We start from the raw sequence: 125,834 nt of genomic DNA, 5'->3' as shown, positions 1-125,834 counted from the left end.
TTCGTGGTGCAATGCGATGTCAAGAACCTGAGGATGTTCCATCTAGTTAATTTAACTCTTAGTCCAGGAAAGAGACAGTCCAGAGGCAGGTGAGATGGAGTGACTTAATTTACAAACACTGGGATGTATGTTACAAAGGGACATGGTATTCGTGACTTATCTAAAAGCTGCAGCGTGGTGGCAAAGTCAGAAGTGCAGGGTCCCTTCGTGACAGTCACAGCCACGCCCCCTTACAGCCATGCCCCTTCTAAGGTTGTACAACCTTGTAAGATATACAACCTTCAACTGGGATCCAAAAACAGTGCAGCTGAGAGTGAGGCAGGGGTATTTCAATTGGACATCTGAGAAAAAATGCAGGGGTGTTAAAATCTTTTTCACCCATTCACTCCAACACAAACATTTTAGGTTTTCAAAATATGATCCTCTATGGAAGCTTCACCCTCTCAACTCAGCCCTCATGGACAGATCCCTTATCATTTAAACAGCCCCCTTGCACACTCCCTTAGTGCCCCAACATTATCTATTAGCCTGACCCTAAGCTCCTTCATTATATCTCCCCCTTCTCCCTCCAACAGAAATGTCTACACACCCAGCTGGATTGAACTACACACACACACACACACACACACACACAGAGTGGTGTAGTGGTAAATTTGGAAATGGAGGAGCTTATTGTGACAGTCTCTAAGTGCAGTCCAAAAATTTCAGTCAGCTGTGTCAATCCATATCAACAAACCAGTTCTAGGAGGTTTCATCTCCACCTGGAGCACGTCTTTGGTAAAGCGAATAGGTCTTAACTGCCCATTCCAGACCAAGTCATCCCAAATACTTTGCGGTCCAAAATGGAACAATATATTGTTGCTTGGAAAATTCATTCCCCCCACATCTACAGTGAGGATCACAGCTAAGCTCAGAGGGAACAGGGAATTTTGAGGGGGGTGGCGGATGACATCAGAGTCCCTGCTAATGAAAAAGTGCTGGGGCTGCATCCCTGCAAGCATTGCCTCCACTATGCCACTGTCTAAAAGTTTCTGTTTAAATAACTGTTTCTCTCTAAACAGTTAAGAACAAGCAACAACTTGAACAATCAGTCAAAGAACTCATCCACACAGCCAAGAGATTTATTTCCATGCATTTTTAATTAAACTACTTCCAGTGCATTTACCATTTACTGCATTCTTTTGCTCTTCATCACACAGAGTGATTTCCCTACTCACACAAGCACCTGCAGGTTTACTTATGCTTTAATCTTCTCCAGTACCGTTAGGCCAGGGGAATGGAACCTCAGGCCCGAGGGACAAATTCAACCCTAATCTAGCCCCCCCCCGGGCTCCCTAGAGGGCCACCCCCCTTTCCCGCAACCATGGATTGTTTGGTGGATTATGGGCTTTTGCACTTTTTTCCTGTTCTCAAAGACTGAGATGCCTCTCCTAAGGCTTAGCTACTGGCAATAATAGCTTTAAGATAGACTATGTCACCACAGCTAAAAAAAGATATTGTAGAGTTGGAAAAAGTGCAGAAAAGGGCAACTGAAATGATCAAGGGGCTGGAGCAACTGGCCTATGAGGGAAGGTTACAACAGCTGGGATTGTTTAGCTTGGAAAAAAGGAGGGTAAGGGGAGACATGACAGAGATGTACAAAATTATGCATGGTGTGGAGAATGTGGATAGGGAGACATTTTTCTTCCTCTCTCAAAATACTAGAACCCAATGAGGTCATGCCATGAAGCTGATTGGTGGGAGATTCGGGACTGATAACAGGAAGTACTTCTTCACACAGTGCATAGTCAAACTATGGAATTGGCTACCACAAGACATAGTGATAGCCACCAATTTGGATGGCTTTAAAAGGGGGTTGGACAAATTCCAGGAAGAAAAGGCTATCAACGGCTACTAGTCTTGATGGCTATGTGTTACCTCCAGTACCAGAGGCAGTAAGCCTGTGTACTCCAGTTGCTCGGGAACATGGGTGGGAGGGTGCTGTTGCACTCGTGTCCTGTTTGTGGGTTTCCTGTAGGCAGCTGGTTGACCACTGTGTGAACAGGATGCTGGACTGGATGGACCCTTGGTCTGATCCAGGAGGGCTGTTTTTATGTTCTTATGGCATTTCTGGTATTTTGGTCCCACCCGTTTTGCCTTCATCCATGCCTACCACTGGAAGGCTGTCCCTGAGAGCTGCTCTGAAATGGATCCAGTGCTCAGGCTGAAAGATATTCTGCGGCCTTGCTTTCGGCCTTGCAGCTCCTTCCTTTTCTGTCCCATCTCTTCGTCTTGAAGTGTGTGTCCACCAACCTTCCCTACCTACCTACCTACCTACCTACTCCACAGCACACACACACAATCTTCTCCCAGTTGTCACTGGATTAGCCCTTTGCTGTTCACACTGAATCATGAGTCATTTCTTGACACACTTCTTTCCTCTGGTGTCTTTTCCACACAACATGGCACTCTTTTTTGAATGTGTGCCAAGACCATACAACAGGGGTGGGGAACCTCTTTCAGCCCGAGGACTGAATTGAGTTTTGGGGAAGCTCTCAGTGGCTGCATTCCACTGGTGGGCAGGGCCAAAGGCAGAAGGGTCAGGGCCAAAGTCCCGGGGCTTCTTCACACTGAGCTTTTGTCCTGCTATTGAGATTGCTATCTCATGGAAGTTTGCGGGTCCTGTAGATGACGTTGTGAACCTCCAAGGCACATCCAGAGGTATTTCCTGGTTATTCCATCTCAAAAAGATCTGGAAATAATGAGCTATCTATTTAAGTCGGGATGTTGTGCTATTAAAATAGCCACTAGATGGTACTGTTTCATTGAGTTCTATGGAACCTTGAAAATTAAAAGCTTCCCCTCTCAGCAATCACATGGTGGCTGCTGTAAATGCAGAAAGGCTCCACAATGGGAGGACTGTGGGTTTTTTCTTTAATGTAAAGACAGCCCCAGTATATTTAAGTTTAAAGTTCTTACTGTCAGTAACTAAGCTTTAGGAGAGGCATCTCAACCTTTTAGAATGGGGGGGGAACTGCACAAAAGCCAGGAAACCCCCAAATGTCAGGAAAGGGGGCATAGCAATCAGAGGAACCCCAGGTGGCCAGATTGGGATGCCAGGAGGGCCAGATTTGGCTTGCAGGCCAAATCCTGCCATACAATCTCAAGGCCCAGGCATTGGGGGAAGGGGAACCTTCACCTGGTCCCAGAGCTCAAAAGCACTACAAGTCCATTATCATGAGGGTGGGGGAAAGAGGCTAAACTGTGGGTTGTCTTTGAGGATGTTTATGCAGAATTATTTCCCTACATCTACATAACTGTATGCAGGCATTGAGCCTGCACATGTGAGGGTTAAAACTGTCGTGTGGGTCAGGGTTCACATGTGAAGCCCACGCCCAGCATGCCCATGGGCTGGGCTCCTCTGTAGATATTCACGTGCTGAACACAAAAGCCTGCAGGGGTTTGTAAGCGTGATGTGTGTGCCTGGGGAGGGGGTCAGTGATGTGTAAGTGGCTGCCCTAGCCACACTTCAGGAAGGGAAGGGAAGGGAAGGGAAGGGAAGGGAAGGGAAGGGAGATCAGAAAAATATGTGCAGCAATAAAACTGTATTTCCTTGATGCTAACTAAAAGTTTAGATGCTATGAAAGCCTTCCCCAACCTGGTGCTCTCCAGAAGTGTTGGTTTACAACTCCCACCATCCCTCCACACCGACCATGCTGGCAGGGGCTGATGGGAGTTGCACATATCTGGAGGGTGCCAATTTGGGAGAAGACTGGGCTAAGACAACCAGATGGCCCTGACCAATCTCTACTTTGCACCTTGGATAGCTGCTTTAGGGAATCTCTACACCAGCCTGAAATCCTGCATTTAAAACAGGGCTTTCTGCTTCTGTTTTAAATGCAGGATCACGACGACTCCCTTTTTCACGTGCTTCCTTTTCTCCCTCCCTCCCCCTCCCCCTTCTCCCCGTAGCTGAGTCTTCCATTATCTTTCATTGATCTCGCTCCGCTTCTTGCTGCTTTTCCTCTTTTCACAGAGGGAACTGAAGCGGAACACAACGGGGTAATTTGATAGCTCATTATCTGCAATCTTTTAAAAATGGAACAAAGGGCATTTAGCGCAGGAGACACCTTGGAGGTTCATGGCATCATGCAAACAGCCCGCAAACTTCCGTGAAGGAGTCATCTCCATCGCAGGATAAAAGCTCAGCATGAAGACAGCCTTAGAGTTCTGACTGAAACCCACAGCAGATTTACTTCCCCACTGACATCAGAGCCACCAGCCTCCATTGGCTCCTAGCACTACCAATCAAAAGATATCGCGCTGCTACTCCATCTTTCCCTCCCTAACGGATTTTTGGTGGAAAGACAAAAGATGGAAGAAGCAGTGGGAAAACAGGAGGGTTACAAATGGAAGACAACGTCGTCTGGATGTCCATAAAAGTATGTGAATGACAGCCAAACCACACCGTACGCTAATCACATTGCATGTAGCTGAGGCTTGTCTCTTTTTTAACTCTAGTGTAAATGCATTGATCCTGATTCAGATTGGGACCACTGTGCTCCAGGAAGGGAGAGTTAAACCTCCCCCCCACACACACACACACACCATTTTTTCCTAAAATCACTTTCCCCTGCAGGGGGGGGGGGTAGCAAAAGAGAAAAAGTCTCAATTGACCCTAATGGAGACATTTTTCTTTTTAAAAAAAAAATCCTCCCGCTTGAAGGTGGGAATTTAGGGGGAAATGGTGTGTATGGGGGGGGAGGTTTAACTCTCCCCACAGAGTGCATTGGGTGCACTCCCCAATCCAAACCATGGCTGCATGCACTTACACTAGAGTAAAGAAAGAAACACACAAGCCTCAGCTATATGCTGTGTGATTAGCGTAGTGTATAGCTTGGCTGTGAGGCAGAGTGACTGCATAATAAAAACTTCATGTGGAACTACCCCAAAGTCAGTGTCACAGTCATTGTTTTAAAACTGGTGAGAGATGCTCCATACATCTGGGTCAAGTTAGCAATCTAGCCACTATATTTTGAAGTGCATTTTCCAAATAGTCTTCAGAGGTAGCCCCATGTATAACACATTACACAGTGCTACCTGGGCATGTATACCAGTGGCCAGACCCTCTGTCTGGAAGAGGCCATTGCTGGAGTACAAAAAAACAAAAGGTGCAAAAGTGGGAGAGCATCCCAAAAGACCTACAAATGGAAGAGAAATATCTCAAGGAGTCACCAGGGAATTGTGGTAGGAGACATTATTACAGGAATTTCTGCAGACGTTTTTATAACCCCTTGAAGGAGGCCTTAAAATAAAATAGGCCCAAACACATTGGGCTTGTCTACAAATAAAACCTTTGTTCCAGCTTCTTGAGATGTTTCTTTTCCATTGGTGCATCACTGGAGTACCACATTTGCCTGATGAAAGGTGCTTTGTACTGCAGAAACCAACTGGGTCTCCACAGATGAGGCTGGATATAATAGCACTCCCAGGCTATGAAACTGATCCTTTAGTGCAGGGATGGGGAATGTGCGACCCTCCAGAAGTTCTTGGACTACAACTCCCATCATCCTTCACTATTAGCTATGCTAATTAGAGCTGAGGGGAGTTGCAGTCCAACAACATCTGAAGGGCCAATGTTCCCCACCTGTGCTTTAGTGCAACCCTGTCCCAGATAGGCTGAATGCCACCTCCCTGGTCAGATGGACAACTCACCACCAGCACTTTCATTTTGTCTGCACGGAACTGCAGTTTATTGACCTTCATCTAATCCTCTACTGGGGTGCTTGCAGATGGAGAGGTACTCGTGCTATCAGTCAAAAAGCATTGTGCAGCTATTCCATCTTTTCTTCCTTAACAGATTTTTTTTTTCTGCTAAGAAAAACAGTGGAAGAAGTGGTGGGAAAACACAGGAGGGTTACAATGGAAGATGACAAGGTCAGTACCTTCCCCCACCTCCAGCCTGTAAAATTGCATGAACCAGGCAGGGCAACTTCAGGATAAAAGGCTCAGGAAGCACCCCTGATCTCTAAGTACTGGGTGACCAGTCAGATGGGCGATTAATAAATTTAATAAATAAATAAATAAATAAATAAGTATCTGCTTCTTTGCTGCTTGATGATTGAAAACAACTCTTTCCTGAGCGCCTCCATTGGCTGCTCCCCTGGAACACGTGGGATGACAGTGATGGAGCTCCATGTGGCAATCTCCTATTCTCCACTTCTCTCATGCAACTTAAAGCACACTCCCCCCCCCCCGATTTGCCATCATGCTGAGGCAAGGAATGGCTGACATCAGCTGAGCCTGAGGATCTCTGCCCTGATGTGTGTGTGTATCTCCCCTACTACAGATAGACACATGGCATTGAGTCTGTGTTGGGGCATCACTGAGGTACGAAATGTTTTCCATACACCTGGCAGGCATAAAACAAAGTGCTGGATGTTTGCTACTGGCTGTGATCTTCTTGGGACCTGCTGCTGCTGTCCTCAGCTGCCTTATTCAATTACGCTTTGCTCTGGGCATTTTGGATGTGTCTCCCAAGCATATGTTGCGTCCTTGTTTTGCATACGGGTTGATTGAACGCTCTTTCTCCCCGCCACCCCTGGGGTATTTTCTGCTCCTGCTTTCTTCTGTGGGCACTTGTTGTGAATGTTGTTGCTCACATTCTTGTGGCTTGGCTGGATGCTCCATGTTCTCTGCGTCCCAAACACATAGGGTAGAAGCACTGGCTTCATTTCCTTGCTATTTTAAAGCTTCTCCCTTCAGGTTCTACAGCAAAGCTGTAGATAAGAGGCACGGATAGAGAGGGAAGGGAGCCAGATGCCTGGGGCTTTGTTTATGTGCTTGCACTCTGTGCGGGTTTGAGAAAGCCACAGGAGAGCCATTTGCAGGACCACAGAGGGATGGAAAGAGTCCCTGACCTACTGCTCCCAGCAGGGCCATCCAAGGTTTGAAATGCCGCAAGCAGCCCCAGTCAATGACTCCTGGAGGCATTCCAAGATGTAAACACAAACCCATGGCAGTACAAACACACAGCAGGCCCCTACATGGCCCAAGATGGCTCAGAAGGTCATGGGCCAGTGGTGGCCTAAACCACACACATTCCAGTCTCTTTTTTTAAAAGAACATTCAATTGCATCTCTCTCCAAACCCAAATAAACCTTTCAGCTTCCTTGACTCTGATCCTTAGGGTGACTAGCCTATTCCTTGTCGATGCAGACAGAGGGCCTGCAATGAACTCAGTATTCGTATTTTGTAGTGGAATCCTTCCTAGAGAGTGTTGCCATGTGTCCTCATTCATGCAGACACACAACTTGCATGCGTACATGTGTAATGACGAACATGGATCTAAAGGGCCCTTTAACCAGAGGTGTGGTGCTCACACAGTTGATTTATGCACTATGTGTCATCAAGGGTGCTCAGGCAGTGCTTGACCTTGCTGATCCATCTGAGAACTGGGGATGCTTCAGGATTCGGTCATATTTCCCACATTTTGAAGTGCAGGCGCTCATCATGGCAGTCCTCATAGAAAACCCCCCCCCCCCAATGCAGGCAGCTGCATTGATCCATACCAACAAACTGGCTCTAGCAGTTTTCATCTCCACCAGGAGCAAGTCTTTATAAAACAAATGGGTCTTAATTGCCCACCCCAAAATACTTTGCATTACAACACAGAACAATATATTGTTGCTGGGAAATTCATTTCCCCACAGCTACCGTGACTACTGCAGCTAAGCTCAGAGGGGACATGAAATGCTGAGGCAGGTGGCAGATGATGGCAGGCATCTCTGCTACAAAAAGAATTGCCAGTGCTATGTCCCCGCGAGCCCTGGTTCCGCTACACCACCGATGTTTCCCACCAAGGCTCTGACTGGCCAATCCATTCCAATAGTACCCTCGTGGGCTTGTTGCCTAGGTGCTGGCATGTCAGGCAGGCAGGCATCTGCATGTTTCTGCAGTTACAGGGAACAAGTCCCTTTAGCCTCATCAAGGACGAAGCCCAGGCTCGCAGTAGCCCCTGTGCCTCTGTAGCTGTCCAGAGCCTTACCGATGACATTCCTGGCAGCTTTCCGTGCTGCTTCTTCCAGAGCCAAACTGGATTTTTGAGCCAAGGGGTCAGGACAGTGCCAATTAAATACATAGAGCACCAGGGGAGGCTGGTGGCGCCAGTGTCAGTGGGATGGTGAACCCACTCCGGGTTTCAGTCAGAATTCCAAATGTAGTGCACAACACACCTTTCAGAAAGCCATCATGTCTGGAGTTCCTCTGTAACACGAGAGAGGGGGAGGGGGCAGGGGTTATAGAACTTCCAGCCACTTCCCAAAAATAAAACAATAAGAAAACAGTGCAAGAAATCCTGCCTGCCCCTCTCTAGAATAGTAGGCAGACACTCTCCCTGCACTCATAAGATCACGCTGAGGATTCCTCTCTCTTATTCCATTTCTGTTGTTAATGAAGGAACATGTGAGCATCTGCATGCATGGTGCTCTTGCTTCACAGGCTCTGCAGCAGAAAGGAGGCTGTCAGGATGACTGTATGCCCTGTGTTATGTATCCTGGGAGGTACTATGGGTTAGCTATTGTTTTTGAACCGAAGCAGCTCCTGTAGAGTTGGGAGTGGCAGCAGTGGGTGGAACTTCTGCTGACTTCGCTTCTGTGTGCGCTGAATAAAGAACAGTTGCGTCTGAGGTAGGGATGGACGAAAGTCACTTACATGGTCCCGCAGCTTGCTTCGCGGTGGGGGGGAGGCGCTCTGTTCCTCCCCACCGAAATTCTGGCTGGGGGGGTGGCGCCCCGGCCCTCCGGCCGAAATTCTGGCCAGGGGGGAGGCGCCCCGTCCCTCCAGCCGCGAATCCTCCTGGCCGGCCGGGACACAAATGGCAGCGGCCATAGCCGCCGCCGTTTGCGTCCCTGCAGTCAGCCGTGATAGGCTACGTAAATCCTGACTTTGGGGGGGGGGGAAGCGTGTACGCAAATGGCGGCGCCCACGCTATTTGCATTGCCCTTATTTTCGCCGTAGTCTACGTAAATCTTTACGTAGACTACACGTGCCCAAATAAGGAACACAAATGGCGGCGCCCATGGGCACCGTCATTTGCGTACGCGCTTTTTCCCCCCCCCCCAAGTCAGCCATGATAGGCTACGTAAGGATTTACGTAGCCTATCACAGTGTTTTTGGAAAATTTAGCCGTGATAGGCTACGTAAAGATTTACGTAGCCTATCACGTTTGTTGTTTTGTTTTGTTTTTTACTGGGAAATGGCAGCGGCGGCAGCTGGTCGGAAGACCGGCCGCCACCGCTGAACCGCCACCGAACCGCCGCCAGGAGCCGCCAGCGCCAGGGACATTCGACAGAGGTAAGTCCCATTCCGGGGGGGGGCGGGGGGCGGAGAATGTCTCCAGCAATTTCGGGGGGCCGAATGCGTTGGCATTCGGCCTCCCGGAGATTCGTGGAGAAATTCTCCGCCATCCCTAGTTTGAGGCCTGGTGATTCCTGCAGTCATTCCTACTACCAATACAACATTTTTTGGCGACCAGGATGGGATCCTGAGAGCTATACAGGCAGCAAGACTGTGAATCCATTTACACAGCTAACTGGTAAGCAGTCAACTAGACCCACTGAAGAACTCTAGCAACTCCTGTGTTTAAAAAAGAGAGAGAATTGAAATCACGATGGCTGCTCTTGGACATACTGAAGAGTTTGATATTAGTCAACCTGCTTCCTGGGATTTTTATGCAGGACAGCTTTCATTCTATCTCGAAGCAAATAAGATAGCTGATCCTGAACAAAAGTGAGCTGTGCTCTTAACTGTTTGTGGGCCACAGACATTTGCCATAATAAGATCCCTCACCACTCCTGCCTCACCCAAAACTCAGACATTGATGAAATTTTAGGATTACTGAAGATACATTTCTCACCAAATCCTTCAGTTATCGTGCAGAGATTTAAATTTCACAAACGAATGCAGGAACCTGGAGAGAGCATTGCTGCTTATATTGCAGAACTGCGTCATCTTTCTCAACACTGCAACTTTGGGGATTTTCTAGAGGATATGTTGAGGAATTGCCTTGTCTGTGGAGTTTATGATAAAGCACTTCAACGACCCCCCCTTTCCGAGCCAAACTTGACATTTGCAATGGCACAAGAAAAGGCATTAGCCAGTGAGACTGCATCACTATATGTCACAGAACTTAAGAGAGATGCAGATGATGTAAATGCCATCCAGATCAAGCAGGCCAAGAATTCTGGGCAGCACGGTCAACAGAACGCAAGAAATGCATCCGTATCCAGTGCCTGCTGTCAATCAACTCCTTGCTGTTCTTGATGAAGGGAAGGTCTTTGCAAAACTTGATCTGGCCCAAGCATATCAACAGTTGGTCATCAATGATTCTACAACAGATGCCCAAACAATAATCACTTATCGAGCGGCATTCCTAGTAAAGCATCTGCAATTCGGAATTTCTGTGACCTCTGGACTGTTCCAGCAATTCATGGAAACTCTACTTCTTGGAATTCCAGGTGTTGTACCATGTTTTGACAATGTCCTGCTCATGGGATCAACAGAGGAAGAACTTGCTGAACAACTTCAAGAAGTCCTACACCATTTTGACACATCCGGCATTCATGTAAAAAAGGAGAAATGTGAAACTGGAACCTCTAGTGTAACATTTTTGGGCTATCATATTGATGCTTCTGGCATTCACCCCACTGATGAAAAAATATGTGCAATTCATGACGCACCTACTCCAAAAATAAAGCAGGAACTTCAAGCCTTCTTGGGACTTCTCAATTTCTACCATGTGTTGCTTCCACAAAAGGCTACCATTGCTGAGCCACTGCATAGCTTGCTGGGAAAAGGAGTTCCATGGAAATGGACCAGCCGGCATGAGAATGCTTTCCAGAATGTCAGACACTTGTTGAGTTCAAATTCTGTGCTTGTACTTTATGATGAAAAAATCCACTAATCCTTTATACTGATGCTTCTTCTTACAGGGTTGGTGCTGTGCTAAGCCACACATTTCCAGATGGTACAGAGGCAGCAATAGCTTCTTATTTAAGGACTATGTCATCCATTGAAATAAACTTTGCACAAATTGACAGAGAAGCCTTGGTTGTTATTGCAGGAGTCAAAAAGTTCTGCAACTATCTCTAGGGCCATGCTTTTGAAATATGTACAGATCACAAACCTCTTTTGGTAATCTTCTCTCCTGGTAAGCCTACTCCCTGCATACTATCACCTCGCATGCAGTGCTGGCGCATTCTGCTCAATGCTTACGATTATATACTTGTCTACAAACCAGGAAAGGCTATAGCTAATGCGATGGATGGAGTTGGGTACCACTTCAAATTCCAAATTTTGTTGTACCTCCTTCACTGGAAGTCTTGATGCTAGAAGCCCCTCCTAACCCACCTCTTCAGGCTGATCAAATTGCTAGGCTGACTGCTTGAGTTCCTGTACTGGCTCGTGTTTTAAAGTGGATATGGAGGGGATGGCCAGATGAGGAACTGCCAGAGGAATTTAAGCCATTCAAACACCATCAGCATAAGATGTCTGCCCGTAAATGATGTCTTTTATGAGGAAACCATGTTGTTATTCCAGATAAGGGTTGTCAAATCATCTTGACCATGCAGCATGCAGCTCATCCAGGGATTGTTTGTATGAAAGCATTGGCCAGAAGCTATGTCTGGTGGCCAGGTATTGACTCAGATATTGAAAAAAAAACTGTAAATGAGTGCAGCACTTGTCAAGCCACTAGGCACAATCCACCAAGGGCACCTATCTTTCCATGGAAAGTGACCAAGAAGCCTTGGTCAAGAATCCATATTGATTTTGCAGGACCATTTCAAGGGAAAAGCTTCTTGGTTGTGGTAGATTCTTACTTTAATTGGCTTGAAGTAGTCTTAGTACCATCACAAAAAGCCGCCGCAACCATCACAGCACTGCGCCACTTATTTGCAACCCATGGGTTGCCTGATACTATAGTCTCAGACAATAGGACTACTTTTACATCTACTGAATTTAAAACATTTGTGGACAAGAACCTTGTTTGGGCTGACACCATTGCACCTTGACATCCCTGAGCAAATGACCAAGCTGAATGGATGGTGCAGACAACAAAAGATGCCCTGAAGCGCACTGTGGGGGAGACTGGCCAACATGCCTTGCCAGGTTTCTCATTGCTCAAGTTGTTACTCCTTGTGCAACAACGGGAGTCAGTCCTGCAGAGTTATGTATGGGGCGGCGTCTAAAAACTTGCCTTGACCATCTCCACCCAGATTTAGCTGAAGACTTACAAAGCAAATGGGAGCAAGCTCTGGATGCTGCCTTCTCAGCTCCTATTCTCTGTTCATTTGCCCCACAAGATCAGGTGCTTGCTAGGAACTACCAGGTGGCCCAAAAGTAGGTAAACAGCTGTTTACAATGTTGATGGGAGGGGGAGAGAATGTGTGAGTAGAAGATGTGTGGGTGGAGTCAGATTGACAGTTAGGAAGAGTGAGTGACAGGGAGTGACAGTTAAATCAGTTAAGTGTAGAGAGTGAGGGGAGTGAGGCCCTTAAGTAGGTATACAGTTGTTTAGTTGTTTAGGGTTTTTTTTACTGATATTGTGAATGATGGCAGCGAACTTGAGTCAAGAACACAGAAAGTGGATTCTAAAGCAGTACTGGAAGACTGAAAATGCCGAGCGGGTGTGCACAGCGTGGCATGAAGCATCTGACACTCCTCCACCAAACACGTTTGACAATTTATCGTCTTAGAGATAAATTTGAAGCAACAGGTGCAGTGGCTAATGCACCGAAATCTGGATGTCCTAGGACATCTATGACAGAGGAAAATGAGATGAGCGTTGTTTTGACATTTGTGAACAGTCCGAAAAAGTCCACACAACGTGCGTCTAAGCAGCTATCCATACCTAGAACGTCCTTGCAACGCTTAATGCGTAAACTGAAATTGAAGCCGTATCGTCCAAGACTGTTACATGGTCTTCTGGAGGAAGACCCAGACTGTCGGTTGCCATTCTGTGAGATGATAAGTAACCAAATCTCTAACGAACCAGACCTTCTTGATAAGATCATCTGGTCAGATGAAGCTTCTTTCAAGTTGTCAGGCCACGTGAACAGGCATAACTGTGTGTATTGGGCAGATGAAAATCCTCATTTGACTATCACATCTCAACTGAACCAGCCAGGCGTCACAGTGTGGGGTGCACTGTCTGGTGAAGGTGTTGTGGGACATGTAGGAATGTTGCAACGTTGATGGAATACATTTCGAGCACTTATGAGATTAAACAGTGTTAAACAAATGTAAATGTAATAAACAATGTAATAAAATGCAAATAAACTATACTGTATACTTACTTTTGGGCCACTCTGTATAGTGCTGGACCGAGATGGGTTCCTTCCTTCCTTCCTTCCTTCCTTCCTTCCTTCCTTCCTTCCTTCCTTCCTCTATCACTGAGGTCACCAAACCTGTGTCATACATGGTCCAGTGCGCGGATGGGTCCATGTGGCATCGCCATGTTGACCAGCTGAGAAGGCGTTCTGGCCAGAGTGGGTTGTCATCAGCAGAGGTAGCTACTGAAGATCTATCTGGAACTGATGTGTTTCTCCCACCACCAGTGGAATCTCCAGAACCACTAAGTGATGGGAGCAATACTCCTTCCTTCCCTATGGCAGCTACTGGAAGAAAGTCATCTGAGCAATCCACACCTACTAGTTGAGTACAGAGACTGTGCCGTGAAAGGGTACCTCCTTGTTGGTTGGAAGACTATGGTACCTAAGGGGGGAGGAATGTTACGTATCCGTGTGTGTGTGTGTGTTGGTACTGTGGGTTAGCTATTGTTTTTGAACCTTCGCAGCTCCTGTAGAGTTGGAAGTAGCAGTAGTGGGTGGAGCTTCTGCTGACTTCACTTCTGTGTGCGCTGAATAAAGAACAGGTGTGTTTGAGGCCTGCTGATTCCTGCAGTCATTCCTACTACCAATACAACACCCTGTAAGCGAGGCTTCCCTTGTAGCCTTTAATCTGCCTATAACAACTGCATGGTATGCGGCCATTAGAAAATAATGTTTACACATTCACACCCTGAAATGTTTGATATGCTGATTTCTGCAAATCAAGCAGCTTTTAAAGGCACACTGCTCCCCCCGCCCCGCCCCCTGTTAGTTGGTGACCTTGATGGGGCACCTCACTGACTCCAAAACGCCAAAAACTGTTTAGAAGGGCTACGAGGTGTTGGGACTGCTTTGGTCACCTGTGTTTGCTTGAATGGAAATGAGGGCTTTTATATCAGAGGAACCCGAGTCTTGCAGTGCAAATTTAGAGCTTTTGTGACAATTCCAGGGCCCTTGCAGCACTTACCTTAAAAAAAGAAATGGCACCAGCCTACATTTGGTCAAGCCCAGGGCCAGCACCATGTGCCAGTGGGCCCTTGGCAAATACTACCGATGGGCCTTCTCCCACTCTCACACCAACTGGGTACCCTTCCTTCACTGCTGCCACCACATCTGCTAGCCCTCCATTTGTTTAACCTGGCCAGTGTGTGTGTGTGTGTGTGTGTGTGTGAGTGATGGTAGCAGTACAGTGGTGACTCCTGCAGTCCTCTAGAAAGCGCCATGGCAGCCAGCTGGATGAGCCTGCAGCATCCTCACCGTGCCATTTAAAACTGAACACTGAAATTCTAGATTTCAAGTAGCAGCGATCGGAAGCAATCAGACACTTATGTGGGGGCGGGGGACAGCCAGTGAATGCACAGGGGAGGTGAAGTGGTGGTCTTTTCACTGCTCTTGTACCCTCATTGCCCACCCCCAAGTCAGCATCTGATTGGTTCAGAGCACTGCTACTTGAAGCCTAAGGTTAAAAAGTTCTGTTTCAAGATGGCGTGGTGTGGGTCTGGCAGCTGCAGGTTCTTCTGGCTGGCTCTGCCCACTGTGCCTCCTTTTGCCAGCAGGGCTGCCTGGGCGAGGGGAGGGAGAGAGGAGGATCAGCCACCACCATATCAGTGGCACGGCCCTGGAAGCAACTGCAGCAGGGCTGGGCCCTGCTGAATCTCTGGGTCCCCAGCAGGTGCCTGTCCATGCTGACTCCTGATGCCAGGCCTGGTCAAGCCCTGTCCTCTTCTCCACAGGCTTTCCCCACCAATTATGAGATGCCACATTTTGAGGGCAGAAGTTCTGGGTCTTTAAAAAGCAGTGCTGCTTTCCCAATCACATAATCTCCATGCCAGGAGACGTTTCACCTGTTGAATTTCTGCCTGTGCAATGCAGGCAGATTTATTATGCATTCATTTTTATACATCTTTTAGTTTACAAAGAGCTTTATGCTTCCTACTTTTTTGTTTTTCACAACCACCTGTGTAAAAGCTGAGAGGACAGTCTTCTTTTTGAAGGGCTGCAGGCTGTCCTGTCCCATTCCAGCTTCAAGAGAAAAAGCCATAAGACCTGTTGTCCATCAGCCGTTAGCACCTGGACAGCAGACTGGACAGGCAGGCAGGCAGGCAGGCAGATCACCTGGTCACAGTCTTCCACGCTATGGTGAGATGTACTGTATTTCTATTTAAATTAGAATAATTATTTCTAGAGGTGCATCTATACATATAAATTAACATATACAAATTTTACATAAATTATTACCCTCTTTTGTTGTCTTTTTTGGGTGATTCATAAGTGGCCACCCAATACCTACACCTTGCTGCTGTTCCACAACTTCTACTACCTAAGGTGGCAGGTGGTTGCCTCTGTAGCTTTTAGCCACCGCTTGACACAGCTGAAGCATTTTCCGGTCATTTGATTTCCATGCTGGGTCCAGGTTTTTGAGGGCCCTGAGGCAAGACACCCTCCATGGGCCCCCTTGCTCAGTGAGTCTCCCTTCTTACTGCCATGGTCACCAGCTGATGCTGGCGGGAAATCCTGCTACATGTCTGTTTGTCAGGCTGCTGGCAAAGAACACAAGGGCAGGACCAGCAATAAAGGTAACATTATATGGTGGTTTTAACCTTTCATAATTTATATTTTTTGCTGCACTCTGTGGTTTTAATTTTTGTGAACTGTCCAGAGAGCTTTCTGCTATTGGGCAGTATAGAAATAAATAAATAAATAAATAAATAAATAAGCTCCCCCAATTGCTGTGTAAAGGCAGGACTGGAGCTGCAGGTGGGGGAAGAGGGGGAAGAGTGCCTGAGCTCTGCCTTGCTCCTTTGGGCTGTAACTCTGTCTGCCATTTCCTGGTGACACCCCCCAGCTCAGGTTGCTTGTGCCTTTCCCATTGTAGCCTCCAATTGCTTCCAGTCTTTTCTTTCCTCTTTAATTGTGATGCTCTTGGGAGCCAGACACTATCTGGGGCCTTTGTTCCTTGCTTAGAGCAATCTCCCTAGCTTTGATCTCCATTTCAGGGCCTCCTTTTCTTAAGGCCATTCTCCAGGAACAAAACCCAACAAAGCCAGAAATCTAAGACTCACTCTGAGCAGTGAGCCTTCCACCCACCTGCTTTGTCTGCAAAGCATCCCCAGAAGCTAAGGTGTGTGTGTGTGTGTGTGTGTGTGTTGTGTTGGTGGGGAGGCAATGGAAGCAGGGATTGCATTCTTGACAGATGTGTAACATCTCTAGCAGCTGGAAGGTGCCCTCATGGTTGAGCTCTCTCCCTCCTGGGATAAATTGCAAGGTGGCTTCCTGAGAAAAGGGTTGACCCAGGCTTACCTGCTTTCAGTCATGAGTAAGAATGAGGCGGGACCTTTAATCATAAGGTTTTAACATGAGCCACAGCAGCTCTGTTTTCTGCTTTAATCACAACCAGTGGGGCTCCAGTCCAGCTTTCCCCCCATACTTTAAATGGGTGGATCATATAATCATAGGTTTGGGAAGGGAAGGGAAATCATGTAGTTCAGCTTTCTCCTGTTAGGCAGGATCATCCACTCGGAAGGACCTCACCAATTAATGCCGAACAGCCGGCAAAGAGTATGCCACAAGCAGAGGGCAGGTGCACCGCATAACGGTGCCGGCAGTACAAATAGCTCCAGATGGCTAAAGCAAGTGATCCAAGGCCTTAGCAGCTCTCCTGATGTATGACTCAGGAGTTGTGGGCATCTGCCTCTCGTAAGCCGAATGAAGGGAGAAGATCCTGAACGATGCCAAGAAAGACACAGGTTTCCTGGTGCCCTCTAACTAAGCTTGCTGTGTGCTGGATTATGTCCTTGGAGACAACCTGGCTGCACCAGATTGTAATTAATCCATACAACTTTGACTGATTTTGTGGAATTCTGGTGGACACCTGATTGATTCGTCAAGGTTCTGTTAATTAATTGCAAATCAGCCCCCATCGTGTTCTTCTCTATAGTATGCAGTCCCAAGGGTTGCCTGACCAACCTAGGCTTTGCCTTTGCTGCCAATGGCCTGTTTGCCTGCCATATTGGGCAGGAGATGTTTTGGACTACAACTCCCACCATCCCTGGCCAGAATGGCTAATGGTAAGTGATTAGGGGAGTTGCCATTCAAAACATCTGGAGGGCACCAGGTTGCCTACCGCTGGTCTACATGTTCCAGTTAAAGTGTCCTTAAGCAGCCAGTGTTTGAGCTGGTAGAGCAGTGCTCAGCCACTGTCCTCCTATGCTGTCATGCTACATTATCTTGCATCATCCCAGTCCATGCTCAGAAAATAAGGAAACAGGTTGTCATTTCAGGGTGTGCCTGACAACCTCTCTACCCTACTGCTCACAATTATGAACAAATTAGAGCGCCAGTGTTCTCAGTCGTAGTAATTTATGCACATTGCACCTTTGGCTCTTCCTTTCTGCTTTTGTTCATTGATTTCAAATGGAAGTTGTATATTCCCCCCCGCCCCAGCTGTGCATCCCCAATAGTTTGTCAGAGTCCCACGTAATCTATTGCCCTATTCGGTGTCTGCTTGTGTGTAAGCAAATAATTCCATCCATTAAAAACAATGAAAAGGCACTGGTTTTATTGACCCTGGTAAATGTTTAAGCCAGAATGGAAGGCAGAAATGACTGCATAGGAGGAACTGGGAATAATAGCTACACCTAAAATAATAGCTACACCTAAAAACATGAAGTGTTTTTAGTGCAAGCGTAAACCCCACTTCAGTACAGAGTATGATGCAAGCATTCTCTGCCAGCTGTAGAGGCAGGAGATGCTCATTGGGCTGGGTCAGATGTTCCCCAATCCCGTCCCTATGCAAGATGTAGGGGAGTGAGGTCGCATCTTCACACCTAATCACTGTCCCATCTCCAATGTACATATATAAAATCTAATGTGCATAGGCCTGAACAGTGTAATGGCCGCCCCCCTTATAAGCTGGGAACTGCTTGTGCAATTTCGGAGATACTGGAAACTGTAGCAATGCTATGAGTGAGGGAGGGGCATGAGTCTACTGCAAATATATCCTGTGTTACAGCTTTCTCCAACCTGATGCCTTCCAGATGTTTTGGACTTCAACTTCCATTGGCCCCACCTGGCGTGGCCAATGGTCAGGAATTCTGGGAGCTGTAGTTCAAAACATCTGGATGGCACTAGGTTAGGAAAGCTGCTGTATTATGTATCAGAATTCTACTGCCTTATGAATCACGTGTTTCACTTGCTGTTGTTTGAAAATTATTGAGTTTTCCTCATCGATCTCCTAGAGATGGGTTTTATTTGTTCTCTGCTTGAGCTCTGGACTAAGATAAACCACAAAACTAGTCATGCTCTTTCGTGAACGTTGTCAAATTTATTCCCCACAAACAGTTTTAAACACAGCGCTACGTTCACATTTGGAGTAAATATAGGGGAAATATTTTCCTCTTGTTTGGTAGGTACAATACTCCTCAAACTTATTAAAAACATTTGCTTTTTGAGTAACATTGCTTGTCTAAAACTGAACATTATGAACACTAGTTATATTTAAAATTCTAATTTGTTTTTAAACAAATCAAGAAAATAAAACAACAAATTTTAGGTGGGGTTTTCATTGACTGGCTGTTTTTTATTTAATTATTATATTACTATTATTATTTTCCCGGGGAGCTGAAGGCAGTGTACAGGATCTTCCCCCACCTTCTATCCTCACAACATAGGTGGTGCTATATTGATAGCAACAACATCACATAACAGCTTCACCATGTCCTGACTTTTGCCCAGACCTATTCAAGCCACATTCCCAACATGCGGCACTGTCCTTTAGTGGAGCACCAGTCACTTTTAATTCGTGGCACTGTCCTTTAGTGGAGCACCAGTCACTTTTAATTCGTGGCACTGTCCTTTAGTGGAGCATCACTCACTTCTACACTTTACGACTAAGGTTTCCTATGATATCATAACAGTGGCTGAAGCAGACAGAAACAGGAGAGTGCAAGACATTTCATTTTTTAAAGAATAATTTATTATTACAAAATCACTTTCCCCCTTTTCTCTGTTTCAGAGAAACTGGGGTAACTCATTCCCACTTAGAACAATACATCTCTTTTGGCTCATCCCTCAACCCCATTCTAAAAATGAAGCAGCCAAAGAAAAATAGGAAGAATTGGGTTTGATGAGACCAAAGTCACATTTCCCAAAGAACGCTTTGTGATGAGAATACCCTGCTGGGGGCAAAAAGGGACCTATGTGTGTTTACTTGGAAGTAAGCCCCATTACATTCAAGTAGGACTACTCCCAAGTAAGTGTGCATAGGATTGCAGCTCTAGAGTCGGAGCCTGTGAGATGACAGACCCGGCTGTGTACCTGAATCCCTGCCATGTATTTTGGCTACAGAGCCACCACAGGGAGGGGAGCTCATTGAGAGCCAATGGAGCCTCCCCCCTGCCACAAATACAGTGGGGGATGGATTTCAGGGGGGGGAAGTGGGAATGTTTAAACTTCCCCTCCCAGAGCATTGTGGTCCTGATCTGAATCAGGGCTGCACACGCTTACACTAGAGTAAATTAAAAAACCAACCTTGAGTTATATGTGATGTGATTAGTGTAAAATGTAGATTGGCTCTGAGACAAGAGCCAAGGTTGGGGGGAATAAGACTGAAGAGAATCAGAGGGTGCTGGGGGATTATTACAGGCCTTGCCTAGGGGAACAGAGAATTTATGCTGGGTGCAGAATGTGGGATATGGATCAAGAGACTGTTATAAAAACATGCTGGATCAAACCAATGGTCCACTTAGCTCAGCATTTTTCTGTCTGATAATAAATGTATTGGGGAAATTCACAAGTAGGGCAAAATGGTCATATCCTTCCTTTGCTTGTTCTCTGCATCACCTCTTCCAGCCCATTCTGTATACTTCCATCTCTGGATAAACCTGCCCTCTTGTTAATTTTACCTAATCTATTAAATAAGTATTTATGCAAATGGGGATCACATCAAGTCTCCCTCAAAATGTAATTCTTTCGGCTATTTGTACACTGTGTAAGGAAGCCCTTTCTTGCTCCAATCTTGAACCAGTTCCCTATCAGTTTCATTAGATTCTTATGTTCTGATTGAATGTGTTTTCCTTCTGTGGCATCTGGGATGTGGCACCATGGTTATTCTGGCATAACTGGGATAACTGCACAACTCTGGCAGCATCCGGAATATAATAGGGGAGAGAAGCAGGACCATCGGACCATCCTGCCCATCACCCTTTTCTGCATCTTTTCCAGCTATATCTCTTTTTGACATGAAAGCTCAAGAGCTGCACAAATGATCCTAAGTTTTGCTATATCCTGCATTAATGTATTGACTTTATAAGACCCCTTGATCCCATTATTGGGCTAGCCAACAATTATGTTCATGTATAGGTTTCCCCCAATTCCAGGATTACTGAACAATGACTAGGAAGACTCAGGTAGGGGTTGTTGTTGTTGTTTTTGCAAACAGTATGTCCTGAATGAAGGGTGTATGGCTCTTGCACGGCCATCCCAGCTTGAGGCCTCGAGTTTGCTGTCAGCAGTTTTAAGTTCCTTGTAATCTGGAGATAGGGACTTCACAGGTGGCACACTCTCATTGTTGGCTCTCATTATTTCACTGTCCTTTTGCACGGACAAAGAGCAGGCCTCCTGGGGCAGCTGCCTATCTCTACAAAGGAACCCCCCTGTTCAGACTATAGCCACAATCCTGCTGTACTCTGCATTCCATCCATCATCTAACAGAGAGTGGAGACCAGGGCCTAAACTTGCTTCTGGGTGATGAGGTCTCGGATGCATTCATACAGGTAAATGTACTTATCCTAGAGAAAAAGAGAGAAAGAGACGTGCCATGAATGGGTAGAACATGAAGAGCTCTGCTCTCATATCCTATCGACAATCTAAGCATGTCACACAGCGTTACCTCAGTGTGTACAGAGAAAAAGAGAAACACACATCCAAGAATTGGACTAGGAATTTGGTCCAGGGATCTACAGTGAACTGGGCGAGGATGTTCAGCTAGATCAAGCTACTAATGCAGCAGCAAGACTGGGGCAACACACCTACAGCTCCCCTATGGCTACAGGAAGCGTCAACCACAGCCTGACCACCATGCCAGGTATGTGAGCAACTCCACGGCTATGCAGCTTGGTCACCAGGGGGGCTCACACTGCACCCTTCTAGCTGGACCCTACAAAGCAGTGCCAGGGACTTCTGTGCTTAGATGCGTTATGGACACATGGGCATGCACGGTATCCAGCATCAGGGAGCTTTGTGTAAAATCTGTGCAATACAACTGTCTTGTACATCAGTGTTGCAGTTTTCAATCTGTGAGGATTTCTAGGATACACAGGAATTGAGCCGGTAGACCTTGTGAACAACACCCTCTAGTGGCACAATATATTGGTCACAACTCCCAGGAAAACCAGCTAGTGTGGAAATGCCCCAAGGCTGCAGTCCTGGACATGCTTGTTGTTGTTGTTCAGTCGTTAAGTCATGTCCGATTCTTCGTGACCCCATGGACCACAGCACGCCAGGCCTTCCTGTCCTCCGCTCTCTCCCGGAGCATGCTCAAGTTCATATTCATTGCATCGGTGATGCTATCTAGCCATCTCATCCTCTGCCGTCCCCTTCTCCTTTTGCCTTCAATCATTCCCAGCATCAGGGTCTTTTCCAGTGACTTTTCTCTTCACATTAGGTGGCCAAAATATTTGAGCTTCACCTTCAGTATCTGTCCTTCCAATGAGCACTCAGGGTTGATTTCCTTTAGGATGGACTGATTTGACCTCCTTGCAGTCCAAGAGACCCGTAAGAGTCTTCTCCAGCACTACAGTTCGAAAGCATCAATTCTTCGGCGCTCAGCCTTCCTTATAGTCCAGCTCTCACAGCCATACATTACTACTGGGAAAACCATAGCTTTGATTATACAAACCTTTGTTGGCAAGGTGATGTCTCCGCTTCTTATTATGCTGTCTAGGTTTGCCATAGCTTTCCTCCCAAGGAGCAAGCGTCTTTTAATTTCATGGCTACAGTCACCGTCTGCGGTGATCTTGGAGCCCAAGAAAATACAATATGTCACTGCTTCCATTTCTTCCCCTTCTATATGCCAGGAAGTGATGGGGCCAGATGCCATGATCTTCGTTTTTTTAATGTTGAGTTTCAAGCCAGCTTTTGCACTCTCCACTTTCACCCTCAAAAAGAGGCTCTTTAGATCCTCTTCACTTTCTGCCATTAGGGTGGTATCGTCTGCGTATCTGAGGTTGTTGATAATTCTCCCGGCAATCTTAATTCCGACCTGTGATTCATCCAACCTGGCGTTTCTCATGATGTACTCTGCATATAAATTAAATAAGCAGGGCGACAATATACAGCCTTGTTGTACTCCTTTCCCAATTTTGAACCAATTGGTTGTTCCATGTCTGGTTCTTACTGTTGCTTCTTGACCCTCGTACAGGTTTCTCAGGAGACAGGTAAGCTGGTCTGGTACTCCCATCTCTTTAAGGATTTGCCAGAGTTTGTTGTGATCCACACCATCAAAGGCTTTAGCGTAGTCAATGAAGCAGAAATAGACGTTTTTCTGGAATTCTCTTGCTTTCTCCATGATCCAGCGAATGTTGGCGATTTGATCTCTAGTTCCTCTGCCTCTTCGAAACCCCACTTGTACTTCCGGTAGTTCTCGGTTCACATACTGCTGAAGCCTAGATTGTAGGATTTTGAGCATCACCTTGCTGGCATGTGAAATGAGCGCAATTGTGCAGTAGTTTGAACACTCTTTGGCATTGCCCTTCTTTGGAATTGGAATGTAAACTGACCTTTTCCAGTCTTGTGGCCACTGTTGAGTGTTCCAAATTTGTTGGCATATTGAGTGCAGCACTTTAACAGCATCATCTTTTAGGATTTTAAATAGCTCAGCTGGAATACTCTCATCTCCGCTAGCTTTGTTGTTAGTAATGCTTCCTAAGGCCCACTTGACTTCACTCTCTAGGACAGCGGTTCTCAACCTGTGGGTCACGACCCCTTTGGGGGTCGAGCAACCCTTTCACAGGGGTCGCCTAAGACCATCGGAAAACACATATTTCCGATGGTCTTAGGAACCGAGACACCACTCCTCTATCCGTCTCCAGAGACACCGAGATTTCCCCAGATATAGTGGCGCCCCTGCACGTCTCAGCTACCCTCCGACTCGGGGCCCTGGCCAATCTCTCCTCTAGCAGCTCCGTCCAGCCAAGCCCCCTGCCCCCCGCCTCCTGTAAAAACCCGCGTATGGGGTTCAGTTAACATGGCTGCCTCCACGTGGAGGCGGCCACGATCGCCTCGCTGCTTTGCAAGAAGCCCGCACGTTGAGTTCTCTGCCCAGGGCTGATCCGTGCGGCTGGAGCCGGCCCTGAGGAGTTCGCGAGGAGGCAAGCGCAACGCAATGACCGAGCTGTGTGGGAGGGGCGGTCCAGAGCCTCTCGGTGGCTCGATTGAAACCTTGTTCTCGGGGCTGGATGTCTCCAAACTTGGAAGGAGCGCGCTGTGCTCTCGCCCTCTCCAGCGTCGGGCAATGGGCTGGCGACCCGCCGGAGAACTAGGACCCCGCCTTGCTCCAGGGGGGAGGTGAGAAGGTCTGTTTGCTTTTGCCCTTTCGGCACCTTCTCTCATAAAGCCTCGGTGGCCCTTTGCTTTGTCGCGCAGAGGCAACATGAAGGTCGAATTTGCCCCGCTCAACATTCCCTTGGCGAGGAGAGGGCAGACCACCGCTGTCTTTCAATGGGTCTTCTCCTTCCTGCTGCTAGGTAACCGAATATTTCTTAGGCGCATCTGCTTTCTTATTGTTGCGGCCGATCCTAAGCATGTTTGCTTGGAAGGAAATCCTGCTGTTGAGTTCAGCGGGGACTTGACTTCCCAGCCATACTGTGTTCATGTGCTTGAGGCTGGAGCAACCATGTTCACACGTGTTTGGGAGTAAGCCCAACTCAAGCTAGTAGAACTTACTTTTACTAATAAACATGTATAGCAGTCTTCCCCAACCTGGTGAAGCCTTCCCCAACCTGGTGAAGCCTTCCCCAACCTGGTGAAACACATCCCCAACCTGGTGAAACACATCCCCAACCAGAGGTGTTGGACTACAACTCCCAACATCCCCAGCCAGATGGCTGGGGATGCTGGAAGTTGTAGTTCAACACCTCTGGAGGCGCCAGGTTGGGGAAGGCTCCCTTAAGAGAACCAGCATTGAAGAGATGATGTGGTCACTCTGGGGTTCTGAGTAATTCTGTTCTATTGAAAATATTTAGCTAGTACAGCCTTCCCCAACCCAACCTGGTGCCCTTCAGACGTGTTGGACTGCAACTCCCATCATTCCCTGCTAGCCTGGCCATTACTGCATGGCCATGTGCTAATACATCTGGATTAGAATTTTTAATAGGAAAAAAAATAATCTTGCAAATTACAACATGGAGAGGAAATGGAAGGAATGCAGGTGCTGCTGACATCATGAGAGTAGAATTGAATGCCATTATATGGTGGGAGAAGAACAAAAATAAAAAGTGTGGTTGTACCATGATATAATGCTGCTATATGGCTCATTTTCCTACTCCATTAACTTTCAAGATGAATAGAAATGGTACTGAGATCTCTTTATTTCCAAAACAAAACCTGCCCCTGTTAAACTATTCTTCGCACTGACGTTGGCTTTTTACGTATACTGTCGCAAAATGTAGCAATGTAGTTTACTGTTGTTATATTAAGACTGTTACCCATGCTACACCATGCTTCAAGACAAAATTTCATTTATTTGTAATTAGAAATAAATATTTCACAATATATAATTACATATTGTTTTTGTGATTAATCACTATGCTTTAAGTATGTTCAATTTGTAACAATGAAAATACATCCTGCATCTCAGATATTTACATTACGATTCATAACAGTAGCAAAATTACAGTTATGAAGTAGCAATGAAAATAATTTTATGGTTGGGGGTCACCGCAACATGAGGAACTGTATTAAAGGGTCGCGGCATTAGGAAGGTTGAGAACCACTGCTCTAGGATGTCCGGCTCAAGTTCAGTGACTGCACTATCATGGCTCTCAGGGACATTAAGATCTTTCCTGTATAGTTCTTCTGTGTATTCTTTCCACCTCTTCTTAATCTCATCTGTTTCTGTTAGGTCCCTGCCTTCTTCGTCCTTTATCATGCCCATCTTTGCACAAAACGTTCCCGTGATATCTCCGATTTTCTTGAAAAGATCTCTAGTCTTTCCCATTCTGTTGTTTTCCTCGATTTCTTTGCATTGTTCATTTAAGAAGGCCTTCTTGTCCACCTTGCTATTCTCTGGAACTCTGCATTCAGTTGGATATATCTTCCCCTTTCTCCCTTTTCGCTTCCCTTCTTTCGTGAGCTACTTGTAAAGCCTCATCAGACAGCCACTTTGCTTTCTTGCATTTCTTTTTCTTTGGGATGGATTGAGTTGCTGCCTCCTGAACAATGTTACGGACCTCCATCCATAGTTCCTCCGGCACTCTGTCTATCAGGTCGAATCCCTTAAATTTATTCCTCACCTCCACTGTATATTCATAAGGGATATGATTTAGGTCATACCTGAATGGTTTAGTGGTTTTCCCTACGTGTTTCAATTTAAGCCGAAATTTTGCAAGAAGCAGCTCATGATCTCAGCCACAGTCAGCTCCAGGTCTTGTTTTTACTGACTGTATAGAGCTTCTCCATCTTTGGCTGCAAAGTACATAATCAATCTGATTTCGATATTGACCATCTGGTGATGTCCATGTGTAGAGTTGCCTCTTGTGCTGTTGGAAAAGAGTGTTTGCTATGATCAGCGTGTTCTCGTGGCAAAACTCTATTAGCCTTTGTCCTGCTTCATTTTGTACACCAAGGCCATGCCTGCCTGTTATCCCGGTTATTTCTTGTCTTCCTACTTTGGCATTCCAATCCCCTATGATGAAAAGGACATCTTTTTTTGGTGTTAGTTCTAGAAGGTGTTGTAGGTCTTCATAGAACCGATCAACCTCAGCTTCTTCGGCCTCAGTGGTTGGGGCATAGGCTTGAATTACTGTGATGTTGAATGGTTTGCCTTGGATTCGTACTGAGATCATTCTGTCGTTTTTGAGATTGTACCCCAATACTGCTTTTCCCACCCTTTTGTTGACTATGAGTGCTACTCCATTTCTTCTAAGGGATTCTTGCCCACAGTAGTAGATATGATGGTCACCTGAATTAAATTCGCCCATGCATGTCCATTTTAGTTCGCTGATTCCCAAGATGTCAATGTTCAGTCTTGCCATCTCAAGTTTGACCCCCTCCAGCTTACCTTGATTCATTGATCTGACATTCCAGGTTCCTAAACAATATTGTTCTTTACAGCATCAGACTTTCTTTTCACCACCAGACACATCCACAGCTGAGTGCCCTTTCGGCTTTGGCCCAGCCGCTTCACTCTTTCTGGCGCTTCTTGGAAATTCCCTCTGCTCTTCCCCAGTAGTATATTGGACGCCTTCCGACCTGGGGGCTCATCTTCCGGCATCATATCTTTTAGCCTTGTGTTACGTTCCATGGGGTTTTCTTGGCAAGAATACTGGAGTGGGTTGCCATTTCCTTCTCCAGTGGACCACATTTTGTCAGAACTCTCTGCCATGACCTGTCCATCTTGGGTGGCCCTGCACGGCATAGCTTATGGCTTCACTGAGTTACGCAAGCCCGTTCGCCACCACAAGGCAGTGATCCATGAAGGGGCTGGACATACTTATTTGAGAGTAAATCCAACTGGGATTATTTCTAAATAAATGCATGCAGTTTGTATGAGTTGTTTCCACACTTCTTTTTTAATGCAATAAATGTGCATTTGTCCCTCATTCAGAGCACCCAGTCAAGCACATCATTCACAATACACAGCCACTTATTTTTCTTGGAAGACTGTAGCTCTTTCCCCCATTTATTGACATTTGGCTCGCTGTGCTCAGTGTGTCACTGGCCATTTCTTGGCTCTTGCTTGGCAACACTGTTGGCTAAAAGCTTCCTATTATGCCTGTGTCACTCTTGTTGGTGCTTTCTGCACTGCAGGAAGCCTCTGGAAAAGTTGGTGGTCCTCATTCCCAATGGCCTTTGCATACTCCTTTCCCTGCATAGCAGCATCTCCTACCCATCCAGCCTGATTATATTTTTTTTAAAAGGTGAACAGGAACGATGAGGGTCTTTCCACTTAGTACTGCATGTAGATGGAATATCGCCCAGAATTGGAGCGTGTGGGAGTATCCCACAGAGGCTGGAGGAATGCTTTGAGTGATCAAGCGGAAAAGCCTGAAGAGGCATCTTCCTGACGTCCCTTCGGCTTTGGTAAAAGGAAGCAGGTCCAGAAATATCCAGTGTGAAAGCTACTTGTTCATTTCCCGCCCCTCCATAGATCATAGAATCATTGGGCTGGAAGGGGCCTACAAGACCATCGAGTCCAACCCCCTGCTCAGTTCAGGAAGCCTGATTCCCAAGCAGTCTCCCATCCAAGTACTAACCAGGGCTGACCCTGCTTAGCTTCCGAGATCAGACAAGATCCGGATGTAAGAGATTCAATATTTATGAATCTCTTACATTTAAAGAAGTTTCTAAACAATGTACAAAAATATACAGTATAAGATCATAATTAAATACTGTATATTATTACTGTATACAGAAGGCAATATTACCTTAATGGGAATGCTTGTTGGAAAACGTATGTTTTCAGTGGGCGCCGAAAACCCAGAAGAATTGGTGCCTATTTTGTAGAGGTAGGGAGAAGATGGAGGTAGGTGCTGTGGAGGAAGCGGTGCTGTAGAGCAGGAATGGCGAACTTCTCTTAGCCCAAGGGCTGAATTCCGTTTTGGGGAAGCTCTCAGGGACTGCATTCCAACGGGGGTGGGGCTGAAGGCAAAGGAAGTGGAGCCACACACCCACACCTCTGCATACGGTCACTTAAAGCTCTTGGTGTGAGTAACTAAGCCTTAGGAGAGGCATTTCAACCTTTTAGAATGGGGTAAAATGCTCAAAAGCCCAGAAACCACCAAATGACTGGTGGCTAGGGGAAAGGGAGCACGGCCATCTGGCAGTCTCCAGAGGGCTGGATGGGGACCCCAGGAGAGCTGAACTTGGCCCCTGGGTCTGAAGTTCCCAATGCCTGGCATAGAGGATCATCTAAAAATCAGACCAAGCATCTAAGGGCAGGGGTGAGCAGAAGGTACAAGCTTTCTTTGGCTTGTAACAAATTGCCATTAATTATGTGCTGCTCCATTTTACTGTTTCTTGTACTGCTGTTGCAATTGGAATTCATTTAAGAGCATATTTTAAATGTGATTTTGATTGTTACTGTAGCTGGAATTGTTTTTACATGTGATTTTTTAATATTTATATGTGAACCACTTAGAGATATTACATTAAGCAGTATATAAGAATTAATAATGAAGAAATAATAGACCTCCAGACATTTTGGACTTCATCTCCCAGAAGTCCTTGCCAGCACAGCCAGTGGTCAGGAATCCTGGGAGTTGAAGTCCAAGATATCTAGAGGTCTGCTTTCTGCCCAGCCCTGATCTAGGGCACAGGTGGGCAACTTGTGGCCCTCCAGACCTTTTGGCATACATCTCCCATGAGCCCAAGCCAGCACAGCCAATGGTGAGAGATGGGAGTTGCATGCCAAAACATCTGGAGGGTCACAAGTTGCCCACTCCTGATCTAGGGCAATTACCCACCTCCTGCCATGGTGATGAGGAAGCAAAAGGTGCACCCCAAATGTTCCTGCTGGGTTTTTTTGCTCTGAAGCCTCAGCTAATGTTTCTTTGCTTCTTAGTGTAAGGGCTTCTCCACACAGAGGCTTTTTATCCCGCAATTTTACCCGGGCTTCTGCTCCCGGATTCTTTGCAGAATTAAGATTTGCCCTTTACATGTGCTCCCCACTTTTCCCCCGTTATCTGCGAGTTCTACATGTTTCATTATACAGCCACTAGATGGTGCTGTGGTGTAGCTCCTGTTATTGAGTGACATCCTCTTTTCACTGAGCACACTGTATTTTAATGGCTCATTATCTCCAATTTTTAAAAAACAGGATAAAGGTCAGAAGACACAGGAGAGGCCCTGGAGGCTGACGACATCATGTAAGGACTCACAAACCTTCATGAGTAGCCAATCTCAACTGCAGGATAAAAACCTCATGTGGAGAAGCCCTGAGTGACAATCGCAGTTGACAACTGCAAAAGGTATCAACACCATTATGGGAAAAACAAGCAAGGACACTGTGATTTCTTTGACTGGCTTCAGAGACAGAGAACACCATGAAGCTGGAGGGGACAGAGTATAGAAGAGCATAGTGTCCCTTGGGCTTGACACAGCTCTGGGCCAGATCCCTCCATTGCAGCTCAAGCTGCCCCCTTGCCCTTGACATACCAGTGTCGGAGTCATGAGACAGCAGCTCCTCACCAGCCTCAAAACAACACCGTAGATATCCACACTTTTCTCTCCTTTCAGCTGCTGCAGTAGGGTATCCAGGGCTATCAGCATCCCCATCTGGCCAACACCACCCAAACTGGGAAAGGAAGAAGAATCATCAGGAGGTCAGAAGGTAGCCCCTTTTGCTGCTGGGTATTTACATGCAAACTGGTCACCTGTCCCAGGGAAAACACCCTTGACTTGTTGGGCAAGAGCCCAGGGTCCTTACCTGCAATGCAGGACCAAGGGACTGGTTCTTTTCCGATACGGCACTAGTTGCCTGACCATGGTGAGAAAGCCCACCAGAATCTCAGGGTCCGGCAGCTCCTCTCCTTCCCCCAAAGGGAACCGGAACCGTTGCAACAGTCTCTCCTTGGCCTTTTTCTCCTGACAAAGCAACAAAGGCATCATGATTATCAAGCAAGTGTGCGCGCAAAAAGTCTTGGCAGGCCAGTGCAGGAATGAAGAGCTCTGTGTAACTCAAAAGCTTACATACACTGACAATGCGTAGCTGAATTAACACATACACACACATTGTAAGAATACACACACACATAGGGCAGATGTTATTGCATCATCATTCCCTGCCCTAGGAGTTTTTACTGAGCACCAAAATGAATTGCCTTAGTGAAGTAGTGCACAGAAGGCAGGGAACAGCCATAGGACTAGAAAACAAGGTCCAGATGGCTCTGTTAGGTGACCTGTTCCCAATCTGCTGGCATATATACTTGTCCATTTCATCATTCCCACTTTTCCCCCCTGCTTAAGGGAAACTGGGGAGAAAAAAGACAGAATCAGGCACATGACACTCTGCAGATGTGCCTCACAGAGAAGTCTATGGCTCTGTTATCCAGTGTTATTGATTTAAAGCATTTATACCCCACTTTTCTATATACAAGAACGATCCAAAGTGGCTTACAATCAACCATCTAACTGTAACAATGTAAACAACTGAAACAATGACCTGATTCACTGGTAAGAGCAATGGTGGGTTAATTAACCCATGAATTGCCAAGATCTAGCAGGACAAAGCAACCTGCCTCAGGCATGTTTGTCACTTCTGCTTTCAATTAACAATGTACAGTTGACCTGTCTGTAGGTTTTAGTGTGACATCCGAATCCAGACACCCCAGGTCGTTTAGGGTTTTAACAACCCAGAGTTAACCCCAAAACAAATCATTGATTAACTCTGGGTTGTTTAACCCCTAAATAACCCAGAGTGCCCAGGTTTGGACTTTACAGTAACAACTTATAAACAGGGTGATCGTAGGTTGTTAATAGAAAGTGGAAGCAATAAGCAAGCCGGAGGCAGCGCACTCACTCACTCCCACTAGATTTCAGCAATTCGCAGGTTAATTAACCAGCAATTGCCGTAACTTGTAAACCAGATAAATAAGAGCAGCTAGAAGCAGAAGAAATGAAAACCACTCATTTAAAATCACTGGTGAACCAGAAGCCTTTAATCTTACACCTACAAGGCACAAGCCTATCTGGGGGGCGGGGTGGGGGAGTGTTCCATAAATGGGGCACTGCCACTGAAGTGGGGCACTACCTCTCTCCAGCCACCTCCAGCCTAACCTCTGATGGTGGGAGTGCCCCTAGGGAGGCCTTCAAAGACTGGGCTGCTTTGTATGGGATGATGATGTCCTTCGGGCATTAGGTCCATACAGAGTTGCTTAGGCCCTGTGGGTGGCAATAATAGTGGCTGAAGCAGTAGCAGCAACTGTGAGTATGACTTACACTACAGGATTTCATTTGCTTTCAATGCCAACTTTTCACCTGGCAACAACAGCAACTTCTGGGGTTTTGTATCTCCCTGCCCCAGTTCTGCTGCAGGGACAATCAGAACACATATAACTCCAGGTTTTGTGGAGCCACAGAGTTGCAAGGGGCCAGAAGACTAGCAGGCCCAATCACCAACTTTCTATAGATCAATCTATGCAACCCAAACCACAGTCAGCCACAAGAAAAGAGTAGGTGCACTGCAGAAAGGTGCTTACGGAGCAAATATCTCCAGATGACTCACACAAGCAAACCCAGCTTCAAGAGAAGGCAGAAAACAACAATGAGAATCCAAATGCCAAAGTCCCTACCATCTCATCTGGAGAAAAATTCCTACTCAACTCCAAATATAGTAATTACTTAGGCCCTGAGTATGAGTTGACCCAAAGGAAATATAACTGGATACATCTCCAGACAATCCAACAGCCTTTCCCCTGTTTTGACAATTCTGAGTATGAAGAAGAAGTCTAAGTGGAGCAAATGATGTGCGGAGTGGGGGGGGGGAAGCCCACCAGCCCCCACAAGCCACAAATGAGAAGGAAGAAAGAGGTATCTTCTTAGGTTTATCCAACCCTGAACTGAACTTCTGAAGTTCAGTCTGTTCCCATGAGTCTGTTGGCTATCTCCTGCTCAAATCTCCATGCTGCTTCCGCCAGCAGTCTCCCAGGCTGCAGGGCCTCTGTCCAGCCCTGTCTCTGGTCTAATGACTTCCCACCTTCCCCATCCATTCCCGACTCACGTACATATTTCATTCTGAGTTGAATGCACGGCCATCCTGAAACAACTTTCTCTGGGCCTTGCTGTATGGTCAACATCCCTGTGCAGACAGGTTCACCCTCAGAGGGCCAGCATGAGTCATCCGGAGCCTACACAAAAAAGTTGGGTCTGCAATTACAGATCGATCTGCTTCCAGCTGGGCTGATGCCATTGATGGCGCAACCGCTGCTGGTCGTTCAGAGCAATTATGCCCAGCGATGAACCAGGGAATCATCTGTGTGAGGACCTGCAGATTACACATGCTTGAGAGAGGAATGCAGCTTCCTTCACCCTTAGAAGGATGCAGAAAAATGAGATTCACAGCACCATTGCACAGCAAAACGTAGGGGGATGGCTATTTCCAATCTAAAGCTTTCCACGACACTGCTACTGCAGGGCTCACTCAAAATGTGTGCTGGAAACTTTGCACTGAAAGAGACTCAGGTGCCCTTTAAACATCACAGTGTGGAGGCATCTTTCCATGGGTTCATTCCATAGCACTCATGTAACATGTAAAGGCCCACAAATTTGGGGGTAGGGCCAAATACATGGATTTTTCTCCATCATTCTGGCACCTTGGCAGAAAGGAGGGTACCATGTATCAGCCATGTCAGCATGGTTGCATCATTGAGACACAGCTCCCAATTTCATGGGATCCTACAAATGGAAAAGCAACTCTCACGTAGTAGGACAACGTCTTGGTACCACTCTTGTCAATCCCAGATACCCAAATTGAACTACTCCCATTGTTCTGTGCTGTTTTGTACCACTGAATGCCACTATCCCAGAATGGTCTGTCCCCAGCATTCTGTGCATCTGCATAACTACTGTCTTACTGGGCTGTGCATCTTCCTGGGTAGCACAGTGATGATGGTGTGGACTCCATGTTCCCAGACCAGCCCCCAGAATTCCTCCAGGGCCAGCTTGTCAGGTCCTTCAATAGCTATATAGTCCTTGGCTGAGTTGCAGCCCTGCCAAAAATAGAAGAGAAAAAAGAGAGCCTCATCATTTAGCAGGTAGCCATGAAGACGAAAAGGTCCAGCAGATTAAGAGGAGGGGTGGCAGTGGCAGGAGATAAGCCAGGTCTAAGCTTTGGTGTGCTGCTAGTAAAATGCACCTTAGTTAAAAGAGTAAGTTGCAGATTACAGTATCTGTCCTTTTCTCCCCTGCAGAGCTAATGGTAACTGGGGACAGGGTACCAGGAGCTGATGGCACTAGAACCAGAAACTCATGGCTCTGGCACAGATGGCCCTATGATTAGGCCACAGCCTGACCTACCATTAGGCAGAGTGAGGCAGTCACCTCAAATGGTGGATGCTGGGTGGTACCAAGTGGCAACAAGGTGTTGGAGAACAGAGCTGTAACTGTCACACAGCCTGCCCTGGGCCCCCTTAGCTAGCCTGCTGCTCTCAGGTGTGGTGGAGGATGCTGTCTCATCACCAGTATTGAGGTAAGACTGAACTGCCAGCCCTGTTGGGTTTTGTAAATGGAAAGGGATAGGGGCACCATCTTGTTCCTTGCCTCAGGCAGCAAAATATCTGCAGCTGGCCCTGGATTAGACAAGTGAAGTGGCTGCCTCAGGCAGCAGATGCTGTGGGGTCGGAAGCAGTGCTGAGGTGCTCAAGGGCAGAGCTAGTTATGCCTGTTCAAGGGGGAGGAGGCAATTTACAACAGGGAAAGGTTAAAGACCCTTTCCCTGAGCACCACCTTCCTGGTCTTCAAAGGAGTCTGATGGGGCTGCTAATTAGTAAAACCCAAACATCAGGCTTGGTCCTTAGGCAACTTGTCCTAAGTATGCTTTAGAGCATGGTAGATTCAACAACATGACTGAAAGCTCACAGGATGAAATGAAAGCCTGTGTGTTCTTTATTTCAAGTATGCATCTACACTAGACAGCTTAGTGTTAATAACCAAGGAACTTTACAGCCCAAAAAATACCTTAATAGGTATGATCCCAGGCCAATGATCCCCAAGCTTGCCACTACAGAGATTCAATAACAAGATGCTTTGTTTAAAATGTACCTATCTTAAATGTCTATCTTACCCCTGATTTGGAAGTCAACCATTTGTCCTCTTGCATTGTGTTGTCTCCCACATTCACCACTGGCAGCTTAGTTCCCACAACACAGCAACTACTTTCTCCCATTGTTACTGTTTAATGCTTATTGATAACCAGTAGCACGCTGGGTGCTCCTTTGTCTTGGATGTTGTTCTACCAATGGAACCCAAAACAGCATGCCATGGTGGCAACAATGGTCCCCTGCTGGTGCTGCAACTCACCACTTACTGAATAGTTTTTGTATTTGTGCATTTGGTTTTAATTCCCCTTGAATGATATTGCTTTTGCACGTGTATATTTTCTGCTCAGCTCTCCAGGTTATCCAGATAATGTTGATTTCTAATTATGCCCTCAAAAATATTTTTTTTGTGTGTCAATTTGCAAATTTGAGTACTATATTTTCCACACCCTTACCCATATTCTTAATAAAAATATTGAGCTGGGGGCTCCAAAACAGACTCCTGCAGAACCCATTTGTGACAGCAATTAAGTTATGCTTGGTTAGTGTGCTATTACACAATTTAAGAATTAATATATAAAAGTTTTATTTTAACATGTGCTTTCTACATCGATGTGAGAGCCAACCGAAGGAAAATACACATTTGACACGAGCAATTGCTCCCTTGCATAGGGATGCAGCAAGCTAAGCAATAAGGACATCTGGAGGTAATAACAGAAGACCAGAAAAAGTGTGAACATAATTCATGGTGGACTCACAGGGACGAACCAGACATGTGCGAGGTCTGAGAAGGGATCTCGATCCAGTGGCGAGAACTTCACTTTAGAGCGATCATCTGCAAAACGGTATGAAGGGGAAGATGGGATGACACAGTGCACCAGATTCAGATTGAGCCCAATGCAAAAGGATTTCACAGCTACCGTCCCACAGCATGTATCTCAACCTGGTCAGTTCAAAACTGCTCCATTACTACCATTCTTGCTATGGACCCATCAGTTATGGTGAGTAAGCTGTTCCCATTAAGGCTTGTACCACCTTTCTGCCTTTGTAACTTCCCACTACCCCATGCACGCCTCTCTCCTTAAGATGCCTTGATTGGGGCATGTGAGGGTGTGTTCTAATCAATTATCCATCCCTAGAGGAATGGCTTTAGAAGGAAAGCAGCAGCAGCAACGGGGGGCGAACCATCTGCTTGTGGGTTCCTGGTCGACAGCTGGTTGGCCACTGTGTGAGCAGAATGCTGGAGTAGATGGACCTTTGCTCTGATCCGGCATGGCTCTTCTCATGTTCTTAAAGGAGCAATGGAAAGTCCAAATCAAGGAAGGAGGCCTGGTTACCCATCCACTCAGCAATCTTGCTCCCCAAGTATTCTTTGTGCAAACAGACCCACAGCCATGGGTCATACTACGGTCAGGCAGTAGCATGGTACTAAAAACATCTAGTAAGCTATTCGTAAAATGAGGCTTTGTGTCAGAATAGTGGTTAAGGGAAATTCACAGTAAGCCAGGACATTTTTGCTCCAAATCAAGAGTTCACGGGGTAGTCTTTGGCAAGGCATTATCTTGGCCTCAGCTCTTCCACCTCCCTTATATTAATACCAGCCTACATGTTTAAGGATAATTGAGAAGTGGGTGGTGCATGTTGAGAATTATATAAATATAAGGTTGTGTTTACATCTCTCAGACAGCAGTAGTTGACTCCTGGAAGGCCAAAATAGTGGGGTATAAATTACTCCTGTTCACTTCAGTGTGTCTACCTATCTAACAGGATGAGAAGCTTTACCACTGGAGTAAATTACTGCTGTTTGAGAGAGTAGGTGCAAATGCATCTGATGGTGATTTACTCCAGCAATAAAGTGGTTAACTTATATACTGTCTTCTCTGCCAACTCCAGGTGTAGTTGCACTTGCATTCTCAAACAGTGGTCATTTGCTCCAGCAGCAACTTCAGAAGTAAAGTATTTTGCTTTGGCAGGTAAAAATACACCACAGTTAACAGGAATACTTTACTCCCCACTGTGTTGGCATTGTGGGCAATACAGAAAGTGAATTATTGCTGTTTGAAAGGGAAAGTGCAAACACACCTTAAGTTTACTCCCTACTGTGTTGACAGTGCAGAGAGCGCAGAAGTGAAGTATGTCATTGCTGGAATAAACTATTGCAGTTTGAGAGCATATGTTATTCTGGCAGTAAACTGGAATAAACAAACCATAAGTATCAGTGAGGGATAACATGGCAAGAAACATAACAAGAAAAGCAGATGTCCCCCAACACCACTTTCTGAAATGGACCTCCTAGGAAGGACTGGAGCCATCATAAAATGATGCCTCTAAGACCCATCCTTGCCAGGCAATGATCCAGTTGTGCAGGACTATCAGGTCACCAAGACCTCTTTTCCCCAATTATACTTCCAAGACAGGTGGTACAGCCCCCACACTTGTGGCTTAGTTTCCCCTCATGCACAACAAACCCGCATCACTCACAAGGAATCTTGCTGGAGTCCAGATTGATCTGTTGGTTGCCAGAATGTGGTACAGCTGAACTGACTTCCTCTTTTGCAACCTCCAGGAGCATCTGCTGGAGAAAAGCAGAGTAGGAAACGAAAAGAGGGGGACTGGCGAATGGACAGGTTCTGGGTCAGAGACACAATTTTCACCAAGGATGGGCATGGCAAGATCCTGGAGAGGGGATGGGAGTGTCAACCCAGGTGCTTCAACAATTGATAGAGCCACTAATGCAGAACCAGTCCTGTTCCAAAACTCAGTCAGCTGTCTTTATCTTTTCTCCCACCTTGATTTTTTTTTAACTGAAAGCAGCCTCTGAGGCTCTGAGTTTCAAGAGGAGGTGCAGTGGGGAGAGAGCAGGGGCTACTTAACCTTGCACTTCAGTCATTTTTCCACTTTGGGAAAAGGATATGGGTATCTCTACTAAAACTTGTAGCTTTGGAGGCCGAGCTGGCCCAAGACATTTTGCTGCCTGAGGTGAAGAATAAATTACACCCCTCCAGTTCACACACACAAGTAATGCAAACAACGGGGAAAAATATGTTGGCCCCATAAAAAAATGTATTGGTTTTATTTAATTACTTTAAATGAAATGTACCTTTATTTTGTACAAAAATTTGTATTGGTCTATGATCATAATAAACCATTCATTCACATACACAAGTCAACCAGAGTGATGGTTGAATCTTACTTCAACAGTGGTGGTGGGACAGCATCCCCCACCACACCTGAGGACAGCAAGGTAGCTTAGGGAGTGCAGGGCAGGCGGTTCAGCACTCACAGCTCTGTCCTCTGAAGGCCTCACTGTGGCCCCTGTGGCATCTGCTGCCTGAGGGAGTCACTTCACTCTGCCCAATAGGTGGGCCGGTCCTGCTGGGAGGTTGCTTTCACTTGAAAAAGAAAAGAAAATGGAGAAAAGATACACGCAGCTGTGTGGAATATGCAGTTTGGCCCTGCAATCCTACAATTATCTAGCAATGGGGTTGCTTTCTCTTATCCTGGCACTTCTAGAGATCTGTAGTTAAGAGCAGGGGAGAGGGGGGACTAGGTGGCAAGAACAGGGAGAGAATGGGTGGGAGGAAACACTATTGTCTTTTATCACTATTGATAAGGAAACACCATTGTCTTTTTCTCTTAACAGTATTGATAAGGAAACTCTATTGTATTTTTCTCTTTTTTCTTTTATCCTGGCACTTCTAAATATCTGTAGTTAAGAGCAGGGGAGAGGGGGTTCTAGGTGGCAAGAACAGGGAGAGAATGGCTGGGAGGAAACCCTATTGTCTTTTTCTCGCTTCAGCTAGAGACTTAAGGTACGTTTCCAGGGTAAGAGTTGACAACCTTACCTGGCAAGGTTCATATCTCCCCATAATGGCAACAGAGCTGGGAGGGATCCTCTCATATATATCTAAGGTACCCCCCCAACCTGGTGTCCTCCAGATGTTATGGATTACAGCTTCCATTATCCTGACCATTGGCCATGTTGGCTGGGGCTGATGGGAGCTGGAGTCCCAAATATCTGGAGGACACCAGGTTGGGGGAGGCTGGTCTAAGGCGATGCAGGGTCATTGCTTGGCTTCTCATCACTTGGTGACACGCAGTTGAGCACGCAGGCTGCTTCCCTTGAAAGCCCTGCCTGCCAGGAGCTGCCTCCCCATGGAATTTGACCTGTGATGTCCACGCAATGCCGCACTCCTCAAGGGGTGAAGACACACAGGTCAACCAGCCCTAAGAAATGAGTAGGAACAGTCTAGGGGCCAGATCTCCAGCACGCACCCTTCTTGCTGTGCTGTAGCCTGGGGGGCTGCCAGGCTGCAGCAATAGGGAGCAGCTAAGGACATGGAGGGGGATCCCCTGCTTGGTGACGAGACTCTTTGCCCTCGGCAGCTTGTGTGCACGGGTGTCCTCAACGGTGCGTCTTGAAGGGGAGTCGCCAGGGGCGAGAAGCATCTGTGCATATGTGAGTCCAAGTCCTGCTTGAGCCTGAACTGCCCTCCATAATGAGCATCATGCAGCTCGGAGGGGGGCCAGCCTCCGCCCCAATTTCTCTGGTCACCCCCCTGGCATATGGGTTGGGGAGAGAGCCTCCTTAAACCTAGCACACACACCCCACACACCCTATGGCCAGCTCTTACCTCGTACTCTCTCAGGAAGCCTGCATTAGCCTTGGAACAGTTCTTTGCATGGTGCTGAACAAAACTCTTGAGAGGGATGGGGTGGGAGCTTAAGAAAACACAATACACCAGTTTAAATCATTTGGCTTGCCCGTGAAACCCATCTAACGCCAGCCAATAGATTTGCACAGGAACAGCAGCAGCCACACCGAAGGCTAAGCCTGGCTGGTTACAGGCACAGCTGCATTGGCAAGGAGAACATGGATCTAGGCAGCAGCCATCAAGGAGCTGGGCAGATGGCCCACAAACACAGCAGGTAAAGAGAACAAGGAGACTACATTCCCAAGGGACCTTCTGCAACTCCTACTGAAGAAAGAGCCACTGTTGTTCTTCAGGGCAGGGCAAACCCATTTGCAATGAGGATGGTGTGCTGGTTGCTAGTCCCTGAGAGCCTTTCCTGGGGATGAATTGAAAAAACACCAAGACTGCTTTTTCTTACTATTATACTTGTTCTAGCCCTGATCCTTTACCAGTGCCGTGATGGTCTACGCACACATAACGGATGGAGAGGAAAGGGTAGCCTTATCGCAGGGAGGGAAATAACCTTGTTGCAAGTAGCCTTGTTGCAGGGAGAATAGCTAAGAGAGGCCTACAAAGGCTTATTTAATGTGGAAAGGGAAACTAGGTAGAAACTTACAGCTCCACCCCAGACAGCCCCATGAGTGGGTCTTCCGAAATCTTCTCTAGGATGCAGCTGTGCAGGAAAATATACTGTCCCTGGAAGAGAAGAGCACACCATTGATCTACATAGAGATCCGACAGCAATGCCCCTTGAAGTAGAAAGGCTACAGCATCTGATTATGATGTACAATTGGGCGCTTCTGGCCTCTATTCCAGAGTAGGCACTGACTCGCTGTGCCATTTGAGTAAGTCCTTGCTCTATGCCCTCCCATGACAAGACTAACTAAATCAACCCAGGCTTGTGGCTGGACACATTCAAAGGCATGACTGTGTATGTAGCTCCCTGAGCAAGCACAACGATTCCAGGCGAAAGAGGCCAGTTGTCAGGTGCAATCCCTTAGCCCTGCCCTAATGCTTAGAAATGCAAGCTGAGATTCCTTGAGCTTTCTGCATCCCCCCAACAGCCTCTATATAAGAGCAGGAAGAGGCTGCCTCCAAGCTGGTTGATAGCTTATGCCTGGAACTCCTTAGCTGTGCCTCATTATATGCTTATACTTCTGAAGCTGCCTGTTTTATTCATTTGCTTCTCCTTTTTTCCTTTGTCCCCTTTTGTTAGCCACCTTTCTTTAGCCATTTATCTGGCTAGTCTGATCTGTCTGCCTGCTTCCTACCTGTCTGCCTGCACTGGGTTTCCCTAATTTTGCCTACATTTTCCTCCTAAATATGGTAATCCAGTTATGACACCAATGTCTGGGGGAGACTGAACAAACTGGTAGCTTTAGCAGGCGAAATACACTTAACAATGTTCCTGGAACAGCAAAGCTTTCAGTGGTTCAAAATATATCAAGCTCCCATCAGTCCCAGCCAGCATGACCAAAGGTGAGGGATGATGGGAGTTGCAGACTAACAACATCTGGAGGGCCACAAGTTCCCCATCCCTGGTTTATACCACTTCAGACTGCAGATGGAGGACCTCATGCTTGAATGTCTCTCATGTAAAAAGCCGTGTCTCCATATAGGAAAAATAGTGTGTCGGGGAGAAGGTTATGTTACAACCTTTCGGTTAGACATGCTATTTTTTTATGTGTGGGATTTTTTTAACATTGAGAGAGGTTCAAATATGAGCTCTGACACCTGCAGTTAGAAATAGTATAGTCCTAGGAAGACTCGCCACCTGATTTCTCTGCATGAGTAGAACAACACATCACAGACTGACTTAGGCAAAAACACTGCTCCTGTAGGTGGCTTACTCACATAAGTAATGTAATGTGGGATCAGCAAACTCGCATGAGATTCCTTCCTTCCATGAACTGAAACATCTATTTTATCCAGTTCACAGAGAAAAGAACACATAAAAAAGAGCATGCAATCTTGGGTGAGTTCATGGCTCCTATGTTACACTGCTCATGCAAGTTGGCAATTTGGGGGGTGGGAATTCAAGAGCTGTACAAGCTCTTAGCCTAAGGCTAGCTGGCTGTAGCCTCTGTGCTCCTCTTCCAAGCATCCCACGCAGCAGCCCTGGGCCATCTCATTCGCTCACTAGTTCAGTTTCCTCTCTCTCTCTCTCCATCCTTCTCCAACTCCTCCTTATTTTCCAGCACCCTCCTCCTTATATCCTGGAGTCATTGACCTGGTTCACACATAACGAGAAGCCACTGTGAGTGAATTTTCCTGTGGGGCTTCTCAGCACGGCAGCCATTTTGAATATTCGTGTCATCGTGAGAGCACCATAACTTGTTGTTATGTGCAAACCTGGCAAGGACGGGTTGTTGGGGTGGTTGAAAAGCCACCCAGAACCCATAGGCTGTTTTAGGGCTGTGGGTGACTTGTTAACCACCCCAACAACTCACTCCCACCGAGTCTGCACATAATGACAAGCTACGCCCCCCTCCCCCCTGCCACTGTGGCTCGAATATTCAAAATGGCAGCTGCCACAACAAAAAGCCCCTCAGGGAAAGTCACCCATGGTGGCTTCTCATTACATGCGAACCAGGCCATTGTCTTCACCTCTGTGCCCTATCCTTTTTGGGGGCTACCTATCTTATCTTAGGAACCCCTCAGGTCCCTCACTGCTGAGGCCTCCAGTTCCTGTTATTCATGGTGAAGTTGTTGCCCCTGCGGCTTCCGACCTCTTATCCAACCTTCCCTGTCAGTGGCCACAAATACTCAAAGGAAAGGATATAAGGTTATCTTATATCCTTAAAAAGATTAAACAATGACAGGGCAGGGAGAGCTCCCAGTTTTCTCACCAGAGTCTCAATCATCTGGTGGCGGTTCATCCGCAAACTGTAAATGGTATTGAATACGTCCACCACCTTCTCATGCTTCAGCTGCTGCAGGAGCCAATCGAGGGCAATGAAGGTGCCTGAGCGGCCCACACCTGCGCTGCAATGACAGTGAAACCAGGGATTTTCACAGGCTGCTCCCAGCTCAAGTCTGACGGCTTCATTCCTTCTCATTCTGCCCCTCCCCCAACCCAGTAGTAATTCCACCCTTGGTCAACCCAACAAACAAGAAATTTGGACAAGGGGAGGCTCCCTTTCCTGCAGAAGATGAGAAAGGGCCAACATGGTTCCTGTGGCTCAGGCCTTCTTGTCACCAGAGCAACCAAAGTTAGGAACCTTCACCCAAAGCCTACCATCTCCAGATCCTTCATCTATCACAGATTTCATATTATGGTGAAGGTGGCCTGAGCACAATGGATACTTTAAATGCTTAAATTCAACTCCATACCAATATGTAATGGCTAAGATAACATGAAGAACACTTATACATGAGAGCTTCTTTCATTTCCACATGAAAGCTTTAGCATGAAACAAAAAGCTCAAACTGATTCAAACTTAACTCAGGAATATATCTTAATATTCCATTTGCTTTTTTATAAAAAAAAAAAAACCCCATAAACTTATGAGAGAGGTACACTTATAAGGAAAATGTGGAAGACCAAATATTTGCAAGATAGCCTATTATGCAGATTGGTGCAGGAATCTTACAAGATGCAAAGCCTCCTGGGGCAAATATCTGTCACATCCTGCACCTTTAATAGTTGTGTAGAAGAAGAAATTTCAGGAGGTGTAATTTGCTGAAATCCTGTCTTGTATACAACTATTAAAAGTGTGGGAGCCCTGTCCTCTATTGAATCCTGTTCTCCATGTGCCCCATGTTCTGAGTTTAGGTGGGTGGCAATGGGGAAAAGGGCCTTTTCAGTGGTGGCACCCTGAGTGCAAAATGCTCTCCTTAGCAAGGCTTGTCTGGTGCCAAATTCTTTATCATTCTGGTGCCAGGTGAAGACATTCTTATTTATGCAGCAACCTGTCGTTTTATATATGGATATAGCCCAGCCTAACCCAGCTGATCTTCTCATGAATACAAGATTTTCCCTGTTAAGTGCTAATGAAGTGTTTAGGAAAAATATATTGTACAGCCCTCCTAGGACTATGCCATTTAAACATGCAGGTGTGGATTGCTTATTTGAAAGCTTCCTACGGTCAAAACTCCCTGCCTGTGGAGCATGACAGAGAAAAAGCAAGGTTAGAATTCCGAGGAAATCGCTTTTCACACACAAAGAGGTTTGATGTGGGAAAGTAGTCAAAGCTGTCATCACTTACCTGCATTTTCAAGTTGTGTTGTTCCAGGAAGACCATACCACATGTATTTTCTGAATGTCTGAATTGGCTCTTAGCTGACCACAACAAGGTAACTGTTTTACCAGTTCAGTGAATTTATGTCAGTGCTTTTGTGGTCCCTTGTTGCTTTCACAGATTTTGGTAGAGAGAAGTCAATTGTCTCCATCTTACCTGCAGTGTACCAGTGTAGGCCCAGGTTCGTTTGCACTCTGTATATGTGCTCGCATCAGCTCTATGAAGGCAATCATGGAGGCTGTAGACTCAGGAACACCATGATTAGACCATGCTGTGTAGTGTAGGTGGATCACTCTCCGTTCCATATTTAGCCCTTCCTGTGATAGGACAGGGCCATATTAGGTCATATATCAGAGACTGGTTTGGGCTAACAAAGGTGGGAACTGATTGATTGAATCAAAGGATTTTGGGATTCCAAATATCACACTGACAAGGTCATAATCTTGACATTGCAGAAGACACAGCACCTGCCATGGAACTAGGTGAGATGTGCTTCTGCAGATTTCAGGTACTGCAACCAAGAGGGCTGGCGCAGGAGCAGCTCCTTTAGCCAGGAACCAGTTCCTGGATCCAGCTGATCATTAGAACCCTGGAACAGCACAGCTCTGTAGTTTGCATCATATTTGCAGTTTTGATTAGGCAAGATTCCTGGGAGCTATGATGGAGGCACTTGTACTTGCTGATCTTCCAACTTACATGATAGAGCTTGAATTCCCGTGTGGTCCACTCATCTGCAAAATTCTGAGCAAGCAAGTGGATGCTGATCTGCCCAGAAGAGACAGGAGAGATGTCTGAGGGCCAGTAGCATTCACACAGTACCTAGGAGGAGAGGCAAATTGCAATGAACCTTTTCAAAGGAAGTGGGAAAGTGAGACAGAGAGGGTCCCAAACAGGTGCCAGTACAAAAGGGATGGGGATTTGCGTGTGTCCAAACTAGCATACATCTGTTGATATTACTTCGTATTTTGTTTCCTTATTCATTGTCCCTGGCTGTCCATGTGCAACATGCTTTGTGCATTCTAACACACTGTATAGCAGGGACAGGCAGACTTCAGACTTAGAGGATGTACTTTCTTTTTTACTAGACAGGGGCCCTTCTCTTGGTCCCGCTGCCATCCAGTGGGGATGTGAGAAAAGGCCTTCTTGGTGGCCGCTCCCAGGCTTTGGAATGCCTTGCCAAGAGAGGCGAGATTGGCCCTCTCGCCGTTATCTATATGCCAGGAGGCAAAGGCCATTAGTTCAGGCAGGCCCTTGGCTTATAAGCTGGTCTGTTGCTAAAGAGGGTTTAATTGGTTGGGTGCTATCTGTTTCTTTCATTGTTGTGTTTTTAATTGTGTTTTTATGTTGTTGTTGTTGTTGTTATTATTCATATTTCTATACCGCCCCATAGCTGAAGCTCTCTGGGCGGTTACAGAATTTAAAACATTAAAATACAATAGAAAGTTTAAAAGCCACTTACATGAAAGCACATAGATAATATACACAAACAGCATATAACTAAAAACAACTTCGAACTGTCAGTTATAACTAAAGACACATCCAGGACCAATTAAAACATATTACCCACCCCAGGTCAATATGGAGCATCTTATATAAGAATATGTTAGTGTAACACTTATTACCAGAGATCTACCAGACCAATTTTGCTAAAAAAAAATTTAACTGAAGCTTGAGCAGTGTAGATGTACAGAACATTTTGAAACTTCAAAACAGTCCAGAGCTTGAGCTTTAATAGCAAAAAGTATGTTTATTTGCTCTTCGGCAAAAGTCTCCATTTGCTCTACAGTTCAGTGCTGATTTATTTGTTCCACGCCAAAAAAGCACCTGTTTTAATTAAGATTTTGTTTTTAACTTGTTTTTCATTACTGTTAGCCACCTTGAGAGCCATTTTTGGTGGAAAGGCAGGATATAAATTGAATAAATAAATGAATAAAAATAGAACCCCAAGGTCTACCAACCAGAAACAGATGCAAAATGGTGACTCAGGGCTTGGGGGCGGGAGGCAAGGCCAGTTACCTACTGCACTCCATGAGCCATACACGGTGATTAACCTACATATACAAGTTCAGATCTACATCTGAGTCAGCTCTAAATCTCAACCTGTTAAGACGTTAATCATTTCATTATTACTTTTCTCTAATAGTTGGAGCAAAACTGTTTCACTGTCTTCAGGGGATGGCTGGCTGGGTCCAGGAGGTTGTAAATTCCTCCTTGAGAGAGGGAGTGGTGCCGACCACTTTAAAAGAAGTGGTAATCAGACCACTCCTGATAAAGCCTAACCTGGACCCGGAGAATGTTAACAATTACAGGCTATTGGCCAACATCCCCTTCCTGGGAAAGGTGCTTGAGCGGGTGGTTGCGGGACAGCTCCAGGCACTCTTGAATGAAATGGATTAACTAGATCCGTTTTAATTGGGCTTCAGGCCTGCTTTTGAAACAGAAACTGCCTTGGTTGCCCTGTGGGATGACCTCTGCCAGGTGAGGGACAGGGGGAGCACGACCCTGTTGATTCTCCTGGACCTCTCAGCGGCTTTCGATACCATTGACCATGGTATCCTTTTTGGATAGGTTGTCTGGGTTGGGGGTTGGAGGCACTGCACTGCAGTGGTTCTGCTCCTACTTGGATGGCCGATTCCTGAAGGTGGGGCTGGGGAATTATTGCTCTGTGCCTTGGCAGCTATGCCATGGGGTTCCACAGGGCTCTATTTTATCCTCCATGCTGTTTAACATCTACATGAAACCGCTGGGGGAGGTTATCTGGAGGTGTGGACTGAGGTGCCATCAATATGCAGATGACACCCAGCTCTACCTCTCTTTCTCATCAAACCCAGCTGAGGCAGTGGCTGTTCTGAATCAGTGCCTGGGCACAGTAATGGACTGGATGAGGGCTAATAAACTGAAACTCAATCCAGACAAGACGGAGGTACTGTTAGTGGGTGGTTCATCTGCCAGGCTAGGTGATATTCAACCTGTTCTGGAGGGGGTTGCACTCCCCCTAAAGGATCACGTTCGTAGTTCGGAGGTGCTCTTGGATCCAGAACTGTCACTTGAGGCACAGGTGAACTCAGTGGCACGGAGCACTTTTTATCAGCTTAGGCTGGTATACCAACTACGCCCTTATCTGGACAGAGATAGCCTTGCTACAGTTATCCATGCTCTGATAACTTCTCGTCTGGATTACTGCAATGCGTTATACGTGGGGCTGCCTTTGAAAACGGTCCAGAAACTTCAGCTGGTCCAAAATAGGGCAGCAACATTGTTAACAGGGACTGGCCAATGAGCTCATATTACACCAGTACTTTTCCAGCCGCGCTGGCTGCCAGTCCATTTCCGGGCCCAATTCAAAGTGCTGGTATTAACATTCAAAGCCCTTAACGGCTTGGGGCCAGGTTATCTGAAGTATCGCCTCCTCCCATATGTGTCTGTCTGGACCTTAAGATCATCCTAGTGGCCCTCCTCTGTGAGCCCCTGCCAAAGGAAGTGAGGCAGGTGGCTACTAGGAGGAGGGCTTTTTCTGCTGTGGCACCCCGGCTGAGGAATGAGCTCCCTTGTGAGGTTCGCCTGGCACCTACACTGTATTCTTTCCAGCACCAGGTGAAGACCTTTTTATTTTCCCAGGCATTTTAGCATTTTAACTTTCTAGACTTTTAGCTTTGCTGATTTAAATCTATAAATCCCTGCATTGCTGCTAGGTTTTATTCTGGTTGTATTGTTATACTGTGGTTTTAATGTTTTATATATTTTATATTGTTTTATTGTGTGCTCTTTGGTTTTAATTTTTGTGAACCGCCCAGAGAGCTTTGGCTATTGGGCAGTATAAAAATGAAATAAATAAAATAAAAATAAATAATAGGTTCCTACCTTAGTACCACATTTTCAACATACTGGGCAATGATCATCAGTAAGTCATATTGTGGGGGCTATAAGGGGTAATATACCACAGTCATTGGGCTTTTCTACATGAGGCTGGTAATCCGCTACATCTACTTTAAGTTTCGTTGCAGAATTATGTTCCGAGCATTACATGAGGAGCATTTCCTTTCCTGCTTTCCCACTAAATAACCTCTAGGTGGCACTGTGGTACAGCAGAATAGTGCAAATACACGAGAGGAAATCACAGTTTCTTTTGCCAATCGGAATACCCCATTTTCCCTTCTCTACTAAAACTCTCTGAAAGTGCTGTTTACAAACAGAAGTGAAACTGGAGAGTCACAACTTCGTCTAAAGAACATGTAAACAACCATCACTAGGGAATGATGAGCGCATAACAAATGCCTCGTGTAGAAAAGCTAATTAACTTAGTACAACTTCCCCTTAAGTTTCCCCTTATGAAAGTATTGCTATATCCTGTATTTCCATTTGTCAATAGAAATTGGCTCTTCTAATTCTTGAGCCGTTTTAATCATATAGCCTTTAATTTGTTTTCTTAATATTCATAATTTAACAAGGATTTATACATTGTTGATTTTTTTAATCACCAACCACATCTTTTGAAAAAATAAATAATTCATTCAGGCAGTTGGAAATGTTGGGCTCTTAGCTTACAAAAGTAAAATTTCAATTGTTCTCATATACTTCCTCCACTAGGGTGGGATGGGGAACAGCTGTGGGGAGGGGAGTTTGAGTTGAAAAATGGCTGGCAGGAAAGGGTGAAGCAGTTCCTGCTAGGGATGGATGGGCACCCCCTCGGATTCTGCATATTGTGGACTAAGATGGATGCCCGCTGTGGAAAAATCCATCTCTGTGTAAACTGCTGGGAATTCTGCGGAATCCTAAGTGTCAGCTGATGTTAGACCTTGGCACTGTGGTTGAATATGAGGTCATGATAACTCACTTCAACTAGTAAAAGCCTAACGGGCACCACAATAGGTTCACAGCAAAAGTAGAATCATAAACCTTGTTGCAACGTTTGAAAAATGTGCATATGCACTGATGTGTCTTATGTCAAACTGACCTGTAAAAAAACCTACAGAAAAGCGAGGTTCTAGTTACACTCCCTGCTAGATATGCCTTGCATAGGTTCATGCAACTGAGGAAACTGACATGAAAAATGGGGGAGAAATCTGCTCCAGTCTCTGATGAATATAAAAAGTTGTTCTGGACATATACAATGAATGCCTTGTTCTTCTGCTACTACTTCTCTCTTCTTCTATGGGATACTTTTGGATAGTTTCCATTTCCTCTCCCCCTGGTATGGCTTGACTGGAAACAATTGGAACCTTTGCTTCATTGCACTGATTAGCTCAGATTGAGATGGAAGGATCTGTGACCCACTGTACTGGATCGGTAGTTATGAATTTTGCCTATCATAGTAGAATAGTCTATTAGTAATCAACTTATGGGCTGGAGGGAGAAGTGGGCCTAGGATTACCATTCAAATTGCTTTGATTGCTTTGTTAATTACATTTCAATACCATTCTTATGCCATACTTAAGCCATTTGTGTTGGTTTGTTAATTGCTTTCTTATGACCGTTTCTAACCATTTATAATATCTTCTAAATACTAATGTTACTATGTTGGTCTTCAGGTTAATAATATTTTATATATGAAGAGAATATCATTTTTAGGCATTGTGTACCAATAAACTAATTGCTTTGTTTCAATTAAAATCTTGAGTCTGTGGTCCTTTACATTGGTCATGCTTTACCCTCTGACCCACTGGGCTGCAAACATGCAAATTCAAACTCAGATAAGCCCACCGAAGTAACACTTTACATTTAGATAAAGAAGCCAGGGGCATGTTACATACATCTGCATATCATGTTTAGTTTGGCCCTCAGGATTCTGTTTAGCCAGATCCATAGCAACAGGCCTCAGAGAAAACTGATGGAAAGAATCTCACATGTCCATCCAGGACCTTTCACTGCCTGTGCCCCAGGAAGAACTGATGGCGCTAGGCTGAGAAAATGCAACCTTTCTTCCCCTAGACCAAACACAAAAAGGGATGTCCATAAGACTTACTCGTCCATTCTCCATACCCACAGTCAGCATCACAATGGTGCAGATGTGCTGCTCCCATACCAGCCGCCAAAAATCATCCAGGGTTTTTTTCAAGGGCCCCTGCGTGGCGACAAACTCCTGTGGGGAACTATAACCCTGCAATAATGGAGAGGTGGAGTTAGTCATTTCTTGGATACATATAGCCAAGAAAAGCATAAAATATTGATTATGTATTTATGGATTGTATTTTTTAAAAATATAGTATAGCTTAGTTTACAACCCTGAAGGAAATTTGGGCACAGTCCAGAAAAGGTCAATGCTGACCAAGTCCTATTGAAAGCAATAGAAAGGGTCTTCGTCATAACTAATTTTTGTTGGGTTATGCTTATGGTCTTCTGCCGCAGAATGTAGATGTAAGCAGCCAATCCCTCAGCCTTTAAAGCCTGTTTAGTTGAGATGTTCCTATATTTCTTGTATGCTACATAGTATGTATGTATGTATGTATGTAGCCCCCTCCCCGCCGCTCTGCAAAGCCTCATGTAACCAGTCAACAGATGCAAATATTTTAATTGGTCTCTGATTACCTATATCAGGAGTGCGCAACTTGTGGCCAACCAAATGTTTTGGTCTACAGCTCCCATCAGTCCTAGCTAGCATAGCCAATGGTGAGGGATGATGAAACATGTGGAGGACCATAAGTTGCCCACTCCAGATGTATATAGACTCCAGTTTATCACATTCCAAGTCTTCCCTCTGTTGGAACATAGTTTTAGACAATTAACTCTCCATCCCCTAAGAGTATATTCTTCTGCATATTACATATTCTTTACCACACCCTTTAAAATATATTTTTAAGCAGTTAATTTTAAGCCCTTCCAATTGTCAAGGAGAAATACAGCTAAAAGGCTCAAAATCCATAATTCTTCCACATCCCATACACTATACACAACATTCCCGAAAAGGGCACAGTGAGCAACTGCTAGGGAAATACCAAAGAGAGAGGGAAGACTGTCCTTTCCAAAAATTCTTGGTAAGTTCTGATTAGTGCACAATGTGGGTTCCTCCAGAGTGGAGATGAGGCCTGCTGGCTTCCCTAGATGAGCTCACATTCCCCAAACATCCAAATGCAGTAGCAATGCACAATGTTATATGTTCAAGGTATGTGAGGATGCTCCCCGTACCAATTCCTGGAATCGCAGTGTCACTGAGCAGGAAGAAACCTGAAGATCAGATGCCCAACCTGCTTCTCTATGATAGGCCCCTCCATGCATCAAACCCATGTCCATGCTATTAGGGTAGAGAGAGATTGACCTACATCATGCATGCTACAGTGTGCCACAGAGTGCAGAAGTGAAGGAGATATTCCTCAGCAGAAGTCCCTGCACCATTCAGGCGCAAACAAGGGAACCAAATCTCAACTTACAGGGTAAGGCAACCTCCCTCTCCCTTCATCCCTGCCCGGAGACTTGCTGACCTGGTTTGGATGTCACAACAATCTTGGGTTGTTGTGAACAAGCGAGTGAGCATGTTGGTTCCTGCTGCCCAATTGCTCCCACTGCAAGTGGGAGGAGCAAAACAACCGTGGGAGGCCCCACACCAGGGTTGTTAGGTATGACATGCAAATTTCTAGGTTGTTGGGGAAGAGACAACCCAGAGTTGTAACCCATGATGAAATGAAAAGATTACTGCAAGTGTCGTGTTTAGCATCATAATGAGTTTGTCCCTTAGCCTTCCACTCTTCCCCGTTTAGCCTCTCATCTCCAGATGCAATGAGTAATAATTTGGCCTTGCCTGCTACTGCCTTAAAAGGCCTACACATAATAATGTAAGAATTGCTTCGCTAGATGAGAAAAAGGTTCATCTAGTCCAGTATTTTGTTTTCGACAGTGGTCAGCCAGCCACACACTTTGAGCAACACAGCCCGTAAGAGAGACACATCTGGACCTGTGATATTTCCAGTATTAAATGTTAACGTGCAAATTAAGCACAGTGTTCTTACATAGGCAAGCAAACATGACTTCTGTGCAGAGGACACACATGTACCATGTACACATAGACAGGCTTGTGCATGCAAACATGAGTGTCGCATGCATACACATAAACACATGTTTTTTAGCCGTTACCTGGATAGATCACCAGAAAGACATGAGGGTTACATCCAAGCTCTTTAACATGCAGCTGTAAATAGCAGGAGAGAAAGGAAAGAGAAGTAACATTTTTAGAGCAATAGGGCTGCTCAGGGAGCACCCTGGCTGCATTAAATCCAAACATACCTATTCCTCTCCAGGATTAAGTTCTTTAAAGTAACAGTTCTGCATGTTTGAAGCAGAAGCTGACTGTGCATGGTGTTGATTGGCTGGCCACTGTGATGTCACCATGAAAATCTATTATTTATTTATTAGAACATTTTAAAACATCTTCGTCCTTGCAGATGCCAGGACAGTGTACATATATAATGAAAATAGTACCTAAAGCAATATAAACACCAAAAACACGCAAAATAGCCCAACCCCATCACTAGAGCAATTTTGCACTTCTAATGTTTTCTTTTTTAAAAAAAAGGAGATAAATTAGCAGATAAATGTACAAATGTTAATTTGGTGCTTTTAAAAATAAAGAAGGCGTTCTGTCTGCCTGAAGCTGGTGGGGGAGGGTCAAGATGGATGGTTGAAGCAGCATTTGATTTACTGTTATGTACATCTGTCATTTCAGTTATAATGCCAGGTTCACCATGCATCTCTTTTAACTGCACATCTGTTTTTAGTTGAAGACTAACTAACATAAATTCAGGCTGAGAAACAGGCTACCCAGCAGAGAATGTCTACATCCAGGCCATCCTCTAGAGAAGTTATGATCTGATAATCTGACACATTCAGCTGACACACAAAAACATACCTCCTCAGTTCACCCTCCCCATCTTTTGATTTCCTTTTGTCTTTGTCTATCTTGCCATGATCTTCCTACTTCCCTCGCTGAAAACAAATACTGTATTTTCTATAATTCCACAGAGACTAAAGACTGTTAACAACAGACATAAAATTCAATTATCAGAAGCCTCTTTTATTCCTGATAGTTTTGTACCACATATATATCTGCTATGCTCTAATTTGCTATACATTTTCTCTTTAATGTTTGTTATCGTTATTAGTGAAGGCTGAGCGCCGAAGAATTGATGCATTCAAACTGTGGTGCTGGAGAAGACTCTTATGAGTCCCCTGGACTGCAAGGAGGTCCAGTCAGTCAAATCTAAAGGAAAACAACCCTGACTGCTCATTGGAAGGACAGATACTGAAGCTGAAGCTCAAATATTTTGGCCACCTAATGCGAAGAGAAAACTCCCTGGAAAAGACCCTGATGCTGAGAAAGACTGAAGGCAAAAGGAGAAGGGGACGGCAGAGGATGAGATGGCTAGATAGCATCACCGATGCAATGAATATGAACTTGAGCACGCTCCGGGAGAGAGCGCAGGACAGGAAGGCCTGGCGTGCCATGGTCCATGGCGTCACGAAGAGTTGGACATGACTTAACGATTGAACAACAATAACAATCGTTATTAGTACTGTAAAAACTTAATCCATTACTGATACTACACCCAATGTGCACCCGACATCCCACCATATAAAGTTTTGTCTGCCAATGCTAGGTATCTTTCAGCTCCTACCCTACTGATTGCTGGACACCACATCTCTGACAGTTTTCTTCTGCAAATCTCATCTACTCCAGTGCCAGTGTGGTCAACAGGCTTATCTCCAATTTCCCAGTGTTTTCTAAGAGTATATCAGACCCCTGGGGATTCTGTTTCACTCAGTTGTGAAACCCCATATGATGTTCTCACGGCACTGGCAGTAACATAACCAGTGGAGGCTGGTGGCTCCAATGTCAGTAGGGCAGTGCATCCGCTCCGGGTTTCAGTCAGAACCATTCAGGAAGCACCTTGGATAGCTCCTTTGGAGTCCTGACTGGTTCAGACTGAAACCCGGAGCGGATGCCCTGCCCCACTGACATCGGAGCCACCAGCTTCCACTGAACATAACGCTGCTAAATATGGCATGCTGGCAAGGCTGAGGCAGTATGCAGAAACTCACTGGCACAAAGTTGGCATTGATGTAGTCAGAGTGGGGTTCTCCATCCAGCAGGCTCAGCTTCACTCGGGAGTAATCATCTGCAATGGGCCAGATTTAGGAAACATGTTACAGGAGAAAAAGACTATACTACACAGACCGCTGCAGGAACAGCAGACCCAGCCAGTGCTGCAGCTAGGGCTAAAGCACAGGGCCAACATCCAGGGACCTGAAGCCCAGGGGCCCCCTAAATCACCACCCAGAGAGCAGCAGGTTCAGAAGAAAACTCCATTTTATTCCTATAGCCATGACGCTGCTATGATTTAAGCGAGATTAACGTGCAAAACTGCACATGCACACAGTATTTTTTTCAATCAGGATTAGCCAACAGTTTTGTTGTTGTTCTAAGGTATCAAGAACACAGAAGCAATTTTAAAGCATGGAATTTTATTCATTGTATTGTATTTTTATTATTTTTATTATTGTTATCGATTTATTATTTTTTATTATTACATTTATATCCCACCAATTTTCCTTAAAGGAGCCCAAGGTGGTATATATGGTCCTCCTCCTCTCCATTTCATCCTCATAACAACCCTGTGAGGTAGGTTGGGCTGAGAGTCCTTGATTGGCCCAAAGTCACCCACTGAGTGTCATGGCTGTGTAGGGACTAGAACCCAGATCTCTGGTGACCCAGTCCAACACTCTTAAGTACTACACCAAACTGGAATGGCAGTTGGAGGGGAGGGAAGAGAAATGTTAGTTGTGTGCTTCACAACTGAAGTTATACAGATGGCTACGTAAAGGGAGCTGTACCACTGGACACAGCCATCCCTTTTCTGCACTTTGTCAGGGTTGTATCTGAGCCCACAGAGTCCCAAGGCAGCTCTGATTCTGAGGAAGAGATACAATTCGTGAGAGAGGAACATTCTCAGACTTCAGAGGCACAGCTGGAGGGGGAGCCCCCCCCCCCGCTCACATCCCTGGGAGTGACAGTGAACCAGGCGTGGAAAGGGAGGGACAACCTGAGCTTTTAGACGCGAGGTGCAGGCACAAGTGAGAGATTGCAGAAGCCGAGCTTAGGTGCTCAGCCCCATTGGCTCGACATCAACAGCTGCGCCCCAAGGCCCCACGGGAGAGGGGGAGATCTTCCCCTCCTACCCCTTAAGTTCAGAGTGTTGCCGCATTTTTCCCAAACAGAGATCAACTGATGTCCTAACCCTTAGAAACCCCTAGATGGCTGTTCCTCTGTCGTTCCTCAGAGTCTCAGCTGTATGCTTCATTAGGATGAATGGAATTAAAGCCTTGGAAAGCACTCCTTTTGTCTGAGTGTTGATTCTGGCTACTGGAAGATTCAGTAGGCAACAGGGGCACCCTGACACACTTATGCATGCAAATCTATGAGAGCCAGCATGTATAGAGTAGGTACAGTACCGGATTAAGACCAGGGAGACCTGGTTCCAAACCCTGGCTCTTGGAAGTGTCCCACTTTAGCCCAACAACTTTATTCCACTTAATCTCCTGTCTAGGCCAGACAGTGTGAGGTCTGTATCTTGACCTCACAGTGTATTCCTATTGTTATTTATTTTATTATTTATTTATTGCATTTATATCCCGCCTTTTTTCCTCTTGCAAGGAACCCAAGGCGGCTTACATTATCCTCCTCCTCTCCATTTTATCCTCACAACAACCCTGTGAGTTAGGTTGGGCTGAGAGTCTGTGACTGGCCCAAAGTCACCCAGTGAGCTTCCATGGCTGAGTGGGGACTAGAACCCGGATCTCCTGGCTCCCAGTCCAACACTCTAGACCACACTGGCTCTGGAGGAGGAGGTTATTCCTAACCTCTCTAAATGTGCCATGCCTTCAGTGAAGAGCAGTACAGGAATACTGAATGGAGCCAGACACTGATAGTTTCTGGCTTCAGGTAGAGTGAATCACTTTAAGGAAAACACAATACAAGAATGGGATCTCGTATCAAGGTTGTACTAGCCCCCAAAGACTGCTATGCTGTACCCACTTACCTAGGAGTGAGCCCCACTGAACTCAGCAGACTTTGAGTAGAAATGCATAGGACTGCACTGTAAAAGTGAAAGAGGGGCTGGAGTAAAGCAGGGGAAAGGCCAAAGTATGAGGAACTGCAACAGTAGTTGAACCTCATATCAAGGTGTAGCAAACCAGCTTTCAACTCTGCTACTAATGCGAAAGGAAACTGCTGACAGCAGCAGAGTATCTATGGAATTGTAGAATACATCGAACCAATCAGAGAAGAAAGTTCATCAGAATAACCCTACCAGGAAGAGGAGACAAATTAGCCATGCATTACTCTGTCCGGATCTTACATGGTAGAACATGGGGGTATCGGTTCTTGGAGGTGTTGGCAGGAAGTTCAGCTTCTGCTTTTGGCTGATCTTTCCCCACTTCCTTCAGCTCCTGTAGGACACAGAGACAGTATCTTTTTCAGCATGATCACTGACTCTCTGGATCTCCTAGGTGGGCTTGAGCCAGGCTCCAATCTTAAAGTGAGTTTAATTTGAAATGAATGCATCTGACAATACTGAAACTGAGCAAATGTGAAGCTACAGGATGAGATGTACCCGTATTCAAGGAGAAGCTGCACCCAAACCCATTATCATGCCTGACATAGGCCCAGGCCAGGAAGTCTCCTCCTCAGATTCTCTCACTTAAGACAAAGCACTGTGCACCCATTTCTTCTTGGTGCTGGAGGAATGTTCTTAGTCAGAATTCAGGCTGAGCTGGTCTATATGGGATTTTAGGACCACCCAGCAGTGACATGAAATCATCGTCCAAGGCTCACATTTTTCATGCTTCAAAACTCTCTGTCAAAGTTACTTATCTTGAGCCAACTGTTTAATAATTCTTCTCTGCAGACTGTATATGGAGGGTTAAGGGCTCCATGAAACATGCCCCTCCCTATTCCCTGTACATATACATGGAAGTTACAGCAGGGACAGCAGCAGAAGGACTCCTCTGTCTAGGTAAACTACAACTCACCAGCACAAACTAGCAAGAAGAAAGAAGAGGAGAGAGTATATCAGTCCGTGTTTGTGGTAGCTGGGCAGAGGAATAGTTCTTGCTTACCTGGCTTGGTTCTGACGGGTATTTCATAGGTAGTGAAACTTAGCTCTCATTACAAAGCATGTAACCAGCATAATTCTACAGCTTGCAAACAATGATAACGCTGTCTAACCACGGCCACATAGCCAGCCTGGCTAGAAAAAGTGAGGGGCAATTACCTCAAAGTCCTGAAAGAACCCCTGATTGGAGTTTGATGCTCTTGTCTCATAATACTGTCTGAAACTTTGTAGGGGGATGGGCCGGTGGGTATTTCTGCATGAAAGAAAAATACACAGCAGGAGGAGCGATGAAACAGTGCAAGTGCTCAGCGGTGATCCTCGTTAGGCAGAGTGAAGATGCTAAGAGGGTGACTTGACATACATACAAGCTAGGTAAAATTTAAGTTCCTTTCAGATAAGCCACAAACGGCAAACATAAAACTTTTATTTGTAATGGAAGCTACATCAACAGGAGCATCATAAGCTGTTATGGGGGCCAAAGGAGCTAGGAGCCAAAGGAGCTTAGGGGCTTTTCTACATGGCATTTATCATGTGCTCATCATTCCCTACTCATGGTTGCTTACTGGTTCTTTAGACAACATCCTCCAGTTTTGCTTCTGTGTCTAACCAGCACTTTCAGCGAGTCTTTTTAGAGCAGAGAAAATGTGGTAGTTAATTGTAAAAGTGAAAGAAAGTGTGATTTCTTCTTGGGTATTTGTGCTATTCTGCTATACCACAGTGCCACCTAGAGGCTATGTAGTGGAAAAGCAGAAAAAGAAAAGCTCCTTGTGTAGTGCTCAGATCTCAATTCTGTGACGAAACCGAAAGTAGATACAACAAATTAACAGCCAATTAACAGCCTCATGTAGAAAAGCTATAGATCTCTGGTCCATTGCTTAAACTGGGAATTTACCATAGCTATGAACTTCAGTATCCAAGTGTTTCTTTTAACACAGGGGTTGGGAACCTGTGGCCCTCCAGATGTTGTTGGACTCCAACTGCCATCAACCCCAGCCAGCATGGCCAGTGGTCAGGGATGATGAGAGCTGTGATCGAACAACACCTGGAGAACCAGATTCCCTAGCTCTGTTTGAAGGGTATACCATGAATCCCAAAAAGGTTGGATAGTTTGGTCAAATGTGCCTCATTCTCTCAAACTAACATGGAAATAACTCTCTAGACCAGCTGTGGGAAGCCTATGGCCCTCCAGATGTTTTGTCCTCCAACTCCCATCAGCTCTACGCAGCATAGCCAGTGGCGAGGGATCATGGGAGTTGTAGGTTGAAACATCTGGAGGGTCAGAAGTTGCTCCCCTGCTGTAAAGCAAACTGAAATCCCATGAGATGAGTTCTGAGAATAAAAGTTGGTGGCAAAACACCTTCTTGTCAAGATGTCCTGGAACGGCCAGACCCTTGTTGGTCCCTCCATATCCCAAAGCCTGGCTTGTTGCTTGTGACAGATTATGCCCTTGAGTGACCAGGGAGACATGGGAATAGCTTTCCTCACCTCAGACTGTATGTGGCCATTTCTTGGGGTATGTTACCCTTTTCCATTCTGAAAGCAAGACATACAGATGGTTATTTCTTGGTGGGGAGACGAGCATCTCATTCACTGCAGATCTCCCTCCTAAGGGCAGAACTGTACGCTAGCTCAGCAAATGTGTGTTTCCAAGCCTGTAACTGCCAAGATAACATCAACGTGTGAGTGTCTGTGTGTGTGGGTGCATTTGCAAGAGAAAATCAGCAGGTGGGAGGGAGGGTTGTTTAAAACTTGCCATCACCAAATCTCCCTTGCAAATGCCTCCATGCCATTTTTCTGACTGTTTAAAGGTTTAAAACAATCCGAGGCATTTGTGGGGGCAAATCAGTGGGAGAGGGAAGGGTTAAGCACTGTTCTCCTGCCTGCCAGTTCTCCTTTGTAAATTCCCCCCATGCTTTAGCATCACAAGGAAAACATGCAGTTGGGATGGGAACCCCTCCTCCTAATCTGTTTTCCCTCCTAGTGTGTTATTTCACCCTAAATGATTGAGATATATAATGCTGGCCTTAAACTGTAGAGTCCATAATGGCTTGAGGTAAGTTTATCTGAATGCCCAGCTTCACCCATACAATCCTGCCCATACGCTAAGACCTTGGGGGGTCCATCTTGAGTTCCCCCTGTCAAGATCAGGGAGGTTGGCATGCACAAGAGACAGGGCCTTCTCAGTGGTGGCACCAAAATTATGGAATTCCTTTCCAATAGACTTATATTGCCCTTTCTACATTGGCATTTTGATGCGCCTTGATGGGCATGGCTGTCTTTGATTGGTATCACGTAGCTTATGTCTCCAGAGCAGCTTCACAAAGTAATTTGTTCACATATTCTGATATTATTACTTTTCAAGTGTACCTTATCTCTCACTCCATTTTTTGTACAGTTTTTGACTGAGCCCTAAAAAGCGGTTGTAGTTAAGATACATTAAATAAATAAATAAATAAATAAAGTGCAGAACCAACATGTTTCAAACTCATAGACTGTTTTCTTTTTAGCCTCCAATCATTTCTCCTATGCTGCAGTTCATGGCTGCTGTGATAGCTAATGCTCACATTGCTCTGCTTATGTATTGCTATTCAACTAAATCACATAATTCAGATTTTCACCTGTTGTGGGATATGAATGCGTGTGCTGCTTCAGAGATATTCAGAGATCCTACCTAGGACAATTTCATACCTCTTATCTAGATTTACCCAAAAGGTCTTCTGGCCAATTCTGAGCCCAGCTCCAAAGAAGAAAATCCTGCATTGTGGTGTTCCTTCAAAACCTGCAACCTTCCTTACCTCCTTGCTCGCAGATGCTTCCAGTAGATCCATCCGGCAATTGCTGTGACCGTCACGAGGAATCCCATAATGATCCCAGCCACGACTGGGGCAGATAAAGTAGCAGAGGCCACAGAGGCATCTGCCGCTGGACACCAAGACAATGAAAAGTCCCATTTATATGAGGAAATGTTCTCCACAGCCCTGAGAAAACCCTTTATGTGAAAATGACTCACACAGTTCCCACCCACTATATCACTAGATGATTAGGAGCATGAATGGCAACACTTTAATCCTTGATTGACAAGGCTGCAGGTCTATATGCCTGTGCCTGGGAATAAGTCCAAACTGAACTCAATGCACAGGATTGCATTTAGTCATTTAAAGTGATCATTTGATGAATTTCTCTACATGGGAGATGCAGGAAAGGTCCCAGTGAAATTGGCCAAGAACCTAGAGGTCTACTTCCTCCAGAATACAACCAGATGAAGAGACACACCTCACCTGAGAATGCCGTGAATGACACTTTAGGAGCCCGTCGGCTGTATCTGGTGAATGCAGCAACGCTGAACCTAGAGCAGAAAAAAACAGGGTTTTATTTATTCCTCCATTTATTTATTTTTGTCATATTTCCATCCTGCTTTCCCTCCAAAGAGTTCAGCAGCGTACATGATTCTCCCCCACTACCCACTTTTACCCTCACCAAAACCTGATGAGGTGGGTTAGGCTGAGAGGCAAACAGTTACTGGCTCAAAGCTGTGTCCCACTATCGACCCTCCCCCCCGCCTCCACTGCCAAATTCTACACTCCTGTGGGCTGAGTGGCCAATTTTCTTCTTACGACAGTTTCAGAGCTGAGCTGGGACAGCTATGCAATGGTTCATATGGCTGAAGAATGAGGTGCGTTCACTGCAAGCTGGGTTCTCCTCATGCTATATATCAACACACACACACACACACACACATACCGCCCCCATGTACAGAGGCAGTAAACCTTTGATTAACAAATACTGGGGGAATACTCAACAGGATCCGTGGTGTGATGGTAGATTTCATGTACTCATCATGGCAGTCCCCATAGCTATGCCCCCAAGGAGAGGCCCCATAGCCATGCTCCCCAGGAGAGGCCCCATAGCCATGCCCCCAAGGAGAGGCAACTGTGCTGATTCATAACAACAAACCAGTTGTTCATCTCCACTAGGAGTAGGTCTTTGGTAAAGCTAATGGGTCTGAATTGCCCATTCAAGACAAAGTCGCCTCAGAATACTTTGCATTACAACAGGAAACAATATATTGTTGCTGAAAAAATTCATCCCCCTCACAGCTACTGTGAGGATTGCAGCTAAGCTCAGGGGGAACAGAGAATTCTGAGGGGGGTAGCAGATGACGTCAGCGTCCTGGCTAAGAAAATAGTGCTGGTGCGGCATCCCCACGAGCCCTGGCTCCGTGTCCCTGAGAGCCCTGGCTCCACTAGATCACTGATTAGGATGCAGCTGCTTCAATTATGCCTGCTTGTGAGCTTCCCAAAGATGTTTGGCTAACCACCAGTGGTATTTCTTATATTCTTACCTGTACTGTGCATCCGTTTTCAGCTTTCCATTGCAGGTCTCCCGGGAGTGGCTGCATTCCTCTGCACCCACCATCACTGGCCAGGCCTTGGGACTGGTGCTGCCATTGAGATGAAATGGGTTTGGCACCAACACAGCCATGTACGAGTCTTCCTGCCCGTAATAGTGGTCATACCACGTGTGGGAGATGATGTCTTGGCTGGGCCTCAACACTGGAGATGTGGAGAGAAGCACCGCAAGGTTATGATCACAGGGGCATCATTGATTCCCCTGCAAGGATGGCAGCTGGTGGGGCAGACACTTACAGGACTCATTGGTGGTGACCACAACCCCATAATACTCTATGAGGCCATTTTCCTCGCTGAACATATCAGGGGAGATGATGACTCTGGCGCTGGCATCAAACTGGGGGATGTCCACTCGCACAGGAGGAGGAAAGACTGCAATAGAAAGCCAGGAAGTATAAGAGGTGTGAAGGTGTCACCAGTAGGTGGTGCTGCAGATCTAGATTTGTGTATATCTGATTTGCAGGCATATAAAAAAAAAAGAAAAAGAAATACATTTCAAGTGTTCAGAGATGTATGTGCCTGCCCGGACCTTAAGATCATCATCAGCGGCCCTTCTCCGTGAGCTCCTGCCAAAGGAAGTGAGGCGGATGGCTACTAGGAGGAGGGCTTTTTCTGTTGTGGCACCCCGGCTCTGGAATGAGCTCCCTAGTGAGGTTCGCCTGGCGCCTACATTGTACTCCTTTCGGCGCCAGGTGAAGACCTTTTTATTTTCCCAGGCATTTTAGCTTTCTACATTTTTATCTTTGCTGTTTTAAATCTGTATTTTAAACTCCTGTACTGCTGCTAGGTTTTATTGTGGTTGTATTGTTATATTGTGGTTTTAATGTTCTATATATTTTAAATTGTTTTATTGTGTGTTGTTTGGTTTTAATTTTTGTGAACTGCCCAGAGAGCTTCAGCTATTGGGCGGTATAGAAATGAAATAAATAATAATAATAATAATAATAATAATAATAATAATAATAATAAATAGAGAATTTAATGTACATTATCTCAACTATCATTATAATGACTCTGTAGGGCAGGCCAGCATTATTTTCCCTTCACTGCAGTTGGGAAGCTGGGAATGGGAGGATAGTAGCTTGTCAAAGGCCAGCTAGTGATTAGTGGCTCACAGCTCACGCTCTTGGCCACTGAGCTAAGCACAGTTGTAGGATATCCGTGTCTCTTGCCAAACCGCCAGTCTCACACTTCCCCCTTTGTAAAGTTCAGGTTCCCAGTCAATCAATTGGTCTGATAAATTGCTATCCAGAAGTCCATCTTGATGTAATGGAAAGAGTGGGAGGCGCATACCTTCGACAGATGTGTTGCAGAACACCGTCGCCACTGGGCCCCTCACGGCGTTCCTGCCAAGAGCACTAATGCTGACTTCATAGGAGGTGTTGGAGGTCAGCTCTGCCAGAGTGACGTCAGCCCTGGAAGCAGCCAGAAGATGTGCAGACTGTTGGAGGCCTCCTCTGGGAAACGTCCTCACTGTCAGCTCATAGGACTCCAGGTCCCCTTCAGGGATGGTCCAGTTTAGGAAGACACTGGTGGTGTCAGGCAGACACTGCAAGTCCTTCACCTGAGTGGGCTCTGGAGAAACAAAACACAATGAACTCGGGGGTGACACTTGGCTGTCTCTATGAGTTCACAGATCTCTACAATAGATGCACAGCAGCCTTCCCCAGCCTGGTGCCCTCAAGGTGTGATGGATTAAAACTCCCAGCCTGCCCCAGCCAGCACAGGAGCATCTGGAAGGCACCAGGTTGGGGAAGGCCAATGTACAGACTAGGAACACAGGACGCTGCCTTATACCGAGTCAGACCATTGGTCCATCTAGCCCAGTGTTGTCAACACTGACCAGCTCTCCTGGGCTTCAAGAAGGATTCCTTCCTAGCCCGACCTGGAGATGTTGGGAATTGAACCTGGGACCTTCTACATATAAAGCAGGTGCTCTGCCACTGAGCTATGGCCCCTCCCCAAAGCATGTGCTCTACTTTTGGGCTACAGCCCCTCCCCAACAAGACAGACAGGACGCTGGCTAGTCCAGACCGTTTTGTTCCTTTAGCAGGGCCACAAGCCCAGAAAGCAATGAGACCTCCAAATCCCAGGTGCTTGGTAGCACAGCCATCTAAAAATCTGATTTGGGGACTTGGGATTTTGAAACATTTCTTTAGCCCTGTACAGGTCTGCCTTCTAAAAACACCCTGGCACGTGGGAATTTTATGAGTTATTTTTATTTCTGAGGCTAGGACAAAGATCTGTGGGATCTGGGCACTTTGGTGACAGCCTGCTGTCTCTGGAAGCCAAATGCTTAACATAGTCTTCCCCAAGCTGGTGTCTACCAGATGTGTTGGACTACAACTCCCAGCATCCCCCAGCCAGCAGGGGAAGGCTGGCTTAGCAAGCTGGGGCTCAGCCCTTGATCCAATCTGTTCTCTTCTGCCTCCAGAGCTTGGCCAAATTTGACCATGCCCTGTGGGTGACCAGCCACCGGGCGAAGGAAAAGTCCTGGGCACAGGATCACCTGAAAGGTGGAAACATGACTCTGAGGGATTTTCTGCATGTGGCTGTTAATCCACTATATCTACTTTTGGTTTTGTCACAGAACTGAGATCCAAGCACTACACGAGGAGTGTTTTCTTTCCTGCTTTTCCACTACATAACCTCTAAGTGGCACTGTGGTATGGTGGAATAGTGCAAATACAATTCTGAGAGAAAATGGCACTTTCTGTCACTTTCACAATTAAATGCTGCATTTTCCCTACTCTAAAAAGACTTGCCAAAAGTGCTGGTTAGACACAGGAGGGAAACTGGAGGGTCATGACGTTGTCTAAAGAACCCGTAAACAATCCTGAGTAGGGAATGTTGAGCGAACAATAAATCCTTCATGTAAAAGACCCCTGAGATTCAAAACATATCAAAGCATCACAGGGTGGTGGGAAATAGCCAATAGCTGCAACTGATCCAAAGGCATATGCATACCATGACATGCATGCACACCATCCACAAATCTTTGCTGCTGTCCATGAAAGAGAAAGCAAGTCCTACAACCTCCTTCCACACTCTTTTTCCTTAGCACAAGCATATACCCACCTATTGGCACTGCTACCATCTCAGAACTGTTCTCATATGGTCCGGCAGTGCAGCTGAGGGAGATGGAGTAATTTCTCCCTGGGACCAGCCCCTGGAAAACATGCCGGACCTGCCACTGGGTCAAGGTGTGGTGTTGGAGCACGGTGGTGTTGCCTGGATGCCATAGCTGCAGCTGGCAGTGCTCTGGCTTGCTGACGGGCTTCGCCCAGGTCACAGACAGGGCAGGTTTTCCCTTCTCAGCCTTTATGGAGAGTTTCCCAGGAACCAGAGGGTCTAAGGTATAAAAAGGAAGCAGGAGAGAGGAGCTAGTTGCTAAAACTATAAAGCTGTTTTGGGACTGGTGAGAATAAAAGGGGAGAAAGTCAGGCTACAGCGGCCTAGGATGATGACCTGGTGCCCTCCAGATATGTTGGACTACAACTCCCAGCATCCCCCAGCCAGCCATGTTGTTGTGGTCCAACACATCTGGGGGGCATCAGGTTGGGGAGGAACTGCCATAGACTGGGGCTTCTTCTAAGCTTTTTCTAAGTTTTTTTTCTTTATCTGGATTGGAAGAACCTCTGAGATGGCAGGAATTGAACCAGAAGCCTTATGAATGCAAAATATGAAATCTACCACTAAGCTACGCCCTCTCTTCAATACGACTATATGCAAAATATGAAATCTACCACTAAGCTATGCCCCCTCTTCAATACGACGGTACATGGATATGTGTACCATATCCACACGCATATGGTACCTAGTCATTTTCCCTCATGGGACAAACAGCAGCTTGAGGGGATGGGGTGGGGGCTGGCACAGGGTGAAGGGCTACACCTGTCTCCCACAGTGCTGTGGGGGAATGGGGTGGGGCCAGGTAAAGGGGACATGGCCATCTGGGGAATTCCAAATGACTGGATGGGAACCCCAGGTGGGGTAATTTGGCCCTCAGCTTGAGGTTCTGCACTCCTGCTCTAGAGCAGGGGTAGACAGAAGGTAGTTTTCCAGGTGTTTGGGGCTTCAACTCCCAGAAGCCCCTGCCAGCATGGCCAATGGTCAGGAATGCTGGGAGCTGAAATCCAACATATCTGGAGATCTACTTTCTGCCCACCCCTGCTCTAGAGAAACAACTCATTTTCTTCCCAAAGAGCAACTGGTCTACAACATAAGAAGAACCATCCTGGGTTGGACCAAGGGTTCATCTAGTCCACCATTCTGTTCACACAGTGGCCAACCAGCTGTCAACAGGAACCCACAAGCAGGACCTGAGTGCAACAGCACCTTCCCACCTACGTTCCCCAGCAACCAGTGTACATAGGCTTACTGCTCTTGATACTGGAGGTAGCTTATAGCCATCAGGACTAGAAGCCATTGATAGCCTTATCCTCCATAAAACCCATCCAAGTTGGTGGCCATCGCTGCATCTTGTGGTAGTGAATTCCATAGTTTAGCCTATCCTTCACTCAGTGCTTATTTTCCTTAATGAGAGGTTGCAGGGATCAGTAGTGCACCCAAGGCAAACTTGTGCCAATTTTGATTAAGCCTGTTTTTGGAGAGCAAATGCCATTCCCCATATGGATACTTGTACTTTTGTTTAAGAGCTGCCTAGTGTCATTGCGAGCAAACGTACTCCCAAGCAAATTAGGGGGAATGGAGCTGGTCTCAGCCTGTACTCAATGATCTCCTAAGGAATGGACAGATTCCTTAAATTCAGTCATTTCTATTTACTTATATATTAAACCACTAAAAATATCTGTGAAGACAAATACAGAAGAGTGTGAAGACACCCATACTCACATGTCCAATCACTGACATTCCCTGCTGATATCTGATAGGGCCCTGCCATGGAAGCCACTTCTAACAAGTATTTACTTCCTGGGATGAGGCCTACGAAGGTGAAATTGGTGACGTCCTTCTCTACAGAGGCTTTTGCTGCCAGAGTGCCTGATCCAGCATAATACAGTGTTAGTACATAGCCATCTTGGTCTCCTGCAGTGGGTTCCCAGGCGGCGCTCAACTTGTCAATGTGCCCTTTGTTGGATAGATGTACTCTGCGAGGAGGAAGAGGACCTAAGAAGGAGGGAATGTCAGAAGAGAAAATGAAAGCCATCTGCATCTCCAGCTTCTTATGGCCAAGGCTGTGTACTCTGCGCTACACAATGCTAAGCTGAGAAAAGCTGAATTCAGCATCGGATACAAATTAGGTTAGTAAGCAAATCTGTATGAATTTGTCTCCTTTGCATAACAGACTCAGCTCGTCACAAGGAAAGGCAAAGAACTATGAAAAGCACTGAAGCGTCAGGTCCCAGATGCAGGACAGAGTCAGAAGCAATGGCTATGGAAACCAACATGACGACAGATCTTGATCTCTTGCAGAGAAACAAATGAAAGTGACCAACATGCTACTCACTTGTCCATGCACTGACGTTCCCTGCTGAAGTCCTATAGGGTCCAGCCCTTGAGAAGATCTCAAACAAGTACTTGGCTCCTGGTGTCAGGCCTGAGAAGGTGAAGTTGGTGGCATTTCTCCCCAGAGATGTTTGTGCTGCTCTGATGCTGGATCGTGAGTGGTACAAGTTCAACTCATAGCCATCCAGTCTCCCAGAGGTTGGTGACCAAGTCACATTCAGCCTGTCAGGGTGCCTTTTGCTCCACATTTGCACAAAGGTGGGAGGCAGCGGGGCTGTGAAATTGTAAGAACTTACATGAGAAAGTGAGGAATGGTGGCTGATGTAACTGGCTGCACACGGTAGCTACAATGGATGGAAAGATCATAACGGTACAATGGGATCTGCACAGTATATTTGGCAGGCAGGACTAAACCAGCCTCCCCCAACATGATGTCCTCCAGATGTTTTGGACTACAATTCCCATCAGCTCCATCCAGTTTGGCCAGTGGTCAGGGATGATGGGAGTTAATATCTAAAATAGTCTCTGGGGCGAGAAGGATGGACTAGACTATCAATAACTATCAGGATGAGAGAGAGAAAAAAGGCTGGCCCAACCCAACCTGGAACAAAGAAAGCTGCCTTCTATCGAATCAGACCATTTATTATTACGTTTATATCCCACCTTATTTCCTCCAAGGAACCCAAGGCAGCTTATATGATCCTCCTCCTCTCCAGTGACTGGCCCAAAGTCACCCAGTGAGTTTCAGGTCCAAGTGGGGACCAGAACCCGGATCTCCCGAGTACCAGTCTAACACTCTAATCACTACACCACACTGGTTCTCAACAGTGTTGGCCCATCTAGCACAGTATCGTCTACACTGACTTCCATTGCTATCCAGAGTTTCAGACAAGGGACTTCTCCAGCCCTACCCGGAGATGCCGGGGATTGAATCTGGGACCTTCTGCATGCAAAGCAGCTGCTCTACCTCCGTGCTACAGTACTTCCCCTTGGTGCAGTTTCTTTCCCTCTGTCTTGTAGCAGGGCCAGCTAAAGGATCGAGAAATGCTGAAGGAGAAGATGCGGTCTACCTTCTACATAGCATGGATCAGAAAGTCTTACTTGTCACTCCTGCATCCACTTCAGATCTTCTGACCAAACTGCTGTACGTACAAGTGAATCTGTGCTGGGAGGATGTGTGTCTATGCACATATGTAAAAATAGGTGTGCAGTTATATGTTGGTGCCTAAGTGTGCCCATGTCTGTCTCTGAGAGAATGCATGGGAGGGAAGGGATGTCGTATTTCCGCATACCAGCATCTGCACATATCTTCATCTATGTGAGCACACACATGTACAGAAGATTAATCCCTTCCACCCCCCCAGACCTCCCACATTTTCTTTCCTCTAATGGTATAAGCTGGTCCAGGCACAGCCCAGGCTAGAAATGTCTCAAGATAGGGAAATGTCCCCGTTTTATCCTGTAGATGTCAGGAAGGGAAGGAACACAAAGGAGGGTAAGCCAGTGAATAACCAGATGGAGGGAATTGTAGGGTCAAGGCAGATCTAGCAGGAAAGAGTTGAGATGGTCCAAGAAGGAGAGCAATTGTGGGCCTCGACCTACACAAGGAGGCTATGTGTCTGTGGGTAATGGGTGCATCCCTAGACCTTTGGTTCAGACAGGACCGGACCTAGCCTGTCACACTCACATGTCCACTCAACGGCAATGGTAGAGGAGGCCTCAGCTTGACCTTTCACTGTAATAACCTGCATGGCAAACTGGCTTCCTGCTGGCAAACCTATCCAGAGGAAGTCCTGGGTGCCCAGCCCCACCACACGAACTCTCTCCAGGCCTGGAGGCACGAGGCTGTACAGAATCATCCGGTAGTGGTCCTTGCCTCCTGGGGGCTCTGCCCAGGCTGAGTAGAGCACAGATGAGTTGCCAGTGTTTCTCAGGGTCAGGTTCACAGGAGCAGCAGGGACTGCAGGAGGAGAGAAGAAGGTTCAGTCAGAAACACAGGCCCTTTGCTTAACTTTCACAGCATAGCAAAACCCCACACAGCTCATGGAGATACAGCAAGCGTAGCAGCCACCGTCTGCTGCTACCAAGTGCAGTTCTGAAGAGGCCAGTCCACGCAACACATGAAACCACACAGAGGATAAACACATCTAGCATCCAACGAGGCATTCAGCACCGTCATTCCAGTGGAAGAGCCACATCTCTATCAAACTCTGCCCGAGCCTTTTGCATCAAACTGTATTCAGTATGGCTTATGGCACTGCCCACTGGAACTGGCTGAACAATCCCCTGAAACTCTCCCTTGGCCTTGGGTGCTCCTCACAGATCTTCTATCAGGGATGTGTCCCAGCCTTTTCAGATGTCTGACAGCTCCGATTCTGAGTCAGAGTTAGGACTGCTAGATCAAAGCATGGGACAGGGACCCTCCTTAGAGCGCCTAGATGACGGGAGAGACTCTTCCAAAGGCCTTGACAAACAGATGGCCCAGGAAACTTGATGGGAACTCAAGTTTCCGAGGAGGAGGAGGAGGAGGAGGAGGAGGAAGAGGGGTGTGACTTGAGGGATGCTAGGGTGTGTCACAAAGCTAAGAGGGAAAAGTTAGGGGCAGGTCTCAGACGCTCTGCCTGGATAGCTACTCTTGGAAGCCAACGTACGAGGGAGCCACCCTAAGGGAGGGTATCACTGCAAAGCTAGCTGGGCCATGAGATTCATACCCAAACTGTCAGCAACTTCTCTGCTTACAGATCATTGATTAGTTGTTAGGGCCTGGGGCAGTCTGAGAGTTTCCTTGAATCTGCACTTGTAAAGAGGCTACTCTCTAGTAAAATAAAGGCATATTAGCTTGAAGCTTGATCTATTGTGGTGTTGACTGCGAAGGTAAAAGACGATCCATTTCTGACATCTTCTGTGCAAGGTTGGGCAAATCTGTCAAGTTCAGGTTAGTTCACTTTGTTGGATTTCCACCATTAAATTTGTTCCATCCTGGTTCCACATCAGTTTGCAAATTTCGTTTTTAAAAGTCAGCACAAAAATGTGTACATATTTTTGTGCACATTTCTTCCGATATACGGATGTATGCGCTTTTAAAAATGTATACATTTCCCCCCAGTTGTGCATGCTTTCCCCTAATATGCATGTCCTGTGTGCACTTTTTCCTTATACACACATTTCTGTGCACATTTTTTTACTTGATGAACTTGATTGCAACATTCAGAAATGTGAAGATTTTGGAGTGCAGCCATGTTCCAGTTCGTGTGTAAGTCCGGGCAGGGCACATTAGGTACATTCGCATCAACACGCGAACAGCACAAAATGTGCAAAATTCTACTTCAGTCATCAACAATAACTTCTTCCACTGGGTAGACAACTCACCTGTGCAGGCTGTGCTGTTCTGGGAAGGAGAACTGTAGGGTCCAGCTAGTGACCACACTGCAACAAGGTAGCATGTGCCTGGGGTTAGCCCTGCTACAGTGATGTTAGTGCTGGCTTTCTCCACAACCACGTGACTTCTGGTACCTGTGGATTCCTCTTCAGACACAGAGACCATGTAGCCGTCTCTCTGTCCAGATGGAGCCTTCCATTGCACAGTCAACACTGAGGAGCCGTGATTGGTTGCCATCAAGGAGAGTGGCATCAAGGGCACTACAAGAAGAAGCACAAGGGGCTTCTGGGAAGACGTATTGGCACAAAAAGTGTCCATGGTTCAGGGGCCAACAGTCTTATTGATTCCTATGTTGTGTTATCCCTGGCTACATTTTAAAAAACCATTTATTCAGGTCCTTTGGGGTTTACATACAAGTCACACAACAAATACATTCTGGTGGGGCAGAGGAGGAACCAATGACAAGTAAGCTCATCCATTTCTTAATGATCCAGCAGGAAAGACAAGCAACTGAGACATCAGCTACCACTGCGGGAAGTCAGAATAAAAAGTAATCATGAATAACAGCAAGGACCAGCAACAATAATATGGAAATAGGTGAGAGAAGGTACCCTCCGTTGGCTTGGCTGGGACCAAAGGCCATTTGGCTCCTCTCTAATTCCAGAACTGTCTCCTGCAATGGCCATTCCACCTGGCCATGATGTAATTTCATTATGCAGCATGGTCCTCATGTAAAGCTAAATCATGGTTTAGTGCTACGTGCCCAAGCAGAAAGAAGCCCAAGCAAAGCCTTAATCAGTATACCACCCTTTTTGCCAAAAAGCCACCAAGGTGGTACACAACCAGTCTAAAACAAAACAATAAAACCACAAAAATGAAACAAACTCATTACAATAATAGCACACTAGAAATAATTTAATCTTGGGCTCGTGCATTCCCTTTGCCTCCTCCTCTGTCTCCTAGGCAGCCAGAAGGAGGAATAAACCATAATTTGGTTTCACTTTAGTAGATCCCTGGTATCATTACAAAACTGAATTCTGATTTCTTCCTGCTCCTAGCCACTCAGGAGGAGGAAAGTGGAGGGGAGAATGCAAGCCCAGCATTTCACATGGGATCCTCTCTGCTCATGCATGTAGTACTGAACGATGGTTTGGCATGATGTCCAAATGCAGCCTACGAAAGCGTTGGTGCCTAACTTTGCTTCTTTTCCTGTTCCCCTCTCATCCCCTTTTCCATTTGTATCATAGTATTTTAGACTGTAAATCATTATTTTAAACATTAAAATCACCTTGACTGCTTCGGCAGAAAGGCAGAAAGAATGTGAGTATGTAAAAATAAATAAGTTCAACATAATATAGCATACAAAGAAAATTGCCAAACATCAGATAGGAGATTGAGAAGCTGTAGGAAAGAACAGGAATCAGCAAAAGTTTAAGCACAATGTTAAAAAAGGGATACTGCTAAGAATCATAGAATTATAGGGTTGGAAGGTGCCTTGGAGGTCATCTAGTCCAACCCCCTGGTCAATGTGGAATCTACAGTGCAGGATGCCACTACAGCATCCCTCACAGGTTGCCATCCAGCCTCTGCTTAAATACCTCATTACAGCTGATGGTAGATCAACTTGTGCAGTACAAAAAGCAAGGGAGACAAAGTATGGAACTATGCTTTTGCCCAGCCTCTGTGCCATTAACAGCTCTGCACCTTCTAGGCCTGTAAAAGCCAGTAGCCAGTGCTTGTCCACTCAGGAAAATGTGTAATCTCAGGCCGATTCAGACAGAGAGTGTGACTTGAGAGAAAAGGCTCAAGAGGAGCCTGCATTGTACCTGTGTAGCCAATGGCTGTCTGTGAGGAAATGTAGTAAGGTCCAGCTCTGGAGACAATCTCAGCTCGGTACCGGGTCCCTGGCACCAGGCTATCCAGGGTCACCTGGGTAGTTCCATGTGGCACTGACACATTCCGGATAATGGAGAGGGATTCATCCGAGTAGAGCTGGACCCAGTACTCTCGTCCTCTCCCCATTTCCATCCAGCTCACAATCAGCTGCTGGGGGCTCTGGCCGCATTTCACACTCACATTAGCCAGAGATAGAGGATCTGCAGTGGTAACAAAAGGGGGTGGTAGGTCATGGTGGGATAAAGGAGCAGGAACATTGAGCAAACCTCAGAGTACCTGCTTTCACAGAGGCATTTGACATTAGCTTCACCGTGGTATTTACCACTATTGCGTTGCTCCTTTTAACATCTTGCAAGAGTGAGTACAACACCAGTAAAAACATATTCTGCCTGCTTGCTAAAGTCTAAAATCTGTACAACCTGTCATTAAAAATTAACCAGCAGGGTATGTGTTTAACACTTGCAGAATCCTGACTAAACTTTATGCTCTTGATGATAACTCAATATTGCATATGGTCATGTAAAGATTCCTAACGTAAGTTAGCAAAATAGAAGACAGTAAAGCAACCCTATTTTAACTACTGTTCCCAAAGTATGTGAAGCATGACTGGTCAGTTGTAGTGTCACATAATGCTTCTATGAAGACTCTAGAGAAGGAGTGGGCATAAAAGTAGATCTGCAGATGGTTTGGACTTCAGTTCCCAGAAGCCTCTGCCAGCATGGCCAATGGTTAGGAATGCTGGGAGTTGAAGTCCAAAAAATCTAGAGATCTACCTTCTCTGCCCACCCCTGCCCTAGAACAGCCTTCTCCCAACCCAGTGCCCTCCCATCAGCCCCAGCCAGCATGACCAATGGTTAGGGATGAAGGGAGTTGTAGTCCAAAACATCTGGAGGGCACCAGATCGGGAAAGACTGTCCTAGAGGGAGATTATATGAGACAGAATAATGATGATGTAATAAATAAAATAATAAATAAAATAAATAAATGATGCAGTGAAATTTGTCCTGAAGGAATCCTACTTTCATTTACCTTTCATTTCATTTATTAAATGTGTATCTCACCATAAGATCAAATAGGTCCTTGGAGTAGCTCACAACAATTATTAAAAAAAAGTTTTAAAAAACCCCATTCAATAGCTGCAGTTAAACTAAAACACCACAATAAATAAAACATGTAGTTTTGCTTAAATACATTATCTAGGTCCATCCTATTGAATGCTTTAGAAGTTCAGTTATAACTTAGTGCAAATTCCACAGGCTTACGACCACAGAAAAACAGACAGACACATTCATACAACAAGAGAAATGCTGGATTCCCGTTGCAGCTGAGTGGGAATGAAAGCTGAACCTAATGTATCAGGTGGATGAGAGAAAGGCACCACTGTGGCATTCCCGTGAACTGGCTCATACGTCACTCTGCCCGTTCTCGGCCTTAACAGGGGACTGAGACGGTAAAAAAGGTAAAGGTAAAGGTGTCCCCAACCAGTCGTGTCCGACTCTAGGGTGCGGTGCTCATCCCCGTTTCTAAGCTGAAGAGCCAGCGCTGTCCGAAGACGCTTCCATGGTCATGTGGCCGGCATGACTGAACACTGAGGTGCACGGAACGCTGTTACCTTTCCCACTGAGGCGGTACCTATTTATCTACTTGCAATTTCTTGCTTTCGAACTGCTAGGTTGGCAGAAGCTGGGACTGAAGACGGGAGCTCACTCCGTCATGCAGCACTCGGGTCTCGAACTGCTGACCTGCTGACCTTCCAGTCTGCAGTTCAGCGTCTTAACCACTAAGGCACCGCAGCCCTATCCCTCACCGCGGCCCTATCCCACTGAGACATTAGGCTGCAGCAAATGCTGGCAGCTTAGGGAAGTCTCACTTGTGAGGCCTAACACCTTGCAGAATTACTTTTGAATACTCACATGTCCAGGCAGATACTAGCTGTGATGAGGCCCGATATGGTCCTGCCAGGGCCGTAAGCTCCAAAAAGTACTGGCTGCCAGGAAGAAGGCCCTCAAAAGTGAAATTCTGCAGGCCTGGTCCAATTGTGATATTCCTTAGCATAGGCTGCTCCTGGTTGAAGAATCGCAGAAAGAGCTGATCTCTGTCCCCATGACCTGGGTCCCAAGAGGCAACAAGACTGGAGGACCACTTGCTACTGGCCAGCGTCACCCCTGAAGGAACTAAAGGGTCTGAAAGGAAACAGATTTATTGGTGACTGCTAGGCATCATGCTGAGGGGAAGTGGTAAGGAAAGAGAGCTGAGACGCTGAAGCCACTGCAGGTGTTCACTAGAGAGACAGGTGTTTCAGGACAAAAAGGCTGATCTTTGGATGTCAGGAAATGTAAGTAATAGTTATATATTGGAATGTATTTAGGATTTGCACTAGATCTTTAAAAAAAACTGGGCTGCAGTCAAGGGGCCAAGAAAGCAGCAGATCTGGACTTTCCCTGAACAACTTTTATCAGCTTCTGCAGTGATATTGCTTGCTTGCTTGCTTGCTTGCTCTCTCTCTCTCTCTCTCTCTCTCTCCACTTTCAGACACCCTGCTCTGCCCAGCCTGGATCCAACCCCAAAACATTTTCATAGGAAGGGTCAGAACACTCTACTCCTCAAGGATAGGCTATACAATTTGCGCTGTATGAACAACATATATGACCGTATTAAGAAAAATACAGAAATGTGGGCAATAGGTGGTGGGGGATACTCAAACAAATTCTCTTAATTGGCATTTGCTTACAAATAAATCACTAGATAACCTAATGCATATCCTTTTTATTCAGTTTCTGCTTTTAACATTACCAATTATGGATAGTGTGGGGTTTTGTTTGTGAATTGTTGTTGTTAGTTGGAACAAAGGTGCAAAAGTATTTCATTTGCTAAATGTCATTTGCCTTACAAACCATCAACAATTAAGATTTTAAAAGTGACATCTAAAAATGTTTGACATTCAAATGTTAGATCCAAAGTCTGAAATTCTGCTGAATCTTAAACTTCCAAGAAATATTGCGACGGTTCTGACTCCTCCTTCAGAAAAGGCCAGGACGGTCCCTCCTAATATCGCCACCACCCACCATTTCTGTTTTTCCTGCCACTGCTATTCCTCTTAACATAAGAACATAAGACGAGCCACGCTGGATCAGACCAAAGTTCCATTTAGTCCAGCATTCTGTTCACACAGTGGCCAACCAGCTGTCGACTGGGAACCCAGAAGTAGGGCATGAGTTCAACAGCACCCTCCCACCCATGTTCCCCAGCAACTGGTGTACATAGGCTCACTGCCTCTGGTTCTGGAGGTAGCACATAGCCATCAGGACTAGTAGCCATTGATAGCCTGTTCATCCAGGAATTTGTCCATCCCTCTTTTAAAGCCATCCAAATTGATGGCCATCACTACATCTTGTGGTAGCAAATTCCATAGTTTAACTATGCGCTGTGTGAAGAAGTACTTCCTTTTATCTGTCCTGAATCTCCCACCAATCAGCTTCATGGGATGACCCCATTGGGTTCTAGTAATTTGAGAGAGGGAGAAAAATGTATCCCTATCCACATTCTCCACACCATGCATAATGTTGTAGACCTCTGCTGTCAGGATTCCCTTTTGCCCCCACTGATCTTCAAACGCTGAATTTTTTATTTTATTTATTTATTTATTGCATTTATACCCCGCCTTTCTCCCTCTCGCAAGGAACTCAAGGCGGCTTACATTATCCTCCTCCTCACCGTTGTATCCTCACAACAACAACCCTGTGAGGTAGGTTGGGCTGAGAGTCTGTGACTGGCCCAAAGTCACCCAGTGAGCTTCCATGGCCAAGTGGGGACTAGAACCCGGATCTCCCGGCTCCCAGTCCGTCACTCTCACCACTACACTACACTGGCTCTCAAATACAGACAAGAGGCTTCAATCTACAGCTTTTAATTCCATTACCACAAAGGGTCATACAGATGCAAATTCTCAGTGACTCTCAGTCTGCAAGGAAATGCCTTCAGGGGGTTCAAAAGGTAGCTGTGAAAGTTGCCCACTGTTTGAAAGAAAGGCGGGCTCACTAGCCTAACTTAAGGGGTGGTAGGAGGTCTCTCTCTCTCTCTCTCTCTCTCTCTCTCTCTCGTGAGGCTTTTAAGCACCGCTGTCATGCAGGGCCAATCAGGAAGACCTTCTAAACTCCGCCCCAGCCATCTCCCTCTTGGCTCTGTGTCTGCGCCTTGCAGCTATTAATTCAGACTCGCCAAACACCGCCTCTCCCTGTTCGCTGTCTCTCACAGGGGGTGGGGGTGACAAGGGACCTGCCTCTAGCTGGACCTTTGAAACCTGAGGGGCCTGCCTATCCATGTCTGTACTAGCCTGGGAACTCTCCTACGTCTGGTGGTTCCTCTTCAGAATCTGAACTGCTCTCCCCCTCCCTGCACTCAGAAGCACTCCTGACATCTATCATGTCTCCCCTTACCCTCCTTTTTTCCCAAGCTAAACAATCCCAGCTGTTGTAACCTTCCTTCATAGGTGAGTTGCTCCAGCCCCTTGATCATTTGAGTTGCCCTTTTCTGCACTTTTTCCAGCTCCACAATATTTTTTTAAGGTATGGTGACCTCCCTCCACCCATTTTCACATGGATGCCTCCCTCCATTCGTAACTCTTTTCTGCTTATGGGTGTTTAGGGAGACTCAACAAAAGAGAAATCGGGGACACAACTTGCGTGGGAGCCCTTTACTATAGTCTTTGTCATGCCCTACCTGGAGGAGGATTTGGCTGAGGAAGAAGAGGAGGGGGAGAGCCAGCACAATGGGCCCCAGCCAGAGCTAAGGAAGGAACAGGAGGCCTTGGCTGACAGTCCTTCCCTGGAAACATTACAGGAGCAACCTGGCCCCTCCTGAATTTCCCCAAAAGCTGGAAGCAGAGCCTGAGATGATCCATCCCTCTGAATGGTGTAGAATCAGAGGCAAGCAGCAAAAGAACAAAAGGAAGACACAGTGTGCGGCCTCCCTTAAAAGCAACATGCTGACCTAATTAGCAACTATAAATCAGTCCCGCTGACGCCAGCTCTGTGCTGCAAGCAACAGTGCCTTAACCTCAGCTTTGCGTTCCAAGATACTAGACATGACCATCTCCTAGACCCTCAGCTACCCATATGGACAATGCTTTCGGACACCCCCCTGACTGGCCCTGACACTTGTGAACTCACCTTTGGACTGCTTTGACCTTGCCTCTGCCTGCAAAACCTCCTCAGAACTCCTTTGTATGACCTTGGACTGAACTGGTTGCTCCCTCACTGCTGCTCCTGGGATTATCTGTGCCTTGCCCAAGGCCCTTGCCTGTGTTGAAACAGGACAGTTTTCCCCAACCTGGTGCTCTCTAGATGTGTTGGACTACAACTCCCATAATTTCCCACAGTGACTATGCTGGCTGGGAATTATGGGAGTTGCAAGCCCACACATCTGGAGGGGACCAGGTTGGGGAAGGCTGCGTCTACTACTTCTCCTGAGAATGGCATACTCACATGTCCAGTCACTAACTGTTTGAAGAAGGGATTGGTATGGTCCAGCCTCTCCCACCATCTTCAGAGTGTACTGACATCCAGGGATCAGCCCTTCAAAAATGGTATTTGTCTGGCCCTCTGTCACTGTCACATTTTTGACCTCCAACTGGGATTTGCTCTCCATGAGAACTCCAAAGTAGTGGCCTCCTCCGCCCCCAGAGGGACTCTGCCAAGAAGCACGGAGTGATCTTGTATGGTGACCGTCGTTACTGAGGCTCAGATGCTCTGGAGGCAAAGGATCTAAAAGGAGACCAGGGTCAGCTTTAGGCTGTTTTTCTTTCTAGCAGGTTTTGCATGGTTACTTCCTATTCTAGATGGTTGAAATGCCTCTTCTAAGGCTTAGTTACTGTCAATGAGAGGTTTAAGCTAAAATAGGCTGGTATGTTGGCCACACCCCTTTGCCTTCGGCCCCGCCCACCACTGGAATGCAGCCCCCATGTGCTTTTCTGAAAATTAATTTGGCCCTTGAGCTGAAAGAGGTTAAAACACTGCTGCCTTAAAATTTACAGAGAAAGTAAATTTCACCAAATACAGCTCTTTCCATCACAGTGCTGCAATGTTAGAAGAAGCCGCGCTGGTGGAATTTTCCTTTCTTTGTCCTCTTGAAGTCTGAATATGGCAACTCTAAGCATGACAGAATATTTTTCTTCCCCAGGTACTCACATGTCCAGTTACTGAGGCGGAGTGGTAGGGAGACATAGGGTCCAGCCACAGTGCAGATCTCCCAGGCATAGTGAGTGCCTGGTCTTAACCCTTCGTAACGCAGGCTAGAAGAGCCCCTAGGCACAGAATTGTTTTGAACCAGCATGGGGGGCTCCGTGGTATACAGTGCTGCCACATAGCCAGTCCCAGCCACCTCTTGCCAGCGAGCATGAAGGATGTGTGCATTCCCCAGGCTCGATAAGCTCCCACCAGATGAAGCTGTGGGATCTGGAAGGGAGAAAGAGAGACACAAAATTATGTGCAGGGCCTTCCACAAGAGACCTGGATCGATCCCAAGTGGGGAGATCTTCTTTGGGGAAAGAGAATGGGAGAGGTCTTTCTTTTTGTGGAAGAAACACCTCTACCACAAGATTGGTAGTGATGTTTTTTCACAGCATGCCCAGGTGGTAGATGGGCATAATGATGAGAATGCTCCCCTCCTCAGGTTGTGTCTCCACCCTCTCCTAACAGTTCATTGGAGTTCAGGGGATTTGTTTTGTCCCAAAGCCTAATAACTGAAACTTCAACCAAGATAGCTGTTCTATGAGAGTCTCTCCCCATAGACTATGAGAGTCTCTCTCCATGCATCTGAGGAAGTGAACTGTAGACCATGAAAGCTTATCCCATAATAAATATCTGAGTCTTTAAGGTGCCACAAGACTCTTAATGGACTTTTTTTCTCCATAGATATTATGGCAGTGGGTTGGGATGACAGAAGGTACCTCTTCCCATGGAACCTCAGACCACAGGAAACAAAGCAATGACTCTGGCACTTAAGAGAGTGTATCCTCCTCTCCCAACCAGCACGCCCTTTTAAGTAATTCAAGTGCCATCCTCCCCCACATCTGTATTAGGGAGCTTCCATAGCAATCACTCTCTCCCGGCAGGATCCGAGCTCTGACCCCACGCTTACATGTCCAGGCAGAGATACTCCTTGCAGATGCTTTATGGGGCCCAGCAACGGCTGTCACCAAGGCAGTGTAGCTGTTCCCAGGACTCAGGCTATGGAAAGTGACATGGGTGCTCTTCCCATCCATGGACACGTTTCTGATGGGTGTGCTGTTCTTTCCCTCCTGCAGAAGCAGCACCAGATAGAATTCTCTTTCTCCACCTGGTGAGTTCCATGTGGCTTTCAATGTGTTACTTCTGCCAGAGTTGATCAAGCTTATGTTGGTTGGCTTCAGGGGGTCTGTGAAAAGACGAAAGGAAGAATCAGCATCCACAATGAATGAACTGCCTGGAAATAGCATAGATCAGCCTTCCCCAACCTGGTGCCCTCCAGAATGTGTACCACTGCAAGTCCCAACAGCCAGCGTGGCCCACTTCATCAACTGGAAGCTCTAGCTAGCACTGCGGTGTTCCACTATGGTAGACAGACTGAGCACCAAAATGGAGGATTGACACCTCTACCAGAGCCATGTCTGAACATAGAAATAAAGCTAAATGCCCAAAATGCCCTGCTCAGGATTGCTTGGATAAATAGGGAAATATTTTGAATATTAATTGCCCATTCACAAAAAGTGAATTCTCTCATATCACAAATATAGCTGCTTTAAGGGAAACCCATACTTAAAAAAAAAGGAATTGAACAGAGTCCCTTTGCAAAACACAGGTTAGGAGAGGACAAAGGCTCAACTTGCACTTAGTTTGGATTCCCCTAACGAAAGCTTATCAATCTGACCAGAGGCCTAGCTTATTTTTAGTACTGTCCAACAGGATGTAATTTTAATGAAAGAGTCGAGCTGGCTTTCTGAAGTTCTTAGATGCATTGACACTGTTTCCATTACATAAAACAAAAAAGTCTCCTATGCCGGAAGACAACTATGGAGGCTCTTTTACGCTAGGAAAATACAATCACAGAACATAATATAATGCAACGTAAGTCTATATGTACGGCACATCCAGAACCTCCACATACATGTTATGTGTAGCGTGTTAGTCATCCATATTAAACTGGGACAAATAAGGCTTCTGGGTACAGGAGCCACCCGTACTTGTGATGCAGGATTATTTTGTAATTCAGTAGCATCTTATTCCACTTTAGGGCCTGTCTATCTTCCAAGTGCCATGAGAAGTATCCTGCCCCATACTCACATGTATAAGCTGTGACGTTGGGCCCCTCAACCAGGTAAGGCCCAGCTGTACCTCTGACTTCTAGGTGGTAGGGAGTACCGGGCTGCAGGTTCTGGAAGGTGTAGTTGGACAAGCCCCTCCTGAGTGACACTGTGGTCTCCTCAGTAGCAGCATGGAGGTTCCAGAGCGTGAAATGCAGCCATTCTGCTCCCTCTGTGTTGGTCCATGAGGCAGTCAAACTGGAGCTGGAGCCGCTACTCTGGAACGTCAATGCCTTGGGGACAACGGGGGCTGTAGGGACAAAGGAAAGCTATTACTCATTGTGGGAGACTCCCTACCCAAAGTAGAGGGGTTCTTTTTCCAAAGGTCCCAACTCCGTGGAAACCACTGGCCAACTCAGTCCCGGTGAAGAGGACATTATAACTACCTTGCAGAAAAAAAGCCAATCCATAACATTGCTAAGCCACAGACAGTTTTTCTAGCCTAGCTGCTCACACATACTTGTGTTAGTTGTTTGTGGCATATTGACAGCCTAAAGAGAAAAGGATTTGCTTTTCCTGCCTTGTTGCCTGAAGATGAGCCTTGGGGTGCTTCTGGATGAAGCTTTTATCATGCCATTACCCTGCTTCATCCACAGAATTTTACAGGGGATCCAGACGATGTTGCCTTCTACTCATAGGAACTTAGGAATCTGTCTTACACTGAGCCAGAAGCCAACAAAAAAGGGGAACCCCACAAAGCATGTAGTTTGTTTATATCTTTGTATGGTGAGGGACAATTGTATTATTGTATATATTATTGGTATATACTATTGAACACAGCGAATATTTAAAGTCTATACATGTTGTATATTGTTTTGTAGATTTCCCTGAAGAAGGATCTGCATGTGGTCTGAAAGGCATTGGAACCTTTTTCTTTCATGGAATAAAACATCCTTTGTGTCTACTCCTTTGTTGCTGGCTTTTTTACACTGAGCCAGAACACTGGTCCCTGTAGCCCAATATTGTCGACACTGACTGGCAGCAGCTCTCCAGGGTTTCAGGCACGAATTTTCCCAGCCTTACCAGGAGATGCTGAGGACTGAACCTGGGGCCTTCTGCATGCAAAGCAGCTGCTCTACCACTAAGCTATGGTCCCTCCCTTCATAACTCTCCAGTGTTTTCCCCCCTGTTTCTTCCATCTTTTTCCTTGCCACAGAAAATCTGTTAAGCAGAAGAAGATGGAATAGCTGCACAATGTCTTCTGAGTGGTGGCTTTGGGAGCCCTCCATCTGGAAGCACCCTTGCTCTCTACAGACAACCAGGTGAGTGTATATTTACAAGCTTATCTCACAAGTTCTGTAGATGTTATGAATTATGTTTTAGTATTTTTATGGAAATTATTTTTAGATATTTTATATTTTGAATGTTCTCATAATTTTGTTGTAAGTTACCTGTGAACTTTTTTAAGAGAAAGGCGACCAAGTAATAAAATAATAATAATAATGTGGTTTTAATGTTCTATATATTTTAAATTGTTTTATTGTGTGCCGTTTGGTTTTAATTTTTGTGAACCACCCAGAGAGGTTTGGCTATTGGGTGGTATAGAAAATAAATAAATAAATATTTTTTAAAAAATAAAAAATCCCAAGGAGTGCTTTCTCTCCCTCACAACTCCTCAAGCACGTGGGGACTTTGAGGTAAAAGAGACTCATCTATATAGCTGATTAACCTCTGGAGACACCTCCATCTCCAGCATTGATTTTATCCTTCAGCCCCTCAGATCAGAGCCCCAGCTTCCCAGTACCTGTCCACTGTCGTGCACTGGTGCTTGCTTTGGCATATCCAGCCAGTGTGGTGATTTGCAGTGCATATTCACTACCAACTAGGAGCCTCTCAAAGCGGAAGGTGGTGGCATCTTTTGGGATGGTCACATTCCTCACAGGGGCCTGAGAGTCTACGTGGTACAGAACCAGCTGGTAGCCATCCTTCCTACCAGGGGCTTCACTCCAGGAGGCCAGTAACACCGAGGGGCTGTGCCGATGCAGGGTAACATTCCTGACAGGTGAAGGAACTAAAACACAATACAAGGTTAAAAAAACAGACTTGCTAGTGAGTAAGGGCACTTGCATTTGTATGTAGTATGATGTTTTATTTTCTTTATTATTTTTATTTATTTATTAAATTTTTTAATCGCCCATCTGGCCGGTCATCCGGCCACTCTGAGCGATGTATAATAGTACAAACAATCTAAAACAGTAAAATTAAACATTAAAACATCATATTCTAAAAATACCCTAGCCCACCCCAAATGCCTGCCTGACCAACCAAGTTTTCAATGCGTGGTGGAAGCTCATTAAAGAGGGGACATGGAGGAGTTCCTTAGGGAGGGAGTTCCACAGACTGGGGGCCACCACAGAGAAGGCCCTCTCCCTCGTCCTCACCAGCCTAGCTGTCCTGGCTGATGGGACAGAGAGAAGGCCATCTGAGGCTGATCTTGTTAAGCGGCCTGTCTGGTGTTGCTGGAGGTGCTCCTTGAGATAGGCTGGGACAGAACCATATATGGTTTTAAAGGTCAAAACCAACACCTTGAATTTGGCCCAGAAAACAACTGGTAGCCAGTGCAACTCCTTCAGCACTGGGTTACCCCGGGTAACCCCACGTAGAGTGCATAACAGTACTCTAGATGAGAGGAGACCAGGACATGTACTACTGATGGGAGCAGATGGTCAGGAAGGTAGAGGTATTCATACCCTTTATCCAGTTCCCAAACTTGTACCTGACCCCCTGTCATATTCTGAGCAGATTTCCAAAAGATTTTATTTGAGTTCTGTTAGAAGAGTATTAGGTTTGTAGTTTATCACATATATTAATGAAGAATGTATAACATATTAATGAAGATTTGTATGAATTACATCCCCCAGATTCCCAAGCATCTTTCTGGATTGTTATACTCTCCTAAAAGCAAAAGAAAGAAAACTACATATGTTAGATTATCAGTGATAGTAAATGTACATGTGAAACTGTTAATGAAGGTATTATATCTAGGTTTTTTTTATGGTTTTGTATTAAGTTCCTGTTTAAATTCTTATTGCTCACAAACGTTGTTGCAATGATCATATTGTTTATATATTAAAAGATAATAAATATTGATTTAATAAAAATAAAAATGCATGCTAGACAATGCAAGCCTAAGCATGTTTACTCAGAAGTAAACATAAGAGAAGTCCCACTGGAGCGGAGTCCTAGGAAAGTGTGCACAGGATTACAGCCTTAAAGTCACAAACTCCCTAGCTCAGTCTCATGTAGGGCAACTTTCCCAGTGGGAAACAAAATGTGAATACCTAAAGAAGTGCTATGTTGTTGCTGTGCAAGCTGATTGGCTCTTTTACATGTTTTTTTTTTTTCCTGGGGGGTTTCTTTCCCTGTCTTTCTATATATTCCATTACACAAGCACTGGGTAGTGCTGTGGTATAGCGGAAGTGCTCAAATACACTAGAGTTTCATGCCACCATTCCCAAATATACCAGACATTCCTCATTGGAACTCCCCCCCCCCAAAAAAAAACGGTTCCAAAGAACGGGAGAGGCCTGGAAGGATGACAATGTCATGTAAAGTGCCTGCAAACTACTGTAAGGAATCACGAGCGCACAATAAATGCCTCATATAGAAAGGCTCATAAAGCCCCATACGACTTGGGACCTGGCTACCTGAAAGATCCATAGGAGACTGCCTGAGTTTTAAGATCTTTGGGGAAGGACCTTTTCTCATTATCGCCACCATCAGAGGCACATCTATTTATTTATTTATATTTATTATTAAATTTATTAATCGCCCATCTGGCTGGTCACCCAGCCACTCTGGGCGATGTACAGCATACAATAAAACAATTTAAAACAATAACATTCTACAATAAAAACATTTTCTAAAATACCCTAACCCACCCCAAATGCCTGCCTGAACAACCACGTTTTTAATGCACGACAGAAGCTCATTAAAGAGGGGGCATGGCGGAGTTCCCTAGGGAGAGAGTTCCACAGAGTGGGGGCTACCACAGAAAAGGCCCTCTCCCTTGTCCCCACCAGTCTAGCTGTCCTGGCTGATGGGACAGAGAGAAGGCCATCCGAGGCTGATCTTGTTAAGCGGCCTGTCTGGTGCTGCTGGAGGCGCTCCTTAAGAACTGGTGGGAACGCGGGAGACAATCTTCTCGGAGGGTGCTCCCAAGCTCTGGAACTCCCTGATGAGGGGGCTACATTGGTCCCCTCTCTGTTGTCCTTCCACTGGCAAGCAAAGATGTCTTTTATCAGGCAGGCCTTTGGCATATAAGCTGGTCTGTTGCTGAAGGTGTTTTTAATTGATTGGATGCTGTTTATTCCTTTTATTGCTGTGTTTTTAATTTATTTGTTTTCAGGTTATGTTTTAATTAGGATTTTGTTTTTAATCTGTATTTTATTGTTAGCCACCCTAAGCACCATTTTTTGGCAGAAAGGTAGGATAAAAATTATTTTTAAAAAAAACCTGCTGCCTGCTGCAGCTTGACAATGAAAGCACCTGGATCGGTCACATGCAACTCCTCAACTGCACTGTTGCACTAAAAATAGGTACCGTAAGAAGAATGCATCAAGCGAGTTTCTGCTGCTGAGCATATAACAAACTTTGGAGATTGGAAGAACTCTTCATAAGCCTGAAAAGAGCTTGCCTGTAACAGAATCGCCCACCTTACTGGTCCAACAGAAAATCTTCAGGCAAGCTGTTTCTGCAAATTAGCAGCTCTCCCAGTTGCAGTGTCCACAAGGACATTGACAGAGAGTTGTGGTACATATTGCACTGTTTCAGCAGGAACAGTCTGCCATGGAACAACTCTGAGCTGACATTGCTGCCAACACCCTGCATACGCTGACTCTTCTGGTCACACAAACAATGGCATCCATCTTCTGTGCAAGTCACACGGATGGGCTGCACATCTGTGTGCCTCCGTTTATTTCAATATATAATGCAAATGCAAATTGCGAACCAGGAAGGAAAAAAAATCTTTTTGCAGCTGTACAAAAGCTTAAGCTGCAAGACCAGAGTGGTTTGGAGGTTAATTATGTATTACTTACATGAGAAATAATGAAACAGACAGTAAAAAGAAACAAACCTCTTAAGTCATGATTCAGCTTAAGCAAACTATCTTGGAAGTACGTTCCATTCCAATTAATGAGACTGCTTCCAAGTTGAAAATATTTAGGATTGGGGTGCTAATGAAAACAATGCTGTATGCACAAAAACAAAATGTTGCTTTTGGCTATCAGAATCAGATGTTTCGAGAATGAAAAGGCAAAGTTAAGAATGGATAATGGAATAACTCTCTCTCTCTCTCTCTCTCAAACACACACACACACACACACACATCTGGAAGGATATAGTATTGCATAAAAGATGGGCCAGACACACATTTTATTGGCCCCAACTGCATGTGCCAGCAGGAAAAAAAATGGCTGGATGATGATTTGTGTTAAATAGTAGAGGCAGAACCACAAGAACATCATGTTATATTTAGCTTAACACAGCTGGAGTAACTCAGCCCTGGAAGAGCTAGTATAAAATCTCCTTTCATCCAAAATCCAAATCAGAGTTAGGACCACTTTGGATGTTATAGAAAATACAAGTCACTGAGTATACTGTGAGGTGATAGTTTGTTTTTGTAACATTTGAAAGCATTTGCGTGAACATGGCTGCCAGAGCCATGATTGACCGAGGCTTTCAGGAGCATGTTTGCCATGAATTTTCAGACCCAAAAAGGATGTGAGTGGCAGAGAGTTATAGATAAAAGTAGAGGAATTAAGTTGCTCCATTGTCATTTCCTTTTCCTAGCCACTAGCAGCTTTGACAAGGTAATGATAGCTTTGTTTTCTGTATCGCCCATCCCTGTGCCCTGTCCCCTCGAGATCTCTTCCTCACACATTCTTCCCACATACAGCTTACAAGGGTCTTGCTTCCTGCCTGCCCCACTGAGTTCTCATCTCAGTAAGCCAGAGATAGGAGTGAGCACTTTCAGCTTTTGAAGCAAGCACGCTGCCTGGCATATCAGGGGAAGGCTCCCGTTGAACAATGTGGCATGTTGGTCAGCCCTCAAAAACCTATGGATTCCAACAAATTGATGAATGCTCTGGGGGATTTCCCCATTCACATAGCTGGTGCTCCTGTCAGAGCCCTGGACTTGCTATGGAATAGTGAGATGGAAAGGGCCATTGACACAATTGCTCCCAAGCACCCTCTCCTGCATTCCAAAGCCCAGCCAGTTCCTTAGTTCACCATAAAGTTGGGGGCAACGAAAGAAGCAGGATGACAGCTAGAATGTAGATGGCACAAGTCTCATAGTGATTATGATCGAACACAAGTAAGAGCCGGACACACGTATCATGCCAACTTCATGGTGGTCAGAGCAGCAAAGCAGTCTCACTTCTCTGCCAGCACTGCATCCCTGGGTAGCCACCTGGCACAGGTTTTTTGAGTGGTGACAGGGTTGTTACATTATTCTAGACTAGGGGTGGGCAACCCACAGCACACAGACTGCATGCAGTCCTCCACAGATGCCCCTGCTCCACCAATACACCCCATCCCTGCTGCCACTGCCGCCACCACACAGGGGACACTGGGAGAGTCGTCTCCATGCATCCTGCTTCCCAGGGAAAGTGGGCTCCCATCAGCCCACCAAAGAGCTGTTTGGCAGGCTGTCAGAGCCTGAGTCTGCAGGGAGACTGGGTATGCAGGAATGACTCTCCTCATGTACCCTGATTCCCAGGAATTAGTCATTCTGCAGGAAAACAGCACAGAGGGATGGTTTTATGCTTCCCAATGGTATTGCACTGTTTAAAGTATTATGTTATTATTGTATTGAATATTTAATTTTTTATGTATACCATCCTGGAATCCAATTTCAGATGAAGGCTCAGTTTATAAAAATATTTACATAACTAAATAATAAATCAATGCTGAGTCTTGAGTGTGTGAACGAAAGTGAGAGAAGTATCCAAATATCAGTGTAGCCAAACACCAACCATCTCTGCTCAAATTGGCCCCATGATGCAAAACAGCTGTATCTCTGCCCCACTCACCTGTCTGCCCAGTGACTCTCCTGCTGAAGTTCTGTTCACAGACCAGCAGTGCAGTGACTTCAACGCTGTATCGTGTTCCAGGAAGCAAGCCCTGGAAGTCGAAGCTGGTGGTGTTGAGTCCACTTGACCCATTCTGCAGCAGATTATCTGTCTCCACATCATAAAGAGCTAGGGAGAAGCTCTGGACACCTCGCAAGAGGTTTTCCCAAGTGAGGAAGAGGGAGGTAGAGCGACCCTGGTTGCTGACACTCACGTTCAGGAGCTGTCCTGCAGAAGACAGACCATCAGGTGCTCAGCAACTGTATCTTCCTCCACCGTTGGGCATCTTTATCTCCTGTCACCAAAGCTCTGTCTTCTACCTGAGTACACCAATGATGCCGTCGCCATCTAGACCAACTTTCCCCAACCCTCCAGATGTGTTGGGACTATAAATTGGCAGATTCATCCATTCCTATCCCAAAAGAATTCATTAGCAGGTTAGGGCAGACTTAACCCTGTTTCTAATGCACTGTGGAGCCTTACTATTAATCTTAGGACTGGAGTCTTAATATTTTCCTAGGATTTCTGTTTATTTCGCTTTGGAAATTAAGGCCTTATTTAGTGAATCACTTATGTCTTAGAAGTGTATCTAATTTCCTGTTTGCCTCCAAAGTCTGTTTACAACCTGTGCTAGTTTTATCCAAGGTATTTGCATGTGGTAATTGCTAATGTATTCTTGGAAGTTTATGTTGAACTCACCTATTTGGAAATTCTGCATACTGCAATTAATGGTTATGCAAACATGTATGCAGGTTAAGGGGCAATCCTATGCATGTTTAGACAGAAAAAAGTCCTACAATGCCCCAACCACTGCCAGAGGTTGGACTTGATGGCCTTGTAGGCCCCTTCCAACCCTACTATTCTATGAGTCTATGAACCAGCCATGATTTAAAAGCTCAAGAAATGGTATATCTGTGCAGTCACTACATTAATAGAATTTTGCTTCACATGATAGTGGAGAGGAAAGGAAGTATGACTTTTGCCAGTGCTTTTGGGGTCTTTCCACACAATCTTTTCCTTCCATAATAATTGGACATTTGTTTCCCAGTTCTTGTATACTTGCTGCATAGTTACCTCCAAGGCAGCACTTAAGTTACAGAAATATTACTTGTTCCAAGTACTCAGTGTGCAATGTTATGTATCGACATGTGATGAATATGCATATGCTGTATTACATTGTAGCAGCAATATTGCCTGAAAAAAGCATAACCTTGAATGGTCTGTCTGCACCAACTCAGGAGTTACCCTTTCCAAGTTGAACTATGCCTTTGTTTCTAAACTTAGATTGAATATATCTAACAGTGCTTTTTACTTAACAGATGTGTTGAATTCCTGTCATTTTGCCAATTTGATTGGAGACAAGTGATGATGATAACTGGATTCATCACACATTTCCCTTCCTACCTTTCTGTACATTTCACCTACATATTAGTCAATAGCTCACTGGAATATTCCAGCCAGTTTCCGGGGGGATTGGTTCTGTCCCATGCGGGATATGAAATCACAACACACCTAAGAACTTCCTTCCTTAATAAAATGGAGCCAAAGTGAGCAAGAGGAATCATTCTGGAGTGCATCTTTTGGCCCAGTTGAGTGCAGATCTTCTCTAGCTGTTTGAAAACATATTGGACTTCATTAGAAACCCTAGGAAAGGTGAGCATGAGTTTTGGACAACCAGTTGATTGATGGAAGAGGGATATAATAGAATTACATCAGCTTCATCCATAATGGTGAGAATTAGTTCCCTTTCCGTCTGAGAATTAATGAAGGAGCTGCGGGGTAGCAACTGTGCAGTTTCATGCCAGTGTAAAATATGGGTAGCTTACAGTGCAATCCTGTGGGGTGAGGAGAGTGTGCAAGGCAGATCATCCACTATTTTCAAAGCCCTGCCAGCTTGTACCACCCAGAGCAGAAGGTGTGCGGGGAGAGGACTTATCTTTTTTGTTGTTGCCCCCCACAGGTTTTGTTAAAAGTTTTTTGTTAAAGCTATAGGCTGGTGTAGAGTGGGAACCCCGATCCTGGCAACTCTCTGGAGAATGAAGAGGCTTTGGATGCAGCAAATCCAAGGCTGTCTCTGTCCTGTCCCTGCCTGGCCCTTGAAACGCCCATTTCAGGACTTACTGCCAGTGGGAACACTGCTGCTGGTAGTTACACCCATGGAGCTTTCCGTGGGTGTAATTGGAGCCTCCAGGGTACATAAATCCCACCCCCAAGCCCACTGCCAGCAGAGCTCCCTTCCAACAGCAGAGGCACCTCTACCCCATCCTAATCTCCCTGCCTCAGACAGGATTAGGATTGCTCTGCCTCTCTTGTACATGGACGTTAAAAGTAACTCAAGTTCACTTCTGAGAGTGGCAATCATGTAGGTTACCCATGAAACTGGAAATTGTGACATTTCCCCAAGATCACTCATTGCTGTGTGGAAAGTGGTGGTGCAGGTGTCACAAACACCAAGAGAAACTACCATGGAGAGGTAGTGCTGCATAGTGTGTAGAATGTCAAAATAGGACTAAGAAAACATAGTCTAGTCCCCGTCTCTTAAACTGATCTATGTCACAGGGTTGTTGTGAGAATAACATTGGAGAAATAATGGATGTTCTCCTGACCTCCTTGCAAGAATGGTGAGATAAATATGTAATCAATAAATATATAAATAATGATTATTATAGACCAGCAACATCTAATATTTTATTTCTTTTTTTTTAAAGAAAACTTTTTTTAAAGGGTGTGCATTCCCACACTGCACAATTCATGTGCGTGAGAGCACAACTAGCCAATTTTTTAAAAAGTGGCAGACTGTAGGAAGGTACGTACGTATCTCAAGTATACGTATCTGTATGTATATATACAAAATGGGTTGCTTCCAGCAGTGTCTTTGTGCTAGTAGAAAGCACTTCCACTTGTATCAGGCAGAGCACCCCATTTTTGCTGATCTGCCCTATCTGCTGCAGCTCACTGTGCCTCCAGAAAAGCTTCTTCTGAGGATTGGGGGACCCTCTGGAACAGCATGGGATATGGCACAGAAGGTAGGTAGAGGGGATGGATGAAAATCAGTTGCACAATTGAACAGGAACACTTGTCATTAGGGCAAACCCAGCCCTGGATACAGTCCAATGGCAGTACCATTTTGTGAACCTTAGAAGGGTTTCTTCAAGGTTAGCTTGTCTCTTCCCATGCAGCTTGGTTCCAGGTAGAAGGAAATTTGAGGCTGAGCTGCACCAGGGAAGAGAATGTCTCCTCCTTGCCAAGTGAAACGTCATATCGTCCCTCCTTTCCAGGGAAAGGAAGGTGAGAAGGATGTGGAATAAACTTCCCAATTCTTGCTCACACCCTTAGTTCTCCATCTCGCCCTCCCTCAGAGCTGTCTCTGGGGAAAGACATCTGGCTCCAAAAATCTTTGCACCCCTGATACATTTGATAACATAGCATTAAAGTGGTTCTTCCAGTAGTGTTTCAGATTGCCTGGGAACTCCAGGCGGTGTGGGGGGAGATGAAGAAAACTCACCTTTCTCGTCAGACACTCCTTCTGTTGAATTCCTTTGCCAATCTGTTTGGTTGCATCTGCCATCCTGCAAGATTTGAATAAATAAGATCCTCAGTGGCTTCTTGATAAAGACAAGGCCCAGAAAATGACAGCACCCATACTCTGCAATATGAACCAAGAGAAACAGCTTCTCTCCCTTTACGACAGCCTCTCCCAGTCATCTCTTTGCTCATGACAAATGAGGTATTAAATGACCCCACTTGTGTTCTGCTTGAGTTCTCTCCGTGAAAAAGGAATAAGAGGAGCGAGATCAATTAAACATATGGAAGACTCAGTGAAGGGGGAGGAGGGGAGGAAGGGGAGGGGGGAAAGGAAACACGTGTAAAGGGGGTCCATTGTGATCCTGCACAAAATGGAAGCAGAAAGCCCTGTTTTAAATGTGGGATTTTAGGCTGGTGTAGAGGTGCTCAAAAGCTACTTTAAGAAAGAGGTACAAAGCCACGCCATGTTTTGCATGAGAGTTCCTCTTTTGTTCTGTTTCGCCTGTGCTGGTCCTGCTTGTCCCTGGTTTGCTATTTGAGCTAGCATGGATCAAAGTGTGTGGATCAGCACAGGCCCCATGCAGCATGCAGGGACCAGGTACAGCGATGCCTGTCTCACGCTTGGGGAGTGGGGACGGGAGAAACCCTCTCTGGCTGGAATCATCCTAGGTTGTCAAGGGGAGAAAATTCTGGCTAGGCAAAGCCTGAGCAGAGAGGAACCCACCAAGGCACCGTCTTTGCGTCTTTGCTCCTCCCCCATGTTCCCTGCGAGGGAGGAGCGAAGCCGGGCTGGCGCAGTCCCCTTCATTCCATCAGAAGGCAACTGAGCTGGCTTTGGTCCTCCGCGAACGGGGCTAGGCTGGCTTTGCTCCTCCACAGCCGAGGTACTGGGGTGGAGAAGCGCTCCTCCACCTGGCAGTTCAGCTGATAGGGACCAGCTGTGTACACCAGCTTTGGTGTGCACAGGCTTTCCCAGCCAAGATGCCAGGTGGAGCCTCTCCGCCCCACACTTCAGTCGGGACAGCCTTGCCTGCCTCATGCCTTCCCCTATTGGGGAAAACGCAGGGCAGCTAAGTAAGGGGAATCTCTGCTGCTTTCAGTGATTGGAGATAAAAGTAGGGATTCCTCTCCCCACTAGTCTCCCTAAACTCCCACTAGCCTCCAGCGCAGGGGTGCATAACTGTTTTGTGGTGAGAAGGCCAGATCAGCCCACTGCAGGCTGTAGGACATCAGTGGGCATGGCCCTGCCCCCTGAGGTTATCCGCACTTCTTTTAGCAACGGGTATGCAGTAGCCTGGGCTTAGGGACTGGACAGCACTGGGGAGAGCGAGTCCCAACCCCCCTCATCCTTGCTGCTATCTCCAATCAGAGGTCAGAGATAGCATGGAGATGCAGGGCAGCCTGGACAGCAGGATTTGCCCACATAGGGAAGAGTGGCTGCTCTCTCCAGTGCAGGCAAGTCCTGCTGTCAGACGCCCCCGCCCCCCATCTGAGACTGGAGATAGCAGCAGGGATGAGGGGCATTGAGACTTGCCTGCATTGGGGAGAGCAACCAATCTTCACCACATAGGTGAGTCCCAATGCCCAGGCTGCCCCGCTGCTATCTCTGGGCAGCAGTGGGATGGTCTCCAAGGGATTTCTCCATGGGGCAGGGCTTGGAGCCTAAGTGCCACCCCCTACAGGAACCCCGAGAGGCTATTCAGGATGGATGGGGAACCTCCGTGGGCCAGAGGTTCCCCATCCCTGGTCTAGAGTCACACTGTGTTCTGGTTGCACCACTATGGCAATAACTAGGTTGAAACGATGAGCGATTGTGAAAAACAGGAGGAAATAATCTGTGGGTTCCTCCTCTTAGCATCAATTTCAGCATAAGCTCTGCCCCAGTGGGCAAGTTTCTTATCACAATAGTAAGACCAGAATGAGCACAAATATAGGCTCATACCATGCAAAGCCTCTGAACTTTGAGAAACACATCAAACTAGGAATATTGGGCAGACTTTCAGTGTTACTGTGGGCAGAAGCTGCTGTCCCTTTTCTCCTCATTTTCCAATGAAATTTGGGTAAGAACATAAAAAGCATAACAACTGCTTGCCAAGCTCTGAGCAAAGATCCCACAGTCCAGCATTCTGTCTCCAGTGCTGGCCACCCAGTCCAGGGTTGCCAACTGAAAAAACACAGGCCTGCTCTTGTGCTTTAACAGCAGTTTGATGTGCTGAAGTCATCAGATGAAAATTGTCACAGCATGGAAATAAACATCACCCACTAATGTCAGCGCACCAAGTTGCTGTTAAAGGCACAGCTGCAGTGGCTGGGTGAAAAACTGGCAACTCCACTAGCCAGGTGACCCTGGAAAACGCACAAGCAGGGCATGCTTGCTGGTAATAGCAGCGTTCCCGTATTGTTTGCCCCCACATCCGAGAATCATACTACCCCTGAGCATAGAAGTTCTACTCTTTGATCATTCTTCTAGCTGTCACTGATGGACACAATCTTTGCAAATTCATTTTTAAAGCTACCTACGCTAGTGGCCATCACAGCATATTTCGGTCACAGATTCCATATGAGAATTATGCATTGTATGAAGACATACTTTGTTTTGTTTGTCATGAATGGACTGCTGAACAATATCATTGAATCAACTCCAAGACAGATCTAGGGCAGCCTCCTCTAGCCTAGCACCATCCACATGTCTTGGGCTAAAACTCCCATCGTCTGGGGATGCTTGGAGTTGTAGTCCAAGCTATCTGGAGGGCGCCAGGTTCGGCAAGACTGACCTAGTGTGTAGAGAGAGGCCATGCTTTTATATTCTGCTCATGATAACACTTTCTAGGGGGGAAGAAGGAAGCTACCAAAAAGTTTACCTGCAGGATTTTCAAATGTTGTCAACTATGTAAATCCTATGCTTGGAATAGCATCTCCTGCAGTGCAACTTAGCTAGCTAGCAGCAGAGCAACATAACACGCAAGTCTCACCCTGTTCCAGCACGGTTCTCATAGCATGAAGAAAGTGACTGGACTCACCAGGATAATCACCTGCCTGCTGGAGCAATCCTTGCTTTTCGTGCAACCCTTGCACAAAAACTAGACAAAACACCAGGGGATTGCAGCTATGAATGCACTGTGAGGAGAACAGAGGGAAGCTGACTCTTGCTGGGTGCATCTCACAGAGTTGTGCCTGAGTCTGACTAGTGTTCATCCGTCCCAGTCCAAAAAACTGTCATCTGTCCCAGCCAGAGAAGCCCAGAGGAGGAGGAAGGAACCCTCCTAGCTAAGACCAGAGTTGTAGGGTGTGAAATACATTCGTTTACCTCATTCCAGTATTTCCACCAAATTCAGCATCCAAACTGGGAACTCGGCACATTTTTGGGTCAGACAGGTGAAGGCTTCAAGAGACAAGGGAGCTGAGCAGTTATGGAAGATGCTACATCAGCCTTTCCCAACATGGCACCCCCCAGTTGGTTTGGACTGCAGCTCCCATCAGCCCCAGCCAGCATACCCAAGAGGATGGGAATTGTAGTCCACATCATCTGGAAGGCGCCACATCGGGGAAGGCTGCATGACACTCTTGGGAGATGGGGCAACGACTCATGGCAATCACCCACCACTTTCTACAGTCATCTGTAGGCACTCTATGTGGCTTTGCCCATTGTGGTGCCAGGGGGACACCAGAGCAGGGCGAACCCACATGTGCCAAGAGAAGTACTATTCAGCCCTGTTAACTCACTGCCTCAATACAAGAATCTGGGGTCTAGTCTTTTGGGGGGGCAGATGGGGAAGGTGGAGAGAGCCAGGCAGCTGTAATGGGTAATGGTGCTAATTCAGTGCAGCTGTGTGGCCAGCAGGCAGGAATGCTGTCATCCCCCAGCGGAGTCAGGATATGCAGCCTGGCTGTAACTCGAAGAAGCCAACATCCACCACCGGCAAGAAAAAGAACTGGAGGAGACGGGGACTTACCTCGACCAGGGGTTGCAGATGTGACAGCAAAGGGGCCCAAACCATGGGCAGCAGCAGTAGCCACAGCATCTGGTGCCCAGCAGGCTGAGGAGAGAAAGAAGCAGCAGCAAGTTAGTCGTCTGCTCTGCTAATGGAAGCTGCCCCTCATCCCGCTGTCCCTACGGCAACTCCGGCAGGCTTCTTGCATTTGTGGGTGACATCAAGGCATTGGCATGCAGGATGCCAGCTACACCAGTCGGTTTGCTGGGGAGTTCAAAGGTGTGTGTATGTGTGCGGCCAGTGAGTGTGAGAGTCTGTTCATGAGAGAACGCAGAGAGTGTGTGTGTATGCATGCGGGAGAGAGAGAGAGAGAGAGAGAGAATGCTGTGGCTGTGTGGGGAAGCATCTACTGTGTGGGAGAGACGGTATGTGTGTGGCTGTGTGTGTGAGCCAACAGTACTCCTCCATGTGGGAGTGTCTGTTTCTATGGGTGTGTGTCTCAAAAGAGGCTGTCTTTGGCCCTGGTATTTGGAGCCAATTTCCTCGGTGAGAGAACAAGTTTGTTGAAGCGGACAGATGTGACTGGGGGAGGCCTACTTTTCTGGCTCAGAGTGTTCGAGCAACACAAAGAGAAGGACAATGGATCAAAGCCACTCAGGAAAGCTGGATGTGTGCATAAGAGAAGAATGAGTGCCTGTATCCTCTCTCTCTCCTGCCATACTATACTTCTTCAGTACAGTACTTCTGTACAGGAAGTGCTACAGAGCCATTAGGAGTGTTGCTCTATTTCAGGAAACTTGAAGGTCCAGAACGAAAGCTCATTTTGGTTGAGTTTCAAGGACAGTGAGACCTAAGGCCAAGCCAAGCCCCTGAAAGGAAAAGCAGCTGATATCTCAGAACAGGGGTCCTCTACCTTTTTGGACCCATGGGCACATGTGGGATTTGAGACCATGCTGTGGGCACCATCACAAAATGCCTAATCAGTAGATCGCCACCTTGGTGTCTACCTGTTGCATCTATGGATTGTAAGCTGCGCCCTATTTAGCAAAAATGTTTGTTTCATGTCAGCTGGATACCACAATGTCTCTTTAATAAGGGATTGTCTAATTTGGTTAATTGCTATGGTGCAATACAGCTAATGCTTTTTTTAAACATATGTTTTGGCAATGTGCAGTAGTTGCTTCTTTTTGGGAGGAGGTTATTACACAGATAAATGTTGTCTTTAATATTCACTGATGTAGACGCTCTTTTAAATTATTCACCAACTTCATGGAAATTAACAAATGGTCAGCGTAAACGGATTCTCTGCACTCTTTTGACAGCTCAAACACTGATAAGACAACATTGGAGGGATAAACACCCATCTCCTATAATGCAACGGACTGAGGACCTTACACCACGTTCAATATCTGAATGGGTGGCATATAGACGCCACCTTCAAATGGATACTTATTTGAATATTTGGTCCACTTTTGTTGAAACCCAATTGCTCAAAAGTTGCATGCATTTCATACAAGTCCATGTATGTATTTTTTTTTAAAGAAAAATAATAATGTTTTTTTTTTATTTTCTCTGGTGCTCATGGGCACCACATTGGGGACCCACCTGCAGGAGCCACTGGAGGTGCCCGTGGGTGCCATACACCCTCAAGTGACATGTTGGGGATCCCTGTCTCAGATTTCCTTGAAAAGCAGATTATGCAGGGCATTGCTGTTTTTTCGGAGCCCTCAAGTGGAGAGTATTGTTCAATGTATGTTCCTTGGATCCATTATATCATTATCTGGAGCTGCTATGAGGTGCTGAGTTATTAGCTCAATAAAAGCTTCGGAGCCCAGTCACATGTTCACGCCAATCTATTGGCAAGCTGTGTTCCTCAAACGGATGATCTGCTTGAGTTTGGTCTGAACTAACATGCGCCACGCTGAGAAAAGTAATATTTCAAACACTTGCAAGGGTTTCCTTGAAACACCCACACACCACAGATATACAGGGAGCTTTTACGCTTATCACAGTATGAGGTTATACACGCCAATCAAGCCTAGAAGCTTTGTCACCTTCCCGCTATTGATTAAACCAGGCCTATTAAACACTTCGTTTCAAACAGACATCACCAGAGCCTCATGATGCCACAAAATAGGATTATCGCCCCCCATGAAAAGTGTTCTTCTATAGCAGGGGTGCAGCCTCCAGACCCTCAGCCTCTGCTGCTGCCGCTGAGAAAACAGGGAGGGTTGACGGCTCCTGCCTACTTCCTGGGATGCTCTAGGAATGAAGTTCCTGCGCTATGGCAGGGACCAAACAGCCTGTTCCTAAAGTTTCCCCCCTTTGGGGGGGGTGTGTGCATGTGCACATGTGTGTGAGTGATCTTCTTAGGGTGGAGGCTTCAGTACCTTGAAGCTGTTATTGCAAGACCAAGATCTGTCGCTGCTGGGTGGGGGTGGGGGGGTGAGAGAGTTGCATGTGAGTGTGTGTGCAAACGTGCAGCTCCTGCCACTCCAGCGGACACCTGATGCAGCCATTGGGACCGAATGGTTGTGCACCCCTATTCTATAGAGGTTTGGGGGGGGGGGTTCTTTTGTTTTTGCTTTATCTATCTTGGATTATTGGTATTAATACTAATTTACACACATCTTCTGAGTATAGCTGATTTGCCAAATGTACATATATAATGAGATAACAAGGTACTTACAGAAATCATACAGGCAGGCCCAGCATTGTGGAACAAATCAATTATACGAGAAAATTTAAAAAGTACATTTATTGAGAGCTAGTATAGCACAGTGGCTTGAGCACATTAGCATAGTACAGTACAGTGTTTCCTAATACATATGTATTGAACTACAACTCCCATCATCCTCATCCAGCATGCTCAATTGAATGCAATTCAGGTGCACATTTTTGGTGACATAAACCGCAGACACAGGGAAGCCTGAGATGCCTTGAAACTGTGGGGGTAGGGAGGGGACATTTAACTCTTTTACTGGGTTCACACAATCACAGCAGGTGAAATAAGTCATGGGAGCTTATTTCCCCTGCTGCACCTGCTGGCAAAATTTGCTTAATTACCCTCACCAGCGTGAGTTGCTGTTGTGTGAACCTGGACAGCATGGTCTGTTGGAATGGGCAGCTACCCTCAAATAACCCGCAGGCTATTGTTGGATTCCTGCCCACTCCCAACAATCCATGCTGCCTGAGTTCACATGACACGACAAGCCACGGTAAGCCAGGTGTCCGCAGACGTCCGGCACAATGCAACAGCTCCTGCATCTAAGTTAAGCTATGGTGAGCTGTCGTGTCATGCAAACCAGCCCAGTCTCTTCCTGCCACAGTGCTGACAAAAACATCCTCTCTGAAGCTGCTATTTCCATTTGGAGGGAAGCTGCCACTGGTGCAAATTAACAACATGTCTAGTGTGGCCCACAGTTTCACTACTGTCCAGTGTTACTGAGATGCTAAAATGCCACTCTAAGATCTTTGGAGGAAAGGCAGGAGGCGCATGTCATACATTTAATGAAAATTAACCAAATTCAATTCCCATTCGCCTGTCCTTCTACATACTGATGACAGATGTTAAGCTGTAAAATCTATTCTGGTTTTAAAAGGCTTAATGAACCCAGTCCATTATATGCACTTGAAGAGTCAGGCTGCACAATTTAGGATGACTCACCAAGTCAAATGCAGCCGACCATACAGGCATTGCGGCCTGCCAAAGGGTTTGACGATCTCCCTGCCTTTGCATTTAAAGCAGCTGAGAAAAACAAGAGGGCTTGAAGCTCCTGGAGTCTGCTGCATGTGCATGCTGAGTTGCATTTGGGTCAGTGGGTCACAAGAACCTTTCTTAAATTTCTAGTTATAAACCAAAAACTAGATAGCAAGGAATATCAGTTCTTTTTGGACCACTAGGTATGTAAATTTACCAGAAAGCATTAAGGAGACAGTATAGACCAAATCACCATTGTAATGAGAGATCCATTATAAATTCTCTCAGTGAGTTAATGCCAGCGTTTTTTATAGCATTGCTGTATGCAAGATATGTTTAAGGGTGCTGGTTACGTTGTGTTTTTTATCATGAAATTGTCTTTTATTTGAAATACGGTTAACAAAATAAAGACAACAAAAAGAAGAAAATACATAATAATAAATCACAATCACTAAGGAAACAAAGGAATTCACTAATTATAAATCTTAGTCTATAACTGATATGCAACTGATTATTATCTACAATAAAATGACCTAAGAAGGAGCTCCATATCTAGTAAAAGTAAAAATACAAGTTCTACAACATATAAAAGGAGTATGCATAAGCGCATGTCATTTTGTGTGTTTGTGCATATTAATCAGAAAAAATACAGGCAACTGTACTTTGTTGGAACTTTATCAAAAGTTTGAAGTGCTTCAACATAGGAAATGAATGGAAACCATGGTGCCATAATATTCTTCTAGTTAAGTTTCCTTGCTAGCTGCACTTGCTGAGTAAGTTTATACACAGTCATAGTCTCCCAAATTTCATCAACCCACTGCTCTTTAGTTAGTTGTTTTGGAGACCTCCAATTACATGCTATACATGACTTTGCAGCTGTATACAATTGCTAAAGAAGGTCTTTATGCAGGAATCCAGGATCATTAGGTTCAAAAAGATGAAGCGCATTGCTTTAGGAGTTGTTGTTGTTGTTCAGTCGTTCAGTCCTGTCCGACTCTTCGTGACCCCATGGACCATAGCACGCCAGGCCTTCCTGTCCTGCGCTCTCTCCCGGAGCGTGCTCAAGTTCATATTCATTGCATCCATGATGCTATCTAGCCATCTCATCCTCTGCCGTCCCCTTCTCCTTTTGCCTTCAGTCTTTCCCAGCATCAGGGTCTTTTCCAGGGAGTTTTCTCTTCGCATTAGGTAGCCAAAATATTGGAGCTTCAGCTTCAGCATCTGTCCTTCCAATGAGCACTCAGGGTTGATTTCCTTTAGGATGGACTGATTTCACCTCCTTGCAGTCCAGGGCACTCGTAAGAGTCTTCTCCAGCACCACAGTTCGAAAGCATCAATTCTTCGGCGCTCAGCCTTCCTTACAGTCCAGCTCTCACAGCCATACATTACTACTGGGAAAACCATAGCTTTGATTAGACGGACCTTTGTCGGCAAGGTGATGTCTCTGCTTCTTACTATGCTGTCTAGGTTTGCCATAGCTTTCCTCCCAAGGAGCAAGCGTCTTTTAATTTCATGGCTACAGTCACCGTCTGCGGTGATCTTGGAGCCCAAGAAAGTAAAATCTGTCACTGCTTCCATTTCTTCCCCTTCTATATGCCAGGAAGTGATAGGGCCAGATGACATGATCTTAGTTTTTTTAATGTTGAGTTTCAAACCAGCTTTTGCACTCTCCTCTTTCACCCTCAACAAGAGGCTCTTGAGATCCTCTTCGCTTTCTGCCATTAGGGTGGTATCGTCTGCATATCGGAGGTTGTTGATAATTCTCCCGGCAATCTTAATTCCGACCTCTGATTCATCCAACCCGGCATTTCTCATGATGTACTCTGCATATAAGTTAAATAAGCAGGGTGACAATATGCAGCCTTGTCGTACTCCTTTCCCAATTTTGAACCAATCGGTTGTTCCATCTCTGGTTCTTACTGTTGCTTCTTGACCCTCGTACAGGTTTCTCAGGAGACAGGTAAGGTGGTCTGGTACTCCCATCACTTTAAGAATTTGCCACAGTTTGTTGTGATCCACACAATCAAAGGCTTTAGCGTAGTCAATGAAGCAGAAATAGACGTTTTTCTGGAATTCTCTTGCTTTCTCCATGATGCAGCGAATGTTGGCGATTTGATCTCTAGTTCCTCTGCCTCTTCGAAACCCAGCTTGTACTTCCGGTAGTTCTCGGTTCGCATACTGCTGAAGCCTAGCTTGTACGATTTTGAGCATCACCTTGCTGGCATGTGAAATGAGCGCAATTGTGCGGTAGTTTGAACACTCTTTGGCGTTGCCCTTCTTTGGAATTGGAATGTAAACTGACCTTTTCCAGTCTTGTGGCCACTGTTGAGTGTTCCAGATTTGTTGGCATATTGAATGCAGCACTTTAACAGCATCATCTTTTAGGATTTTAAATAGCTCGGCTGGAATACTGTCATCTCCGCTAGCTTTGTTGTTACTAATGCTTCCTAAGGCCCACTTGACTTCACTCTCTAGGATGTCTGGCTCAAGTTCAGTGACCGCACTATCATGGCTACCAGGGACATTCAGATCTTTCCTGTATAGTTCTTCTGTGTATTCTTGCCACCTCTTCTTAATCTCATCTGCTTCTGTTAGGTCCCTGCCTTCTTTGTCCTTGATCATGCCCGTCTTTGCACAAAACGTTCCCTTGAGATCTCCAATTTTCTTGAAGAGATCTCTAGTCTTTCCCATTCTGTTGTTTTCCTCGATTTCTTTGCATTGTTCATTTAAGAAGGCCTTCTTGTCTCTCCTTGCTATTCTCTGAAACTCTGCATTCAGTTGGATATATCTTCCCCTTTCTCCTTTGCTTTTCGCTTCCCTTCTTTCCTCAGCTACTTGTAAAGCCTCATCAGACAGCCACTTGGCTTTCTTGCATTTCTTTTTCTTTGGGATGGATTTCGTTGCTGCCTCCTGAACAATGTTACGGACCTCCGTCCATAGTTCCTCAGGCACTCTGTCTATCAGGTCTAATCCCTGAAATCTATTCCTCACCTCCACTGTATATTCATCAGGGATATGATTTAGGTCATACCTGAAAGGTTTAGTGGTTTTCCCTACGTTCTTCAATTTAAGCCGAAATTTTGCAAGAAGCAGCTCATGATCTGAGCCACAGTCAGCTCCAGGTCTTGTTTTTACTGACTGTATGGAGCTTCTCCATCTTTGGCTGCAAAGGACATAATCAATCTGATTTCGATATTGACCATCTGGTGACGTCCATGTGTAGAGTCGCCTCTTGTGCTGTTGGAAAAGAGTGTTTGCTATGATCAGCCTGTTCTCTTGGCAAAACTCTATTAGCTTTTGTCCTGCTTCATTTTGTACACCAAGGCCATGCCTGCCTGTTATCCCGGTGATTTCTTGACTTCCTACTTTAGCATTCCAATCCCCTATGATGAAGAGGACATCTTTTTTTGGTGTTAGTTCTAGAAGGTGTTGTAGGTCTTCATAGAACCGATCAACCTCAGCTTCTTCGGCCTCAGTGGTTGGGGCATAGACTTGAATTACTGTGATGTTGAATGGTTTGCCTTGGATTCGTACTGAGATCATTCTATCGTTTTTAAGATTGTACCCCAGTACTGCTTTTCCCACCCTTTTGTTGACTATGAGTGCTACTCCATTTCTTCTAAGGGATTCTTGCCCACAATAGTAGATATGATGGTCACCTGAATTAAATTCACCCATGCCTGTCCATTTTAGTTCGCTGATTCCCAAAATGTCGATGTTCAATCTTGCCATCTCATGTTTGACCCCCTCCAGCTTACCTTGATTCATTGATCTGACATTCCAGGTTCCTAAACAATATTGTTCTTTACAGCATCGGATTTTCTTTTCACCGCCAGACACATCCACAGCTGAGTGTCCTTTCGGGTTTGGCCCAGCCGCTTCACTCTTTCTGGCGCTACTTGGAAATACCCTCTGCTCTTCCCCAGTAGCATATTGGACACCTTCCGACCTGAGGGGCTCATCTTCCGGCGTCATCTCTTTTAGCCTTGTGATACGTTCCATGGGGTTTTCTTGGCAAGAATACTGGAGTGGGTTGCCATTTCCTTCTCCAGTGGACCACATTTTGTCAGAACTCTCTGCCATGACCTGTCCGTCTTGGGTGGCCCTGCACGGCATAGCTTATGGCTTCACTGAGTTACGCAAGCCCCTTCGCCACAACAAGGCAGTGATTCATGAAGGGGGCTTTAGGAGTTACCTGTGGACATAATATATCTTGACTTCAGCAAAGCTTTCGACAAAGTGCACCATGATATCCTGATTAGCAAACTAGCTAAAAGTGGGCTAGATGAAACAACTATCAGGTGGATCCACAGTTGGCTACAGAATCGGACTCAAAGAGTGCTTATCAGAGGTATCTTCTCAAACTGGGAAGAGGTAACGAGCGGGGTACTGCAGGGCTCAGTCCTGGGCCTGAAGAGATAACGAGCGGGGTAGCGCAGGGCTCAGTCCTGGGCCCAGTGCTCTTCAACATTTTTATTAATGACTTGGACAAGGAGGTGCAGGGAATGCTGATCAGATTTGCAGATGACACAAAATTGGGTGGGATAGCTAATACTCTGGAAGACAGAAACAAAGTTCAAAGTGGTCTTGATAGGCTGGAGTGCTGGGCTGAAAATAATCAAATGAAATTTGATAGGCATAAATGCCAACTTCTGCACCTAGGAAAAAGAAACTAAATGCAAGTTACAAGATGGGGGATACCTGGCTCAACAATACTACAAGTGAGAAGGATCTTGGAATTGTTGTAGATCACAAGCTGATTAAGAGCCAACAATGTGATATGGCTGCAAAAAAGGCAAATGCTATTTTGGGCAGCATTAATAGAAGTATAGCTTCCAAATCACGTGAAATACTAGTTCCCCTCTACTCACCACTGGTTAGGCCTCATTTTGAGTACTACATCCAGTTCTGGGCACCACACTTTAAGAAGGTTGCAGACAAACTGGAAAAGATTCAGAGGAGGGCAATGAAGATGATCAGGGAACTGGAAACAAAGCCCTATGAGGAGAGACTGAAAGAATACAGGACATGGAATAATGGGCTCAAGTTACAGGAAGCCAGATTTCGACTGAACGTCAGTAAAACTTCCCTGTTAGAGCAATACGACAATGGAACCAGTGACCTAGGGAGGTAGTGGGCTCTCCCACACTGGAGGCGTTCAAGACGAGGCTGGACAGCCATCTGTCAGGGATGCTTTGACTTGGATTCCTGCATTGAGCAGGGTGTTGGACTCGATGGCCTTATAGGCCCCTTCCAACCCTACTGTTCTATGATTCTATTATTCTGAGCTGAAGAAATTCCTGACAGTAATCGGCAACTGTGTTCCAAAACTCCGCACTGTAGAATATTCCCACCAAGCATGAAAGTATGGATGGTTGTTATTTTACCTCTGAAGCCTGGAGAAGGGAGGACATACCTGCAAGAGGTGGAGAATATGCCTGCAAGGATGATGTGTATTGCTTTGTTTATACCCAACTGAAATCTAATTCCTGTGTACAGTTCTCTCTTGGGCGAGGAGAGATCATTGGGTGTACATTAGGGATTAGGTTTTGCGTGGGTCGCTCAGTAGGAATGACAAGGCAGCTTGTATGACAGGAAAGAAACTGGGGTGAAGGAACACTTTCTTTCTTAATGCTCCTCAATATTAGAAGACAGGAAGAAGAGCCTTCTTCAGAGTATATCCACTCCTACAATATGGGGAAGGAATGTAACTCTGTGGGAGAGCATCCACTTCGCATGTGAAAGGTCCCAGGTTCAGTCCCTGGCAACTCCAGGTAGGTCTGGGAAAGACCCCTGCCTGAACCCCTGGAAAGCCGCTGCCAATCTTCAAACCTTCTCAGATCTGGTACCCACCTTTAACCCAAGCATGCATTTTGAATGCACTTCTTGCTTTTTTATCATCACATATTCGTATGGTGGTAGTGCTGCTGTTTCAACCCGCCTTAGGTAAGGCTGCAATCCAGTACGTAAGATCCTGATCAACCAGCGGGAGACCAATGGTCCAGATCAGGGGTCAGGAGTTTGGAGGGCCTGGGAGTTTGGAGGGCCTGGGGGCTGGACTGCCCCCAGGACATCTCCCAGGGGTCGGATGACATCAGGGGGCAGGCCTCTTCCCCCAAATCCCCGCCCATTGACATCACCCAGCCCCCTTTCCCGAGGCACTGGCTGCAGGAGCACTCCTGCCAGTGCCTAATTTGGGTAGCCAGGTGGAGCAAAGCAGACTGCTTCATTTCTTCGTTCCACTTCTTCGTTTGCTTGTTTTAAAAATGTATGAGTGTACACGAACTGAAAAGCATCCACCACAGATGGATGCGTTTACTTGGACACAATGCATAGGCTGATTTATTGGTGCAAGCCTCCGTTTTTTACTCGGTATGATCCTGAATCGCTATTGCTCCTCCTGTTCATTGGATTTTTAATCTGTTGCCTTCATCAATAATTTTATCTGCCAGTTATTGAGTTGAAGAGAGATATCTTTCAGACCTCTCTGAAGGCAATTTTAAAGCTACTAAGTGTACACAGGCGTATGCAATATGTATTGAATTTGTTATTTATAGTTTAATTTAGAAATTAATTAAGTGCATTGGCTCTTTTATAGCCCCTGAAGAGTGCCCCTAAAAATTTCAGGGCTGAAATGCGTTAGGCTTTATTATAAGTAAATCTTTTTTCACCATCTTGAGATATGTTTTTTCTCCGTGGATCTTTAAAAATGTATAACCTGCTTTTCTTCTGCAAAATTCAAAGTAGCAAACAACAAAATAAGAATGATAAAATGATCAAAGCATCAATATGCTTTTTTAGAATAAAGCAACAGCTTAATTAAAAAAAAATAAACAGCTTTATTTACTATAAAGCAAGCAGCAAGTGCAGTAAAACAGAACCCTGCTCTTACACCACAACAGAAAGAAAAAGAAAAATACTGTTTCACCTAATCAGCCATCCCCAATGTTTTCCCTAAACAGCCACATTTTTACCCAGCCCCCCCCCCCAACCTGGCACCCTCCAAATGTGTTGGGCTACAACTCCCACCATCCCCAGCCAGCATGTCAATTTAACCAGACAGTGGATGAACTTAACAAAAGGGCAAGCAGGCTTTCCTGGGGAGCACAGTCGATAATGTAGACACCACAACTAAAATGGCCATGCCCCTTGATCTGCTGCACCTCAGTTGGTGGGCTGGGGATCTCAGATGCTGATCCGAGTGCATGGAAAGGAACAGATTTGCTAGCATGGCTAACAGTCACTAATAGATCAAATTTGTTGAATTTGTCCATTTTAAAGCCATCAGAGCTAGTGATAATCACTACATCCTGTGGCAATGGATTCCATTGGTTAATGACGTGTTGTGTGAAAGGATACTTTATTTTATCTGCCCTGAAATCTACTGCCAATCAACTTCATTTGATGACCACAAATGTATGATTAGAAGAGAGGAAGAAAGCATATACATGACACCCTAGGCATAGAAAGAATGTGATTTACGTGTGCATATTCTGTTGCTACTTCCTAGTAATAGAGAAGTTGCTCCAACTACATCACTGGCCTGAGTATAAATTGAAAGGCTTTCTTTATCTTGGGCTAGCTTTTTGAGGCTAGTTTCAAGCTGCTTGAAGTGTATGGCAATTTAATCTTTATTATGCTTTTTTCCTACTCCAGCAGCTGTCCTGTGTATTTGAATGTACTGTTACCTCCTGGAGAGCCTCAGGATTGAGCAGGCTAAAAAAGCAAAACAAACAATTTTTCAGCAAATTAGGGCCTGATGTAAAACAAAATTGCTTTCTCCACTGTGTTGTGCCATTTATAAAACCAGAGCATGGTTTTTACATTTCATTACTTGAACCCTGGAGTCAGGGCTCAGACTAGAACAAGCAGGGCTATTTAAAAATAAGCCAAGCAGACTCGCTTGGAGAAAGGAAGCCCAAGGTCTTGGCCGAAGGAGCCCAAGGATGTGGCTGGGCCTCCTTCACAGTTGGCTTTTTCGGCTGGGTAATGGGAAACGCAACTTGCCTGCTGTTCTGGGGGAGGGAGATGGAGCTTCTTGCCATTGGCCAGAGCAGACAGGAGGGAGCCAGCTGGCTCCCGGTTGGGAAGCTGTTTGGAAAGGCCGATTTCCAGGAGTCCGCGGTTGCAGGCAGCCCAACTCAGCCTTTGAATTTCCCTTTAAAGAGGGTGTTGCATCCAGCTTTAACCCCTGATCTAGGCAGATCCCAGTCATTACAGTGCCTAGTCAACATTTTTCTGCTGTGGCTAAGGCACAGGCAAGCAGCAGGACCCAAACATTGTTAGAAAGAATGGACTAGCAGCCATAATTAGGAGGAGAAATGGGGATGGAGGAAAACAGGCTAAGGATTAACTGGAGTGTGGCTGGAGAAAGACTTGTTCTTGCCTTCTGAACTTTGGGTTAGAAGACTGATGGTGCTTCCTAGCACTACTGCCCACCCTACCCAGTCCTTGTGACCCTCAGGAGGAGCATTTTTTATGGTTCCACATGATCTTGAAGTTCGCATTATGAGTACTAGCAATAGAACATTTTGTTTTGCAGCACCCGACTTCTGGAACGCTCTTCCAGTTGACATTGGACAGACATCTGCAGTCATGAGGTTTAGATGTCTCCTTAATTGTATCTCTTTATGCAGGCTTTCCTGAAGTCTGACCCAACCAATTTACAGTTACAGTTTTATTGTTGACTAGTAGAAAGATTTTTTTAATTGTTACATTTTATAGTTATCGTTTAGGATTGAAATTGTTACTGCATTCAGCGCTTTGTTCAGAAGTGGTATATTAATTTGTGAAATATAAATAAATACTAATAGAAGGCAGCTATTGTGCAGTTATCCCATTCCCCCCTCTTTAATGGATTTTCTGTGGTAAGAAAAAAGATGGAAGAAGCAGTGGGAAAACACAGGAGGGCCACAAGTGGAAGAGGATGACGTCTGTATCTCCTCCCACCAAAATTCCATGGACGAGGAAGGACAATGGTGCCATAAATGCCTCATCTGGAAGCACTCAGAATTTCATGCAGTTCAGGAAAAAAGGGAGAGCAGAGTCTGCTAAGCTGACAGATACCGCAGACTAGTTTCACAAACTAGAAGCAAAACTAGAACTTCTGCAGATGGATGCTGGGGTTACCCTTGAAGTGCCAACAGCAACAATACATAGCCTCTTCCCTAGAGGATCACTGCAGCAATCACATTGCTCAAAGTGCTGGCTTTGTTATACGTTATTTATGGGGGGAAATAGGTTCAATTATCCTAACCAATTTATGAGTGCCACATTACTGACATTACAATGTGATTTTTAAAGATTAAACATACCTCCCAAAGCGTGACAGACAGAATATGATTGGGAGAAGAAGGGACCTCAGCATTCTGGACTGTCACCTCTGTACCATGACTACATGGTGCCATGTTCCTGAAAATTCATTCCTCACATAACAAATGGGTCTGCATAATTTACAGTGAGTGGCATCTCTTGATGGTACAATGGACACTTCTTGAGAGGGTGTTATTGGCAAGAGCTGGTGGACCTGTGTGTAGCTTTGCCATGTAGTGAACCATCAAACTGTGGGCAGCAGCTTCTCAGTGAAGAACCTGCCAGATTGACTCCACCTACCCAAGCTGACCATTGAATCCTTCTGGGCAGGAAGGCATATAAAGGGCTTCCCGTTTCAGCTGAGCTTTACTTGAGCAGAAAGGGCTTCCTGAACAATGCACCCTTGGTTATTCCTCCATCCTGCCTCCTGGCTTGTCATTTGGTCCTGATTTGCTCTTTGGTTCAGACATCTGGCTTGCTCCTCGGCACTGAGCTTCAGTTTGTCCTTTGGCATTGACTATTCCTATGGCCCGGACTACTGGCTTCTCCCATGACTTCTGGTCCCCAGCTCCTCAGACTGCAGCCAAGGGCCCAGCCCCAACAATAGCTTACAATTGATCCAGAATCAGAATCTCCTGGAAATTGTCCTTTGGCTTCCCCCCACTATAGTACATTGTCCTAAAATAGCTCATGTCATTTGGCAGGAGGAAGTTCAACAACCTGTAGAAATGATCAGATGTCATGAAATGGCTGAGGCTCAGCTAAAATTTAAAGAGGATGTAGGGCAAGAGGCCTCTGGATGCTCCCAGACAGAGGAAAGAATGCTAAGTGATAAAGAATTGGCAGGTTCCTCATTGGAGGAGAGGAAGGGCCTGAGGAAAGTATTGTGACAGTGACTAGTGATATACGAGCAAATACCAAGCTCCTTATGTGACAGAGATATTAAGGCTTGCCACAGTTTAATAGCATGGCAGAAGACACAAGACGCGTGTGTGGGTAGGTGTATCCCTTATATAACAAAGAAGTGCATCTGTGTGTGTGTGTGTGTGTGTGTGTGTATATATGTATGTGTGTATGTATATATATATTCATAGACGGGGCTGGGGAGAGAGATTCCTTGGAATTTCCCTCTTGGAATTCAATACATTATAAAAGAGCCTTTTGTAATGGTAAATCTATTTTTCTACATGTATGTAAATCCTGTTTGGTTAACTCCAAAGTAATTTCTCTACCAGTGTTGCTTGCCATCCTTCGCCTGGGTATTCAGAAGGTTGATGACTCTAGAACTCAAGTTTGACTTGTAGATTCCTGCCTGGAAATCTTACATTGTATAACTGATGATAGCTCCAAAATTCGCAACTAACCAATAATTAAAGGTAAAGGTGTCCCCAACCAGTCATGTCCGACTCTAGGGTGCGGTGCTCATCCCCGTTTCTAAGTCGAAGAGCCAGCGCTGTCCGAAGACGCTTCCGTGGTCATGTGGCCGGCATGACTGAACACCGAGGTGCACGGAACGCTGTTACCTTTCCCGCCAAGGTGGTACCTATTTATCTACTTGCAATTTCTTGCTTTCGAACTGCTAGGTTGGCAGGAGCTGGGACTGAAGACGGGAGCTCACTCCATCACGCGGCACTCGGGTCTCGAACTGCTGACCTGCCGACCTTCCAGTCTGCAGTTCAGCGTCTTAACCACTAAGCCACCGCGGCCCTAACAACCAATAATTAGTCTTGTGCAATATGCACGAGTCTCCAGTCTACCTACACCTAGCATAAGGTGTAGGAAGGACAGGAAGGTAAGAGTTGAACTTGTTTGCTGAGGAAGTATACATATGGACTAGGGAAAATCTATTTGTGCCATGGTCCTAGAATTCCAACAGCAGGCAGAACGTTGCTTTAGCTTGGGCATTTTCTAACTCAGCTTTCCTCAGCCTGGTGGCCTCCAGATGTGTTGGACTGCAGCTCCCATCATTGGCCATGCTGATTGGGAATGATAGGGGTTGCAGTCCAACCCATCTGGAGGGCACCAGGTTGGGGAAAGCTGTTCTAATCTCACTGGATTGTCATGCAGGTTGCTGCTAGCTCAGTCCATACTGATTCTTCAGCTGGGCCACAAATACAGTGCATGGACCTTCTGGGTAACAGATATGCCTATTCAGTCAGTGCTCCATGCTTAGATGGTGATGATTCTCCACATGCCTGCATAGCAGAGAAGGAGAATCACCAGGTCAGCATTCATAGAACAGGCCACACAGAGGAAGGAGCAACAGCAGCTCTGGAAATCTGAACTTTAGGCAGTGACTTCTTCCTGTATTAGAACTGAATACTGAGCCTGAAGGACTAGAAATTCTTGTACAGATGTAGCCCCTGTGTTCCCTAATATATTTCTGCCTGGTACAGTTAGCAACCAATAGCAGCGGGATCAGTATCAGTGTGGAGTCAATACAATATGAATGGAGAGGGGCACATTTCCCCGTTCCCATTTATCCTGCTCTCACTTTCCCTGTTTTGCCCAGAAATTGCCCGATAAGGCCTGGGGAAAACCAGAGAAAATGGGGGGGGGGATTCAGGGGGGAAGATGTTGTTTTCCAGGGATTTTTTGAAAGTTTTGGGGGAAATGTTTTGCCCCCTCAAACGTTTTTGGGTTTTTCCCAAGCCTTCATATCATTACATCTATGCCTGGAAACAGACACTATCCAATTTTTTGTTCCGTGCCTAATTTAAGAGCCCTTTCTGCCCTTTCTTCTTTTAAATTTGCCATATTGCACAATTGTTAACTCAGCCCAACTACAAGTTCAGCTTACTGGGCAGCCTTAAGCGAGCCCTATCTTCCTAGCCTCAGCAACTCATCAGAAATATGAGAATACTAATTCAGGATCACAACAAACTCTGGCAAATTCTGAAAGAGATGGGAGTACCAGACCACCTTACCTGTCTCCTGAGAAACCTGTACGAGGGTCAAGAAGCAACAGTAAGAACCAGACACGGAACAACCGATTGGTTCAAAATTGGGAAAGGAGTACGACAAGGCTGCATATTGTCGCCCTGCTTATTTAACTTATATGCAGAGTACATCATGAGAAACACCGGGTTGGATGAATCACAGGTCGGAATTAAGATTGCCGGGAGAATTATCAACAACCTCAGATACACAGATGATACCACCCTAATGGCAGAAAGCGAAGAGGATCTCAAGAGCCTCTTGTTGAGGGTGAAAGAGGAGAGTGCGAAAGCTGGTTTGAAACTCAACATTAAAAAAACAAAGATCATGGCGTCTGGCCCCATCACTTCCTGGCATATGGAAGGGGAAGAAATGGAAGCAGTGACAGATTTTATTTTCTTGGGCTCCAAGATCACCGCAGACGGTGACTGTAGCCATGAAATTAAAAGACGCTTGCTCCCTGGGGGGAAAGCTACGGAAAACCTAGACAGCATAGTAAGAAGCAGAGACATCACCTTGCCAACAAAGGTCCGCATAATCAAAGCTATGGTTTTCCCAGTAGTAACGTATGGCTGTGAGAGCTGGACTATAAGGAAGGCTGAGCGCCGAAGAATCGATGCATTCGAACTGTGATGCTGGAGAAGACTCTTACGAGTCCCCTGGACTGCAAGGAGGTCAAATCAGTCCATCCTAAAGGAAATCAACCCTGACTGCTCATTGGAAGGACAGATACTGAAGCTGAAGCTCAAATATTTTGGCCACCTAATGCGAAGAGAAAACTCTCTGGAAAAGACCCTGATGCTGGGAAAGACTGAAGGCAAAAGGAGAAGCGGATGGCAGAGGATGAGATGGCTAGATAGTATCACTGATGCAATGAATATGGACTTGAGCACGCTTCGGGAGAGAGCGCAGGACAGGAAGGCCTGGCATGCTATGGTCCATGGGGTCACGAAGAGTCGGACACGACTGAACGACTGAACAACAACAACCTTACCCAGTGGTTGTAATGATTACTGCAGTAATGCACTTGAGGCACTTTCAGCACAAGAAAAGGACATATATGTAGAGAAATACAATAAGGGCACATTTCTATGCGTGTTTAGAGAGAAAAAAGGCATACAGCTCCCAGCATGCCCCAGCCAGCCATGCTGGCAGGGAGATGTTGGGAGCTGTAGGCTTTTATTTTTCTGTCTAAGCATGCATAGGATTGCAACTTAAAGTGCAAAAAATTAATGGACATAACTACAGAAAACTAGGTCAATTTTCAAAACCTAACATCTATTTTTCCTTTTATCCTGGTGTGTGTGTGTCTGCGTGCACGCACGCACACACGAATCAGAAACCCTGGTAGGCGCAAAATGCAACTCATCCATCACTCATACCTCTTGACTTTGAGTTCACCAATCAGCCCTGTGCTAAACACGACCCGATTCACCTCCAGTGCAGACGTGTCTTCAGTCTCCACGTGCAGAGGGAAACTGGGCAATCCTGGAGCACATCTGTGCCTAGCAACCCCTCAGCTGGTTAAACAGCACCATTCCTTGTGCAGTGTCTCTGCCTTTGTCACTGTATAAAGGATGGCAGGACAACAGAACCGGTGGAAGCCAGACTTGTCCCCCCTGCTGCTCCCCTGTGCCTTTGACTTCAGGCAGAGCTGGACTCAACATAAACCTCAAGAGGTGCCTCCACCCGACGGCTGGAACAAGGCCTGGAAACAGGGGCTGCCGAGTCATCACATTTTCCATAAAGCACTGGAAGCCGCTGCAGGGAGTAGGGTACGGGGGCGGGGATGGGGGGGGTGGAGATGCTGTATAGCTCATTATAATCGAAAACAGAACAGGCAGCAGCAGGCAGAGACTTGCGCCAAAAGGGGGACCCACAGGCTTCTTAGGTGCCACCATGGCGGGAACTGTTTCGAGCCTCCTCAGGGGAAGGGCCGGGGAAGAGAGCTCCATACAGGTTCCCCAGGATTGTAGCACAGGGACAACGTCTTGTTTGTAGAATGCTCTAGAGCAGCCTTCCCCAACCTGGTGCCCTCCAGACATGTTGGGTAGACTACAACTCCCAGCATCCCCCAGCTATGCTGGGAGTTATAGTCCAACGCCTGGAGGTGCCAGGTTGGGGAAGGCTGCTCTGAAGAGAGAGTGAGGGAAGAGCAGCATTGGAAGAGCGGAAGACCCCACCGAGGGACAGAGCCCAATGCCCGACTGCCACAAGGCTGAACTTGGGCATTTAGTTCCACATGTTAGCTGCTGCTTAGCGTAGAGAGGGAAACATGATTCCTGCACGACTGCAGCTGTGAGAAGCAGGGCATGGCCCTATAACTGGATTGATTTGGTGTTCTCTAACTTCCTGGAAACTGGCTTAACCTGTTTGCCATATATAATGTGCTATCAGGGATTGGCACACAGAAGACCTGCCAATGCTGCTGCTGCTGAAAAGGTGCAGAAAAGCTACACAAGTCCTGCTAACTCGGGGGTCCCCAAACTTTTTGGACCCGTGGACACATTTGGAAATTTGAGATCATGCTGTGGGCACCACCACGAAATGCCTAATCCGTAGATCGCCACTTTGGCATCTACCTGTCGTGTCTATGGGTTTTAGGTTGTGTCTTATTCAGCAAAAATGTTTGTTTTGTGTCAATTGGACACTGCAATGTCTCTTTAATAAGGGATTGTCTAATTTGGCTAATTGCTGGTGGTGGAAAACAGCTAATGTTTCTTTTAAACATATGTTTTAGCAATGTCCACTAGTTCCTTCTTTTGGGGAGGAGGTTACTACACAGATAAATTTTGAACTGGAACAGTCTTTAATATTCACTGATGTACACGCTCTTTTAAATTATTTGCCTGCTTCATGGAAGTTAACAAATGGTCAGTGCAAATGGATTCTCTGCACCCTTTTGACAGCTCAGCAACTGATATTACAACATTGGAAGGATAAACACTCATCTCCTATAATGCAATGGATTGAGGACCTTACATAGCTTCCAGTATTTGAACGAGTGGCATATAGACACCACCTTCAAATGGATACCTATTTGAATATTTGGTCCACTTTTGTTGAAACCCATGTATAATTGCTAGAACGCTGTATGCATTTCATACACATCCATGTATGTATATTAAAAAATGGGAAAGAAATAGTTTGTTTTTAATTGGGTGCCTGTGGACACCACGTTGGGACCCACTCATGGGCTCTGCATTGGGACCCCTGTGCTAACTCATGTACACTAATATGATGCTGGTTTAGGATAGGAATCAGGAACTGGTCAGTCTGATTAATCGCTGAAAGGTGTGACTGGATACAAAGATGGGTCCCTCTACCTTTGATAGTGGTGTGAAAGAGAATTTAACAAGTGCAGCATTTCTGTCCCTCTGTATGAGAATACCTATTGCAAACCTCCTGTTCTGCACAATTGTTAAGGAACGGCAGCCCTTTTTTCCTAGCATTCAGTCATCCTCTCCAGCATCAAATCCATGGCCTGCCCTCCCATTAGGGAGAGTGAGGCAACTGTCTCATGCAGCAGATGCTGATGAACAGGGAGAAGTGGTGAGGTGTTGGGAAGACAGCTGTGTATGCCATGTGTCCTGTCCTGTCCCCACTCAATTCACCTTTAGCCCTCAGGTACAGTAGAGGATGCTGTCCCATAGCCAGTGTTGAAGTAAGGTTCAACTGCCAGTCCAATCAGCGGCTATATGTGGAATCTGGGGTAGGGTGCCATCTTGCCCTTTACCTCGGGCAGCAAAATGACTTGGACTGGCCCCAGTCAAACCAGTACTTTTAGGGAACGTCAGACATCAACTAACCATCACAAAATACAGCGTCTGCAGAGAGAATCCCAAAGCCAGGAGCATTGCAGGATTGCTTGCTGTCTTCCAAACGGGCCACAACCCCTTACTCCCTGAGCCTGGCAGGCAGAGTCACACACCCCAGTAGGAAGAAGTGTTTTCTAAGCCCAAATCCTGAGGCGGTTGCTTATGCCAAAATGGAAGGGGCACCCCCTTGATGCAGTCAGGGTGTGTGATAATGGCTTTAATTGCTTTAAAAATTAATCACACAGCATTCCGGTTCTAAGGAGGAGAGACAGGTCACAAGTCTGCTAGATGAAAAGCTAAGCCAGGTTGAGTCTACAAATGCCCCCCCCCCCGTCTCCAACGTCCTGTTCTGTGTTTCTGACCTTCAAAACAGGAGTGGTAGTAGCCACTACTGGTGGCCAAGTATCCATTGCCAGACAAGAGGAAATGCATCATCAAAAAAGAGGGCAAAAGAGGACACAGATTTGCATAAAATGTGCATTTTTATTTTTTATATATAGATGCAAATTGAGAAATAATTACTTTAATTTAGAAAGACATACAAATGCATTTCACTGAGTGGGGAAGACTGTGATCATGTGACCAGCAGCCCAGATGCTACCTGCTGATGGTCAACTTCAAAGCACCTACTCTGTCTTTTTATGGTCCTTTATCTTTAAACCAGACCTGGGTTGGAGAGCCCTTTGGGACAGTCCTCTCAAAAATAGGGCACATAGCCACTGAGTAGTAAGCCCTGTCTGGAATGAATGGATGATATCCATATCCCCTCCTTCCATATCTATATCATACAGCATGGTGCCTGATCTGAAAACTTTACCAGAGCTTTACACGTAAGCCTTTCCCTCCCTTCTCTTCCCCAGGCCCTGGGGATTTCTGTTTTGGGGGTGCCTACCTGTTCTTGCTGCGATTATCCAAGGTTCGCTCTGCAGGGTCTCTCCTTGCACACACTGCTACTGCTGCCTGGTGCACACACAGCCTCCAGTCTCTGCTCTTTTGGTTATACATAAAGCACAGCCCGCAAGTCCCAGCTGGTCCTTGTGGGTGGCTTGCTTGGGCTCGCCCCAATTCCCTCTCCAAACCTCCAGAGCCCTGTCGACAAAGGAAGGCAGCACCCAGAAACGGCGCTGGGACAAAGGAGGGAGTGGTTTGAAGCTGCCTGCTTTAAGCCATCTCCTGAGCAACAGGCCTCAGGCCTGAAGTACTGCCGTCTGCCTCTGCTCTGCTCCCAAGTCACCTCCCTGTGGAGACAACCTTCTTCCGTTCTCGTCTTTCCTCTTCTGCCTTTGTCCCCTGCCTTAGGCTGCCATCCCTAAATAACCAAGCCGAGACCAGCAGGCAATGAGGGAATATATTTACTTTAAAAAATCCCTTTCCATAACAAAAGGAAGCTTATTCCCCTGTAAATGTGTTTAACATCAGGGCAGCAAAAGCAAACTCCATTTTATTCCTACATTCATGATGGTGCTATTATTTAAGTGAGTTTAAAATGCAAAACTGCACATGCTCAGAGTATTTCATATACAGGGTGGCCCAAAAGTAGGTATACAGTTGTTTAGAATGTTGATGGGAGGGGGAGAGAATTTTCAGTGTTCCAGTACTGCTTTAAAATCCACTTTCTTTGTTCTTGACTCAAGTTCGCTGCCATCATTCACAATATCAGTAAAAAAAAACACTAAAGAACTAAACAACTGTATACCTACTTAAGGGCCTCACTCCCCTCACTCTCTACACTTAACTGATTTAACTGTCACTCCCTGTCACTCACTCTTCCCAATTGTCATTCTGACTCCACCCACACATCGTCTACTCACACATTCTCTCCCCCTCCCATCAACATTCTAAACAACTGTATACCTACTTTTGGCCCACCCCGTATGTGTGTGTGTGCGTGCGTGCGTGCGTGCATATGTGTATATATATATATATATATATATATGCAAACCGTGTTTGCATCTTTGTTTCTGTGCTCTAACATATCAGGAATGTAGAAGCAGTTGTAAAGCATGGAGTGGTGGTGATGGTGGTGATGAGATGAGAAATGCTAGTTGTGTGCTTCACAACTACAGTAATACACAAGGCCATCTAAAGGGGACCCTTGTAAGACCATTAAGGGCACAGTCCTACGCATGTTTAGACAGAAAAAAGGCCTACAACTCCCAGCATGCCCCAGCGAGCAATGCATAGGATTGTGGGCATGCTGGTAGTTGTAGGCCTTTTTTTCTATCTCAATGTACACAGGATTGCGCCGTAAACCCAGGTTCTGTTTCTGCCATTCCCTGCCTTTGTATTTGACACATTATTGACCCAGATCTCATGAGAGAGAAAACCCTGACAGCCACTACTCAGAGACTCCTCTTTCTCAGCTCTTCTGCTTTTTGACCCTAGGAACAGATGTTGTTTGCAAATACAAGTGAAGTGATCACCTGTATGGGTGCACACCCTAGCCCCAAAGATGTCTTTTACCCAAATATAATCTGCCCTCTGTTTTCTTTCTCTCATGTTGCCTCATCTGGGGTCAACTTGGGTTCCAGTGGCATGGCCAAAACAAAACTCCTTCATATTGTGTTGAATTAATTGTGTGCTGTCCCCTTAAGCACAATCCTGCTAAACCACTGTCTCTCTTCTTCCCTTGGTCTCCTACAGGGGTAGGCAACTTCTGTGGGTCTGGAAGCTGCATTGCCCCCTGGGCCTACCCCTGCCCAGGGTTGGGTGGTATCCCTGCTCCTTCTGCTGATGCACTGCTGAACTGTGGTGGTGCGGCAGAGGCAGCAAGGGAAAATAGCCTCTTTTTAAAAGCCAAAGGCAGCAGTTTGTCACCAGAATTCATCAGCGCAGTGATGGGGGCAGGAAAATGGGGCTATTTTGCATTAAAATAGCCTCCTTTTGCTGCTACTGCTGAATTTTGGCAGCAAACCAACACTTTTTGGCTTTTAAAAAGATCCTATTTTTCCTCGCTGCTGCTACGCCACCAGATTTCGGCAGCAAAATTTCAGTGGCAAATTTGGCAGCATGGGGGCAGTAGGGGGCTGTAAAAAGGCCACATGTAAAAAGGCTACACTACACTATGAGAGCCAGTGTAGTGTAGTGGTGAGAGTGACGGACTGGGAGCCGGGAGATCCGGGTTCTAGTCCCCACTTGGCCATGGAAGCTCACTGGGTGACTTTGGGCCAGTCACAGACTCTCAGCCCAACCTACCTCACAGGGTTGTTGTTGTGAGGATACAACGGTGAGGAGGAGGATAATGTAAGCCGCCTTGAGTTCCTTGCGAGAGGGAGAAAGGCGGAGTATAAATGCAATAAATAAATAAATAAATAAATAAATACATGTTGCCCACCCCTGCTGCAAGCTTATATTAAGAGCAGTCACTCCCAGCCTCAGGACCCAGCATCCTGAGGCAACTGCCAGGGCCTCTCGTCTCCCTGCCCCTGCTCCTGCTTCTGCCTGCCTTAGGGTCCCTTTAATTCCCCACACACACGCGCGCCCCCTCCTCCCAGCACTTCAGTGAGTGCAGAGTGGCAGGGTCTGGGAGCCACTGTTAATTCCTCACAATGTCCTGGAGTGATGCTATGTTGTGGGGCATTGCACAGAACTAAGGTGGCTGATTGGAACTCTGCTGCTGTCACTGCTGCTGGCCCACCAGGGTCACCCATATAGAATAGGCCCCCCACTAATGTGGGAGCAGAGCCAGCCCTATCACTAGGCAGAGTGAGGAAACTGCCTCAGGCAGCCGAGGCTGGTGAGCAGCAGCGGCAGCCCCCCAGTCATTCCTCTTCAGACCGCCTGGCAATTTTCCTCTGTTGGAGGACAACAGTGTGTCCGCACAGCCTGTCCTGTATCCTCTAAATTCGCTTGCTGCCCTCAGGAGTGGTGGAGGACGCTGTCCTGTCACCAGTTGACTTCTGTACTTGAAATGGGGAGTTGGGAGAGAGAATCTTGTTCTTTGCCTCAGACAGCGGAACGACCTGGGCCGACTCCATGTATGAGGGAAACCACTAGAAGGCATCTTGCTGGGGATCCCCTCAAACCTGGAGCTGGCCTTGATTAAGGGCCCTACCAAAGAGCTGTATAAACACCCTGTTATGATAAACCAGTTCAGTTACCCAGTACTGGTGTGGAGCCTGCTTTCTACAGTCAAGGTTCAACAGGTGACCCACTACTCTGGGCCTTGAATCACAGTGTCAGATCTTGTGAGATTTGAGCGAACAGACAGTAGGTAATAGGTATGAGTCTACTCCATCCCTCCCTAAACGGGTGCCTTCCAGATGTGTTAGACTACAACTCCCGGGATTCCCAGCCAGTGAGCCCCCTTATTTGCTCAGGTGATGGGAATTGTAGTCCAACACATCTGGAGGACACCCGCTTGAGGAAAACTGGTCTAAACAATAGGCTACTTGCCGAGCTCTCACTGCAAAAAGAGACTTATTTGGCCTCTACTGCAAACTTTGCAACTGCAATGAAAATCTAACATCTTTATACAGAAACTGCACAGCATGAGGCAACTTCACATAACCCTAGTGAATGACAGTATAAGCTAGTCTTGCCCAACCTGGTGCCCTCCAGATGTTTTGGACTAAAAACTTCTAGCATTCCGGACCACCGACCATGTTGGCTGAGGCTGGTGGTGGTTGACGTCCAAAACATCTGGAGGGTGCCAGCTGGGGAAGGCTTATAAACATTGTGCCCCTCCTGTTCCCCAAATACTAGACCAATGATTGTATTCACTGGACATGCAGGATCATTGTGGGTTGTAGGCAGGTATATCGTGGATCCTTTTGCTACAAGGACCTTTGGAATGTATCGAACAAGCCTGAAGATCCATAAAGTTTCCTGATGGCAATGCAATGCAAAACGTTTGTCTAATCTTAGCAGGTAGCCAATGTTTAATGCACCTGGAAAACATCTTTAGGAAATGGTAGTTGGATTGGAATCCCATTGGCTACAGCGCATAGTGGGGTATGTGCTTTATGCAGACAACACTTCTCTAATATGGAAATGTCAGGTGCTGATTGTGATATTGGCCTTCCTGGATTGAACCAAAATGTGCATAGTCCATTGTTCAATATGTTTTGCACAACAGCCAGGCAGATGCTTCTGGGAACCCCCCATGAAAGTGTCTAAGAGGAATACAGCCTGGCCTTAACTTTTCTGGTTGCAAGAGACAGCTGGAAACATGATGTAAACGCTTCTGGAGGGGGCAGCAAGCACAAAAGGAATCCGTATACAGTATAATATTTAATGTATGATTTAAATGTCAGTGGGAATCAACTTTGCAAACTCTAAATATTTGTGGCTAGCAATAGTGGTTGACAGGTACTATCTAAAGTCACGGTTGGTGCTGCTGGAGGATGCTTGGGATGCAGCTGAGAAGTGGAATTAAATACGAGTATAACTAATTAATTAGGTTTCAGGGATTTATGTTGTACCTCTACGTTAGGAGGAGGGATAGCCAAGTGATCAGCAGGAGCCACCATAGCCTTGCAGTGGGCTACATTTGATGATGGAGTGGAAATAAACAGACATTAATAGCTTGTGGATCAATATGGGGCAGAAGATCAGGAAACAAGGCACAGCAGAAACTGGTTGACTAGAACTTGTAGAAAGGATCCATCCTTTTCTTGTAATGCTTAGGAAATATTTGTGCAGCCTGAGCCACCAGGAAATGGAAATACCGTTGTTGTTGTTGTTGTTGTTGTTGTTCAGTCATTCAGTCGTGTCCGACTCTTCGTGACCCCATGGACCATAGCACGCCAGGCCTTCCTGTCCTGCATTCTCTCCCGGAGTGTGCTCAAGTTCATATTCATTGCATCGGTGATACTATCTAGCCATCTCATCCTCTGCCGTCCCCTTCTCCTTTTGCCTTCAGTCTTTCCCAGCATCAGGGTCTTTTCCAGAGAGTTTTCTCTTCACATTAGGTGGCCAAAATATTTGAGCTTCAGCTTCAGTATCTGTCCTTCCAATGAGCACTCAGGGTTGATTTCCTTTAGGATGGACTGATCTGATCTCCTTGCAGTCCAGGGGACTCGTAACAGTCTTCGCCAGCATCACAGTTCGAAAGCATCAATTCTTCTGTTAGATTTAAAGAAAGGCTTGGGAGGAATGTGGTGAATTGTGCTCTCTAGTGGTGAATAAATATATTGGTTTAATATTCCTAATTCAAAGGTAGACCATGGGGAACCTGGGAAATAGTTTTTTTAAAGAAAGGTTTTTACTTTTCATTTATCTGATTACTCTCATTTCAGATGCTATTCAGAGGCAGGGACTTCACAGGACATGCACATTATAAGAGGAGGGGAAGGGGGAGAACTAAGGTGGAAGGAAACGGTGCCTGCTGGGCATGGAGGAAAGGGGATTTGGAGGCTCATTAGTTTAAAGCAGATGTGGGCAGATGATAGCTTTCCAGATGTTTTGGCTGTCAACTCCCAGAAGCCCCTGCCAGCATTGCCAGTGATCAAAAGTACTGGGAGTTGAAGTCCAAAACATCTGGAGGGCTACTTTCTGCCCATCCCTGATTTAAAGGGGTAAAAGTGATGGAAGATGTGGAAGGAGAGAGGAAACAATATTCCCAGCATTGGGGAAAAGGCAAGATATAACAACAACAACATCAGCAACAACAAGCTCCAAGTGTACATATTTTTATTAAACAAGGGACAGCCTGAATGTCTTCCAAACTCCAAAACTGCTCAAATTTGTATATTTGGGGCAATGCAACTATTCATGCTTGCAACACAGTCCTTTTTGCTATTATGGAGGCTGCTTTAAATATGTACAAATATATATGTCCTTAGAAAGTGACCATGTAGCCCAGCATTAGCTACAAGGGGGAGGAAAAAGGCAACACAAAACACTTCCTCCGCCTAAAAGCAGCTACACCCATAACATATGAAAGAGGGCTGCTCTCGGAAATTCACTGTCAGGAGCGCCTTAGTGGCCTCTTTCAGTACACTCCAATAGTCAACTCGAGACACAGACAAAAGGATTCTTTTTAAGTCTTTAATTCTTTTACAACTTAATGACTCTTGCAGAATGCTATCACCAGCGACTAAGCAATGAACAGTGGAGTAGCCTATGCTCCAGGTAGGCAGTTGGTCCCCATTTGAAGGAGAATCACTTGAAGACCCTGAACGTATGGGCTAGGGAGAGATCCTCCCTCTTTCCCTTGGGTCCACGGGATGCGGCCATTGCCTGCGTGCCAAACGGGCGCTACACCTCCTTTCCGCACCCTCCATCGCTCGTCACTCCCTGCGTCTGCGTCGAGCGTCTAGCAAGCCCCCTTCCCGCATTCTCTCACTGCCCGGGTCACTATCTATCTCAGGAATGCCGGCAGGAGGAATCTCTGCCAGCTGCTATGCCTGTGAGGGATGAGCTGGCTCCTCTCCCATGGATTGCTGATCCTCCTCAGAATCAGAACTGCTCTGGGGTTCTATAGGCTCAGTTTCCACCCTGACATTCACATTGTCAGCAATTAGTCATAGAATGGAAAATAACATATACGAGGGATGTCCTATAAATGCTCCAAGCACAGTGATGGTGTTAGTCTCTAAAGCTGCAATCCTGTACACTTACTTGGCAGTAAGTCCCACTGAGCACACTGGGGCTTACTTCTGAGTAGACTTGCATAGGATTCTGCATAGGATTGTGGTGCTGTAATTTGGACAAATATTTTTGTTTCCCTTCCTGTTTTCTATTCCTGGGAAGATGCATCTTCCAGTGAACTATGTTGATGATCTTTAAGCTCGGAACGGCTTAGGACCCTACACTTTAAGGGCCACCTGCTCCAACAATGAGCCTGTCTGTGTACTCAGATCTGCCTTGGAAGCCCTGCTCCAGCCCACTGACCTCAGTATCAGAAGTGAGGCAGGTGGTGACCAAAGGTAGGGCCTTTTCAGTGGTGGTGTCTAGGCTCTGGAATTATTTCCCCAGGGAAGTTCGCCTACTAGTGTGGAGTCTGATATATTTTCAGCACCAGGTAAAAACCTTTCTTTAAAAAACTACTTCCCAGGCCTTTTAGATCTGTTGATTGTAACTCTATTATTGCCATGTGGGATGTTTTTAAATCTGTTTTATTGGTCATTTGTTTAACATTTCCTCTATGCCGTTCTGCAAAGCATGGCTGGCTGGGGCATGTTGGGAGTTGTAGGACATTTTCCTGTCTAAACAGGCATAGGATTGAGCCCTAAACTAAGCGGACCAAGGATGTGGTTCAGTATAAAGCAGCTTCTCATGTTAACAAGGGAATGCTGTAGTGTAAACAAATATTTTGGTTCCCCTTCCTGTTTCCTATTCAAAATAAGCTGCATCTTCCAGTGAACTATGTCGATGATGTCTTTAAAAAAAAATGTATTAGCCAGTCTACCTCCCCGCAAGTCAAGAACTGAGTGCACTCTGCTCTAAAAATATTGAAATTCTCCACCCAGGTAATTCAAATACTGCAAAAATCGTGCAGCTGAATTCTGCAGCCTGTGTAAATGAGGCAAGTGCAGCACATCTTTTTCATTGTTGTTCAGTCTTCAAGATGGATGTTAAATGTGCCACCGGCCAAGAGGACCATCTACACAGTTAAATGCTTTTCATGCAGCCACAGGAGGGCAGCCACAGAGTAAGCATACTTGACTAGTAATATAACACAGCATTTAAGAAAGGTTGTGTGATTAGAGAACTATGGCATAGGGCAGGCTATATGTCAGGGATAGGGAACATGTGATCCTCTAGGTATTGTTGGACTATAAGTCCCAGCATCCCTCACCATTAAAGCAAAGCTGTATGGGCTGATGAGAGTTGCAGTCCAACAATGTCTGGATGCCCACATCCTGCTATATGTGCTTGGAACACACAGACACACAACTCCTGAGATTATTTTAATTTTTTAGAACTGCATGTGAATAGATTAATAAAATCACAGGTAGAAATTACAAAAGATGGGAGTAAAAACAGGCCGTTTTGCACAGAATTGACAGGCTACCTGCCATATCCTGATATCAAGCTGAGCAAACCACCAGTAGCTTTGTCAAGGGTGTGTGGACAAGTACTCGCATTTTAGAACTGGAAGGAACCCTGGAGGTCATCTGGTCCCACTGCCTGCTCAGTGCAGGCACCTTGCAACTAGAGATGTTGGAGAAATCCGCAGTGGAATTCAATGAGTTCAGATTTCTATGAATCCAACCCATGGATTCTGCAGCGGACTGACTTTTCCTGAGTTGCACGGATTATGTGGAAGTGTGTACCAGTTGTTTTTTTTTACTTTCTGTAATTTAATGCAAATTTAATCATAGAAAAATACAACAAATTAAAAAAACAAAATCTGTACATCCCTGCTTGCACAGCACCCCTGATAGATGGTCAGCCAGTTCCTGCTTAAATAACTTCCAGTGAAGGAGAAGCATCACCTCCAGAGGCACAGTATTCTACTGCTGAACAGCTCTTGCCATTTCTCCTAATCTTCTTTCACTGAAATCTGCTTCTCTGCAGTTTCCACCCATTCGTTCTATTCCTGCCCTCTGAAGTGATAGAAAACATGTCTGTTCTGTCTTCTAAGTAACAGCCCTTCAGATATCTGAAGACAGAAATCATGTCAATATAAGATAGTGCAGAATGATGTCACACATCTGGATACTCAGATGGCGCACCACAGCAATGCTGCTAAAGCAATTGGGGGGAAAGTGAGATGAGGACTTTTGGGACTGACACACAGGTGCCTCATCCTTTGCTGGGCAGAGCTGAGCATTAGCCCTTGAGTGCATTTTGTGTAGCACTGCTTATCTCTTTCATCCTGAACTGATAATACATTCATCACTGGCTTATTTTTTCTTTAGAAATGGCAGCTTTCTATGCACGGGATCTGGATCAATACTGTGGCATGTGAGGAGGGGAGATTGGCCATTTCTCCCCACAGCATTTTCCAGATTACCGTCCTCCACCCTCCCCGTTGGTGTATTTGTCCTCAAAGGTGCCATTTGCTGCAACAGCAAATAGCAGCTTCAAGAGGCCAGGTTTCAGTGAAAAATGGCACACAGAGAGAAAGGGGCAAACCCATCCCTGCTGTGAACAGTGATCCCAATTTGGATTATCATTCCACCCCTACCCCCACCGGTTGCTATTTCTAAAGCAAACCCAAGCATGGGAGAGACTATTGCTGGGAGGGCCTTCTCTGTGGCTGCTCTCAGGCTCTGGAATTCCTTGCCAAGGGAGCCACAGTTGGCCCCCTCTGTATTATCCTTCTGCCAGCAAGCAAAGAGGTTTTTATTAAAGCAGGCCTTTGGCATATAAACTGGTCTCTTGCTGAAGTGAGTTTGAATTGGACAAGTGCTGTTTGTTTCTTTTATTGCATGTTTTTAATTGTGTGTTGTTGTTTTTTATGTTCTGTTTGAATTAAGATTTTGTCCTGAATCTGTATTTTATTGTCAGCCACTTTGAGCACCATTTTTTGGTAGAAAGGCAGGATTTAAAATAACTTTAAAAATAAATACTGTTGTGTCATTAACTTACTGCCTGACTGAGGCCTTCTTGTATGTATGCATTGCGCTTCACTAGTTCTCCTTATGCTAAACCAGTGCCTCTGGCTATTACTCTGTTGGCTATTACAGAGCTGCACACTGGGAGTATAACTGTTGGCTTTGCAGCAGGCATGGCAGTGACCAGCTGAGTCATTCTACAGCCAACAGGCACAGATAGAAACATGGAGGTTGTGTGCCATGGCTTGTCACATCTCCTGAGGGATCAAGTTCTGGCTTGGTTGCTGTCATGCCCCTGCTGGAGGAATCCTCTTCCACCAAGGAGCCAGAGCTCCCACAGACTTGACGACACCAAAGAACCACCCATGTCAGGAGACCCATGGAAGCCTGGCCCATGGGGGAGATGACCACCGGTCCATCCCTGCAGACGGAGGAGAGCTCTGCCTCTGACACTGAGGCTAGCCCCCAGAGCATCTTACTCTCAAGTCCAGTGTCCTATATCTTGTTTCCTTGACCTTGCCTTTTGACTGAACCTCCATGCTACTGACCAATGAACTGCTATTTGACTCTGCTTCTTGGATTGCAGTTCTGCTTGATTAGTGTCCTGTGTTTTGACCTTTATTGTACCTCAGACCTTTCTTCTGGAAATCACTTACTTGCCTGGTAATACTGTGCTTTGACCAGTGCCTGTATCTTGACTACTCCTGCCTTAAAATGAGCTCATACTAGACTGATACCTCTGTGCTTTACTATTTGCCTGCCTAATTGACTTCCCTGTTGGATTCACCCCTTTATTTGCTAGCACAGAGACTGACCCAGCTAGAGCAGGACAGTTGCTTCCTGAGAAGTTACACTTGGACCTGCGGTATATTTTCAGGAAGTGAATCTCCCGTTCCCATTCCCTCTGGAATCGGAAGTGTAGTTTGCATATTCAAGGAGAACTGAGACCGTGGGAGACATGATAGTCGAAACATTGGCCAGAACTGGCTAGAATATCCCACAACCTCATTTATACAAAATGGTACGAGGAACTCCAAATCATTTGGCTAAAGCAGCCTTCCCCAACCTGGTGCCCTCTAGATGTATTGGACTGCAACTCCCATAATTCCAGGCCATCATAACCTTGGTATGCTGGCTGGGAATTATGGGAGTTGCAGTCCAACACATCTGGAGGGCAGCAAGCTGGGGAAGGCTGCGCTAAATGTTTTTTTGGATAAAGAGGATTACTGT

The 125,834-nt window shown here is 45.9% G+C and overlaps 1 protein-coding gene across 6 annotated transcripts; it reads right to left on the bottom strand.

Moving 5' to 3' along the window:
* Positions 1–18,673: 18,673 nt before the first annotated feature.
* Positions 18,674–94,824, bottom strand: LOC146348629 (receptor-type tyrosine-protein phosphatase V-like). 6 transcript variants are annotated; one of them, XM_084853640.1, is made up of 37 exons: positions 94,411–94,824; positions 90,438–90,501; positions 86,894–87,160; positions 81,601–81,867; positions 79,837–80,106; positions 78,656–78,931; positions 77,704–77,970; positions 77,002–77,280; positions 73,432–73,701; positions 71,449–71,718; positions 69,613–69,882; positions 67,931–68,203; positions 66,245–66,517; positions 65,632–65,904; positions 63,856–64,128; positions 62,071–62,352; positions 61,015–61,149; positions 60,711–60,921; positions 59,647–59,714; positions 59,164–59,290; positions 57,854–57,901; positions 56,528–56,621; positions 55,613–55,703; positions 53,298–53,374; positions 49,234–49,368; positions 43,968–44,090; positions 43,428–43,588; positions 41,880–42,015; positions 39,647–39,726; positions 38,971–39,058; positions 36,818–36,908; positions 35,095–35,171; positions 33,155–33,289; positions 32,306–32,428; positions 30,010–30,167; positions 29,739–29,877; positions 18,674–21,154 (listed from the first exon to the last, which is right to left on the bottom strand). In XM_084853640.1, the coding sequence occupies exons 1-37, from the start codon at positions 94,477–94,479 to the stop codon at positions 21,095–21,097; spliced, it is 6,300 nt and encodes a 2,099-aa protein (XP_084709766.1). In that variant the 5' UTR covers positions 94,480–94,824; the 3' UTR covers positions 18,674–21,094. The 6 variants fall into 6 exon arrangements, 5 of the variants coding, with proteins under 5 accessions (XP_084709766.1, XP_084709765.1, XP_084709768.1 ...); XM_084853639.1 differs by having other exon boundaries at positions 19,330–21,154; positions 36,818–36,911; positions 94,411–94,563; XR_014790682.1 differs by lacking the exon at positions 41,880–42,015 and having other exon boundaries at positions 19,330–21,154; positions 94,411–94,563.
* Between the last annotated feature and the right edge of the window lie 31,010 nt (positions 94,825–125,834).

This window comes from Heloderma suspectum, chromosome 4 (assembly GCF_057233095.1).
Source record: "Heloderma suspectum isolate Gila_16-S chromosome 4, 16-S_ref, whole genome shotgun sequence".
Taxonomy (NCBI): Eukaryota; Metazoa; Chordata; class Lepidosauria; order Squamata; family Helodermatidae; genus Heloderma; species Heloderma suspectum.
The sequence above is the reverse complement of the archived record's forward strand: the minus strand, read 5'-3'. Positions and strand labels throughout refer to the sequence as shown.

Excerpts from the sequence above, each read along its gene's own strand:
- LOC146348629 (XM_084853639.1), bottom strand. The coding sequence starts at position 94,479 with ATGCTGTGGCTACTGCTGCTGCCCATGGTTTGGGCCCCTTTGCTGTCA. Across the intron at positions 78,932-79,836 it reads CAACGTCACAGCTTATACAT|ACCCCCTGAAGCCAACCAAC; the intron begins GTGAGTATGGGG and ends GTCTTTTCACAG. Across the intron at positions 39,059-39,646 it reads GGGCTGTCTGGGGTGGAGCT|CTCCCACCCCATCCCTCTCA; the intron begins GTAAGTTTCTAC and ends TGTTTTCTTAAG.